The sequence below is a fragment of the Trachinotus anak genome, unplaced genomic scaffold (genome assembly GCF_046630095.1).
Source record: "Trachinotus anak isolate AG129_WGS33_773 ecotype Australia unplaced genomic scaffold, CSIRO_AGI_Tana_v1 ptg000025l, whole genome shotgun sequence".
Lineage (NCBI taxonomy): Eukaryota > Metazoa > Chordata > Actinopteri > Carangiformes > Carangidae > Trachinotus > Trachinotus anak.
Window position 1 is genome coordinate 7,338,200 of NW_027273876.1, and position 117,393 is coordinate 7,455,592.

The 117,393-nt window shown below is 42.1% G+C and overlaps 5 protein-coding genes and 1 long non-coding RNA gene across 12 annotated transcripts in view; 4 read left to right on the forward strand and 2 right to left on the reverse strand.

The window, feature by feature from the left end:
* Window positions 1-296: 296 nt before the first annotated feature.
* Window positions 297-73,225, forward strand: LOC139608735 (disintegrin and metalloproteinase domain-containing protein 12). The gene is made up of 23 exons (XM_071462758.1): window positions 297-518; window positions 11,065-11,186; window positions 13,673-13,746; window positions 36,687-36,765; window positions 40,800-40,876; window positions 42,843-43,029; window positions 47,285-47,350; window positions 47,992-48,063; window positions 48,494-48,663; window positions 49,684-49,768; window positions 51,752-51,900; window positions 59,087-59,264; window positions 61,801-61,890; window positions 62,103-62,298; window positions 62,391-62,499; window positions 63,133-63,331; window positions 64,690-64,767; window positions 66,167-66,275; window positions 66,586-66,721; window positions 66,986-67,100; window positions 68,264-68,524; window positions 71,088-71,269; window positions 71,380-73,225. The coding sequence occupies exons 1-23, from the start codon at window positions 413-415 to the stop codon at window positions 71,447-71,449; spliced, it is 2,910 nt and encodes a 969-aa protein (XP_071318859.1). The 5' UTR covers window positions 297-412; the 3' UTR covers window positions 71,450-73,225.
* A 1,269-nt stretch (window positions 73,226-74,494) lies between these two features.
* dhx32a (DEAH (Asp-Glu-Ala-His) box polypeptide 32a) lies at window positions 74,495-80,317 on the forward strand. Its single transcript, XM_071462578.1, has 11 exons — window positions 74,495-75,187; window positions 75,966-76,159; window positions 76,272-76,644; window positions 76,738-76,977; window positions 77,062-77,155; window positions 77,370-77,519; window positions 78,152-78,343; window positions 78,535-78,675; window positions 79,225-79,415; window positions 79,496-79,686; window positions 79,905-80,317. The coding sequence occupies exons 1-11, from the start codon at window positions 74,927-74,929 to the stop codon at window positions 80,104-80,106; spliced, it is 2,229 nt and encodes a 742-aa protein (XP_071318679.1). The 5' UTR covers window positions 74,495-74,926; the 3' UTR covers window positions 80,107-80,317.
* A 455-nt stretch (window positions 80,318-80,772) lies between these two features.
* On the reverse strand, window positions 80,773-84,247 carry bccip (BRCA2 and CDKN1A interacting protein). The gene is made up of 7 exons (XM_071462580.1): window positions 84,079-84,247; window positions 83,689-83,763; window positions 83,185-83,265; window positions 82,997-83,083; window positions 82,714-82,901; window positions 81,811-81,979; window positions 80,773-81,586 (listed from the first exon to the last, which is right to left on the reverse strand). The coding sequence occupies exons 1-7, from the start codon at window positions 84,217-84,219 to the stop codon at window positions 81,416-81,418; spliced, it is 912 nt and encodes a 303-aa protein (XP_071318681.1). The 5' UTR covers window positions 84,220-84,247; the 3' UTR covers window positions 80,773-81,415.
* Window positions 83,375-87,409, forward strand: uros (uroporphyrinogen III synthase). 6 transcript variants are annotated; one of them, XM_071462585.1, is made up of 11 exons: window positions 83,461-83,600; window positions 83,698-83,805; window positions 85,103-85,183; window positions 85,300-85,383; window positions 85,492-85,588; window positions 85,780-85,854; window positions 86,236-86,310; window positions 86,401-86,484; window positions 86,628-86,713; window positions 86,803-86,901; window positions 86,991-87,409. In XM_071462585.1, exons 3-11 carry the CDS (start codon window positions 85,121-85,123, stop codon window positions 87,111-87,113), a joined length of 786 nt encoding a protein of 261 aa, XP_071318686.1. In that variant the 5' UTR covers window positions 83,461-83,600; window positions 83,698-83,805; window positions 85,103-85,120; the 3' UTR covers window positions 87,114-87,409. The 6 variants fall into 6 exon arrangements, with proteins under 6 accessions (XP_071318684.1, XP_071318682.1, XP_071318683.1 ...); XM_071462583.1 differs by lacking the exon at window positions 83,698-83,805 and having other exon boundaries at window positions 83,375-83,517; XM_071462581.1 differs by lacking the exon at window positions 83,698-83,805 and having other exon boundaries at window positions 83,440-83,554.
* A 145-nt stretch (window positions 87,410-87,554) lies between these two features.
* mmp21 (matrix metallopeptidase 21) lies at window positions 87,555-94,155 on the forward strand. Of its 2 annotated transcripts, XR_011685065.1 has the most exons (8): window positions 87,555-87,951; window positions 88,044-88,953; window positions 89,415-89,554; window positions 89,654-89,795; window positions 89,936-90,193; window positions 90,288-90,460; window positions 91,329-91,692; window positions 92,573-94,155. XR_011685065.1 is itself a non-coding variant. In XM_071462579.1 (7 exons), exons 1-7 carry the CDS (start codon window positions 87,799-87,801, stop codon window positions 91,632-91,634), a joined length of 2,082 nt encoding a protein of 693 aa, XP_071318680.1. In that variant the 5' UTR covers window positions 87,555-87,798; the 3' UTR covers window positions 91,635-94,151. The 2 variants fall into 2 exon arrangements, 1 of the variants encoding a protein (XP_071318680.1); XM_071462579.1 differs by having other exon boundaries at window positions 91,329-94,151.
* An 18,035-nt stretch (window positions 94,156-112,190) lies between these two features.
* LOC139609255 (uncharacterized) overlaps window positions 112,191-117,393 on the reverse strand; it is an 8,310-nt gene continuing 3,107 nt past the window's right edge. The window contains exons 2-3 of the long non-coding RNA XR_011685186.1: window positions 116,369-116,527; window positions 112,191-114,451 (exon numbers count right to left, since the gene is read on the reverse strand). This is a non-coding gene — a long non-coding RNA (uncharacterized lncRNA). The remainder of the gene's footprint in view (window positions 114,452-116,368; window positions 116,528-117,393) is intronic.

The following is a 117,393-nucleotide window of genomic DNA, read 5'->3' on the forward strand; positions in this document are numbered from 1 at the left end:
TTCTCGCCAGTAATTGCCCTAGAATTGATGTCACTCCAGTGGGCGACTGACACAGCAGGGGCTGGTGTATTTGTCAGTGTGCTCATCGCCCATGTCACTCTGCTTCCTCACTTTGTTTTGCGCGCTGCAACCTGTGACTTGGACACCTTTGAATGGGGAAAGTGCGCGGAGTTGAATCAGCTGTCCTCGGGATTTCCGAAAGCACCGCTCACACACTTGATCATATTTCAGGAAGTCATTTTATTTTTTATTTATTTATTTTTTGGTGGGGGGGGGTTGGGGTGGGGTGGGGGGGGTGGGGGGGGGGGGGTTGCTCTTTGCACATCAGCTGTTGTTGGGCTGTGATTGTATGATGGTTCGTGCTGCAGTCAGACAGTAGAGCCCAGTCCCGTCCACGCTTCAGCCGGGCACCATGAACCCCGGGAGCCGGAGCCTGAAGTTTGTTATTTTGACAGCACTTCAGGCTTTGTCTGTCTCTCTGCCGGTGTGTGACAGCGTGCCCTCCACGTCTGCTGAAGGTAAGAGGTGCAGAAGATGGTCAAGGTGCCAAATTGCCTTTGCATTTCCTGCTGTATCAAAGATCCATGTGCAAAAGTAGTGAATGCATTGTTTTCCCAGTTGTTTCACCTGGAAGAAAAAGCTCTTGCGTGTGTGTCTTGAAATTAACCTGTCTGCATCTTCCATTGTGCATTTTGCTGCCGTGTGTCTGTTCTGTTCTCTTCTTCACTCATGTCCTCCCTTTGGCTGTTTTGGACACACCATGCTTTATGAAAGCCTTTATTAGTACAGATCTATAACACATGTTTGGGCAGAATGAAACATCTCCAGTGTAAACAAGCTTTCGAAATCCATTCTCTCCCATAGAGCTGAGCTTGTGTGTGAATAGCAGAACATAAAATTTGAGTTCGCAGTCCGCCCAGTGTGCACCTCAGAGGAGAAGAGACGCTGTATAATTGATGATGCTGAAACTCTCTTTGGTAATCAGGGGTAGCACTGGAAGCATACTTCAGTTTTTCAAGGCACTTCAAACATACTTCAGTTTTGCAATTACAGATGGATTCCAGGGTTATTTTAGTAGCGAGCATATAATAAAAGTCTCATTGTTGGTTTGAACTTGAACAGTGAAGTGGCTTTTTTTTTTGAAACCTCCATGTTGTACTGTGTTTATGACATTCCAGCAACAAATGAAAAAGAGCTGCTCGCGAGCTCTGGGGAGATGTTCAAATGTGATGTTAGAGTGTGTCTGTGCTTGTGTTTTTGTGTGTTTGTGTCTCATACTGCCTTTGCAACCCCTCGGGGCTGTGGCTCATGACATCTCAGTCTCCAGTGCTCCATGCCTTAGGTGAGATTCAACAAGGATGCTACACACAGTTTTAGAAACGGTGGTGAGAGGAGGAGCTGCGCTTTGAGTGTTGGCGTCTGCCGAAAACTTTTTACATCCAAAGACGCTGGCAGTCACGACACTCAGTGTGGAATCCTGGGAATTAATTAACAGCAAGGGCAAATGTGTAAGAACTGGGATTGAAGCATGAGGAAGTTGTTCATTTATTCATCAACCGTTCATCATCATCATCATCAAAAGTTGGCCTTGATGCGTCTTTCCCCTGGGTTCAGGGCTCGTCGAAAACCATCATCGCCAGTTCATGCGTGGTGTGTGAAAGTCTGAGCAGATCTGTCCTGGCAGGATATTTACCTGCTTGGGGGTAATTCAGGATGATTGAGATAAATGGATGCAGTGTGAACCTAGTGCTCGTTAACACCCACAGAAGATGGGGTTAACTTTACAAGAGAGAGATCAAACTGTGTGCAATGGAGGGTGATAAATGACTTCAGAATGTGAAAATGTCAAAGCTTGAGAGCGAACATTTTTTTTTTAGGAAAATTTATGAGCAAAGCAATTGTTCGATTACTGAAAATAATTAGTTGCAGCCTTGCTTCATTGGAATCATTAGCTCTCTCTTTTATGAGCCTCTACTTTGTCTCCACTCCGCACTTTTGTCTTTGCCACCAGAATCCAAGGGTGCTTCAAAAAAAAAAAAACGACTCTCCATGCAATGTCATGTTTGCATTCATATTTCACGACACCGCTCCTTGAGCTTTTTCCTCTCTCTGTTTGTCTAGTGCATGTTTCTGTCTTAGCTGGGGATCTCTTTTGAATGATTTCCTCCAATGGTTGACACACTTAGTGTCAGCCAGCATTTACAGCCAGCTGCACTGCTTCAGCCAACATGACTGTCTCTGCCTCGAGCGGTGCATGCAGCTTGCGTGCTGCACGCTCAGACTAATGAAAGTTGAGCTGAGAATATATTTTTGGACTATAGTAAAACATTCCTTTAGCAAACAGTGTCCTCCCCCAGAGAGACATTATCACCACGATGTGACCCATCTGAAGTCAGAGGCACTTAGTATCTTTTCAGTATGAATGGATCCTGATCATCCGGATGAGTGGTTCAGGATATTTAAAACCCAGGGGGCTGGTAAGAAGAGTCGGCCAACGTGTGGTTGTGCATTAAGACAGACTGATCAACCAGTTGCTGTTCTGTGCTGGGGATAGAGAGACTTTGCTCATGTGGCCTGACTCTACATGTGTTGCATTAATTTCTTCGAAGCTGCTTTGGACTTAGTTGACCCCCCCCCCCCAAAACAAAAGTTTAACACACGCTGAAACCTGATGCTGCCTCAGACTTCGGAGACTATCACACCCAGACAGGTCATAGTTGAGCTCTGCACGCCACTCTCCCGAGCGTCCTCTCTCTGGTCTGGTCGGAGGGCCCCGTTGGCTCAGATATCTCTTGTCAGTACCACATCTCTCTGGGGTAGTTCAAGTTCCTCTCCATCAGTGTTTCACAAAGAATAAAAAAAAAAAAAGACAGCTTATAAACCTGTTCTGCTCCGTTCGTGTGTGTCATTTTGTGGTACTCTTAGGTGTAGTGCAATTCATGTTTACGTTTCACTCTGAAAAGATGTTATTTCCCATGGTGTTTGCTCAGCATGACATTTTATATTGTTATATATTAAAAATATCAGATAGATGTTTTCTCTGGCCACAAGGAGGACTACACAGCAAGATGAAAAACACATTCATTATAGACTTTTTTCCCAGCGGACCCTTTGACCTGTCACAGCAGGAAAAGTCTTGGTGCAATTAATAACATTAATATAAGCATTTCCAGGGCTCGGCTATTCTGCACTGTGATGACTCACCGGAGCGCCTAATGGAACTGGGCTAATGTTATTACTTTCTCCTGTGCTTCTCCTGCCATGACAAGCCAACAAGTGGAAGATATCCATTACCACCTTTTAAAGTAACACATTAGCAGACAGTTCTGTATGTTCTAGCAGACACGGAGCAACATTAGCATAAATGTGAACATGTTTCTAGCCACCGAACAAATGTTAAGTCCGATATTCACTCTTCTTGTAGCTCTTGTTTGGTCTCCATCAAGTGCTGAGGATATATGCTTTCCTTTTTAATTAGCTGAAAGATAGCTAGTTGCTTAACTTTTGCTAGCTAAGTGTTGGCTAGTTGCTAACTGCTGAGCAGCTAGCATACAGTGAGTTTGACAGAGGGTTTTTTGTTGAGAACTGCTTCATCTATTGGAGCCTAACTAAGACTCACAACAATAACTTCTTTTTTGGCTGCTTTGGGGCAGTAGACCAAGCTGTAAACACAACACTGAGAGATGAATTGTCACCACATAGAGTTATTGTGGTGTACATCTCAGAAACCATGTTTCTTGCCACCTCATTAACGTTGGTCCAAACTTCACTCTGATCTTATCTCAACACATAACACATGTCAGCACGCAGCATGGAATCATTTGATCCTTTGTAAATATGAAAATGTGATTTGTGCAGTTTAAGCCTATTTTTAACATGTACCCCTAATCACCTCTTTGACTGAGACTGCATTTCATAAATATCTAAGCAGTTTTGGCAGATATGTTTCACACATTTACAGGAAACAAAAAATGCAGTTTTCACATTGTCATTGTTAATTTATTCATCTTTTTTTGGAACTTGAAAATCATATTAGCATCTACCTATTTATATATTTCTGGCAGCTTTTGAAATACACAGTAAAGTGTAGGTGGCGTTAAGCATGAAGCATTTCAGGAGGATAGGAACTAATTGCAAATCCAGATTAACACACTGTACAACACTGTGGTTCCTAAGGGAGGCATTACCCAGTTTGACTAGTTTCCATGTGTATATGCAGTCATTGTCTACCATTGAGATTTGAAACACATAGTTTTATGTCTTAGCTCCAGATAATCTATCTTCCAGCCTGACATACGCCATCCACCCAGATTTCACCTCCATATTGTGCAATGAGGGACAAGCCGCTCTATGATTCCTAATAGTAAGATGTGTAAACAGGAACAATACAGGTCGCCTACTACTGGGCTGAGTTTCTAATAAACTGGCCCAAAAGAGGTTCTGCATCTGCCAGTTGTTTTCTTTGAATCTGTCAGAGTTGTGTGCCACTGGTGGAGATGTGATGTATTTTTAAGTGAAACAGAGCAAGCAGCACATCAAACAGCTACACATGGTAGAAAGTTTCAAGTAGAACATTGACCAATCCAAGATTGTTAAAAGTTTGGGCTGGTTGTTTTCAGGTTGTCAAACACCTAGTGAAAGGAGCATTTCTTGATGTTTTTTTCTTTTTTTTCTATAAAATACAGAGAGCTCAAGCTGATGCCTTTAAAATTGCTTTAGTCTGACCAACAGAACCAAAAACTAAACACATTCAATTTAAAATGCTATAAAGAAGTTATCAGCATTTGATTAGTGCACACAAATTACCATTTTGAAATCACAAATCATTAAAGTTAAAGCCCAAATCACCAATTTGAGAACTGTATGTTTGCACACCCAGAAAAAGCTAATGTTTTACTTCTTTTCTTGATAAATTACTTAAATAAATGCAATTTAAATATCAAACTTAGTCTTGCATAATTTGTTCAACCAGTCCATTAGTGAAGTAAGCGTGTCAGAGCTATTCCATTTTCATCAAACACTGATATCAGTCTCGTTGCTACAATCCTTTGAGCTGTTTGACTTTCTCCACTGACGGAATGACATCGTTGACACTACATACTCAATGACAACGTGGAGATGGGATGATGATATAGCAGCCACCCCCTCCCCACCCCCACTCCCTTCCTTTCTCTGTCTTTCTAAGAACGTTTGAGGTTTTGTTTTTGTCTTTGAATGTGCGCCAGACATGTGCTCCCTATGACAGAGAGGAGTTCCAAGGAGTTACAAGCTTTCACACAGCTCTGCTCCAGAAGCTCTCCTCTGACTCTGACCTTTGTTGCTGAGGCGTACAGGCTCCATGCCAGGCAGCGAGCACAGCCTTTGCAGCTGGGGGGCGTAATGGTGTTACCCTACGGGGGCGTAACGGCACTGGTTTCTCAGGACAACATTAACCTCCTGCTGAGCCAAGGGGAATTTTTGCTGCAGGACCATCTATTTCCCGAAGAGTAATTATGTCCTGACATCAAGCTGGTGTGACATTAAATGAGTTTGGTATACAAGGTGGGGGTAAAGACATGGAGAAGGCGAGACAGTGCACACAAAAGAGCTATTTACAGGTAGAGGGAGTTCAGTGTTAAACGCCTTGATTATGACCCTAAATATGCTCTAAAAAAGTCATCCGCCAATAAATCCAACCATTAACAACTCTCATTGCTGTGACTTTTGACATACTGCTACCTTATTAGATTTAATTTAAGTAGACCCCCTTTGCAGTTTGTGCAGATTCCTATTACCATGATGTCACCTACAGGTTTCTGTGTTTCCTGGTACAACCCTCAGGGTGTTGACATAATGGTTCCCAAATGGGTCCGATGTTTACTGTGGAGTCAAGCCAAGATTACCAGGCACTTTTCACCTTTGCTCTGTAATCCCTATGAACCCTGCGCTAAGGCTCAAGTAACAAATTGCAGGGAGCGAGGTGCAGATTAGTCAGCTAGGTGATCAACAGAACATCATGACTTGCTTCTCAAATGCTGCTTTTCTTTCTTGCTCTATCATTTAGAGCTGCACTTAGCAACCACCCTCGTGACTGATCAATCTTTGGACTATTTTTAAATATATTTTTAGGTCTATAAAGCAAACGGTTATAAAGGCTCGTCACGAGTTCCCAGAGCCCCAGGTGATGCCTTGAAATAGCTTGTTTTGTCCAACCAACAGAACCAAGGACAGAAAAACGTAGCAAACCTTCACCTTTGACACACTAAACCAGCAAAGGTGCAGCTTTTCACTTAATAATTGGCTATTAATTTAAACTGTCACCTTGGGCTGTTTGAACTTGATATGTTTTGGCATCCTATGTAATCAAGAATTCATTGATTAATAAAAAAAATTATTGTCAATAATGACAATAATGATCAGTCTCAGGCCTAGACACAATGAAGAAGGGCAAGAGATAAGGAGAGTCAGTGTAGAGTTCATTGCTTTTGTCTTCAAGGTCATTTATGAAAGGGCGTCTTCCTCCCAATGTATCATTCATCAGTCTATTCCCTATCACCATTCTGTTTGGATTAGCATAATTTGCCCACCGTGATTGGGATAAATTGAGCTCGTGAAATGCCTGTCAATCAGCCATTATTAAATGAACAATGGCCATAAACTTTCACAAAGCTTTCTCTTATGGGTTGATGTCAGAAACAACTTTTGGCTCAGAATCTTTGCTGGATCATGTCCCCAGCTCCCCATGCCCTGATTAAAGCCATCCACTGCATCTGGGTAAAAATATCTGTGGATACACGCACTTGATGCAGAAAAAGCGATCTTTTTATTAGCTTTACTTTATCGAGAATGCACTTCCATGTGGAACCAGGGGAAAACTGTATCCTTTTTTTTTGTCTACTTCAAACTCATCACTCCACTCCAATTAATTCCACATGTGCTTAGGGTTTGACTTGTAACTAAACATGTCAAACAATGCTGGAATCATCTCAAGTGTGTTTCCCCCGCACTTGTTTTAGTTCTGTTCCAGGGATTTTTACATGTCAAAGAGTCTCCTTCAAGCTGGCAAAGGCATTGTTTTCCATTTTCAATCTAACATATTTTCAAGATCGAAGAGAATTGCTGTCAAAGTGACTTTGGGGTGTGTCCTTGTGTGTTCTTTTGCCAGCCATCAGACAAGGTTGACTGCGATTAGGAGCGCTTTTTATTGATGTGTGCACACGTGTAGCCTGTATCCCATCTCACTGAGGACCCGCACACATGTTGGGGGCACGGCCTCATCAAGTGTGCAGATGAAAAGAACAGCATGCCATTTGTGTTGGAAAAGCATAGATTGTTATGAATACATTACTTCATGGTTGCCTGTCAAGGAGTGAGTTGCGGTTGGGGGCGAGAAAGCAGGCTCTGGGGTTTAATAAAGCCGAACAGTTGTTGATTTGTTTTGGTGGAACAGAGTGAGGGCCGGAGCTGTGAAAGGGCAGTAAGAAAGGACGTCCTGAGGTCTGCAAAGAACTGAGAAAGTTCATCTGTTCCCTGGGACCAGCAGCACACAGCCTGTGGAAAATGAATTAATTTGGGAACTTTGATAAAACCAGGAAGTGATTCACTGTGAAATACCATCAGGAACTGTACACTGCCCCAGAAAGCACGGATTTGCTGAGTTTCACGGCAAAACGTGACTAGGTGTTGAGGTTAAAGGAGGCCAAAGTTTTGTTGAAAATTGAATGAAACATAGACATTGAAATGCTGTTGAAACAACTGTTAAACTCTAACCCAGGCATCTAAAAATACCGGGGTTAATTTAGGGATCTCTTGATCCCCATATCGCCTAATCAGTGCTGCACAATCCCAACCTGCAATTAGGAAACTAAACAAAATAGTCTGTGCATAAAAATTTTGATGCTTATCTTATCTTTTCTTTCTTGTGAATGACTCAATAGTTTTGCCTCTTTCTGCCTTTATATATGTCTCAGGACTGATCTGCCCCATAACACACAGACATGTGCGACCAGTGGTGATGGGCGACAGTAGTAAACAGCCAACCACTGGCCTAGACCTCAGGTTTCTGACCTTTAGTCATAATGGCCATGCAATGCCTAACCCCCATAACAAGTTGGGTAGTTGGAAGTTAAACCCTCTGGTATTTCTTAAGAAAAAGGCAAAACATTTGAGAAAACTCAGACAAACTGAACAAGGTTTTGTGCAGTAAAATCTATCTTGTTAATCACATTGTGATGCTGCAGATTTATCTTTAGAGCTCCCAATCATCAGACCTAGACCTCCAAAATCCTCTCTATCAAATGTGGCCTAGATGCCTCTTGACCTGCAAAATCACTTAAGCCATGCTCAGTGTGAATATGCTACACCACTGTTAAGCTACAGCTAGCCAATCATATACGGTATTACAGTGTGCAACAACAAAACAAGTTCAACATACAGCGTACATAATGGATTTGTTTTTCTTGTCTTAACAACACTGCAGGGAAAAGCCAAATTTATGACTTTATCCAGTCATCGGCCTGTATCACATTTCAGTCACGCACACGCGAACAAACGCACACACAGTCACGTCCCCACGTACACAGACATACAATCCTCCCACCTAGCAGCGACTTTATTGAGGCAATATAAATGGCACAAGCTCTCCTTGTGTACAGCGGAGCATAAAGGGAGCTGATCGTGGCCAGAGCGCTCCTTTATTAAGACCTCTGTTTACACTCTCCTTTATTGAACATATAAAAACGCTTCAGGTTCTGGTCCCACTTTTATCGCTCCCTTAATGCGACTGGTAGCTCTTATAACGTTCTATCTAACAAAAGCCACTTACACGCTGCACACACCCCAGCCCCGCCACGCTCCAACTTTGCTAAATGTCTCTCCCAAGCATGTGGAAAAGAAATGAGCCTGCAGACTGTTTCCACTAATATAATGCCATTTATAAGTGGGAATTAAACCTCATAGCACACCACATTAACAAAATGGTTATTCACTTGCGGACTTTGAAGTCAAGGAACCAAATGGTGTACGGTTGTGAACCTCGCCTTCGGAGTTGCGGAGAATGCCACAGAAAAGGCGATGGCTGTTCCATCTGTGCATGTGTGTGTGTGTGTGTGTGTGTGTGTGTGTGTGTGTGTGTGTGTGTGTGTGTGTGTGTCCACCGCAAAAATAGGCCAACCTCAACGTGGACTTGACCTTTCTTTGTCAAAACTTCTCTCTGCTTTCCACTCATCTGTTGTGTTTATCCGTCTGCACTTCTCTCCGAGGTTGTCATGCGTTCCCTTACTCAGCATGCCCACCTCCCCCAGACGGTGTGGTTTTCTAAGACTAATGAAGGCAGGATGCTTCTCCCGCTGTTGTCTGTGTGTGTGTGTGTGTGTGTGTGTGTGTGTATGTATGTATGTATGTGTGTGCGTGAGTGATGCCGTCCCGTCCTTGCTGGAGCCTGCTTCTCATCATTAGGCCGGAGCTGGATGAAGACTGCTGAGCTGGTCACCTCTGGCACTCCGCTATCAGCTGGAGCGGCTCTGTGATGAACTCCAGAGGGGTGGTTTCCTCAGAGGAGAACCAGAACAAAGCTCAGCTGGGGAGCGCTGTGTCTGACCTGGGTTATTAAGGCGGGATAATAAGCAGACTCAGCAATTTAGCTGTGTGAGTCATGTGAGAGAATCTCGGGATGTAAACCTCGGAAGACGAACCTTGAATCTGCTGGTAATAATAATCAGTCATGAGTGCATCCCCTTTGCGTGTGTTTGTATGTGTTTGAAATGTGATTCAAAACTAATTAGGAACAAAGTTTCAGTTTCAAAACATATAAATTATGCTCAAACCACACGCAAAAGTTCTCACAAGTCACTGACATCACCCTCAAACTAAATCTGTTTCCCTGCTGTTTGGAAATGCTTGATGGAGCATCAGTGGAAGGGGAAAAAAAAGCAAAAAAAAGCAAACATTTGATTTAGGATGTTTGCACTCTAACAAATGGCGCTAACAACCCCTGCTGTTTTAGTAAGAGACCCAGACTCTGAAATAGCTTCCCCACTGTGGGGAACTGATTACTGCAGGAACCCTGTTAGCAATGTCCTCCTCTGGCTCGCCATTGCATTCTGCCTCTCCGTGTGCTCATGATGTACTTCTCAAAGAGATTTCAGCTTCTGTCTCACTTACAAGTGGAAGGTTCACTTAGGATGGCGGTTGTTTTTCCCGCCGCTTCGTCTCCCGACGGCAAGCTCGCAGACATCGGTATTGGATTTAGGAACGAATATGTTTCTGAAATGACTGGCAGCACAACAGAGTTTCAAGAACTGTAGCCTGTTCGGAGGCTCAGTTAACACCCTGTCAGAACAGAGAGAGAGGAGATAAAAGCATGCTGGGAACAATGCCCCGAAGCTGCGTCTAATCCCTGCATTGCATCCTGGACACTAGCCCTGTGTGTTAGGAGTTATCACAGCAGCAGCAGCAGCAGCCCGAGCTCCTCTCCGCTCAAAACTCTCCGTTCCTGAAGATTTATGCAACTTGAGTGGTGGAGGGGGTGGGGTGGGGTGGGGTGGGGTGGGGTGGGGGTTCTCGTCGCTTGATGTGTGAGAGTGCTGATTACTGTTGTTGTGCTCATGTCTTTATGGCAGAGGAGACAGGCTCCATTCTACTGACAGCCCCGTGAAGAGGAGGTGAACATATGTTGGGGAAGGGCGAGGCTGTATTGCAACTTTGTCAGATTGGATAATTGTTAGTTTGGACCATTCAGAGATCATTATTTGTTGTGTTGTGACATTGAAAATCCATCAGAAACAAACACGGTGATTTTGTTAAAGTGCCACTTTATATTACCAGGCAGCGGCTCTGTCAGGTTGTGTTCAGATGCTGCTAATGAGCACCAGGCTCAGGCCTTTAATAATGGGAAGGAATTCATTATCAGTATTGTTTGTCAGAAACCAGTTTAGAAAACGTTCCTGTTGTTTTTGTCCACAAAGATGGACGTGGTCTGGTTTTCCAGCTGCGGAGAGAATTTAGAGTAAAGGAGGAACACTTTGAAGTTTTCTCTGTATTCTTACATAGTATTAGTATTTAACTATTTACTTATTTATTTTACAGGGAATCTACTGAGCCCGAATGTTCAACACAGGCTGACAGCGAAGCAGAATCACTATGGGATGACGGTACCTCTTCAGCTCGTCGGACAAGACTGGAAACCAATCAGCCGGCTCAAATCCCAGGTGAAGAACAGAATATAAATTCAGAGTTAGATTTTTGCCTTTTTAATTATCCATTTGTCTATCTAACATCGATCCAGATATCATTACTGAGAATGGTTTTATCAAATCTAGTATTGATATTCATGGTTCCTTGCAGATGATTCACAATCATTCTGATGACCTCTTTATTTTTGGTCTAGTGCCGTCATCAGGTTGAAATTTATTATCTTTTTATTATCATGACATTTACTGAAGCAACACCATAAGTCAAATGTCCAACCTCTACAAAACAAAAACATCAACATCTAGAAAGTAGATTCCCCTGCTTCCCAGAGGATGAAAGCTTCTTATTTTGGCCACTCCATAGCTTTTCTTCACGCTCTGTGCTCTGAACCTTCCAAAACTGCACACATGATGCTGTATGTCATAATCCACCAGGCAAATTACAATGGAGTTTGTTGAATACACTCATGTTCCCAGGGAAGTAAACCATTTGGATTTCAATGGTCCTCGTGGTCATTTGTCTAACTGCACCCTCAGGGCAGAAGTTTTTGGCTGCACCACTGGAAAGACTGAAAAGTTGCAGTATGTGTTTTGTTGTTATGTGTGGGGCAGCCTCTAGAACAGCAGTTCCCGACCTTTTCCAACTCATGGCCCACTCGAAAATCTTTAAAAACGTTGGCGGCCTACATCCCACCTCGTAACAGCACAATACAATACAAATAATGCACTTTCAGAGCACTTTTTATTTGACCATTCAAAACCATTATATATAAAATTACATTTTGTCACTAAAAGTGTACTGGGCCCTTTGCAATACCTTTGCGGACCACAGGTTGGGAACCGCTGCTCTAGAGGCTGATGGTAAATCAAAATCAGGGTTTGACTGTTAAACCTGTTGCATAAACATTAAAATCTCACTGAAGTCTCAACCAAATTAAATGCAGGATTAGAACCATTCAAGTTTTATTTACTACTAATTTACAACTGAACTGCTGTTTTAGTATATCCTCAAATTAACACTGCTCATGGATTTAATGAATAATCCCAGTTTGGTAATTGCTGTTTAAATGTAATGTCAATGGAAGTAAAAAAAAAAAAAACAAATGATAAGTTATCCTTAGGCTTCATGGTGCATCTCAGTCCTAATGTGTTGAATCGTGCACACGTGTCAGGACTGAGGGTTAGCTAAGTTCAAGTATGTAGGATCACAACGAGTCTGGCAGAGATGGCAGTCATTGCCTCTTTGTGTTCAGCTCAGTACATTCATTTCATTAAACACAGACAGCTGTACAATGTCTCAGAACGGAAGAAAATCCCGCACGACTCACTGGAACATTAATGTTTGAAATCTGGGATCCCTGGCTCTGTTTGGTGTTATAATCCCAGACTTTATAAAAACAAAATACATAGCTGCCAGGCAGACTTAAAAACACATCTTGAGTTTCCAGGTTGTGCTATTAAGTGAATTCATTTGTGGATTAATTTGTTCTGGCTTAACCAAACAGACGAGGTGCCACAAGGTTTCTTTGGGATCTTATTACCTGAAAAACAAAACAAAAGCTCAGATCAGCACATAGAATACCCACAGGGCGCTCATTTGAATACATTACTCCTCTAATAACAACCCCACACATGCAGTGGGCTATGCATATTTTCCCTGAGGTTATAAATGGCAGTTGTCATAAACATTATGCAGTGTGAGCGAGGTCACAGGATGCATATAGGAAGCTGTTTGAACAGAAAATAGCAGGAAGTTTAGTCCCACTCGGTTTGTGCAATGATACTGCCTAAAACCCTAAGTGTTCTGCTTCCATATCCTCTTATGATCCACTAGACATTCTTCTCCACATGGGGTGATGGATGACTTAACCCAGAGCTGCGCTCTTTGCCACAGTCGACCCAGACTGAACTAAGTGTGTGAAATGTATTTGTGTGTGTGGTAGCCCGGTGATATGGAGAATGTGAGGCAGAGGATTTTTTTTTTTTGGTGTGTGTTTCTGTGTCTGAGTGGGAGCGGGAGAGGAGAGGTTGTGTGTTGACATTTGGACGAGCATGTGAGTGTGTGTGTGTGTGTGTGTGTGTGGGCGTGTGCGCACGTGCAGCCACGTTTGGTTGCGCAGCACGACTGACAAAAGTGATGAATGACTCGGTGCCACCTCATCTGACTCTAACAGAGACACATGGTCTCCCTCAGTGTTGTAACTCAGGGGTGCGAAGACTCGTGGCTCTCAGCAGGATTAATGTCAAATGGAATAGGAACATAAGATAATCCTCTCTGCTCTTGTTCTAAGATCCAAAGTGGCTTCATGAAGATTTCCAACTGCTCTCATCAACTGAAAACAGTGGTCCTGCATGCTTTCTCACAGTACTGGGTGGCCCTGTCAAAGTAGCATCTGTTTCATCCGAGCCATCTTCCCTCAGTCAAAACGCTGCCTGCCTGACTCCAGAAGTCATTTTTTACTCATCTCCTGTCTCCCTCTCCCTCCTGTCTGTTGTCTCTTCAGAGTCACCCTGCATCACTGAAGCTCCTGATTGAAGCGGAAGGTGAGCAGCTGCTCTTGGCTCTGCAGAAAAACGAGTAAGTGTTCCCTCCATTCATAATCGGCCTTAGCTCGGAACTGAGTGCTTTCTGGAGTACAAATGGGTGACATATGCGCTGCCCAGGGGCTACAACCAGGGCTGTAGCCAAGCTGTGTGTCACACATATCAACCAGGGAAGGGGAGGGTGGACATCTTTCTCTCTTGCACTGCTAGCGCGGGCATGGCAGTGTTCTCTGTGCTTTTTTTAAAATTTTTTTTTATGTGTGCTGAAACAAAGACTTGAAAGACAGAACTTCCTGAATACATCAGCCAGATATTGATGAAAACCGACATCTTCCTCCTTCTTCTCCCTCTATCTTTTCATTTGATCTATTGGTATAACACAGGGGAGAAGGAAGCTTTGTTTGAACACAGCACACACTCAGCTCTCTGTGTAGTAAGATACTATCAAAACAGTGTTAGTCATGGGACTGTCAAGGAGGGGGGAGCATCATTTGAAAGAGATCAGGTTATCAGAATAGGTACGCTTTGACGGAGACGTAGCTCCGTAGATCCGTTCGGAGGAATATTTGTCATCTTAGCATTTTTACACAAGTGCTGAGACTAAACGTGGCCCCGGTCTCAGACAGCCACCAAGTCGAGTGTATTGCTGAGAAGAATGGGACGTGATTGATGGAGCAATATGTTTTCCATCCAGCTCTGCTGCCACACATGAGCAACCAGGAACAAGCAGAGCTTTCTGTGCGATAGAGAGAAAGAGCGGATGGGTTTTTTATGCCAGAGTCAGCCATGAATCTCACTTGTTTTCCAGACTTAATATATGTAAATTCCACCTGCAGACTGTGGGACAAAGCTTTCAACACCAGCGACCGCAATTTTATGGCTTACCTACTTTGAAAATATTTTGATGGGAAATCATACTCAGTCTTTCTGTCGAATAACATTCCTGCTTTGCACAGGTGGGGATTTTGCAAAGCTGACTTGCAGATTGTCAAATTTTCACCAGCCCCATTTATAGCAGGGAATTACGTTCTCTTGCAGGGAAAACATTTCACTTCAAAATGGGGACTAAACTTTTCCCCTGTGATCAGCTGCAGTGGAAAAACACCTTACATTCCCATGCATCACCCACATGAGCCTCATCCAGCCTGGCTGTCATCATTGTCCAACAGCATTAAATGTGAAGTCCACAGTGGAGCTCGAACCCCCGAGCCAAGAGGAACAAACAGACGATGGAGAGGTGCAATCTAGATCTTTCTAATGAGCTTGAGAATGATGGAAAGACTTTCCTCAAACAAACCCCAGCGCATTCCAAATACCAATCTGTCAGAATTTACTCTCAACACTTGCAGCAAAGCCTGGAAAACAAGGTTTAACTACTGGCAAAGGGTTCAATTTGCATTGTCTGCGATAAGTGAGAATACTGCTAAATAGAAGCCACTTAAAGCCGTGCATGTGTGAATGGTAAGTAGCACGAGGACTTGAAGAGGATGCGTGCTGCTGATTGAGTTTGATCTGCGGATCAGTGCAGCAAAGCCAGAACTGAACCTGCTGTGCCGACATGAAGTGAAGGTTCTTGTCTGAGGTTGCTGGCAGACTGGCTGCGTGCTGCTGATAAAATCCAGTTGTTCAAACACAGCCGGCATCTGTAGAGGAGGAGGGGGGGGGGGGGTTGTGGTCCAGAATGAAATGATTTGAATGATCCAACCCCCCACCCCCACCCCTCCTTCACCTCAAACCCTGGATTTATTTTTGTTTTCTCGGGTCTTTGTCAGTAAATATCGCTGGCAACAAAATGTGAGCGAGATGTGCTGCACAGCTGAGCTCCACCGTCTCTGCTGCACCGAGAAGCGAACGCACTCTGAGTGTGTCTGAACTCACGTCCCCCCCCCCACCCCAGAGTGTAACAGAGGGTAGCAGAGGTTGCCTAAGAAGGCTGGGGTGCATGAAAACTTGATCGCTAACAGCTTGAAATAATTACAGTTTTTGTTTCTGTTTTCTAGGAAGCATAATTACCTATTTGTTGCAAAACCGGAGTCATCTTTTGTGTGTTAAACAGCTCAACTAAAGGCCAAGAACAATAGAAACACCTCTCTTAAGTCTCTGTATTGTGTTATTTCGGCTCAGTGACTGACTAACTTTGACATTTGCTTCTCATTAAAGGGTCCGGTCAACAGCTTTAGGCTTTATTGAAAATCGTCCTCAATGAACGACACACTGAAAAAAAAAAAGTGTATGGTGCACTCTGTGACTTGCCATGCCCATGTATGAAACTTAAACGCTAAGATCTGAGCAGCAGCATGTTCTTAGGAAGAATTCAGACACTCTTATCTGTCCCGTCCATTCGACACCAGCGTCGTGCTGAGCTGTCACATACCATCAGTCTGTTTACGGTAAATCAGTGACTCCCAAAAGAACAGTTATAAACTATGGACTTCATACTGTATTATTTCTCCTCATGATAGTTGCGTATGGTAAATGGCGATTTATCATACTCCTCTTCTATGTCATCCTCTCAGTGACAAAAAATTATTTATGTGTCTTTTGGTATTACTAAAGTCCAGAGGATGTAGGCTGGGGCTGAGCAATTAATCAAAAATATTATTGAAATCACAATATGGCCAAGTGCAATATCCAAATTACAGGCGCTGCAATTGATTTCATAAAGGTAAAATGTGTCACCACAGACCATAAATGAAGCATTATGGTGCTACAGAGATGCTCTGGACTATAACTCTTCTTCTCCAGATGTAAAGGAACATGCTTGTAGTGTTTTCAGTAAAGATTAAATGCAAAAATGACCAGTTGTGAGTCATATCACAATTCTAGCATCTGCCAAAATAATTGCAATATGATTTTTAAAACTATTCATATTAATAGTAAGTAATAATTTATCACGTTCCTCGATGGCAGTGGTTCTCAGGGGGTCCCCAGCAGAAAGAGAAATCATTTATTTTCACCATTATTCCAACCATAAGTAAAACAATGACAGAATATATGACTACTTTGGTCATGGGTTTCAAACTTTTTCTGTAATAAAACATCTAAAAGCATAAATCTTATTTGATGGGGGCCCTGGGACTAAATCTTAGCAAATGGGGATCTGTGATCTAATTTGTGTCAGTTTAGCAGCCCTTGATGTGAAACAGCTTGAAAATCACTGCTCTATGGCATCCTCTCAGGCACGAAAAAGTAACAGTGTAAAAAGCAACCATTGCAACTGTAACCTTGTCTTTTGATCTTACCAGTGTCTGAGAAGATGAATGCTATTTTGGATGAGTATAAATGACTCTGATGGTGAACTAAGACATTTTAAAAGCCTGCGACATGATGAAAACTATTTATTCACAGTACAAAAAGTGTCTGTGAGCCAGTTCTTTGGTGCGTCTGCTCCTTGGCTTTAAGAGCAGCAGCAGCAGGAGACTTAGGCCTCAGATATTCCTACAACATCCCCGGACGCCCTTTAAAAGCAGTCTGCTGATGGGATGGAACGGGTGCCTGCTGCCTGGAGCAGCATGTCAACCGTGTGAAGTGGCACTGCAAATTATGGTTCAAAAGATGGCTGCCTGGAAGATCAAGGTCCTCTCCATGGGGAAAATTGCTGCCATTTTTATGCATCCATGTACTGCTGTTTCTCCAGATTCAAAAACTGCAATAAAACATTGCTTCGTTTGAGACGATCATCCAATTAGATCACAGTTTTTTGAGCGTGAACATCTAATCAACTTTTGACATATATCTGTGTACATAAGATGTAACAGGCCTCAGCAGAAGGGCAGACATGAAGGCCCCATTCTCGTCATTATGAATCAATCAGGGCCTCATGGGAAATGGTCGAAAACGTTAACGCACAAGAGAACAGCATGTGTTGTAGATAGTGCCTTGATTTTAGCTGCCAGTGTTTTTGAAAAGAAATGCATTTTTAATCATTAGCCACTGTACTCCTCTGTGGTTAGAGTTGGAGAAACCAACAGTGAAAAAACTTGCATGTTGATATTACAGCACTTCCTTAATGAGGGATCTGATTTCGCTGTTCAGAGTCAAACTTACGACACAGTTCTGTGTCAGGAGGTGATTTAGGTGATTTAGGCTCTGATAGAAAATGAAGTCAGTCACAAATGCTGTGCTTTCTCTGACCACGCCATGAAAAGGTGGGATATAAAACTACCTGACTGAACCAGAGGTGGTTTTTAAAAGATCCTCCAGTCCATCCTCCGGGGGGCTCAGGTTTTCACCCAGGTCATTGATCAGCAGTGATACTAAGTAGTGAACATAGACTGTAAATAAAGATGGATATCGAGACTTTATTACACAAATTGGCACGCCCTCAATTATGCATAACTTTAAGCCATAATACATTTTAAGAGCTATACAAAAATCAACCCCCTGTACAGTGAAGGGGGGAACTAGCTTTAGAGACCAACACAGTTTTTTGTGCCAGGCTGTAAACATGTTTATTTCTGCTGTAAAGTTGGGCATTTTAACTTGGGAGTTGATGGGGATTGAGACGCTTTTGGAGCCAGACTCTAGTGGACATTCAAGGAACTGCACTTTTTGGTACTTTCATTATTGGTTAGTGTTATTTTTCAGCCCCGGAGGTTTCAGCTTGGTACTGAACATCCCCCACCTTTTAGAAATCCTATTACCTGGAGAACAGCTGTTGAATTGCTGCTGTTGACATGGAGGTAATTATAATCAAACCTAAGTTGCTATGCTAGCTATCCAGCAGGTGAATATCATACTTCAAACCTGCTTCGTCCCAGTGTTAGCCCAGCACTGCTGCTTCCCTACATGTGCATGGTTCGATATTTTCTGACTGGAAAAGCTTAAGTCGTAATGTAGCAACATGTTAATGCATTTAGCACAAAGAGGTCGCAGATGAGGTCAACCTGAACGCTGTCATCTGCTGTGCTGAGTCTGAATCTTCTCGAAGCAGTGTCGTTAGTAGAAACTGTCTAAACAGAGGCTTCAGATGGCCTTTATTTCTGTGAGATAGGACCTCTACTCTTTATTACTTGAAGGTTAAGGTCTTTTATTACATGTCGAGGCAAAACTCTGAACCCGGCTGCTCCCAATGAACCAGCCATTGTGGGCTTTGTGTGTGTGTGTGTGGGCGAATGAGAGGCTTTGTGCAGCACTTTGTCCTGTTCAGGGAGAAATGTGTTACATGTATGCTGTACATTCATTTAGCATCCCATAAAGGCATATTCATTTTTTCATGTAAGTGGAGGCATTCATTTATTTCAGTTGCAGCTTTTTGCACATGGGGATGGTTATTGAACTTTGACCCATGGGTATGGAACCGCTCTTGACCAAGCTGTTCCAGCAGCTCTTGCTGCTTTGTGCCTTTGAATGGGGGGCCTCCGGCCATATCAAGATGAGTCCCAAGCTGAGCGGGCAGCATGCTCTCCATCCATGTTTCCCTTTCTAATGGACTGCAGGATCACTGAAAGGAGGCCTGCGGCTTGTCAGCTGGGTGGAGGATGTTCTCGGTTGCCTGCACTTGGGGTTTCTCCTCATCATGTTGTTTAGCCTTAAGCATAAGGGGCCTCGGAGGTTGGCTATCCATCTTTTGGAATCTTTTGTGCTGCACGGCGAACAGACACAAAGGCTCGCATACAGATGCACACATATACACATTTTAATCAGGCCTTTCCCCTGGACAGAGGGCAGACAGGGGATATGTTTCCTGAGTGAAAGGCTTGGCTGCAAACTTCTTCTATCTCTCCGGTGTTTGGGAGAACAGTAAAATTCAGCCTGGACAGTATCCAGACACAATTTGTCCCAGTTTGCGTATTTGGTTTAAGGGATGTTATTTAACTCCATATCTCAGTCGGGACTGCTTCTGGCCTCTGACCTGTTGCTTCTCTCAATGAAGATATCCTTGTGTCTCACTGAAAACATGGACAGGAAACAGCCTCTCCTGGGGAACTGCACAAACAAGGAGGCTAAAGACGCCGCACAAATAATCAACCCCTTCTGGAAAAAAAAAGACATCCCTGTGACCTCGTTTGTGGAGTTATTGTCCTCAGCTGCTGAGCCACACGCAGATTGTTTAAGGAACGTCAAACCCCAAAGACACCCATGTGTATCAAATCCTTCCTCTTGTCATTAAGCCAGGACTGAGACAAGGAGTGTATCAAATCCCTCCCCAAGTCATTAAGTCAGAACTAAAACAAGATGGAAAGTCCTTTTCTCATTTGGGCTTCAGGGCTTACTCAAGGTGAACGGTTTCAAATGTGTTTATTACAGATTTATATGCCTGTAATAACCACTTCATCATTTCTGTAGGATAATGTTTCTGAGCATGTCTTGCAGATGGTCAGTGCACTTTCTTTCTACAGCTCCAGTTCTGTTCTTCTTGGTCAATTCTTGTATTGATCGATGAGATCAATAAAATCTCATTGATCGAGAAAGTCGTTTTCATACTTTCAAATCTTAGTTGTAATTTTCAACCCTTTTTTTCTGTGAAGTGCGAATGTGATTTTACCATATGATAAAAAAAACTCAACAATTCCTTTTGAGACACATTAGTCTGCAAATCTTTGATGATTGATAAGTGATTGATAAAAATAGAAGAGCCCTCTTGCTAAGATCCCATTAAGTACTTTGTTCCCATAGTTACTTGCAAGCCCAGGATCCTTACATGCTGTAAAAGTGGAGCTGGAGTGACAACACATGGACATCTGCTCCCCCTGCTATTCTCCTGTAATCACTATGGAGACGACATCTAATGACAGCCTTGCTCTTGATTACTTCATGTGTAGCTTGGTCAGGACAGTAATTGCATTGTCGTGTGACACGTTAGCCTTGCATTCCCATCATAAATAGAAATGTATAGTGGGTGAATGAGTCACGGGCAGGCATGTACTGTGCATCATGTCACGAGGCCAGAAAGAGCTAAGTCCATTTACTGCCTGCTTACACTAATGCTCATTTGTTTTTCCACCGACAAACACATAAACTTTCTTTCATCAGCAAGATTCAGACACACACAGACACACACGCACCATGCTCAAAAATTCAGAAGCACCAAACCTTATTTCCCAGCGAAGGATGCGCTGAGGTTAACTCTCGCCTTTGTACCTTCCTTGCTACCCTTGTGGCTGCAAGGCCATGATATACTGTGATTCATTAGTTTCAAAGACAAGCCTTGGAATTGGGCTTGTCTCTGTCCAGAGCCTGCGCCTTTTAACTGCTTCCTTCAAAAAGGGAATTTTTTTGGAAGGAGCTTTCCTCTTTTGAATTACCTTCTCAGAAGCTCCAATTATTTCCCAGCTCAGAGCAGTGATTAATAAGGTGGACTCGCCACTCCATGTTCCTAATTAATTAGGAGGCACCCGGTAACACTGGAAAGCTCCAAGAATGGCTTGTCCCTTCCCTCAGGATGGAGAAGAGTGAGATGCAAATGCATCATATCCTTTCAAACATTGTGTTTTTTCTGTGTGTGTGTGTGTGTGTGTGTGTGTATATATAAATGTGTTTTTACTGGTGTGAAGTCCTCCATCCTAACTATAACCTTTAAGATTGCTTAAACTATTCACCTGATCACTTTTCCCCTCATTTGACAATTTCTGCTCAAACACAACTACAGTAAGTACAATAAGTACTTTAATTTAGAATTAATTGTAATGTTAGAAATGAAATAGCATTTTATGATGTGAACAATGTATTTTTTTTAATGTAGACTCACTGGCTTGTCAGAAAAGACTTTTTGTGCCTGTTAGGGGTCCTTCCTCTCTCCACTCTGAGCCTTTTTCCAGACACACTACAGGGGTCTCAGGACTCCAGCTGGTAGATTTATTCCTTATCCTCTCTTCACCACAAAGTGCACAGACAAGTAAAACCTACTGTAAACAGCGGTTTCTCTCTGGAGGACGAGCCATCACTCACCTTAGGGTCCTGCAGATAAAGATGCCCTCTCTTTGTGATGGAGGTTGTCATTGAGCAGTATAATGTATTTAAAATGCATTTGAAATTAAAACAATGCAGTTTAAAACAAGTCAAATTATTCAGATCATGCATTTAACATAGTTCGCTGGAGGTCTGGTGCCTTGCTCACAGGCACCCTGATGAGCTGATGAGGAAGTGGGAATAAGCTGTGTTTCCATAGCTTGGATCCAAACTTGCTTCTGTAAACACAAGGCTGCGACCAACCTGTGAGAGGCCATAGGAGCTGGGATTTACTGGGTGCTGCTGTGTAGGCAGGGCTCAGGTTTCCAGAAACAAGAGGACTGATTTTGCACCATAACAGCAAACAGGGAGACAACTAGACAGCCCTCCCCCTGTTATTTTCCATCTTGTGTATGAGTCATCTTCCAGGAGTTCTTTCTTGCATTATTCTGAACCCGGTGTGCAAGAAAGATTTTGGTGTTAAAGTAACAGCTCCAAGGCTGAACAATAACCCATTTTCTTTTACCAGTTAATGCCATGTCTGTTATTTTAAACGGGCGCCTACGCGTCTTTTAGGATAAGGATGCATTAAAAGTTATGAACAGAGGGGATTTTGAGGGTAAAATAGGCCACGTGTTTCATTTTCATACCTTTATATAACTCCTGTCTAACGTTTAATAGAGCATAATGTAAGGCTTTATCCACTAACATTTATTGCAAGGCTTTTCAACATGTTCCAGACGGCTGATAAAAAGCAAGTACATATTATTTTCTTTATTTCCAACTCTCCATCCTTCTTGTGAATCTGTTCAGAAAAATTCTTTCTCTTAAGTACAAGCTTTGACCTCAGTTTCTATCCATGCATGTCTGCTCTTTACTCCACCACAGCTCGATCAGACATGGCATTTCATTAATGGCATTACATTTTGTTTTGTATCACTCAGCTGAAAGCTGTTATTGGGTAGGCCTCTTATGATACTGTTGCCTTTCACACATGTATTGCTATTGTATGTTATAACACATTAAGACAATAAAGAGCACCTGTTGCCATCTATTGATTGGTTGAAGGGACAATAAAGGTCCCCATTGTTTTCCAGTGTTTTCTTTGAAGTTTTTATAACAATAAAAAGATATATTTGTGGTTTAAAGTACCAAAAACCATCTCAGGCTTCTCCCTGTAGCTCTAGCAACAACAGATCAGTGAGCCAATCAGAAGAGAGGGTCTGAGCAGATTTCACGTAAACACGTTGTGACATCACAAAGTCATGGAAGTCCTGACAGCTCATTTTAAGGCAAAGTTTCTGAATATGTGCTGTGTACATTTCTCTGTGGACTGAGCGCTTTGATACTTTCCTAGTATTAATATAGAACCTAGACCTGCTTTATAATCAAAAAAGACATGGAAATCTCACTTTAAACTGTATAAATACTGCATATTCCTTTGCACACTATTGTAAAAAGACAATTGGTCTTTTTAATCACAAAACTTTCATCCTGCAAACAAATGGGCGAATAACATTTTCTGGTGTGCTTCCTCATGTTGAATACTTTGCTAGCATTTTAGGTTTTAAAATTAGAAAGATAAATCAATGAAAATTCATTCTGCATTAGATTATTCACTGTGATTATATGACAACAACTACCAAACTTTTTTTATGTTCAGAAAACACAAATGAATAAAAGAACCTGTGAAGACACTGCATCATGCAAATATGTCTTTAAAAGAGGAGGATTTTGTAGCACTAAAGTTCGTTTCAGGATGTGTTAGCTGAGGCCACTCTCTCATTGTCTTTCTTTTGTGTGATCTTTCCCTCAGATTATCCATCTTTCTGTGTTTTTCTCTGGCTCACAGTCTCTCCCTTTCACCTATTTAAGCAAACACTGTCCATAAATTCAAGTGAAATCTCATTTTCTCAAGGCTCTGGGGTGCCAAATGGAATAAACAAAAGCAGCCAAAGTTTTTGACCTCTGTGGCTGCTGACCATAAAGATAATCAGTCCGGCTTCACAGTCCTGGCTTCCACCCTCCCTCTGACAGACAGACAAATAGATTTGCTGCAGTTACAGTGAGTGTGAGTTAATGTCAGCCGAGAGGGAACGCTCGCTCTGCTCGACCTCCATCCTGTTCTCTCCGTTCTCACAGTTGACTGACCTTCATATGACCAGCTCTCCCTGCGTGTTGGGGTCACTGACTGAGCGAAGAAGCCACGCGTGGTCATCAGTCAGACGGTCAGATTTGGGCTGAAGGAAGCCTGTCTCTTTCAGCTGATCTTGCTGATTTTTTTTTTCCTCCATCTGTTGCCCTACACATGCTCATGCAGAGCACTGTCCTTGTGAAAAATGAATGCTGGATGGAAAGCAAAAACAGCATCCGCTCCAGTTGACTAGCACAGCAAAAAAACACCAGCAGCAGTTTCCCCTTCTTGCTCTAAAAAAAAAAAAACCTCTGCCGATGAACCTCTCCAAAAATGGTGAATTCATCTTCATTTTTTCCCATTTGTGTTCCTGCTTTTGACTCATTTAGAACTTCAAATCCGTGCAAGACTCAATGGGAAACCTGTGTAGGAGTTAGAGTTCAGATGCCTCTTTCATCGCTAAATTTAGCTTCGTGATAAAAGGAAATGGTGCAGAGAAAGTCAGGGACCTGGAGCACGAAGTCTTCCCTTGACTCCTTGTCATGCAGAAAGCAGATGCTTTTCGTTTCCCATCCCACTCGTCATTAAGGTTACGACTCGGTGGCCTCACGGTGCTGAGAGATGGACACACAGGGAGTAGACGGAGGCAGAGGAAGGATGTGTGATGACTGGACTGGACTGTTTTTGCTTTGTCAGATGAGGTGTGAAGGCAGTCAGCCCTCTCCTCTGTCTACCTGCCTCCGTGTCTCTCCCCTCCTCGCTTATTTTCTTGCCGTCAGCAACTCCCTGCTGGGATATGGGACACGGCAGGGTCTCCACTGGTTGGCCCCTGTACTCCTCCTCATTCACTCTCACCTAATCCCTCCAGCACTGGGGACAGGAGTGAGCTGCCAACAACAATAGGGGCTGCCAGGGTTTGATGAAGAGGCTGTGGAGTGTTTCGGGGTGTAGGGACCCTGTGGAATCGAGGCCCGAGTCCATGACACAGTTGCCTTAAAATCATCAACAGAGTTTGGTTTCTGAGGCTAAGGGGTCACGGGTAGGTTGTAAATTCACACAGGGTTAAGCAGGAAACTGCATTCGTTGACACATGAGCAGAGAGAACAGCTATAGGTTGTCTTTCCCGAAAAACAACAAGCCATTTGTTTATTTGGCAGGAAATCCAGTTGTCTGATGTAGGCACATAGCTGCTGCTGTTGAGGACACTTTTTTTTTTTTTGCACATTCGGGGATTTTTTAAGATATGTTGAAGAAGTAGTTCAACAATTCAGGAAAAACATTCATTCGCTTTTCAGACAAAAGATACATGAGCAGATCGATGCCACTCATATCTGTCAGTTGAGTATGAAGCTGGTGCCAGCATCTGGAGACTTGTCATCACTGTGAGATTTTCAGGCAAAAGGTGGAGCCTCTAGGAAGTTACTACACCCAACCAGGAAATACCTCCACACATAATCTGACATACAGTCACAAACAGACAAATATACATTCCAGTTTTTCATGGAAAAAAATAAAAAAATAAAACGAGATTAGACTTAATTAATGAACTTTGGATGTGCTGCTAGGCAGATGTTGAGGCTAGCTGTTTCACCCCATTTCCAGTATTTATGCTAAGCTAAGCTAACCAGCTGCTGGCTCTGCCTCCATAGTGTATATACACATCTAACCCTGGGTAAGAAACCAAATGAGTATATCACCCAAAATGTCACACTCACTTTCACATTGTACAATTTCAAATGTGTTTATTTATTGTAATTTGATTGGATGATTCCTTGTATTTTTAAACTCAATATGTTCAAGCCATTGAATGAATAAGTAAATAAGGGATTCAGTAGATTCAACTCTCCAGCAGAGCAGTGTGAAGAGGATGTTTCATCATCCTTCATGTTGGGAAATGAAATTCACAGAAACACACTTGAAAACTCACATAGATAATATGAAAATATTGAGGGGCTTGTGTGTGACTCACAACCTCAGCATTTCTATAGTCCTTGATACTGAGCTGGTCTGGCAGTCGATTTTGTTCAAAGTGCCAATGAAAATTAATAAATGGATATCCTTGTGTGTGGATGCAAATCAACACACACTCACCTTTTATTAATGCTCGATGGGTCATCAATGCTGTAAAAAAAAAAAAAAAAAAAAAAAAGAACAGGCCCCAGCTGTGTGCACCATCTGCACGCGCTGCTGCCTGATGTGATGTTTACAAACAGTCTCTTAGAGACAGCCAGTAATGATGAACTTCTTTTGGTGGATCAGCTGAACAACAGGACCTGCATCCCTTAAGGCCTTAAGGGGAACACGGAGGATCAATGGGTTAGCGGTGAGTTATTGGGTAATCAATCACCAACTTTTCGAAACATGTGGTGAGAGTTGATTTGAGGAAGTGTGACATAATAGAGTCTTTCGTCGGCATTCACTGCAGAAGTCAGTTGTAATGAAAAATTGTAGAGATTTCTGGAACCCATTGTGTTGCTTAATAAATTGGACATGTTATTCCTTGTCTTAGTACAGACCACACCTGTTGCAAACGCATTAGGATTCAGATCTTGCACTCATTACTCTAAAGATTCATATCTCTTTAAATGATTCAGTTGTTTTTGTTCCGGCTCCTCCATCTCTGATCTTGTAACCTTCTCCTGTCAGTCATCTCCTAAAAGAGCACGGGGTCAGGGTGCGACCGCAAATCCACCTAATACATCAAAAGCAGACTTTTACTAGAAAGAGGGAGGACATCTCTGTCAGCGACACAATCAGAAGGGGTGAAAGACATGAAGGGAGGGGAGAGTAAATTTGTATGCAGTCCTTAATTGTCTGATTTCCCTGAGGGCGTGCGAGGCAGGGCCGGAAAGGAAGAGGAGGAGGGTGTACAAGTACAGACAGGTTTAATTAATTGAAATACTGCTTTTTTTTCTGTGTATGTGCGTTTACCTTGTGAAAAGAATGATAGTCTTGATTGTTTGAAGTTCCCTAGTCGCTCATTAGTTCAAGCATGAGTTTGCAATGAATATAGATGCGTGAGCTACAGGCCTTGGGCCAGTTCTTTGCAAAGCATTTGAATTAATGGGAAAGCTCGAAGCTGTTGTATTAGCATGACCCGTCCTGAAAATGACTTTGCATTCACCCCATCTCAGTACCTCCTCCCATCCTCAGCCTTAACCCACATAATGATCTAAAAAAAAAAAATAACCACACACACAAAAATAAACAAAGCAAAAAAAAAAAAAAAAAAGATAGAGAGAGAAATGTGTGATGCAGTTAATTGTTTTGAAGTTGCACATAAAGCTTATTCTTTCCACTTGGAATGTAGCCACAGAGGGGAATATAAATTAAATCTTGTAAATTTCCATATGTGGGCTTTCAGTAGTTCCTGATTTTGCTACAGGCTAGACGACATGAATATCAAAAAAGTGTCTAAAGGGTTGTTTCAACCAAATTACAAAAAATAAATTTTTCTTACTTGTGGTATCAAGCCCACTAACCCAGATTTCTGTCTCCACCTCAGTACAATGGAGATGAATGAAACTGTTTGTGACGCCGACAGTATTTTTTTTAAAAAAACACTCAAATGCTCTTTTTCCAGGAGTAGTGTCCTTGTTATAACCCAGATTATTGGGACTATTTCTGCGATAGAAATTAGTTCCAGTGAAAACATTTTGTTTTAGAGTTTGCACAATACTTCAGGAAAGCATCACAGTTCTATATTTCCTTGTGATTTGCCAATGTAAAAAGCCCAGAGACTTAAATAAGTAGTTTAAGAAATCAGGCGGGGGTGTTGTGGTTTGCTGACAGTGTTGAAAGAAAAGAATGTGTTGCATGATCTATAAGCCATGAGCCTGTATGTGGAGCACAAACACAATCTTCGCTGTGGAAACAGCACATGCAGTGGTGCGTGCATATGTACAAGTGCACACAGACGCTCCCACACGGACGCACATAAATCACACGGAGCTACCAACACATGCACACAAGCAAGGACACTCTCTCTCTCTCTCTCTCTCTCTCTCTCTCTCTCTCTCTCTCTCTCTCTCTCTCTCTCTCTCTTTCCATCTCTCTCCCACACTCCCACACCCCCACACGCAGACACACAACCGGAGCTGGTCCTGAGGGAGATGAAGAGACAGAGCAGAGGCACACTCTCTGCCATAGAGGAACAGAAGCCCCGCAGGCAGATAGGAGTAGAAAGCAGGATGAAGGATCTCCCCTCCAGTGATCCACAGCAACAAAGGCGATTTGAGAGAATGCTGCTTTGGCACCCGGTATAATTAGTTTCAGATAAAGATGTCACTATCCCATGCCACAAAAAAAGAAGGAGGAGAAGAAAAATCCACCTGGGACAAACTGCCAAGACTTGTTATATTTTTATTTGTTTTCCTTCCAATTAAATTTAATTGTTATCATTTGTCTAATTGCAAGCATAAGGAATATTTAAGCTTCGTATTCTACTTGACCTGAAGTGGAGCATTTTGAGTTCACACTGTGCAGATCAACAGCCTTTGATTAGTCACATGTGATTACTTTTCCCTTTCCCTCGGGGATCGGTGATATCACGAGCAATAAAATGACTATTAATGTCTTTTGGGGAGAAATAAAGAGAGGCTTGCCCTGCTGTAAGCCGTCAGTGAGCGGAAGATAATGATTTGCAGGGTGATTGTTGGCACAGACACCATTTGTCCCATTTGGCGTGTGCATGCATGCCTTTGGGTGACAGACGCTGTGGGTGTAAGCGAAAAACATACGAGCCAGATGTGATATGATGTCACATGTTGACAAGTGACAGCAGGCAGAGGAACAAAAAGAGACGTCGTATGGCTCTGTGTAAAAACAACAGACTATATCTGAGTCAAAGTTGCACTTTTCTTGTAGTTACCCCGTTTGACACTGTGTGTGGTTACGCTTTTGTGACTTTTACAACATCCCTGAGATAAGTCCTACAAGCAGACGTCCAATGAGAAGTTAAATAAACATGACTTTTTCAGTATTTAATTCCATTTTCATTGTTCTTGTCAGACTGGAATGATTAGACTGTGTGTCACTCCACATTGAAATGTGGTGCATTGATAGACAGAAGTGTTCCCATAATATGGTGAATGTGAGGGACAGCTAATAGAAAACAAGTCCTCATACCTAAATGACATGTTTGTCTGTGCTGTCCAAGCCCATTACCCATGTGACCATTCCCAAAAACAACTCATGAACGTATCCTGGTCTTCCCCCCGCCGTGGCTAAAATCTCAGTAAGTGAAGGCAACAGAAACTGCTGCTTGGTTAAGATCGTGGTCATGGTTATCAACCACTATCCACAAAGAGCTTCTGCCTAAGAGCTTTTGTGGTGGTTTAAAGGTATCATGCCAGTCCGGCCTTTTTCTATTTAGAGAGTCATTATTCTCACAACACTAAGAGCTTGCTTAATGGAAAACAATAACCACAGGCCTTTCTAAGGCTACCTCCATGCTCCTAGGTTTTAGGTTTAAAATGCATCTCTTTTGCCACCTTTATGCCTGGCGTCCACACTACTCTGGAGTACTCAAGCCCCTAAAACGAAGACTGGACTTGGAAGCACTGCTGGACCTGTTTTAAATTGTAAACTCTGCAGTTCTGTTGTTGTCTGAATGGGCAAAAATAGACACCTTTGGAAACAATGACATAGACACCCTCAGTTGCTCCCTGATTGGGTCATATCAGCCTCAACTACCAGTGGTGAAAGCAACATATCGAAGTCCAAGCGTTGCTGACCTTGTTGTCTTTGCTAGCAGCTGCTGTGCAGGTAAATCCTTCATTTTAAAGCTACAACTGTCTTTGCTCCTCCACATTTGTAGTATTTTCTCCTATTAACCAACTGCAGAGTAGATAAACTGCTTCCCGTTTACACTGGTATGCACTTGCCCAGTGTAGGTGAATGGTGATGTGATATGCATTTTCAGGTGTGTTAGTATGGACGGAGATTATTTCCGATATGGAGCTAAAACGGACATCTGGATGGAGATTAATTTTGTTTTAAAACGTTTTAAAATGAAATTGTAGTGGTGTGGACGTAACCTAAGATGTCAGTTTTCTGGTGAGGACAGCCTTCTAGTTTGTATGTCCACACCGGATGATTCCTGGAAATCTGAGGTTGCTAACGGCACATCTGTTTCCTCTTGGTCCACTGATCACACTATCTTACTTCATGTACATACTCAACCTTTTTAGCTGCATAGTTGTAGTGGTGAGAAAAGAAATTAGAACATTTAAGAAATGATACAATCCATGTTTTGATAGTAACCAACAGGCTTGTGTATCTCGGTATAGTCTCAATCTTCATCTTCACACACTATCAAAGATCAGTGTTGCATTTCTGCCCTAATTCCAATTATCTTATCCATTGTTGGGGTGGTATTCATCATCTCGTCTCTGTAATTGGGATCCCGTGGAGTCATCCATCAAGCAGACATTGCAGAGATGACACTTTATTGATTTCACGGGGCATGCCTGGGCTTAAGCACATCAATCTCTAGGTGACAGTCACTGCAATAATTGCGTGCCACCACTGCTAATGGCTATTCTGTTTGACCATCTCACTGACCAATTAACCGCCCCGGGATGCCACACAGGTGTAAAGAATCATAATAAGGCTGTTATGATTGAAACTGAGACAAAACCCAACCAGACCTGCTGTTTTCGGTGTAAAATAAACATGTGAACCTTTAGTTTTTGCGCTTTCAACACAAGCCAAAACCCCCAAAACTCACACTTTTTGTGTTTTTGCCTCGTCACCTTCGCTGCTGGACTGAATGTTGCCTGTAGAGGCTGGGGTGCCACGGAGCTCCGTGTTAGATCGCTACTGAACATGGCAGCTTATATAAATGAAGTCAAAACCATCTGCCTTGACTTTTGTTGCACTTATTTCCCCTTCCTCCCTCCTTCCTGGGCAGAAATCATTGGCTAGCATGCTCCAACGGGTCTGTTCATGACATGCTTCGTGAAGACTGGGAGTTGCATTGAGCTCAGGGTAAGCAGGGGGAATTCTGCTTCTCTGCTCTACTTGGCACTGGCCCGCAACACTGCCTGATGTCAGACAGATCACAGCCAGGAAGACTGGCCCTCTTCCCTTGCTCCTGGAAAAAAATGTTTCTAACTCTCAGACAAGGTTTTTTTGGCCTGGGGAGGGTTTTGCGCTAATGTAGGTTTTCATGCACATGATCCCACTTTTTCCAAGTGAAGCTGGGTTCTTGCCACTTGCCACATGAAAGCAGAGGGACATTATTACTACCACATTGCCCCATGAGTCTCTATGTTGAAATGCAATGTACTAATTGGAGCTCCTAGATTAGGTTTTACGAGAAACGTATTTCTTTGATGATGATTTCATCTGCTCTAAATGTTTCTATTTACATCTGTTCTAAATAACTTTCCGTTACAGAGCAGGGCTTGCAAGTGTTAGAAAGCTACCATCTCTCCAGAGGCCTAATGCTGACTTTCTCATTTATCATAGTTAACTGTAGGATTCGTCCAGAAGTCCCTGATTAGGTTGTCTGAGTTTAATGAGACACATCGGAGCCTGTGACAGCGAAATCACTGGACATTGATCCAGCTTGTATTTCAGCAATGGTAATGAAGACTATAGTGTCAATGTACTGACCATAGCAAGTGAATTTAGCATATCTTAGCAATTTAGCATCATCTTATGGAATCCAGAAAAGGAAGTCACTGTTTTTTAAATTACTTAAACTATTGTCATTCGAATTGGAAAGTCAGAATTTCCCATTTCTCAGTCAGATATTTCAACTAAAACGCCACATGAAGTCAGGTTTCCGACTGAGAAAGTCCAGGGAACTTCACAACCCCGACCTCGAAAATCAAGATGGCCGCTCTGTGCATAAGTGAAAGCTGTTTAGTAGCACTTCTGTGTTATTTGTGTCTCAGATGTACACACAACACTGTCCAACTGGATATACTGTGCATTGATATCAACTGGCATTGCTAACAATATCAAGCAGCAATACGAACAAGCCTCAGACTTGTACTGGAACACAGTGAACTCGGGTGTGATATCATTCCCTGCTCTGACTTCCAAGGTAAATGGCACGCAGCATGAGCGCTAACCTTTTCTTTGCTAAGCCTGGTTGGATACCTTGTGAAGAGAGCAGGGAGAATAGTTGAAAACACATTAGTGACTGAAAAAAAATCGTTTTTTTTTTCATTCTGCCAAATAGAACAGATCTATGATGCCCACACCGTGGGCAAGCTCGATTCTACTATAGATTATTTTTCTCACACTTTTGCCTCTACATCTCTGTATTTAAGACACCTGACAGCAGTTTTATAGGGAACACTTTCTTTCTCACAATAAGGTTTCCCTTCCTCATCTTGGCCTGCAGTCACAAAATCAATTCAGCGTTTTGTTGTCCTTCCAAAGTTCGATCAAAAGTGTCCCAAGCAGTTTGAACTCTCCTCTCTCCCATGGAGAATGTTTTTATGGCCTGTGCGGGACTGTGTTTCAGCTCTAGTTTTTAAGACAAGACTGCATGTACAATCTTGAGTCATAATCAATAAAAAGAAAAAAAAAACAATGTACATTAGCATATAAAAGATGAAAAACTCTTTCTTCTGCATGACTGCTTGATGGGATGTTTGACATTCAGTCAGGATCTTTCTTTCTAGGTCATATGCAGCACAAACCTACAAACGAGACCTCCCTTTTGCCTTTGATTGATTAGGGCGCTGACTCCAATTCATCAGGCCTGTTGCAATTAATATATCTCACACATCTCTCCATTTACTCCCCTCGCATACAAGCAGAACAAACAATCACAATGACGAAACATGTAGCAGAAAGATGGAATTTGTTGATAAATCACCAAAGTGATTAATTTTTCCCTTTTAGCGCCATCATATTGTCTCAATTACAACTTACACTGCAGGGAATGTGCTGGAATTGTTAGTCATGACATTTATTTCTGTATGTGAATCTATTCCATTTAGATAAGACGTTGCGTAAATCCTGGTGTTATTTCCTTATACAAAGACAGACAGATGAGGCTGACAATGTTGAAGAGATACAACAGAAAGAATATGATAATTTAATGCAGGAAGAAGAGAAATGACATTTAGTAGCTGGCACTCAGGATTAGGTTGAAGTGACTTCATTGTCTTTCTGTCTGTGTTGTCAAATCTACTGACAGGCAAATCTGACTCTTTTCCCTCATCTAATATATTTTCTTTCAGAAAGCTATTTTCAGCCCGGAGACAGCATGACAAGATGTAAACATAACAACTGTAATTATGGATATTGCACCTGTCTAACTGCTGCAGAGAAGTTAACAAATATTTCTTTGTCAGAGTTTTAGACAAGTTCATGCAGGAGTAGAAAAACATTCAGTGATATTATCTCCTGTTGTGTCACACTTACAGTTTCTGAGGTTGCCTAGGTGTCAGGCTGCCTACACTCGGGGCAGGTTCGGTGGCATTAACAACCCAAACGTGGCATCTTCTTGTTGCCTCATGGTGCCTCTTTCCGGTGCCGACGCCCCGTCAGTCAGTCAGATGGAGCCCTGCTGGTACCGTCCCGTGGGTAATGCATTTCAAATGCGGGGCGCAACCCCCTGTCCACTTCTTTCCCCCATGCCTCATTAACTTCCCACTGATTGATAAATAGTGAACTGCTGCTGCCATGTGGGGCAGGGGGCTCATGGAATTAGACAAATTATATCGTCTGCTGGCGGGAGTTCATCACTCAGCAGGGATGAGATGAACCTTTAAGTATTTCTGCACTTTTTAACTCACTGTCGCAAATAGTCTTTGTGATGTTCCACGGTATGTTTTCCTTGCATGTGTGTTGTGCAGATTGCAATTCTCATGTGGTCTAAGTGGTCTGAGTCTATTTTAAAGCAACACACAGATGCTCATCTGAACACTGATATATTTGCATTTGCATTTCCTCATGAAGGTACATGTGTTTGCCACAGTTGCCAGGAAATCCCTAATCTTGGAACCTATGACTGAAGGAGTTACTAGCCTAGAAGGTAGAGACAAGCCAAATCAGTTACAAATCCAGTGGTGTGCTAAGGTCAGCATTAACAGCAGTATATCAGCCAAAGATTGGCAGTGACAAACCTGTCTTTTTGAACTCCTGGCCTCTCATTTACTACCGATGGTTTATCTGTGACATGATCAGTCATCTGTTTTGACACACCACTGTCCTCCCTGTCCTGCTTTTGGCACTTCTACTGCTTCACAGTACGTAGAAAATTTGAGAACACCTGTGCAAGTTGCAAAGATGGAAACAACTTCTGCTTCTGTTCCTCTAGAAACACCACAAGGAGGCCAATAATTATCATGATATGCTTAAATGCAGTTGTGCCGGGGCTGTTTTGAAAACTCTTCTTGCTGGTGCATTCAAGGATGCTCTGACATTTGAGAGCGTCAACTTAAATGAGCAGAAAACAAAGGCAGGGATTGCGTTCTCCCTTTTAAACAGACTGGTGCCATTAGCTAATGTCTTTGCTGTGATCCTCTAAGATTTGATCAGATACCCTGGAGTGACATTGGTTTAATTCCTGCAACGACTGTGTTTCCTCTCCTTAAGCAAGTCACTAACATCCCTCCCATGTTCATTCATTGAAAGTCACAAAAAAAAGTAACATATGGATGACACATGGGTGTCTGCGACATGTTCTTGTATACCCACACTCTCCCAGAGTGCAAAGACAAGCAGTGAGGCACACACATACACACACTCACCACAATGGATTGTCTGTTGTGGGCAGATGTTGAGGTTCTGTGTCCGACCGAGAGCGCAGACCTAATTAAGACTGAAGAAACACATCATTTTATTTGGCGCGCTCTACTCTCGGGCCTCACTTTGATCCAATGATTATTACCAGCTCTTTGGCTCTACAGAGGAGTAGAGGGCGGGGAAGCATTGTGTCTCATGCTGACAGCTCCCAAACAAAATAACCCCCCTCCCCAGGTTGTTACAGCTGACACTCCCAGCTGGGTTGTCAGTGGTGAGGTCAGTAAGAGAATCCAGCTGCCTGCTGAGGTTTGTTCCTCTGCTGTGGATTAGCACCAGCCAACCTTCTGCTGGTATCCTGCAGTGTGATACTGTACATGTGCTCGCTGTGAGTACAGTACATGGACACATAAACACTCTCATCCTCACTTGTAATCACGAACGCAAACACATATGCTCATGCTGTGATAATCGACCCACATTGCTTTATTGGATTTCTCTTTGTTTGTTAATCTTTCTCTGCTGTTGATCCATCGTCCCAACAGCTGAGTGTCCTTCTCTAGAGAAAGGAGCAGTGCTCAATAACCTGTTTAGGTGGCGAGAAGGGCAGCCAACATCATAGTATGGCTGCACTGGTATAGAGGTTTTTGTCTTCGAGGTGTCAGGACAGCACAGCATACCTATCACCCCATATAGGCTTGAAAAGGCCACAGGAGGCTCTGAAAGGTTTGTATTTTGCTGGTTGAAGGACTTGAGCAACAGTTGGAATGGATTTTAATGAGCCACAGCACAAAGGAAATGCATCAAGTGTCCCAATAAACTTCTCTAAGCAAACTATTGTGGCACTATCCACTTTTCCATTGTTTATCCATATGTTCAGTATGTCCCAAACACTGATAGTTTCTCCAAGGCAGTTTTCCGCCAGAATGTCTTGGCTACATACCATAGCTGCCTGCGAGGAACTGTCCTCAGATTCCCTGATGTGGGTACAGTGTGATTAGTTTTCCCAAAAACATACATGGACAATGAAAAGTTATTGCTCTGGTGAAGAGTTGGAAAACATCATAGCAGTTTCTTCTTTTACGATTCCTCTCTCTTTCCTGACAAAAAATAGAGAGAAAATATTCTTTTGCACACCCTAACACAGGTGTTAATGCTCGCTAATGTCACATTGGTCTGCAGGAAGCTGTAGCTACTTTACAAATAAAGCCCTACAGCAGTAGCCTGTTGGAAAGCTTTAACTGTGAACAGGAGCTGTTATTTGTTAAAAAATAAATGAGGTTACTGATAAACTTAATTAACAAGACTAAGAGTCGACAGCCGTCCAGCGCTGTGCGGCTGCGCAACAGCACATTAAGCTGAATGCTAATGGCAGCATGCTAGTATACCATGAGGATGCTGCTAATGCTGCTAATGGAAGATCAACCAACAGACCAACATTGTTTTCCCTAGAGCTATGCCGTTAGCATCGGCATTAGCATTAGCAACTACAGCTTTGCGTCTGAACAGTAGTGTTGCCTAAGTGTTGCCAGAGATAAGTTGGCGCTCTGTTAACATTAGAGAAAAAGGCAGGTGGTACCGCAGGATTGCAGTCATGTGGTAACCTCCCCAGCCCTACATGACAGTAACCACGTAGAAAACTGGAAAGGAATTGTAAGAAGGAAAGAGAGCAGTGCAGCATCCATCTGTTTGCCTGCAGCAGAGATTTGTTGTGTTGATTTATTGTGCTTTCTAGACATAAACTGTAAATGGATCACTTGATTACCTCAAAGAGTCACTTTATAGCGTTATTGATTCCCATCTGGAACCAAAAATGATTTCTTCACCGTATTCCTGTCAACGTAATCTCCCCATTCGCATTTCTATCAGATCATACTACAATGTCCATTTGCTCATTATTGTGTGCAATGTGTAAGCTAATTACTGTTCTGCCGTATCACAATGAGTTATGGATTGATATTGAATGCTTCTTCGTGGTGCATGCATGTGGCGTGAAAGTGGTTTAATAGAATACGCAACTGCAGCCTTTTTATCTGTTTTCTTTCCCACTACCTACAGCTGCTCAGTTCAATTTATGTTCTTTCAGAGTGGGGTTAAGTTTTAAATCACATCAGACTGTTTATCTTTCATGCAGGTCTGGAAGTGTGGAATGGCCTAAGACACTGTGATTGATTTTTTCAGATAAAGCCCTTTAGGGTCACTTCTGAGTGTTTGTTGTCTTTGTTTATCCTTTCCAGGGGCCTGTTTGCAAGTAACTACACAGAAACCCATTACCTGGAAGATGGCCATCCGGTCACGGGCTCTCACAACTTCACGGTATGCTTTAAACAACTTTTTATTTTCTGTTTGGTTTTTTTATTTTATTTAATTTATTTTTTTAGCGGACACAACAAACTTATGATCTTGAATCTGTGATGTTTTCTTTTTTATCACACAACCAGCAGCTTTTATGAATGTTGACCCTCTGTGGGGCTGTTCTTCTTGTCGGGTTCTGCTTCATTGTGCTCCTATTAGGGTCAGGGAGGAAGTAAAGAAAAATTGATGTTGCAGTTAGACCTACTTTTAAACCTCCTGGAATTGGGCAGTCGTGCGCATAAAGAAGCCCGTGTAGGTGAGTGGGCCCATTTTCGTTGTCTGCAAGCAGATTCATATTTGATGAAATAAAAGGTGGACAGAGGTCAGAGAACAGACTCAATTTGAGGGAACAGCGCAAGTCTTTCATAATGGATAAGCATAAACCCGTCCCCAAAATGGTTTGTTACACAGGTCTGCAACTGAAAACTGAAAAAACTGAATTAGTGAACATCTACGTGCACTTCAAAAGTCACACTGATATATAATATTCAGCATCTATCATTGTACTTTATGAGCTTAGTACTTATTATATTGAGATCACATTCTATATCTAAAATACATCTGTTAAGTCTGTCAAATGACTAACTGTGCATAGCTTTTGACCAAAGCTCCAACAGGGTACATTGTCATCTTTTTTTCTTCTCTTTTGTTGGTAATGAGTTAATTACTTAATTAATTTTACTCTCTGAATTGTGTTTTTCCATCTGCTCAAGTTTGGGGTTTGGCTTCTTCCAGTTTCTTGTGATTTGCGTCACTATTGTGATTCTGGAGACTGTAAATGGCAATTTCTCATCTTCATTAAGCTCCTCAAAAAATGTTCTGCTTTCAAATACAATGGGTCTTTGAAAACATCCTCCATGGATCCATAAATATCCTTCTCTTGAAGGGTATTTATGATTATTCTTCTCTTGAAGGATGTTTATTTTGGTTCAGAAACAGCCCAATTATTAGGAAACAACACATGCACTACACTGTGATGAATGACTATGATGTGGCTGGATCATGTGGAACAGTTTCTACGCCTCAAAGCTTCCACCTGCTTGCCTGATTTCAGGGATATGATTATCTGCAGTTTGGAAAGCAATTAAACGTCTAATTTCTGTTCAGATAACCAGAAAGCATAATAATAGACAGCCTGTGAGGTCTGTGTACAAAATGCGTGGCCTACTTATGGCTGAAATCCACAAAAGAGGAGATTAATGTAATTCAATAATGGCCAACCCACACAGTAAAATGAACAATGTTTTCCACTGGAGACTGGAGCTGGACCATTGCTGGCTGGGCTCGGCCAGCTCATCAGAATTGCTGCCATTCCAGAGCACAGAGACAATGAAGAAGTTGTGGCAGGTCAGCTCAGGGTGGACTCTGATACACTGAGACTATGACTTAGATAGCTAGCACATGGCGTGAATTGATGGTTAGATGGATGCATAAATATGGGACTAGAACTAACAGGTGTTTTCAGCATCAAGAATAACGGATTAGTCAAAAGCATTCACATTTGAGAAGCCAGAACCAGCAGATGTCTGGCATTTTTGCCACATGTTTACATCGAATGACTTCCTAGTGATTTTGTGTCATGCTCCAATCAACTAATCAGTTCTGCACAAGATGGATGGAAAGTTTTAAAAGCTGTATGAATCACTGCCGGTTGCCTATATCTACCTGCTCCATGCCTTACCAACTTGGGAACTAACTGACCTCCTCTCATTCCTCTCTCATGACCACAGCCAGCTCTTCATGGGAGGGTCTTTTTACTGGAAACAACCAGATCTGGAGAGACTGATCCGTAGTTAATTTATTTGTCCTGACGGCAGGGAGGAGACTGATATAGTGATCTGGGCAGGGGATCTAGAGGGTTCAGTTCTGTGTCAAAGGCAAGGTACTGCTGGGAGTGACTTCAGCATGAGTCAGCCCTCCCTTCCTCGGTTCCCTCTGTCTGTTTTACATCCTCTCCCTTTCTCACTAAATCCGTCCATATATAATACAATAAATTAGTGCCATGTGCTGTAACAAAAGCCACCTACTGGGAATATGAATCTCTAGCATGGATATTAAGGAGTTCACTTGGAATAATAAATGCATAGTTATGATAAACAATGTTCACGCACAGGTTGCCTCCCTCAATAACCTGGGTATTAGTTATTAATCTTCCTTATTTCAGATCTGAAGGCGTTAGCACTTTCCCTGCTCATTTCTTTCTGCAAAAACCTTAGAAACAGAAAGTCTATTCCTATCCCTTATATCGATGCATCACAGTCATGATCTCATCAAAGAAACATGAGGTGGTAGCATTAACTGAGTGTAATAAAACCAGGCCTTCTCCTCCCTACTGCACTAAAATTTCATATTTCATGTAATGGGTTGACGTGTCTGTGCACCTTTTTACCTCAGTGTAATGGATTGTTCTCTTTCAGCACACCTCTAGGTGGAGATATGGAAAGTGGCCATATAGGTGACTTGCAAGGTTTTGGGTTCACATCTTGAATGTCTTCTGATAAACATAAGAATAGGGGGGGGAAATGTGATTTCAGTGGCTTTGGTGCCAGATGGGCTGGTATGAGAATTTCAGAACTGCTGATCTCCTGGGGTTTTCATTCACAACTCAGAAGCGTTCACTCAGAATAGTGTGAAAAGCAAAAAAAAAAAAAAAACATTCAGTGAGTGGCACTTATGTGGATGGAAATGCCTTGTTGATGAGAGAGGTCAGAGGAAACAATGGCCAGAATGGTTGGAGCTGACAGAAAGGCTACAGTAACTGAGATAACCACTCTTTACAATTGTGATCAGCAGTAAAGCATCTTTGGATGTTCAATACTCCAAACCTTGAGCTGGATGGGTTAGGGCTACAACAGCAGAAGACCATGTCGGGTTCCACTCATGTCAGTCCAGAACATAAATTTGCATTGGGCAAGCAAAATGTAGCCTGGTCTGATGAATCTGGATGGTAGCAGATGGTAGAGTCAGAATTTGGCATCACCAGCAAAAATCCATGGACTCAACCTGTTCATGGTTTTGTGAGCATGAGTGACCCCTCTCACATTACACTTACTCATTTGATCTGTTTTTGATCTGAAAAATATTGATTAAAGCAGGTTTTAGTATTAAAGTATTTATAACCTGTTGTGTAAACTTGTCTTTAGCTAAACCAAAATTGATTTGATGGATTGTTTAAGCAATGAGATTCGAGAAAATTCTATTGAACCTCAGCCTTATTTTGGGTGGTAAGACTGAAAGACACCCTTTACCAATGCTGCTTTAAGTAGCTCATGCCAGAAGTGAAAAAACATGAATTGGATTATGATAGGTTATTGCAGAATAACTGTGAAGAAGTTTCGTGATGCAAGATTAAGCAAGGATTCCCTTTAATTCCAGACACACATTCAGACCATTAATGTGCAAAATCAGCAGCCTTTGGAGGTTAGCCATGCTGAAGGAGGCTGGCCATTGAAATTTACTGCCTGCACACTATATTTAGAGGCAGTCAAAGAGGGGTGGAAAACCCACATTTCCTTGTTATGCAGAACAGGATGGCAGAGGGGCCACTAGTCAGACCTCACCTGAGCAAGGCTGTCTGACTGTAGCAGAAGGACTGTTTTCACTCTAAACCAGACACTTCCTCCCCACCCTCTCGCTGCCAGGCCTGGTTCAATAAACATGGCTTTAATTCACTTTTGTTACTCCCTGCTACAGCTTGACAGGTGGTCCATGAAAGCGGGTACCTGGGAATGCAGCAGCAAGCAAAGAGCAGGGAAATGTGAAACTCGCACAGATTTCAGCCATCATTAGCCTGTGGTGATGAGTGGGAATGGCTCCTGCTAACCCTGCAAAAAGCTATTTCCCCGGAGTTAATTGGCTCATATTTCACCTTTATCAGCTGGGACTGGTGTTGTTGAACTGTGTTTAAACCTGAACAGGTTTTTTTTTTCACATTAGGTCCATTCTTCCTGTGTTGAATTTTAAATCTTGAAGTCTTTTTGTTTGTATTTCTGCAGGCAAACTGCTACTACCATGGTGAGGTGGAGGGTCACGTCAACTCGGACGTCAGCCTCAGTACCTGTGCTGGGATTAAGTAAGTGTGTCAGATGCTCATTTTTTAAATTTCTGTCGTACCAGTAACACTGGGCTAAAGCCTCTGTCATAAAGTACAGAAGCAGCCAGAAAGCAAAAGCTTTATTTCACTGACTCTCCCTGCTGTGGTGACGAGGGCACATTCATGTAAGTAATACCAGAAGTGTTTTCAAGTCTGGGACAAAGTCAGATTTGAGTTCAAGTCAAAATTGCACGCCGTTCAATGCAAGTCAAAGTCAAGTCAAGTCACAAGTCTTCACAAGTAAATTAATAATTAAGATACAAGTCGTTCAGGTCTTTGAATGTTTACCATTAAAATGATAGCTTTTATATATTTGTGTTTTTTTTTTTTTTTTTTTTTTTGTTTGCTTTTTTGACGGACAGGTCGCATAACCAAATATTCATGGAAAATGCATCTGTAAGGCCTACCCGGCACTGTCCTCATCATTTTTATTGGTCCTGGATTTTTACCAAGTAAACATGAGACTTGAATGTTTTTGCTTTGAAGTCTCAAATGAGTCAAGCTTCACTGGAGTCAGGTCCAAGTCAACATTGTCTCAAATGAGACACAAACAGCCAGACGATCACAAAGGTTTTAAACAAACCCCAAACTTAAAGTAAATTTCTAACCAGACTGTTATTATAACATCCATAACAATTTACAGACCAACTTCCTTGTTCAGTTTTGGTCTAGCTCACTTGCTATAGTTGTGCATCCACAGAGTTTTTCCTGTGCAATGAGGGAGTGTTACACACTTTCTGGTGTTCAGTTTTAGTCCAACCTTCAAATGAAGTCAATAAGATTCTAAATCTAAACCTCTTTTATCAGTTAATGGTGAGCACAGTGTTGTGAAAAGCGGTGAAAATGATGCCAAAAACAGAGCCATGCTGTGATAAACTGCAACTAGCCTTAAAGGAGCTACCTGTAAGTTTTGCTATCGCTACATAGCTAACGTTAGCAATAACAGCTTGTGTAGCAACTGCAAAACTTAAAAGTAGCCCCTGTATGTCATAAGTCCCAGGTTGCCAGCTTTGAGGAATAGTTTTCAACAGGTCTGTCGAATGTTTTTTTTCTATACTAAGAAGCTGACATGAAACCCTGTATACTGTTGAAAAGCAGTAGGCTAAACTTGACATACTGTAAGGCTTTAGACAAGTGAGGAGTTTCAGTGTTGGAAAGACTGTGTTTGCAGATGTCAGACAGGAGTAATGATTGCAGTAATACCACTAGACACCATCAGGAATGTTTTCACGAACCAGCCAAACCCTCTGCTGAGTGATTTGCCTGATTGTGACGCCCTTGCTGCTGACCTTGGACTGAATATTTATTTATTTATTTATTTATTTACTTGAGTTTTTCTGCAACCTGTGTGCACGACGACAGATTTTTTATTTTATTTTTTTGATTCGGCTACACGTCGCTTGGCCTGTTCTCTGAGACAAATTGTTTTTGGTTTGCGTTGGCAGTGCTTATGCTTTTGGGGGAGCTCAGTATGAGCTCATGTGGTTGTGAATATTGTGCAAGTTTTGTGAGAATCTCAGAGTTTATTCAGACCCAGTGCATGAGGATGTCACTTTAAATCATAGAGGCCATTGTTAAATCATGAGAAAAGTTAAGAAAGAGGAAACAATGGCCACAACAATGGAAAAACTAAGAGATAGTAGGTCTCTATGCAGAATGTCTGCCAAGTGCTCATTCAAGTGGTAGCCAATATTATTCCACTGCGTGATACTGACTGAGTGCACTCATCACTGATGATGTATCTTTTCCGGTTATATTAGGATGTCACACATAAATCAGGCTCACTTTTATATCTAAATTAATATTCTGTTTTTTTTTTCATTTATCTGATATTTTTCAGTCTAATTCCAGTATTTGAATAATGCAAAAACAAATAAATAGATATGATGCTGCACCTTGCCAACCTTTGAGAGATCTTTCCATGCACTTCCTCTTCTCTCTGCAGGGGTTTCATCTCTCTTGAAGGCAAATCATATGTACTGGAACCATCTGCTGATCACACTGATGGCACTCACTGGATCTACACAGCTGAACACCTCAATTTTACTCCTGGAACCTGTGGCCACGATTTTAACATATCTTATCCCACTGAATATGCAGACAGCAGCCCATTCAAGGCTTTCAGCACAAGGGTAAGGATTATTAAACTCTATGCAACTTCACCTCCAGGTACAAGTAAACTGTGACTGTACTGACACTGTGATTTGCCAGAATCTACCTTCAAGATTTCTTATTTCATTTACATGTTGACAGTAGAGAGATGACAGGAAATGAGGAAAATGAGATATGGGAAGTGACATGCAACAGAGGTCCTTGGTTGGACTCGAGCCACTTAAGTTTTCTGTTTAAACCTCACAAGGTCTTCGACAGGTCAAATAGATCCAACTTTCACTATAAACAGCCCCTTGAAAGTATATCAATGTGCCCTGCATCTACTGTATAAACAGTGAGTATTATCAGTAAATCCTTTTCATAAATACTCTTCTTACCTATATATATTAATGAGGTTACATTAAACTGCAGGGTTGTTTTTTTTATATAGTTATTGTGGGTAGCAATGTTGGTCAGTTGACCACAACTCTTGGATGGATTTCCTTGGCATGAAATTTTGCAAAGCATGAATCCTAATCACTTGGCGATCACTTAAGTGAAATATCTCAATTATTTATAATCTCAACATTTTTTTAATTCCAATGAAATTGGTACAAGTAATACATTTATTTTCCTTTCAGGATGAATTGAATGATCCTCTGATTTGGCATCTAGCACCATTACCATTTAACAAACAGCCAAAGTGAAAAATGTTCTTATTGCTTGGTTGTCAGTTTAGAAAATACGGTCCTTCAGTAGATATTTCTAAACTTAATCTGTGTTTGGATCCCATCTGCACGGAATTAAAAACATCGCTCACCTCAACCCTCTTTAAAAAGATCATTTGCAATGTAGATATTTTTAAGTGGGCTGTATATCTTTTAGAAGCTACTACTTGTTGAATTATTCACTCATTCCTTCCATCTGATCTGACAGTGTCCATTAGTGATGTGGAGTGTATGGAGAGCGCGGCTTGATAAACGCCCGTGGAAAGTACACTGGCTGCTAAGTGGCAACATTTGCTCTGAACGTGAGATCAGACTGCAGGCTTGTAGATCATGCCTCAAGCAGGACCTGTCCATCCAGAATTAAACAGATTGCTTTTGAGAACCCCCCCCCATCCAATACCCTGCACTCTGCCTCTTACTACCCCACTGCTCATAGGGATAAATCATAACAGCCATGGTCCCAAGGAGTCTCTAGCCTCATAGGATTGAGCTTTAAAGATGATGAGCACTGGTGAATGGAAAACACAGACTCTATACTGATCTCTATCTGCGTGTTGAAGGATGACAGGAGTGGACGAACAAGGGTGATTTATCAGGTCAATACAAAGAGACACAGAGATAGGTGGTGTCGAAGATGAAACATATGTTCCAGGATACAAAAGCAGGGTAAGCACACATATAATAGTAATGCAAGATAAATATGGGGGACTTTCCATTTTCTTAAAACTGATTTTTATTGTTTCCAATTGTTAAATCATTTCGTTAACAATAGATTGAGATTGAGTGTGTTTTTGGGAAGCAGGCCGAACACATGGCCGTGCTGGCTAAAGTATCCAACCCTTTCACATTATTAGTTTTTATTTATTCATGCAGTAATAGGGATTTTCCTGGTGTTTTTATTGTACTGTTTGATTCCTGTTGGTGATTATAGTGCTGGCTTCAGTGGCAACTATTGTCTTTGGTGTTAAGAGGGCTGCAAAGATTCAGCAGGAGCGATCAAATCTTGACAACAACACAATGCAGAAGTTGAATACGAAGGAAACAGAAGGTGAATAAGATAAGAAAAGAAGACAGGAGAAAGGCTTATATTGATGATTTATACCAATGAGAAAAGTAGGGTTTAATTCTCCTGCGTAAAAGAGTTTTTTCAGTGTATTTTAATATGTTTTATCTGATCTCAATGTCCCTTTTCATTTGTTTAAAATACTACATCCATTCCTCTCCTAACACAGCGAGAGATATCAGAGTTAGAAGAGAAAACATCTCTACTAAGTGAAGACAGATGTGGTTTATAAGGGAGGTGGTCAAACATGGTAATCCCATAGGTGATTAAAAAAGTGAAAACAGATAAGATAGCGAGTGTTAGTTTCAAAAGTTGTTGTAGGAAAGAGAAGGTAAATCAAAAAGTGAGAGCTGGACCTGGTGGCATGCGTGCACCTCGGCTTGGTACACAGGGTCACCGAGGTGTGCTGCTGCTTTGATAAGCTGCCATGTGCCCTGCTTGAGGGCCTGAAGATAAAGAGGCGTGTTGGCAGGGTGCCCCTGGATGATGAGAGTCAGATGGGGTAGAGAAGGGTACAGAGATATGATGGCTAGCTGTCAGGAGGTGCACATCAACAACTTAAGGTTCCTGCAAATCTCCATTGTCGCAAAATTAAAATGTGACTGTGCAAGACGTTAAACCTCAACACAACATGCAACAGCATTTTACAGTTGAAGCAGAATATTGGACCAGAACATAATATGTGACGGGATCATGTCTGAAATGGACTAAAACATATGGATTGAAAGGACTACAACAGCAGGTGGATGTGAGCCTAAACTGAGTAGCATTTGTGTATTGTGCGTTGTGTATTACATGTGGTAAAGAGAATCTAATCACAAAGCTCCATTATTCAGTTTTCACCTTCATCCACACCTGAGCCAGGCGCAGTTGCCTAATGAAAACTGTGAGGAGTGAGTGAAAGCTCTGAGGCTAGTAAGCTGGCATTTGTTCTGCAATTGTAATTCTACAAATTCTAAATTGTATAAAAAGCAGCAGTGGTGCGTAAAACATGAACTAAGGGAAGAAGTAAAAGAATATTTTGTTCTCATTTGCCATGTGATGTTGAAGTGTTTAGGGGGGGTTGTTAAAAATATTTGAAGATATTAATTGCAGATTTCTTGTATATCCGTGTCCTGAATTGGATGAAGAACCCAATATATTCCATCTTCAAGTGCAATTTTCAGTTTTTTAGAGACTGTAAAATACGTGTTGTAAATGATGTGTCATGAATTTGCACCTTTCTCTATTGAAGAGTTGAGATGCTCTTCACTGTGTTGACTCAACATAGTGTTTATGTTCATGTGTGTACCTCCTCTCCAGTGGTCTCCTAGAGACTTGGTAATCACCATAGGGCGCATTTAGAGCACACTTGGCCATCCTGGCTTATCTATGGAGGAGGCAGATAAGAGCAGAGAGGATCCAGGCTGCCAGGCCAAGGATAAAGAGGCTCAGACTGAAAGAGGGCCATGGTGTGAAGGCAGAACACTTAGCCAGCAGGATAATATAGGATCTGTGAGTGTGTGAGTGGAAAGAGCGAGCTTGCGTGTGTGTGTAAAAGTGTGCAGGTGAAACGGGCTGTAGTTCGGTGTGTGCCGAAAGTGAGCTGCTTGCCACATACAGCACCTGCTCCATAACCGGGGGCTGCAGCTGTCTCTGTATGGAAATGCCCTAAATGAATATCGTCATACTTCTTCGTATTATTATTATTATTGTTATTACTATATTCATACTTATTTTCCTGTAATCATCATCAGATCAAAATCTTAATTTGCCCACTACTTTGCTTGTCGACCAAATTACTACAATTACTACAAAAGTAATGACATTCCCATTAGCCTCGGCTGTATTTGTGTTTGGTGCTAACAATGGTTAGAATGCTGACATGTTAAACTAAGATAATAAACATGAAAAACATTGTATCTGCTTAGCATCGTTAGCATTAAGCTCAAATGGCGCTAGCATGGCTGTAGAGTCTTGGTCTTGTTATTTGTATTATTGTTTTCCATTTGACATGTGATGCTCATCTTCTGTTTCCAAATCTACCACATAGACTCAAAGATTCATGTACAACAAATAAAGAATTCAAAGGATTTTAAAGCACTCACCTTTCAGTGTGAACCAGTTTCTATTTGGACATACACTCACTAGTCTACACTCCTCTGTCTGAGCGTGTTGGTTGAGTGCAATACAGTGTGTGCCAACAGTGCTGGCACCATTGTCCAAAACAGTGATTTATTAGTTAATAAGCTGGTTCCTGGAGAGTGTTATCATAGGTTTGTGTGACCTTAGCGGCTCTAATTGGGTCAGGCTGGATGAGCAGCTGATTGCTTTGTGCTGATTCTCACTTCTGCCGTTTGTGTAGAGTGCAGCTCAGGTAAAAAGCCACATTGAGTAGCCACCTGCTAAATTTAGGCTGCTCTTTCCACAAAACTGCCGTTAAGTGCGTTCTCCTGATGTTCTTCCTCTTCTCCCTCTACTCTCTTTTCCTCCTCTTCTCACTTCATTTCTTGGTCCCCTTCACAGCACAAACGCCACGCCCAGGCTACGACCAAGTATGTGGAGCTGATCATCGTGGCTGACAACAGAGAGGTAAGCAAAGGTCACACGGTCTCAACCTCTCCACCCTCTGCTGCCAAATCCCACAGGAAAGGGGCTCAGAGGTCACACGCTTAGCTGCCGCTCCATCCCCTTGAGACGCAGATATGGTGGATGGCACACCCCTGCTTTGCTGTTGCCCCTGGTGTGTCTGCTTACTCATCCGTTTCACTGTCCGGCTCCAGCTACATCCCTCTGCATATATCATTTGACCACTTGACTCACAAATGAGACTATTCCATTATGTGCACTCTGAGTTATCTCAAATCTCAGACTTAAGGTTTTAAAGAGGGCTTGGAGAAGAAAGCAGTCCTCATCGGCACAAGGCCTATAGGCTGGTGTCGTATGCGTTAGAGCCACAGAGACTGAATAAATGTCGGATATAAGACAAGGTGGCTGAGGTTATCTCTTTAGCCTAAGCTCCACTGAGGAGCTCTTTGATGATAGCAGCTATAGCAGAAACGCCAGTGGAATTAACGTGATAGCGACTGCAGCGCAGCTCCAAGGCAACCCTGTGAAGAACTCTCTAGAGCTGACACGGTGTTAATATGTCCCAAATAACGTCTTTGATGATAATCAACATTCAAGAGCGCATGGATCACCTCTTTTTCTGTCTGTATGGCTGCATTGTTCAGTTTCAGAAACAAGGCAAGGACATGGAGAAGGTCAAGCAGCGGCTGGCTGAGATCGCCAATTATGTGGACAAGGTAACAATCAAATCAACAGTGGGAATGTGGTGTTGGAACGTGATTTATTAGAGGTCACCTCAAGCCTGGTGAGAATTAACCAACCTGTGAGCAGAGGCTGATTAGATTATGAATGGGTGATCAATTCCATAACTTGAATGAGAAATGTTGTGAAGAGTCCGCTGTAATAAAACATGCTGTAGATAATGGTGGTTTAATAAAACAGAAGCGAAAGATGATTCATTCATATGGAAAGTTGTGGGCTGATTAATGCTCAAGGATTTATTCAGAGCCCCTCGTCATTTTTAAGCGTCTAATTATAGCATTTGTGTTTTAATAGGTAATGCAAACTGAAGTAATAGAAAGGCTAAGACAAACAGGTCTTGAGCCCTTAATCTGAATCCACATCTCTCTTACTAACTACTGTACCCCTCCTCCTCTTAACCTTCAGTTTTACAGGGCTTTGAATATCCGAGTGGCTCTGGTGGGCTTGGAGGTGTGGAGTGACGTGGACAAGTGTCCCGTGACCCAAGACCCTTTCACCACATTACATGAGTTCCTAGACTGGAGGAAGGTCAAGCTGCTCCCTCAGAAGCCACATGACAATGCCCAGCTAATCAGGTAGATCTCTTTTTGTAAGATCCACATGTAGCATAATAGTGGTGTTTCAAAGGTATCCGCTGTTTTAAAGGTACGGACTTATTCCAAAATTACTGCGAGCACAAAATTAGAGCAAATTATATGTTGTAGTCTTTGGCTTTTATCAAAATTAGATATGTTTTGAATTATGTTCATTTGAGCTACTCTCAAACGTACCCTGCGGTGCAGATTTTTCATAACCAACAGAAACGGTTTTGTTACACCAAAACAATTTCATTTCCAACCTCATAAAACATTTGCGAAACCTTTTTTAAGTCAGTCCTCTGCTCTAAAAGCCTCATGAGATGCTCACATGCTGACTGCTGACATAAAATGTTAACAAACACATCTTTCTTAAAAAAAAAAAAAAAAAAAAGAAATAACAGTGTGTAAGGTTTACTATCCAGTACAGGTGTAAATTCTAGTTTTCTTGTGAATATGGACAGAAAGATGGATTTAGCTTTGCAGAAAGACCAAATCCTTTCATTTACACCTGGAACAAATGCTAAAAAGGCAATTACACAGATGTTTGGCTCATAGCTATCACAATTTTCATCTGGTAGATGACAAAATGCTAACAAAATGATGTGGTTAAATGCTGTACTCTGACAGTAAAGCTAACAAAAATGTTGTTTTATCTTAAAGTGCACAAATTTCGCTACCCGTTCACACAGGTTTTGAATAAAAATACTAGTGGAACAGAGGATAACAGGGAGATGGTTTTTAAAGTAGATGTCATGTATAGTCATGCTGTCTGGTCTGTTAGTCAGTCAATCACATTGCTGGTGCAGGTGCTGATGTGCAGGTCTATTAGAAATATTTCCAACCCATGTAATAGAGTTTGCTTTCAAATGCTAACCTAACACTTGCACTTTCTGCAGTCATCATCACATTGCTCTACAGCACCCCTAAGTGGCTCCTGGGAACCTTTACCTTGACAGTTGAAATGTGGAGACATACCATATGCTGATGATATCATAACCTCTGTTTTTCCCTTTTCAGTGGGGTGTATTTCCAGGGCACCACCATTGGTATGGCACCTATTATGAGCATGTGCACAGCAGAGCAATCAGGAGGAATCGTCATGGTATGTTAATATTTTGCACATGTTCAGATACTTTTACAAAATCTTGAAGCGAAGCAAATCAGTATGAATATATGTTGTGTTATGATGCTGACATCGAAAGGGGTGACCAGACTTATTTTATCCTTTCGTTCCTGCCCTCCACTCTTGCCCTTGTTCTCCACCTCCCTTCTGTCTGACATAATACTCTCATATTTCTCCCCTGAGTCTCTTGTGGAAGGGTTGAGCTAAGGATTCCAGAGTTGATATTAACCAGTATTAACTTCAGTGCGCACACATCACTGAGTCTTTTTCCAGGAAGGCTAAATGGTGGGTATGCACAGTACCCTCCATATTGTGCTGATAAATCAGAGCGTGTATTGATTGCATGAGGGGAAACCTTTGCCTCTTAATGAGGTGCAACAAATGAGAGAATTTAAGGGTATGGCGTATCGCAGCCTGAATGAAAACGCAGGGGCATGCTGTAAATGATGACCCATTACAGGACTGCAACCCTATACTATGTGCACAAGTCATGTTGCATTAGTGCTTGTCATGCTATTATTTTATACTCTCTGCCTCTGAGTGGCTGTTTGTCTTGGGGTCTGGCTGGCTGATGGTGAAGTTTACAGCTAGTCCCCAGACGGTTCTTCACTCTTGTCCTCCCAGATGGTAAAGTGGAGACTTGGTCATTATCATAAAACTCTACATACACAAATACATCAGGTCTCAGACATAAAGGATCAGTCTCTTCTGCTGGGCAAATCACGACTCTTTTGCCTTAGTTGTCTCCCTTCTTTTACAGAGTACCTTTGAACTCATTAGTTGACTTCCCCTATGGGTCTAATTGTTATTTTTCTAGGGAGTTAAATCTTAAACATCCATTTTCAGACCATCTGGAATCTCCATTTACCTGAATGTTACATTAATTTCATTGGTGTGGTGGAAGAAAACAGAGACAGTGGCAGGCAGTACCCTCTTTAGCACTTCAGCTTCATCTCTTGCTCAAGGTGTCCAGGTTTTTCCAGGAAACAGCATCAGGATTTTTTTTTTTTTTTTTTTTTTTTGCATGAATTCAGGCTGCGCAGTCGGATCTCAGCAAGCGCTGACAGCTGATGACCGTTACTTTCAAAAGCCCCCAGCAGAGCAGTTCATCAGTCTGAGCTCAACTTGCACAGCACTACTGAATAATGCACAGTGACGGAAGACTCCAGAGGCAAGGTGCTCTGACGCGCAGCTCTGCATCCATGAAGAGCTGCTAGCTGCTGCCGCTACATTATTTATCCAGCCTCTTCATGTGTTCATGTTTTACACACCTTGCAGGAAATTTCGTCGCCTCAGCCAGCAGCAGCTTTCACTCTGTGTGTCACTCTTGCTTTATCGTCACACAGTTTTTAATTTCTGTCTTCTTTACCTGACTGGCTGTGTGATTTTCAAGCTGTCCTGTGAGGGTTTTTTCCTCTATCTTTTGACCAATTTGATCGTTTTGCTCTGAGGAGGGTCATGTCTTTATTTGTGAGGATGAAGCAGCACATCTGGCTCTGTCAAAGCTTTCACAGCAAGCTGAAGGTGACAGCCCCGTAGTCTGTTGTTTCATTTCTCATCTCAGTGCCACAACGTCGAGCAGCGGAAACGCTCTGATAAGCACAGATCCAACAGCATTGTTTATAATCTTGGCAATATGCAATTACACTCTCTTGTTCTGAGTAATGTCTCTCCAGTGGGTCCTGTGGGGAACAACAATTTGGCTAGTATAACATTTTCTTATTATTTGTTATTTTCCTCAGAGTATGTAATCAGAAATGTCTGTTTTTAATTAGCTATTGCTTGCTGCAACAGAACTGTAAACTGAACAAATCTTGTCATGAGAAGTTGCTTGTAGCATCATTTTTAGCCTAGAAATATCCTCAATGAATTAGACTCATTAAGTGAAGAGATTTTATATTAAATATTGAGATGACTTTGCAAGTTCAGCTTCTTCATGATCAGTCTCTATTCTTTCTTTAGGACCATTCAGACAACCCCCTGGGCGCTGCAGTCACTCTGGCCCATGAGCTCGGACACAACTTTGGAATGAACCACGACACGCCTGAAAGGGGGTGTGGCTGCAGGGTGACAGTGGATCGCGGAGGCTGCATCATGACTCCCTCCACCGGGTGAGACACAGCGTCTATCTTGACAATTAAGAGTCAATAGATTTACAAGATAGCTGACTCCTTTCTCCTTACTGCAATATCCGGGATTGCAAGAGTTTTATTTCAGCTCATTAGCTTTGATTAGCCTCAGGACATATACTATAATTCACTGTTCCAGTGCACTTCAGTGGGGGACCCTTTTGCTTAGGCTTTACAAAATGATTTCTAACTCCAACCCCACCTGAAATGCATCACCATAATGTCAAGCCATTACTAACTTTAAATTAGTTTTGTCAGTTATTAAATATAACAAGTATTGCTCAAAAAGCCCAGATTGTAATCATATGTAAACATTATTCCAAATGCTATCCATTTGTAATTTATTGTCTGTAGAGAAGTAAGCAAATGATGCCGTTGAAGTGTTGGGCCGTTGGGTTTATGGCAGATTGAACAGCTGTGCTAATGCCCTGAGGCAATATGACTCATTCTCAATAGGAAGCTAATGGTTCAGTGGCAGTACATGGCCAAACAGCAGAGTTCCACTTAATGTAGTTGATCTCCAGTAGACTAAAGAAAACAGTGCAGAAAGTGTATATTGCACATGCGAGACACATCTAAAAACATATCAAGTCTGAGGTGTAGTTACTGAATCATCCCTCACCGTGGATTGTAATGTTTCATGTCTGACATCTTGTAGTAGACTGAGCAGAGGGGAAAAGGATGTTCTGGGTGGAAACATTGGGTATCAGTTCCAGCCTAGGCCTAGTGATGTGTGGGAGCCTCAGACTGGTGTTTATCCTGGAAACATCCCCCCGTATTTGGTTTGGACCAGATTCATGAAAAACAGGGTAACACTATTCTTGATTATAGACTTATAAAACAACACAGCACTAAGACGTAGATTTATATTTAACTCTGATTGAGGGTATCCCTGGTCAAGGACTTTGTCCAAAAATGGCAATACAATCAACACACAAAAAGTAGAAAAAAAATTGTTGAAATAGAAATAAAATGGTTTTGTCTTTCCAGCTTTCTCCCACTCCCCTGTCTGTTTCTGGCTGTCTGCTTTTCTTCCATATTCACAGCCAGTTAGAGTGATGCTATTCTTTGACATACATGCAACTTTAATGTTGGAAAATCTCTCAGCAGCTCCAGATAAATAGTTAAATACATATGAAAACTGTCCATTATACAGTTTTTATGTATTTTATGTAGGGTAAACTTATCACTTTGCCCTTTAAAATATCAAAATCTGAAATTGTAGGTAACAGTGACGAACATCTCTAAATATAGAGAAATGTTTGTACCGTACATAGACTAGAGAGAAATGAAAGACATGAATATTTAGTCTTGCTCTGCTCTACACAGAGACTGTGTGCTTTTTGTCATCCCGGCTGACAAAAGAAAGAAATGATCTAGTTCTAGTTGATTTCAAAATAATCCCCTCTACACCTCTTTATTTCTCCATATTGCTGCTCTGCTGTTTAATCCAGGATTAAGGAAGCAATACTTTTAAATAAGGATGTTTAGGAACTCTATATTCCCTCATTCTGCTTCCTCAGCTAATTCCAGGTCAGCAACCTATACTCTGCCTGAGGCAGTACTACATCTCCCATGGGTCCACCCTTCTCACAATTCCATACTCTAAAACACCATGTGGCCACATACTCTGCTGCAAATACCTGAATGTTGTTCGTCACCCGACATCTACAGTTATTTCTTTATGATATTAACTGTCATGTTTTTCTAGAAAGGCGACCAGCTTTTTTCAAAGCACAATGTAATTATACATAATGGCTCTTCACAAGGACAAGACTTGAATGAGTTTGTACAAAAGCCCAACTGCATTCAGTAATTGAATGTACTGAAAAGAACTGCAGTCAGTCAGTTAGGAGTAACTGTTTTGTTCTTGCTGTTTTTATTGATCTTTTACTTTCATCAAATAGAATACATGAATTTCTTCATTGTCACTGCTGTGTACAAACAGATACACATCCAGCTCTCATGGACTTGCTGTTGCTCCACAAACAGAGCGGAGGACATAATGAGATCCAGTTCATCATTATTATACTGGGTTTTCAGGGTCGGGGGTAGGAGGTGGGGGGGCAGTAAAACTGTAAGCTGTCCGAGTGCCAGCTGCACATCTGCATAGAGTACTGCTTGTTTCCTGCACACACTGGTCACGGCCAATTGTCGCGTCTCCCCTCTCCATCCATCTCTCTATCCCTCTATTAGCTCTAAATGAGAACAGGCTGGTGTGTCTCATCCTTTGAGATTATATCTCCTGAAAACACACACACACACACAGGAACACACATGCACAGCAACTGGGCTGCTGCCGGCTACTCCATAGACAGGAACATACATATGTGCAGAAACAGAAACAGAAATCCATTTCTCTCAGAGACTAAAATAGGAACTCCACAGAGTTCTGCGCTTGGTTCACTTTCATTTCGATTGTGCCTCATCTTTAGGTTTGATGGTCTGCTCTAAGACTCTTCTTTTGTTGCGGTCTACTCTCTCAGTTGTTTCATCAGTTGTTTATCGCCTGTACCTGGGGGCCTCTTTTAAGATATGCCAAAATAAACCAACCTGAAAGCCCTCTAAATGACATGCTAGAGTCGTATTGTGGAGCTGATTTCCAGTTGTATGCAGACGATACTGTCATTTATGTATCTGGTTGACTGCTTTCACAAAAAGTTGTGAATATTGTAAACATTTACACAGAATGGTTTGATTTTAATGCCAATTTGTTTGATAAGATATAAAGTTATGCATTTGTCATAAACACCATGATATATAATATGTATAGCATATGTATATTTTCTTGCAAAAATAACCACAAATGAATGCAGTCACTTGCCATCTTAGTCGGTCACACAAGCAGAGCTATTGATGGACAGATCCAGGATGCCTTATTCAGGCAGGGTTCATTCGCCCATGGGCCAGGTCCTGAGTAAGATTATGACTGTGGCACACTATTACAGAGACTTATGTATGTCCCGTGTCATAAAATAATCACGCATTGCAGAAAGTCAGTCAGAGTCCAAGGCATGCTATGGAAATGTGACCCATGCCCTGCTGAAGAACAGGAACTCCCTAGTATGGCTTGTTTAATTGGGTCCATAGGGAAATCAATTCTGAAAATGCTTTTCAGTATCTCCAACATAGGACAGACTGCCAGGCACCAAAGGCTATAACAGATCAAATCACCTAATGTCATCGCTCAGAGCTCAGCCTCTATGTGCACAGAGGAAGCTGTAAAATTAATATTAAATGTGTAGTGAAGCAAGTATGAAATATTTGTTATAGTCACAGTTGTCACAGTCAGGTTTGAATTAGCTTTTATTCACATTCGTGCCAGGAGGTCATGGTCTTCCAAAATATAATAAAACTGTGATAACAGAATGAAGATAGGGTCATGGTGAGTATTTGCAGATTTTATATTTGCTCTGAAAACGTTCTCATCATTTCAAGGATGGTGGAAAATGTTTTGGCAGACGCGTCATTGGAAAGGCCAGCAGATCTGATTAATAGCCTGATCAGTGTTTTATGTCTGAAAAGATGTGACATAAACTGGCTGCGTAGGACATACTGGATGGGTTTCCTGGTGTTCTCTGTGATGTGAACCGCAAGAACAGACAGGCGAGGAGGAGAGCGCCCTGCCCAGCTCAATGTGGGCTAAAGGTTTGTGTGTGTTTTAATGTGATACTTTGCCCTTAGAGGATTCTGGTCACTGGTGAAATAAAGTTTGGATTTATGGTCACAGTCTGCAGCAAAGTCGTACTTGAACATGACCTTCGTGTGCTGGTCATGTAACATTTTAACAAGAGAGGAAGGTAGACTGGACTGACAGCTCCCAATAAATTTCATTTTTAGAGGAGCAAACTTTTGATCTAACAGAAATCATTCATTTTCAATTATGTAAACTAACCACATAATTGATCATGAGTGACGCCAAGCAATGAAAGAAAGTATAAAACAAATTTATTGAGAAAAAATTATTTGGACGCTTCTGTGTGAATCTCTGGCCAAATGATTTCTATCTTGAATACTTTCTTTTAATAAAACTGGAGCCTTTAAGTTAGATTGACAAGGCAGCTCAGACAAACAGCAGGCCAACAGAATATAGAGACAGGACAAAAGAAACTGAGCCAAAGGAAATTTCTGTTTTTTTGGTTGTGAAATGTCAGAGATTCCATTTAATCCATTGTTTATGCTTTTACCGATGACTCAAAAAATGACCAACTCAAAAAATGTGGGTTAGCTGTTACAGTCCATCTACCCCCCTTGTTGTTAAAGCAGAGATGTTTGAAAGACTCCAGCTCTGTGGTGTTATCACAACGAGGGGAAGATCATAGGGGCCTGTAATAGATCTGGGAATGATTCCTTATCACCAGACCTCCCACTGATCCAGTCAAGCCTTGTTTGGCCATTGCTGCAGCTTAGCTGCAGTAATTGCTTTGTACACTCGATCAACCATCAACTGCAGTGCCTCTCTGAGGCTTAGGAGCCAACTGTCAAACACCGACTGCAGGTTAGAGATGAACAAAAGAAACACAGACGGGAGAGGGATTGATCCCGTAATGGAACTGGAGCATGACCAGGTGGAAAACAATGCAGCAGTATGAGACAGAACAAAGAGCGGTCTTGGAGAGCAGGCAGAGGTGAACACGGCTCATCCTTTGTGAAAACCAGAACAAGATGAGAAGAAGCCTGAAGGTCAAAGAGTCACATGGGGTCTTTTCTTTTGAGGTGGTGGCCCAGACTCTCATGGGATGAGTGGTTGTCTAGAGTGTCTTTGGTTTGCCATGAGTCCCAGATGTGCACACCATGACTGGCCCTGGCGCTGCCTTACTAGCCCTGGGGACTGCAGCTGCTAAATGCCATCGACTGTAATTCATCTGTGCCTCTGCCTTTTCACAGCCATTATTCCTCCTCCCGCCCCCAGACTGTTGCAGAGTAGACCAATTATTTCTGTATTGCCTCTCATAAAGAACAGCTGGATCCTGAGCCGCTCATGTATCTCAGTGTTAACCAAAAAAAAAACAAGAATGTGAGTGTTTGTCATGCATTGCATGGTCTGGTAACTGAGGAGCAGGGCTGAGTTCATGGAAATTGAATGAATGCAGAAAAAGAGTGGGTACAACTTCAGCAAGCAATTTTGGTCCAGGCTTTTGGGGGTAAAGAGGAAATCAACAACAGCAGTTGCTAAGGAAATGGCCCGCCTGTTGCACAGCAGCCTTGACAGCTGTTCATCAGAGCGGGATCCCCTGAGGTGCTCAGACAGGAGGAGCAGAAAAAGAGGCTGCAATTATGGCTGTTATTACAGCTTTCCTCATTGCTCTTTTCCTTTTGCCATTTCATCTCACTACAAATCCACTGAGATCTTTTGCTTTAATCCAGAGTGTCTAGAGATCTGCTTCGTGGTACCCCACTTTCACCTAACACAACCTTCGGATGGTGTTGATGTTAGAGAGCAGCGGGCTGTGTGTTTGGGGGAGGTTGGGGGTGGGGAGGGAGGAGGGAGAGAGAGGGGGGGGGTCAGCAGCAGGAGCTGATGTAAGCCGCCTCCCACACATGACAGAAATCAAAGGCGAGCCGAGAATGAGGTCATGTCAAAACATTCACAGAGTGTCATGACATATTTAGAGCCGTATTAGATGTGAAACCCAATCAGAGAAAAACACAGTTTGAAAGAGTTGTCGACGTTGAAGCCACACAGAAATGCCTCCTTCTCAGAAAGGGAGAAATTCCAAATAGAGATCGTGGTTATTTTACAGCTTCTATATCAATACAGCCAGTGGGTCTGAGTTCAAGGCTCAGCCTCATAGCCGAAAAACAGACTGACACCTCCACCACATTTAAATGTGTTTTTCGCTTGTGTAAACATCTCGGTGAGTTGCATACATCGGGGAGCCAAGGACCGTTTTGTGACTGTGTTACCCCTTGATGCCACAGCAGCTCAGGCTGAATATGAACTGGCCCTTATCCACAAGCTCCACTGGAAAGACTCATATTGAAAGATTTGTAGATAAGCTCTGCCACAACCGTGACGTGTTTGCTGCCCTTTCAACACTGTCATTTTCGAGACCAGAAAGATTTCACGAGCTAACTCGCCAATTTCCCGTGCTGTCATTTTGGAAAAATGCATTATGTACTGAATATCTAGAATGTGTATGATTTGACAGTTTGCTTATCTGGACTTGCCTTCTCCTGACATCCACCTGTTGGGCGGATTGCGGCTGCCGTCGCTGGGTGCGTGCTCGGTTAGTTTCTGCAGCAAAGTCAGCGCTCTCACTGCAGTGACAGGAAAGAGTCTCACCAACTCCACACCAAGGAAAGAACATCAGCGAGTGGGTGGCAGAGGTGGTAGAGGTGTAAAGGTACGATTGATGGCATACTTCACACTTTCACAGAGCGTGTTTGGCCATTTAAACTGACCTGGACCTCCCTCTTGTTATCTCATACGTGCACTCATCTGTGTGCACAAAGACAAGCACAGACATAAGTGTGAATATTAGATATATGCAGCTTCACCCTTTCTGGCCTTGTTGTGCTGAGTTTCATGGCGTGGGTGGAGGTATTAAAAACCTCATATGGTGCTTTTTTTTTCTTCTTTTTTTTTTATCAAGAGCCACACAGAGAACAAGATACAATCTGATCGTATTCAAGTACACTTCACACACACACACACGCACACACTGTCATCCAAGGCACTATATTATCACAGAAAAGCTCAATAAAGCCACATGAGGTCTGTAACAAAGCTTTTGGCAGAGAGAACCTAGGGCTGTGTGCTTTCCCCATGGAGCAGACCACCCTCTCTGTCCGCTCCAAAAACAATATTAAAAACACACCATCCCCTGTTGCTCCCAAATTTATGGGTGTTGCAAGTCTTGCAAAGGAAGCACTTTTTGGTTTGAGTTTTTATGATTCCCTGTCTCATAAAGTTTATCTTATCAGATCTCCCTCTCCCTCTCTCTCTCTCTCTCTCTCTCTCTCTCTCTCCGTGGAGGGAGAAGACACCAGGGCCCTGCGCCGCTCGCATGCAAATGCAGCTTTGGAGCGATTGCTGAGCTCTTGTGGTTAATTGATTTTGTGATTGGCGGCAATTAGCACTGATTACATCAGACCTGAAGAGGGCCCTTGTGTCTGCCTGCTCTCTCTGTTTGTGTCACTCACGAAATATGTCCCTCTCTCACAGGTATCCATTCCCCACAGTGTTCAGCAGCTGCAGCAAGAAGGACCTGACAGCCAGCTTTGAAAAAGGCATCGGCATGTGTCTGTTCAACATGCCTGAGGTCAAGGTGCTCTATGGTGGGCAGAAATGCGGCAACGGCTACGTGGAGGAGGGAGAGGAGTGTGACTGTGGAGAACTGGAGGTGAGAGTGCTGCAGTTCATGGGAAACAGGTTTTGTTTTTTTTTTATCTGCAGCCCTCCTGCAAATCTTCAGCATTCTTGTTTTATGCCCCTTCTGCCAAAATTGAAATCTCCTAACTGCTACCCATAAATAATTTTTAATTATATTTCCTACAAATGAGAAATGAAATAAGCAGAAATGCTGGTGGGGGGGTTCTGTAGCCATGGCACAAACTAACATTTTCCAGAGTGAAAACAAACCTCGGTTTCAATGCAGATGGCTCAGACAGTCTTCAGAAAATGACCTTAGAGATATGAGTGTAAATGTATTCATTCTGTGCGCTGAACAGGTGTTTGGGAGGAGGGCTGTCAGATCGCAGTGCAGTTCACTGAGAGGAAACATCGCTGACAGCTTCTCCCTGTCAATTATTTAAATGAATCTGCAGTGGCATGCACATACGTAATGGTGGCACGCGTTGCTAACTGCTCCGACCGCAGGATGATGAAACGGTTAATCATGATGCAACTGACATTCAGCAGAGGCAGGCTGATGAGAACAGAGTGATGAAAAATGAAGGAGACGTCTATTATGATTTGGAAGAATGTTGAATTATATAATGGCCTGCGTGAGAGAATGCCTTGTTATTTGTTTACACCTTTATAGCCAAGCGAGTTTTTTGGTGTTTTTTTTTTTTGTGAGCTTTTCATGCTTGAGCCAGGGTCAAGCTGAAAGTGGCCTTGTCCTTCAAAACAAAGAACTGACATAAGCCCTGCAGGCCTGAGCCAGCAGTGATAATAAAGCTCTCCACAGAATTGTGCGGCATCACGCCAACCCAGTCCAGATCAGAGTGCTCAGACTGCACCTCTCTCCACCATTAAAAAGCCTCATTAAAAAAAAATCCAGAGTCCAATTCCTCACAATCACAGGCTACTTCTTTTCAGCGCGACTCCTTCGCCTCCTTTGGCCCCAGGGACCATGGGAAAGGCCCTTAATGGTTTTTTAGGCTGAAAGAAGTTCTGGAAGGCCCATCATGTCAGCTGCATCCCCTGCCAGCTCCATCCATCTACTTCCTCCTGAGTCTCACTGCACTCAGCTGTACAGTACGTTCAGACCGGTAATGGCAAAGAGAGAAAGAGCTGACCCTCAGGGGGTCCGGTTCGCCCGCCACTGTGTGAGATCACACATGCACAAGCAGACATACACATGGTATACGCTGAGCCTCGATTGAGAGCTAGCTTCCAACTGTATCAGCGGGCAGAGAGTTGCTGATTGGTGCAGGGCATGGCTCATGATAAAGGCTAACATGAAACAGATGGGCCTCCATGGTGAGAGGAGAAATGTTACAGGGATGGTGCAGATTCTGTTTGTCTCTCTCTGCACCACAAAAAAGGACAAGAATGTCTTGATATCTTTGTTTTTGGATGATTTAATCTTTCTTTTTTTTTTGTCTCTGTCCAAAATAAACAATCCTATCACCCACCCGTCACATTTGATTATTAAACTGCTTGATTTTTCTTAGTAAGATATTCAATCTGTGCTTTGGGTCAAGATAACAAAAAGCTGGTTTGAAAGGCTGGTTGCACAGCTGTCACGCTAATATTCCCAATAACCTAAGATTGAACAAACACTGCAAATATGTTTTTACTTTTTTTTGACTGTTAAAGAGGCCAAAAATTCCATAAAGTAAGTAAAGTAAATAACATAAGTGGATAAATGTGATATTTAGATTGAAAATCTGGTCGGGCTTGAGCAGACTGCTACACTAGCTTTAAGAAAAATCACACTTGATACACGATCCTTATTTCATGACAGCATAGCACGTATGGATTCGGTTCCCGGCTGCGGCAGATACTGCACCTCTCACTCCTACATGCACAGAGGTTGTATGATTAGTCAGGGAAGGGGTGTGTAAATCTGTGTGCATCACAACCTGCTGGTAAAGCTCCTCAGCCTAATTGAAAAAAAGCAGAGTGCGTTCTACATACACCCGGTGTGCTGCTTTGGAATACGAATTCCTACATTTAGCAGAATTAAAAGACAGACTAGTTTCAGGAAGCTTCATCTTGAATTTCTGAAGTCTTTTTGGTCATCAAGTCTCTTTTTTTTTAACCAGTTTTATGGTCAGATAGTTTGTGACGGGGTGGATCGACCTTACCACTCTTTTGCTCATCCTATTTGCAGTTTTTTGTTTAATACCAGCCATTTTCTCTACACTACACAATGCTGGGCTGTAGAAGGGATTTTTTTTTGCAGTTTGTCCTGCTTTTCTTTTCCTCCTCTCATTTTTCTATTTCATCCACCATCCAGCTTCCAGGGGTCTGAATGAGCTTGTCAGATGGAAGCACTGTTGTTTTTAGAGAACTAGAAACTGCTGTTTCCTCTCCTCTGCCAGGTTTTTGAGTCCTGCTAGGGTTGCCTTTGCTCTGATAACAAAGTCTGAGCATTTGCTCTGCGGTGAAATATGATCTCTTTGTGTTGAGTTAAATTTTCTGTACTTTTGCCCCCCCCCCCCCCCCCCCTTACATTCCCTCTCTGCTTGCCTTTTTTCCATCTGAAGGAATGTATGAATCCCTGCTGCAATGCTACTACCTGCACTCTGAAGGGAGATGCTGTCTGTGCACACGGACAGTGCTGCCAGGACTGTCAGGTAAGAAATATACTGACTAGCCAGCCGTGACAGTCTTCCAAAATGCGTCTTGACATAAAGATATTTTCTCTGATTAGTTTTAAATCACCGCCGTTAATATAATTTGGTATATGTTTCTCTGGAGCTCTTTTCAGCTCACTGCATATTTGTCTAAGCTTCCCTCTGGGTCTTTGTCTTTATGTCTGTTTCTCTGTGTCTGCGTCTGAGTGCAGCTGAAGCCAGCAGGCACTCCATGCCGGGAATCCAGTAACTCCTGTGATCTGCCCGAGTTCTGCACCGGCACCAGCCCTCACTGCCCCTCCAACGTCTACCTGCACGACGGCCACGCCTGCCACAACGTGGACGGCTACTGTTACAACGGCATCTGCCAGACTCATGAGCAGCAGTGTATCACACTGTGGGGCCAAGGTACGTGGAAGTCCCCCTTTGCATCTGACGCTGTCCGTGAATGGTTCAGTAATGGTCGCCAGCTTTTTAATGTGTTTCATTGTGTGTCACAGGGGCCAAGCCAGCTCCAGGGATCTGCTTTGAAAGGGTCAACTCAGCAGGAGACCCTTATGGCAACTGTGGCAAGGACTCCAAAGGCTCCTTTGCCAAATGTGAAGCACGGTAAGACCTGATGTTGCCATAGAAACCAATGAATGAATTTAATTGTATGTCATTTGTGGAATACAGTGAAGGGTATATATTGTGGTTTTGGACTGCATGTGATTGTCTCTAGTGTTGAAGCAATCAACTGATTCGTTGATTAGTTGTTAAAGTAATTAAAAAAGCAAAAATGGCAAATTGGTTCCGGCTTCTGAAATGTGAGAATTTTCTGTATTTCTGTTTTATATCATTTTAAACCTCATATCTCTTAGCTAATTGACTGTTGTCTGGATAGAATAAGCAATTTAAAGACCTCACTTTGGGCTCTGGCAAACTAGGATGAGATTTCTCCACAGTTTTTTGACATTTTACAGACTAAGCTATTAATCAAAGAATAACTGACACATTAAACAATGGAAATGATCATTAGTTGCAGCACTAATTGCAGGATACAGAGCAATGCAGCAAGTTACAAAATCTCCCAGGTTGTGGTGTGAAAACAGCACAAACAAAAGCTCCCTGTTCTGCTTTTCTTCTAATTGGCCAGCTACAGTGAGAGCAGAAATAATTGCATATATACACGTTTGAGGAAAACTGTGACATGTTATTCAATTATCACATTGTTATTCTCCCCGTTGTTCATTCTGTTCACAGAGATGCTAAATGTGGCAAAATCCAGTGTCAAGGAGGAGCTAACCGCCCAGTAATTGGCACCAATGCTGTTTCCATAGAGACAAACATACCCCTGCAGGAGGGGGGAAGGATACTGTGCCGTGGCACACACGTCTACTTGGGTGATGACATGCCGGACCCCGGCCTGGTCCTGACGGGCACCAAGTGTGGAGATGGCATGGTGAGAGCTGAGGCCTGAGAGGGTTAAAAACAGCCAGTATACACACTCACACACACACAGCACACACATCAGTGCAGCGAGCAGTTGACTCATTAGCAGTGATTGACAGTAACTAGTCTGTTTACTCAAGAACTGTACAGTCGTGAGGTGCTTTTCTGTTGCATTTCTGTTTACACTATACATCGATTCTACTTCACTAATTTATCTGTTATTTTGTTGAGTTTACATAGAAAACGTGATCAGCCTTGATGCAGTCTGATAAATTTACTATTTAGCAGCATGTAAAGTAATTAAATTGAACCAGCTACAACATTAAAAGCTTCCTACACAGTAAGGCATCAGTAATACTGGACATAAATTAATATCTTAATCTATCAGTAACATATAAATGATAAAAATGTGACTTTATCTGCTAAATAGTGGCGTATTACTCAAGGAATCAAAGCACCAACCCTACGATTCATAGCTGACCCACTATTTCACCTGAGCTACAGGTGAAGTATTTGAAGTACATACCAAAGAGGAAAAGAAAGCACATGTTTGAATCAATATGTTATTCAAGCAAGAGTGTTAGCAAAGTAAGAATAAAGAGGTTATTCTACTTGTATCTTGCAGGATGCAGGACTGTTATTTGTAATGTAGTTTTTTTTGTCATTATAGTATCGCTACTTTTACTTGAGTGAAAGATTTCTGCTAACCCGTGGTGGTAACTATCTGTAAGACTGTGTGAAAACACAACATTAATGTGCCGCCCAGATGCTGGGAAATAAGAGTGGAAAAAGTGATGTGCGGTGACACGGCATGACTAAGACGTTTCAGGAGGTTCATCAGGGTGTGTCCTCTTGTCATTTCAGACTCGCACAGCCTCAGACACTTAATTGACTTACCATTATTCAGTCTACTGGGCATCTTCCAATGGTCATCAATTTAGCTGTTGGTCACTTCGATGATACAGTTACTCCATTTAGTCTAATTTACTTCTCTAAGGGCCTCCACCCTTAAGAAGGATCCAGCCCCCGCCCTCATCTGTCAAGGGCTCTGGCATCACTCTGTGCCCACTGCTGCCAAGCTCATCTTCACATATAGCCTGGATATATTTGGGTGTGGTGCCTTTAAGGAGCTATATAATAAACTTTAAAAGATTAGCTTCAATATATTCTTGAAAAATCCCACTGTTAACATAATTATATTTCATTCTATGGTGTTTTATAGCTGAAGTGGTTTGTCAGTGGCAAATTAAAAGAAATAGCAAGCTGGTTCTGCTGTTCTTTTCTCTTCAAAGATTAAAGGATTGAGAATATTACTGAAATGCTCTTTGAGCTCAAACTGTCAATTTTTAATGTCTTTGTCTGCTTCAGATGTGTCTGAACCGTCAGTGCCAGAACGTCAGCGTTTTTGGCGTGCACGAGTGCGCAGCCAAGTGCAGCGATCGAGGGGTGAGTGCAGCACCTTTCATCCTATTTTAATGTCGTGAAAAAACAGGGGTGACAGGTGTCTATTTCAAACCAGTCCTCACCCAGTCTAGGTGTTTACTTAATATCCCACTCCTCCTTCACACAGGAGCTTGTTTTGGCTGTAATATGTGCGAAATGCCCAGTATACGGTGGGGAGGGAGCCATTACAATGCCTTGCAATCAATCATTCTGGATGCTGAAAGGTTCAATCAATTAGACATAATGGCTTCATTTGTGTTGAGCCTTAAGTGCCATTTGTCATTCTTGCAGGCAGTCGTCCTTGTCCCAAAAAACTGTGCTGAAATCTGAAGGCCATGCTTTATTTGGCCAAACGCTGGAAGCAGTGACACACAGTTTGACTTTGAGCTGGGGAGCACGGCCATTGAATGTGTCTTAAATGCCAACCATCAAACGTCTATGGGTGGTCCCGTTTGAGATGAAATATGTGGCTTTACCCTTAAGTTCACTGGCAGGTCCCAGAGGCTTTGAATGCAACTCGTAAAGTTTTTTTTTTCCTTCATCAAAGCTGCAGGGGAAACAGTTTTTTACTGTCTATTAAAATGACACATCACCAGTTATATTATACGCTCATATTTGTTTGTCTAGTTCCAATTAAGACATATCTATAAAGCTCTAAGGGCGGTTTTACTCAAAGAAATAAAAAGATGTTGCTCCTCTAAGAGACAGGGCACCCCTACATGCACAGATTAGATCAAGATGTTGCCTTGGAAAGAGGCCCCCACCTGCTTCATATTACCCTGCTGGGGAATCCTCTTAGATTTTACCATTCCTGCACTCCTGCAGGACAGGAAGACAAGACAGGGAGAGATTATTAAAATGTGGTGAAAGGCAAAGGGTCTGCTCTGATTTTAATCCCAGACATCTTTGCCATCTTGAGCCCGGCAGTGATGGCTGGTGTTTGTCTCAGACTCTCCTGCTCATTGAGAATCTGCATCATGAGCGTTTGTTTACTGCTCAAACAACACAGACAGAATAAAATTAACAATGATCTTGATAATCAATGAATCAAGGAAAAATCCCAAACATTGACTGATTGTAGCTTCTCAATTTAGACTCCTGGTAGTGTTGAATTTTGTAGGTTGTTTATTTGATTAATTGGAAAATAATCAGTGTCTTAATTGAAAGTGGTGACAATCCATCAATAACAAAAACAATACTTAGTTAAAGCCCTGGTTAAGTCTGAATCCACTTTCATAAACATGACTTTGTCACTTATTAAGTGTTAACACTGCAGCTTGATGAGTGCAGAGGCTGCATACTGAAGGGGTGAAGTATTTGGCAAATACTCAGACGTGGGATGGAGAAGCTGATGGCTTCCTCTTGGACTCATCTAACAGGTTTTTTTTTTAATATACTACAGGTGTGCAACAACAACAAGAACTGTCACTGTGAGGCTCACTGGGCGCCTCCATTCTGTGACAAAGCAGGTTTTGGTGGGAGCGTGGACAGTGGACCCATCAGATTAGCAGGTAAGTCAACAGCTGCAACTGAAATACATCAAATGCCTGACTGATTGTAGCTTGGGTCGCGCTCTGTCATCTGGGGAATTTCAGTATTAATGTATCACTGTCTCAGGCTCAGGCAGAATAAATCTGAGAAGGCCTGCCCCTGCTGAAATCCATAGTTTTACTTTAGCTTGCAGAGACGACAAAACATAAAAAATTTAAAGACAAATCTGCAGAAATGTTTAAAGATAAAGTTTAAGACCATGTCAGGTTCAGTCCTAGAGGACCACTGTCTCTGAAACTTCCTGTTCTTTCTGTGTGTGTTTCCAAACAGACAACGGGAAACTGACGGTGGGCATCCTGGTGGCTCTCCTCACTGTGCTGGTAGCTGGTCTGATCATCTGCATCAAGAGAAAAACCCTGCTGGGCCTGCTCCTTACCAGTAAAAAGAACCCAATCGAGAAGCTCCGGTGATTTTTCAGAACACGACGATTTCATTATTTTTAAATCTGAATGTCTTTTGTTAATGTAGCAGTGTGTGTGAATGGTAGAAGTCTGTGATGGAAGCTTTGAGTGGGAACATTTTCACAACTGGTCACACTGTGAAGTCAATTGCTGTGTCTAATTTGTTTTGGTTTTATAAATTTGAAATATATTACATTTATAACTGATGTATGATTAATAAGATAAAGTGTATAATTAGCGACACATATAATTTCTTCTTTGTATTCCAGATCAGTAAGCGCTGCAATCAGCGGACCGTCCCCTCCTAACCAGCCTCCATCAGCGAGCACGACGTCTCCATCAGGACCGGCCCCGCCTCTGCCACACAGTGCCACCATCTTCAAGGTCACTAGATCCCACGTCTTCGCTTGACAGGCTCATTACAAACACGCAGAGATAGATTGCAAACAGGAAAGACATTTGTAGAACATGAGAGTCAAACAAACAGGGGATCAACAGCGGGATCGGCGCTGTAATATTCTTGCTGGAGTGCCGCAGCTGCTTCCATAGCACAGATCATTCTCAGCAGGATTGACGTGTTGTTTTCACACAAATGGCAGCTCATTCAAATCCAATTAAATCATCCCTCTCTATGTGGACGTGTGGAGGAGGTAGTGATAATGGAGTCTGTGGTGAGCAGTGTGTTCGTGACACTTGAATACATTTCTTGTCATTAACAGCTGCCTGTTAAGAGAGAAATTGTTATATCTGCACGTTTCCCACATGAACAAGGTTGATGCGGCCGCTTACTTGAGATATAAAGTCATCCTGTCACTGATAATAGCAAGATGGAGCGAGAATTTCTGCTGTAATGACTTGTGTGCCTACATCACTGCATGCCTTAACTACTCCATTACTGTCCTGACATGCTTTGTAATGGGAAGTGACCCGTGATCGATTGAGTTTAGGGGTGCTGAAATAAGAGGAGCTGTGCCTGAATTGACATTTGTGCTGCAGGGCGGCACAGGAGTGAGGCGTGCTGGTGCGCATTACCATGAGGCTGGTGTTTTCAGTTAGTGGCATGTGGTTTTCATTTGGGGTCAACGGTAACAAGAGAAAGGATGTAAAGGCTGTTTGATGTAAGCACGGTGCAGGTGAGGTCATTTTCCAGTTGTCGGGAGCTGTGTTAAACCGCTGCATGACTGCATGTGTGCTTGGTTTCATTGTGTGCACATCTGGCCGGGACTAAATACCAGGCAGACTCATATCTTGGCTCAATTCTATGTCTGATGTGTCTCAGTGGAAGTGTGTGTGGGCTCTTTAGCTGTGTACACCTTTGTAAGAGGCCAAGCTGGTGCTTATGGCACCATTTTGGTCTTTTCCTTTGAAAGGTTACTTTGAGCAGACATGGGGTGGTAATGTGTGCAAGCAAGTGGGAGCATTTGATTTATACATCTCAGGAAGATCGGCAGAGGAAGAGGCGGAGGTTAACATGACTGTTTCTGATAGGAAGCAGACGGTTTCTCTTCTGACTGACTCTTCTGCCTCTGTCTTTCATCTTTCTGCAGCCTGCTCATCGGGGGCCGGAGGCTGTGCTCCCACCAGCACCCTACCCCTCCCACAGCCTGCGCAGGCTGCCCCAGTGCCCTCCTGTTCACCTCAGCCACCCAGTCCCCCTTTCTCTCACCGTGTCCCTGTCCTCTGGCCCCGTGCAGCTGAGACCTCCGGTGCCTCCACCTCACCGAGCCCCTCCACCTCATATCCATGTCGCAGCCAGGGGGGCGTCATTTCGCAGTGCATCACGCCATAACTCCTGCAGGATGGTCATGGTGAGTGCATTCCCTGCTCCCTCGGTTTGGAACGTTTTATTTGATGGTGTTACTCACTGTAATTTCTCCGCTGGGTCTGGGGAGCTTTTACTCACTAGTACAGCCTATAATACCTACCCAGGGAAATGATGTTGTTCACTGCATCTTCAGATGGGTGTTGTGATGTCAGCTGTTTTCATGGTTCTTTTGTGTCCTATAAAAGTATATGCGTGTTGACAGTTATGCACATTCTCATAAAATAACGAGGTTAACCCGGGAGCTAGTGTCATCCAAGTGAGACTTCAATTCTACAATACAAACCACCGCATAAATAATGAAAATGGAGCCAGAATTGCAGAGGGGGGTGGGATGGAGAAGATGAAATGGCAACTTTAGTGAGCAAGTGCGTCCAAATATCGCAGGGTGGTAAACTTGCTGCCACTGGTATTCCATGGAGTTTAGTTGTGGCATTGCAGGGTGTCAGAGTTGAGGGGAAGAGAAAGTCAGAGGTCCCTGGTGTTAAATCCTTCTCACTCAGTGATTCTCAAAGACTCTTATTTGCCTTTAATCCGGTTTGACCCTGTGGGCACGAGAGCCAGAGAGGCAAAGAGAGAGACAAGTGAAAAGACAGTAAGACAAGGTGATAAAAGGGACAAAGGGAGGCTTGAGATAATGAGTGAAAGAGTTGGTTAATCAGCAAATGAATGACAATATAATAAAACATAAGTGTAATAATATAAAATATGTCTTGATTTGAGGAGTTACAATTGTCTGCAATACTGCACATCAAGTAAAACACCCTAATATTTGCTTACAACTACACTATAGTGTGTTTTAGCCATTTATGAAATATTTATATTATGATTCAGTTGTTATCTGCAATCACCCGGCAGCTTGGTATTAAAGGTCCAATGTTGTATAAAGTGAGATTTCCATGTCTTTTTTGATTGTAAAGCACGTTTAGGTTCTATATAAAGAGTGTGCTCAGTCCACAAAAAAATTCACACAATCTGTTTTCAAAAACTGTGTCTTACAATGAGCCATTAGGATTTTTGTAACTTTGTGATGTCACAATGAAACAGTCACCACCCTCAGTTATGCCCCCAGCACTGTCCATCTGGACCCAGCATCCAACCTCGCAGTATTTAATTTCTCCAATTGTTTACCTGAAATCTGCTTTATATTTTTTTTCAATCACTCAGAGAAAACAGGCTCAGACGCTCTCTTCTGATTGGCTGATCGACCTGTTGTTGCAAGAGCTCCAGGGAGAAGCCTGAGAGAGGAGGTGTAAAACTACACTGACATGGTTTTTGGTACTTTCGAACCACAAATATATCTTCTAATGCATAACAAAACTTAAAATAAAACACCAGAAAAGTGTAAAATATGGGACCTTTAAAGTTGTTTTTGACAACATTAAAGAACATAAAGAAAAATGCGTCATGAATATAAAAAAAAATGCCTCCTAAAAATATGTTATGTGCTTTTCTTTAGAATATACAGTAAAGCTTCCAAAACTGTTTAAACAAGTGTGACTCTGTTTCACAAAGGTTCTTGGCTTTCATGCACCTGTACAACAGGTGAGATGCAGCAGCTGTTGGCAGTGTTTGACTTCAATAAGTAGACTTTCCCTCTCAGCTGCTCCTATTTAATGTCAAAGTGTGAAACTGAAAAGGGATTCCTGTTGGCAGCAGACTTCACCGGCAGTATCTTTAGCAGCTGTTTGGCAGCTCTGAGATGTTGACAAAGCCCCCCCCCCCTCACACACTCACACACACACACACACACACAGTGAAAGGAAGCTCTGCTGGGGGCATGGAAGTATTTTCCACTTGGATCACTTCACCTGAGGGAGCCAGCAGGTTTTCAGACAGACTTAGATTTGCGAGATGTGGGCTCAGTTATTCTAAATTGAAAATGCAGCAGAATTTTATGCCTATTAATCACCTTATCAGACGTGCTCTGTTCATTTGCCTGCATTTCTCTTCTCTGCCATTTGGTATTGTTCTGATATTTTTGGATGGGGCTCAGGCCGGCCCCAAATGCCTGACAGCATTGACTGTCAGTGATATATTCACAGCAGTACTTCAATACTGCAGCTTGTCAGCTTGACCTTATAGTTATAAAGGGGAGACAGACTGTATCCTGTATTAGACACAGCACTGACAGCATAGAGCATTAAAGTTTTCAATGAAAACATTAAATAAGGACATCAAATTTGCTTTTGACGTGGGAGTGATGTTTTGAATCGGTAGGGGTGAGCGAGGTCGGAGGTTTGACTGTGTGGCTCCTTCCTCTCTGTGATGTTTGAGGAGGCTCCTTTTGAACCAAGGAGAAGAGGATGAAGTGAATGGAGACCAGATGGGGGCTAGCTAGGTAGTGGGTCTTTATCACGGCCTCAGTCTTCTAGGGAAGATTAAAACCACATGACTGCTCCTCTCAATGCAAGCTGCATGGGCAGTGCTGCCCTTATGCCTGGGGGACGAGGACACGGGCAGCAGACCTGAACGGTAGTTGCCTGACTGTGAGTGCCACCTGCTGGAGATTCTCGGTCATAATTTTTTTTGTGTTTATCCTTTGTCAGGAGTTGGAGAAGCCCAATCCTCCTCAGAAGCCCCTTCCCGCTGATCCAAGGAGCTCTCGTCTGGTTAGAAGTCCTTCAGGAGTGCAGGGCCACACTGTAGGCAAAGGGCCTTCTGCTGTTTTTGGCCCTGCACCAATACCTGGTGTACCTAGACCTGTGCGCCCCGGCCCACACCCCAATAGGTGAGTTCCAACCTGCACCAAATTTATTTAAAAACAGCACTCAAGCTGGTACCACTCACTATACGATTATTTTTTTTTACATATCTGTATCACTTTTCCCCCTCTTTTAGACCCAGTCCCAAGCATCCTCCAACACTACCAAAGCCTTGCATAATCGCCAACGTCAAATACAGCAGCTGAGACTTTGGCCAAAAGGGACATTGTTGTGATAAGACACTAAAGAAATTGCACTATGAAAGCTCTGAAAACCTTAAAAAATGATGGTGGCGTCTCTGAGTTTTGAATCAGGAGATGTGCCGTGTCCCTTTGGTGCTCTGTCTCTGAATGGTGCTACGAGTCTGAGCTCAGGTACATGTAAAGTATTTATATTCTGTATTTATTGCCACGCAGTGCACTGTGCCAGACACTTTTACTACATGGTAGCAACTTCAATCTTTTAATTTGTTGTTTGCATCAATTTCACAATTTTTTTGTTTTCCATATCAACTGATGTTTATTACGGTGATAGGAGACTTTAAAAAAAAGAAAAAAAAAGCCAATCTGTGAAATTGTGATTGCAGAAATGTTTTTGTGAAATGTGTTTTAATGAAGGGAACCCTTTTACATGATTACAGTTTTGTTCTGTACACAGCAGGAATAGTTATTGTGCAATGACGGATGAGAACAGAGGACACTTCTAGTTCATTGAAAACTCAGTGGGGTTTTTCCTGAAGGGTAAATGCTCTCTGTAGCAGCTTTGAGCCAGACTGGAAAGGCTTGAAACAACCACTGAAAAATAACGCTCATGGTATTACTACAGCAGTTCTGCAGTGTGACTGTCAACATGATTAAACAGCCGAAACACCGTGTGGGAATTCTTTGGGGCTGAAACGCAGGCCTGTTTCTTCTTCATTCATATTACGGAAAGGTAGCAAGTTGGATGGTGAAATGTCACTGATTTGCCATTTCTGTCGCATTAACAAGACCCAAGAAGCTCACTCGAGGGATCTGGGTACTGAGGTATGAACTGAACATGGATCTAAAATGAGCCGAGATCAAGGAAGCGTTCATCCCGCAGAGAGAGTAAAGTTCTCTGAAGTACTGCTCAGCTAAAGGTCATGTGTGTGTTGAATATTTCCCTCTATGTCTGTCTGCACCAAGGATTAAATCATGGAACAGCTAAGGACTGTCTCAAAGCTGTGGCCATGCAGGCATCACGGAGGCACTCGCTTGTAAACAGCCAGTGTCTGGCTACAGTGTTCATGTGTGCATTTTAAATCATGTTTCTCTGTGATGGGAAAGGACACATCCGCTCGACAAGGACACATCTCTAGATCTTTCTGCGGCTGAAATGAAGTGTAGTGGCTCCTCTGTGTGCACCGAAGCACCGATCATCCAAATCATCCAGTGCAGTTATTCATTTTCTATTTTTTGTACCTTTTTACTTTGGCTATTGAGATTAGTTTTTTAGAACCAATCTACATGCTAGATACAAACTCCTGCGTAAATCAGACGTGGTAACGGAACAGTGTTTTATTATTCTTACAGATTTCTTGTTTTACTGGTTTGCAATGCAGCATATATACATTCACACGGAGCAACATTTCCTTTAAGCACAGCTCTTCACAGATACGTAGGCTGCAAACTGACATGGACTGAACCTTGGACTTTTGTTACTTTTGATACTGTCGTATTTTTAATAATGGACTAGTTTTACATTCATTGCTTTGCTTTTTTTCAATGCTATGTGTCCATGTACTAATAGACAGTACCTGAGTCCAGTCACCTGACTACACGTTATTGTCCATGTGTTCCTTGTATGTTGTTTTGCAGGCGAACACGTTTTCATGCTGAATGCTTTTTTTCTATGACGACTGTTTGATACATCATATGTAAAGTAAACACTTCAAGTGTCAGTGTCTGGTCCTGGTATTTTGAACACTCGAGCAGTATTAGTAAAAACTGTTTTTCAACTGATTTTTGTGCCCAGTTTTCTTCTTTCACGCAGCATGCATGTTTTCAGCAAGGGTGACATAAAATGAATAGATCAATTATAAGAAAGAAACTGTTATTATTTCTCTGTTTAAAGTCCTTGTTAAAACACAAAAACGGTCCCCGTGCACACAAACAATGGCAGTTTCACTCCAGCAGTCCTACTTTATAAGAATACAAAGGCACATTTAATACTTAACAATTTTTCAAAACCACAATTGCTTTGAATCTACAAAGAGCAACCTTACTGTCTTTTATGCTTTAGCCGAAATACAACCAGAAGACTGAATACCGAACACTGTAGCAAGCGTAATTTAACATTTTACAGCAGTCTTTACTTTCCTTCAGCAGACTTTATTTTCAGAAGTTCCAGGTTTCAGGTTTAACCATTTATCACGGACGGCTGTAGCAGCTTAGTTTATTTCAGCACTCTGAGCTTTTGTATTGAAGTAATTTGCCATGGCTTTTGTTAGGGATAAAAAAAAATAAAAAAAAAGAAACTGCTTCAATCAATACAGGTGGATTGTGTGTTTTGGGGATGTTCAACAAAAACAGTACGGGAAAAAAATCTTGCTAATGCTAATGAGAAATCGAAGCAGGTCCACACAACAACAAGGACACACACTGTCACTGATAAGAAGCTCCTGAAGCCAGCCTCAGCCAACAACAACCCCCCCCCCCTCCCCCCCAGGACACAAAGGCCTTAATTCTGTGTTTAGTGCTGAAGATTTCAATCCTTCTTTGCTGCTATTGGAAAAAAAAAATACATATATTTGCTCATGGACACTAACAGACAAGTAGGGTTAAGACATTAAGGCTTGTCTGACTGTAAAGTCTGTTCCCCTTAAAAGCTTTTTGGAACATTTATTGAGGGTGGTGTGTGGGACTGGACCAACAATGACCGAACAGCTCCCCCATGTGGAGAATCTGCAGCCTGTTAAAAGTGGCTGGGTGGATGGGTAAGTGTTGGGCCAAGTTCAGCTTTACTCATTCGGTGCTTCACATCTATTGGAATATGGTCTTTTACTTTTGAAAGCTCATTTCCACCACCAAAAAAAAAAATATATATTTATTCCATTATTAAGTGTATTTCTTTTAATTATCACACATCATCTCACACTGCATCATCATTATGACTTGGGGTCCTTTAACTACTACATCTATTTCAAGCGGCATTAATTACCTTCCATATCCAGCGCACTGCATTCTGCTGGCTACTGCTGATATCATCCTGCACTTTATGAAGAACTGACCGCCAGTGCTTCCTTTTTTTCCTCTTCAACGTTACATGAAAAAACAGGGATGTTTGTGGGGATTATATTCGCAGCGGTGGGAACATCCATCCGCCTCCGTGAGCGTCCTCGCCGCTGCTCATGTGATCGTGTGGATAATAACACGCAGGCGATTATGACGGGTTCACGGACACTGTGCTCTCAGTGGTGAATGTGAAGCCCTAAGCAAATCAAAGCACGTGTGAAGCCACGCTGGGGGAGAGAGAAATCACCCACCAGTGCGCACTGCGCGTCGGCCGGCCCCGAAGTGCACAGCTCCAAACTTTGGACGGCTTAAAACATGCAGCTTTATCAATTAGGAAGCCGAGCAGAGACACTGTGGTTAATATTTGTCTAAATACCCTGTGTCCGATTTAATTTTAATTTACCAGCAGTCAGTGTGGTGGTGGGGGTCATGTCGGGGGGAAACAGTTCGGCGGAGCCAGACATTTACCTTGAAAGTGAAGAGTGTCCCGGGGAGGATGCTCTCGGCTTTGGGGACGATCTGGAGTTAAATCAGTTCGATGGACTGCCCTTCTCCTCACGTTACTACAAACTGCTCAAAGAGAGGAAGACTCTGCCTGTGTGGAAGGTCAGGCAAGAGTTTGAGGATGCTCTGGTAAACAGCCAGCTGGTTATTGTGTGCGGGACAGCAAAGACCGGGAGGAGTACACAGGTAAGACTGTGTGGACAGTCATATTAATATGTTGTCTGGGAAGAAAGGGAGGATGGAGAGGTGTCTTTCAGAAAGATTTCACTGCAGAAAAAATCTTTGAGGGGGCCCCTTTTTCCTCTCCATATTTCTCTGTGTTCATGTGTATTTAGGCTTCCTTCATACTGGACCCAAATACCAAAGCATAACCCAGTTTGTATGACTTGTTAGTTACTTGTTAGTTTGGTGCAGCCTTCATGTGATTTATTTGAGATAGATCCTTTAAGTTGAGTTTTTCTGTTCAGCACAACTTCTTTCTTAGACATAGTTTTGATACTCGTGACTTTTTTTTTAAAGGAATACCATGATGTGAGTGAGTGTGTGTGTGTGTGCGTGTGTGTGTGTGTGTGTGTACAGGCTGCCCAGCTCAGCAGATGCTGTTGTGTCACTGTGTTGCTGTCCAAGCTCCAGCCTGCCTGCCTGACAGTCAGCCAGCACAAAGGCTCCAGCAGGGGTGTTAGGGGACCTCCTGCTGCTAAGCCCTGATCCGCTGGAGCCGCCACATGCTGCCAAAGCAATTTTGCATTATGAGCGATAATACCATAGGATATCTCCTGTCAGTGTTTGTTTTGCTGTGTGCTTAAACAAAAGCTGTTGGTACAATCCTGAAAGGATGCCCTCCACTGAAAACCCAAGTACATGTGAATAAAAGATGTTCTGTGTTGTGGAGAATTAGTTCTCTGCAGCACTGTCAAGACACGCGGTGAAGTGTGAACAACATTCAGTGTTTATTGCTTTTCAGATCCCTCAGTGGTGCGCAGAGTTCTGCCTGTCAGCCCAGTACCAGCATGGCATGGTCGTGTGCACACAGACTAACAGGCAACAGGCTGTGGATCTGGCCTTGCGTGTGGCTGATGAAATGGACGTTAACATAGGCCATGAAGTGGGTTACACCATCCCTCTCGAGACCTGCTGCTCCTCCGACACTGTTCTGAGGTTTGTTGACGAGCTGTGCCGGCGGCAGCGCGCTTGAATGACACTTTAATATCATCCACAAACCATTTCTGTCGCTCTTAATTTTTCCCCCGCCTGCGCCTTTGTTACTCAGATATTGCACCGATGATATGCTGCTGAGAGAGATGATGTCGGACCCTTTTCTGGAGCACTATGGAGCCATTATTATCGACCAGGCCCACGAGAGGACAGTTAGCACAGACCTACTACTAGGTCTCCTCAAGGACATCCTGCTGCAGAGGCCTGAGCTCAGGGTGGTGGTCCTCGCTGTCCCACCCATGACCGACAAGCTGCTGGGCCACTATGGCAGCATCCCGCTCATCAGTCTGGAGTCCTCGTGTCCTGCCGAGGTGGTCCACAGCAACAGCGGCAACAAGGACTACTTCTACTCAGCACTGAGACTGGTGCTGGAGATCCATCGAACCAAAGAGGATGGAGATGTTGTTGTGTTTTTTGCCTCAGCTGAGGTAGGTAGTATTTATTCATTGTATTCTTCACTGGTGATTTCATTTGACTTAGAGATGAGACTGGTTTAAATAGTTCTGTAATTGCTTCTGCAGGAGGTCCACTGTGCCCAAAGCATCCTCCAGAGAGAGGGCACCAGGTTGGGAGCAGACTTAGGGGAGATGGTGCCTGTGGTCCTGCACCCAGGCCAGGGGGGGCTACTGCCTTTCCTGACCAAGCAACCAGACTCCAAGAGGTCCAGGAGAGTTTTCCTCTCTACTCAACAGGGGGAGGATATGTGGTGGGCTACAGAGTCTGTCAACTTTGTCATTGACACAGGAGTCCAGAAAACAATGGTAAGCTTTTGCTTGCAGTGAGACATCTCTATCTAAATGAGTTTCTGTCAATATTAATTAATATAGTTTTACCTTCTGTTGTAGGTGTACAATCCAAGAATAAGGGCTAACTCAGAGGTACTTCGACCCATAAGTCAATGTCAGGCAGACATACGCAAGCAGCTGTCTGGGCCAACAGGTATGTCTGACACCCTGCTACCTGGAGAATAAAAGGGTTTGTTTCTGAGGCTTTGAAAGTCAAACTCGGACATGGTAAAACATCCTGGACTCTTGAGTATGATAATGCTGGAGGAAAATCTTCCCAGCATCAGAGTTCATCAAATCATGTAAAACCACAATTAGGTGCATCAGCTTTCTTTGCCTCACTGAACTGGGTTTGATTTATTGCCTAGGTAAATGTTTCTGCCTGTATCCAGAGGACAGCCAGCTTCCTGCAGAGAACTCCCCACGGATCCTGGAGTCCAACATTACACCAACAGTCCTTTTCCTAAAAAGGATGGAGATAGGTGGCCTCGAACAGTGCGACTTCATCGACAGACCAGGTGAAACTGGCGCATTTTTATTTTTGGGTCACTGTTTCCCACAGACCGCATCCTTCTCCCACCCTCAAACACAACCAGAAGTGTATGTGGGGGAGTTTTTTGGCTGAAGGAAGTACAGCTGAATTGGCTCTGTGTAGCTGTTTGGGCCCAGTCAGCCATGATTTAGTTGAGCTGACAAGACCCTGCTGCTAACCATTGTCTGAGCTCTGACCCACCCTAACATGAACAGAACAGGCTAAAAGAGGCCAGCTCATTAACGATTACACAACATGTCTCATTAGGGCAGCGCCAGACAAGCACAACGGAGTGGAAGCACAGGCTAAATGTACTGTAATATTACTTGGCCTTACAGTATGTGCATACGTCATGATTTTGTTTTTTGTCAAAGAGTTATGTGGGAAATAGAAAGTTTAAAGCCACATATGATGGTAATATCTCCCAAATGACTCATGAATCAGTTTTTTATTTGTACTTTTTTATGCTAACAAATTCTCTCTCTGATGTATAAGTGATGTACAAATTTTCATATCCCACTAGAATATACATAAAGGTACAATATATTATAGAGCGGAGAGAAAATTGGCAATGATACAATAAGACTCGTGATCATGCTTCTGTGTTCATCTTGGCAGATCCTGAGGGTCTCATGCAGGCGCTGGAGGAGCTGGACTACCTTGCAGCTTTGGATGACGATGGCAACTTGTCTGAGATTGGCATCATAATGTCTGAAATCCCTCTGGAGCCTCAGATGGCCAAAGCTCTTCTAGCATCCTGCGAGTTTGACTGTGTGAGTGAGATGCTGACAATCGCAGCCATGCTGTCAGGTACGTACTTTACCATCAGAATAACATTTGTTAGTTATTCTCCTAATGAGTGAAGCTCCTCTGTTCATATATTCACCATATGGGCACTGTTGTAGCAGTGCTGCAGTTTCTTTCAGACACTGAACCAGATGGTCTTCAGTAAGAGTGGCTTGTCTCGCTGATGTCGACCTCGTTGTTTCCTTGTCTTTCAGCGCCGAGCTGCTTCCTGAAGCCACCTGCTGGCATGACCCACGAGGCCGTCCAGTGTCACAGAAAGTTCCAGCACCCTGAAGGCGATCACTTCACTCTCATTAATATCTACAATGCCTTCAAACAAAGCCAGAGTGAACAATGTGAGAAACTGAATAAAACAGGGCCAGACTACTCATGTAAAATATTACCTTTTTAAACATGCTGCAATATATATCTCACACACACAGGCCCTGATTCATCCTTACTATAGTGATCCTGAATCAGCTATTTACTGTGGTAATATGACATACAAGCCCAGTGTCCTCATACCAAGGCAGGTTTATTTAGGCTTGATGAGCCAAAGGATACACTGAGGCACTTTCAAACTGTTTTACATTTCACGTTACAAAGAATTAAAAACAGAAGATATTAAGACAAAAGTACATAAGAGGGATTGTTTTGAAATTTAAAGTGTTTACATTAAAGAAATATATCTACAATATGTATATAATCACAAAAATAGAGGAAAACCTTTATTCAAATAAAACATTATTTGGTCGGGTCCTTCTGAACCTCATCCAAGCTGAATGTTGTTTTGAATGTAGTTTGAAGTCAGTTCCATATTTCTGAGTCTAAAGCTTCAGTTTGACTGAAATTCTATTTATATAATATAACTGACGTGATATGTGTGATATTTTTTTTTTCCCCAGGCTTCAGTGTTGAAAAGTGGTGCCAGGACTATTTCCTGGATCATTCTGCCCTGAAGACAGCCGAGGCCATTAGATCAGAGCTGACTGACACCTTAAACAGGATCGAGCTTCCCATCTCTGACCCCTCCTTTGGAACCAAGAGCAACACCCTCAACGTCAAAAGAGCTCTGCTGGCCGGGTTCTTCATGCAGGTACATGGAAACTAAACGTCAGTGTTCCTCCAATGTTTGAACAGTATTCACCTTCAAAGTGCATTTCTCCTTTCTCGTAGATCGCTCGAGATGTGGACGGATCAGGAAACTACTTCATTTTGGCACACAAGCACATGGCGCAGGTGCACCCGCTCTCCAGCTACGGGGCTCAGTCGCAGAAGCTTGGACTGCCAGAGTGGGTTGTTTTCCACGAGTACACTCTGTCAGAGAACAACTGCATGAGGACCGTCTCGGAAATTTCCCCTCAAGTGTAAGTCAGTCCCTTTTTTAAGAGCACTGCCAGATGCACCATGTGCACAAGCAGATTAGATCTGAGTTCTCATGGCTTATGTGTCTATGTATTGCACTGGTGAGACAAACATGTTTTGATCATTTCTGTTATTAAACTGAGCTATTTGGTCACTTTTCAAATTCTAATCTTTTTAATCCTCTTTTAAATAACTGAATTTCTTTTTTTGTCATTTTTAGGTTCATTCAAATGGCACCGCTTTACTTCTTCTACAATCTGCCCCCTAGTGAAAGCAAAGACATACTGCAAGACATGTTGGACCCTGATGGATCCAGAAAGTGCAAAGATGAGAAACAAAAAGCTGCGGCTGTCGGTGGTGATGCTGACGGCGGCGGCTGTGCAGTGATGCCGCAGACTTATGACAGATGTGTGATTCAATGATCCGGAATCATGAAGGTGAAAATCTTGGCTCTTACAATCTTATCAGCCAAATGCTTGTAAAATATTTCTCGACAATCCAAACTGTAATTTTCATTTATTTCATTGCTTCTATGACGTTTTGATGGTGTCGTGTACCCTATCGCATGCAGAAGGTGAAGTCTGTTGAGTTGAAATGTTGTAAAAAGTAGTAAACGAATCATGGAGACCTTTATCAGTTGTAGTCTAAAACATGTGTAACCTTTTCTTCGAGAGCCAGCGTCTCTCTCCCTGCACCAACACTGTCCGTCTGGAAACATCAGTTATCCCGACAGCTGCTCAGATTTTTAGACGTTAATGAGCAGCAGAGAGGCTGCAGGTGGGTGCTGTCCGTTCCTGGGCTTCAAACTGAGAAAAATCTTCCCGTCACACCTCCTGTGCAAATAACCAGGAAGGTGCAGACGCAGAGATGTTCTAGCACCTTGATGCATGTACAAGCTGCTGGACGAGTCATTTGTCACCGTGTCACCTTTGCCTCGTTTCTTATGCAAAGCTGTCCTTTTCAGAGGTGCTGGTGCACCTTTCTCCCCAGGTGAACATGATGTGTATGGGGTCTGGATTTCTCAGGCTGACACATTATATACGAGTTCACGTGCCTCCAGATTAAGAAAGGAAATGATTGTCAAGGAATGCAGATATAACATATTTATTAAGAATCTGTGTCAAGAGAGCCACAGAGATGCTTAATTAGAAAACCGTTTATAGAAAGAAAAAAAACTATTGTGATTTAATGCCAACAAAGTCAACCAGATCAGATTGGTTAAAGTCAGCTTTCTACCAATTTATGTCATTGAGGAAAATCACAAACCACTATCAATTTGGAAACTTTATAGAGCTGTACAATTCAGTAATTTGACTTTGACTTAATGATAAATGACACATCCCTTCCTTCTCCATCTGCTGAGACTAGACTCAAATTCACCCATTTCAGCTGTTGTCGTTAACATTGAAGATTTATCATCTTTGTCATTGTCCATAATAATAAAAAAAAAAAAAAACTTGATGCTGTACTTCTATTCATATTCTATTCAACAGCTGAATATGTGGTGTATGAGGTGAGCTCCTTCTGCACTGTTTCTTAAATGAACCAGGGATTTGGAAAAACTGTATCTACAATAGCTGAAAAAAAGAAACCAACTGTCAGGTTCATAATACCGACTGTAACTGATGGTATCAAAACATTTCCTCTAGGGTCTCTTAAGAGAGTAGTGAACCATTTCCATGACCATGAATGTCCTCACAGTGTACACAAGTGTCTTGTTTACTGGGAGGTTCACACAGTTAGGTATTCTTTGAGTTTGTCCATGATGGCAGGCATTCTGTCCGCTGGTATCAGCATCACTGTCCTGAAAGGCTTCATGGGGACGTCGTCGAACGACCACCTGCCGCTCAAACAGGAGTCAGCCTCCTCCTGGACCGAGTAGTGGAACTTCATGATGGCTTGCTGTGAGAATACAGACAATAGTTAAAACTGCAATAATATTTAAACATGAAAACAAATATTTTACATGACTTCTTTCGACTTTGGAGGTATAAATATATAAGATAGAACTAGTTTCTAAGATCGTTTATATGACGTTAGTTCACATAAAGAACTAAGTGTTATTATCCAATTACTGTATATAAGCACTCCCTGTATATTAGCATTCTTAGACTGCTTGACTCTACCTCATAGAAGAATTCCTCCTCTGCATTGACGAACATGTATTCCTCTTTGGGAGTCCCTCCTCTGGCTGGGATAGTCTTGTTTGCCTCTTTGCAGGTCTTGCTGATCATCAGACAATAGTGACACTTCCCACTGGGCTTATTTGTCCTCTGAGCTTCAGCGATTTCTTCTCTGGAGGACAGAATTAGAATCCTTTTATTTTCCTGCACACTCCACTTTCAAAAGACTGATTTATTCAAAAGACAGAGACACAACAGATACTCCTTCAGATATCAGAATCATTAGCAATACTTATATTTTAACACATTCATAAATAGCAGTCAACCCATCTTCAAAGTTTATTTGTATTTCACAAAACACCATAAGGTCAAGTATCTATTTTAACGACACAGCTTCAACAAGACTCAGTTCATACCAAGTGCAGAGGCAAATGCGGTTCGCACTAATTGCTCTGATTAGAAAGGTTCATCCACAGTGTCACATCCAGGATGCAATGATGTGATAAAAGCAAATGGGTGAATGCAGTTTTGCCTCTTGACGGTATTGTCTCTTTGTTCTCAAATGCAACCTTGTCAATGTCTTATCATTACCACGAAAAAGGAAAATATACAATGAAGTTTGGCTGCTGCACTTACCAATTAAAAATGCTTGCTGACTGTAAGCACAAATACAGAAGAACTCAGATACATGCAGCTATGATAAAGTGCTGCAGAGGAAACAGATTCTCTCACTAGAAATTATTGAGGATGCAAAAAAAGCGTATGTTGTGATAAAATCACAAGGAACTCTGTTTTTCACACCCTATTGTAGAAGTGGTGTGATGATGCCTTTTATGGCACCTTTATTTCCATCGAGATGGCTCGGGCTGTTCTTAAAGGGTTAAGATGATTCAAGGCCAAACTCACTGGAGCTGTTTGTGCAGTGGAAGGGCGATCTGTGGAGGTACATTGATGAAGCGCTCGCTCAGCAGTAGCCCCACAGGCTTGCTGGTGTCACCGAGGATGTGCTCGAGCTGCTCTGTCACACTGTGGGTAGCGTTCTTCTCGCACTGGTCCACGATCAGCTCCTTCACCTCCTCCACACACTGCACACCCTGCCAGCAGCATCACGCACACATATGGTGAAACTTGAAACGGTCACAGCCCATGAGAGCCAATTAGTCTGTGAGGTGTGCGTCTGTGCTGTTACCTTTCTCTCTGTTAGGTTGAGCATAGTGATGAAGCCAAACACTTCATCTGGGTCGTCGTCATCGCTGTCCTCTGGCACCTCAGCTTGCTGCAGCAAAGTGAAGGGACAGGTGAACGCATGTTAGAGCTGAAGCTGCTGAGAAGTCCCCTGTAAAATCTGAGATGAGGTTAGACGACTGAGCAACTCACCCTGATGACACTTCCAACGTGACTCTGTTGAACGATGATGTCTGTCATCTCTGATGTATTTACATGAGCCTTTAGGAAGAGCTGTGTCCGAACATAACAGGAAGTGACATCAGTGAGGCCGTGCTTCGCCTAACACATAAACAAGTTACCATACGAGCACCAGGCACATTATTAGGAACACCTGTGCACCTGCTTTTTCATGCAATCAGCCAATCATGTGGTGGCAGTGCAATGTGCAAAATCTTGCAGAAACAGATCGGGAGCTGTTCAGTCACTAGTAGAGCCTGGGGATTGGCAGCATCAATGAGCTGCTGACAACTTTGCAGAAATGAGGTGATGCACTCGTGTCAACATGGAGCAGAATCTAAGAGTAATGTTTCCAACATCCTGCAGAATCTATACCACAAAGAACAGAGGTTGGTTTGGGAGCAAAGGGAGGTCCTACTCAGTATTAGTACTGTGTTCTTTATAAGGTGCCCAGTGAGTGTACATTATGTCCCAAACCTGTTGCAGTAGTTTCTTGACGCCATTGAAGTCTCTGTCTGTAATGCTGTGGGCTTCAAAGTCCACAATGACCTCCTGAACAAGGACCAATAACAAAGCAGAAAGTGGTTACCGACAGTAGGTATCTGCCTGTGTGGTAAACAATCAGCTGTTTCATGTATTTCCTGTAAATCTGAGATTGTAGTTTCACTCAAGTAGGTTTTAGACGTGCACTGTAGAACTACTTTTGGAGTCATGTTATTAGAAAATAAACTAACGCCACAACAGGATATTCCCATTTATCCCATATACTTATTTCTTAACAGTAACTACTGCTCATGCCGACAGCTGGGTTAGCTAGCTATTTAGCTGGCTAGCAAGGCCAGAAAGCGAATATTTTTGTTCCGTTACCTCATTGATCTCTTCCTCCGACGCCTCGCTGTCCTCCTCCCCGGAATCGTCATCCTCCTCCGGATTCTCATCGGAGCTGTTGTCACTTTCCTCGGGATTTTCACCCAAACCTACCGCTCTCCTCTTCGCTGATGAAGCCATGCTGCAAATAGGTAACACGCGTGTCAACTGAGGGGGGCGGGGCTAATGTTACAGTTTCGCCACAGAGTGCAAGGAAACTGATCTAGTAAAGCCGCCATTACGGCTCTAAATGCGCACGACTTCCCGCTTGCCGTCGCAGCCTTGAGAGCCGCAATGCCGTTTTGTCGCCAGTTGGTAAAATGGAATAAACCATTTCAGAAAAAGGGGTTCACAGTTCTTTAAACTATGCCTAAACTATTACGTTACTGTTGTAAACAGGTATTCACATGACATGTCATCATTAATTATTATATTGTTGTAGTGAGTAAATGTATTTGTTTACATAAAATTAGTTTTTGAGAAGTTAGTCAAATATCCAGTGTTATGTCTCCCCTTCTCGACCGTGACTGTAGTCGTTATGCGCCCAGCCGTATGGACAGCTCAAGGTACATTTATTTTGTGCAATATTGTGTTTTCTGACTATCTACTTTATAATATATTGTACCACACCAGCAAAACGAGTGAATCGCTTATTATCGCAAAGCATAACGGACAGATTATATTCAGCTGAACTGTCACCCAGTGTGTCTTGCTAATGTCAACAACAACACGGAAGAAGACAGCCACATTTTAGCTGAATACAGCGGTTTCAAGTGCAGAGTGCAGCATTATCACATTGCATTTGCTCCCCTTATACAGTCCGATAATCGTGACTCAACACTATTGTTATCAGCAGGTTGCATATGACAGTTTTAGGGTGTAGCTTAGCTTGTTGTGCCCTCACACCCGCAGACCTCGGTGTTTCTGCAATTTAGTTAACGACTTAGGCTGCATTTTGACAGAGGAATTCATATTCTAGCCCGGGTTGTACTGTTCTTCACTATTTGTTTTGTTGATCCTTTAGTTAAAGGTCATTATCAAGATGCATGTACTGCTGCTCAAAGAGCCAAGAGATGGGGACTCTGGACCTGATCCTTACATCAAGGTAGAGTCAGTCTTTCCATATTAACTGGGATGTAATGATATTCAGTTCAGATATTGCAGCAGTCACATTTTTTAATGCTTTGCATTTGACTGCACAAATTATTCTGATTTCCCCAGGAGCTGGCGTCACATGGTCATAAAGCTACCCTAATTCCTGTCCTGTCTTTTAAGTTTGTCTCATTAAACACCTTGTCAGATAAGGTAAATATTGTTACAATGTAAAATATTATTATATATTATATTATTATTTGTGTTTTCTTTTTTTTTTTTCATTATCTGTTGTTTAAAATGTCTTTTTTTTTTTTTCAGCTTTTCCAACCAGAAAAACATGGAGGTCTCATATTTACCAGCCCAAGAGCAGTGGAGGCTGTTAAGATGTGCCTAGAGGCAGAAGAAAGAAGGGAAGGTGAGAGGGCCCACAGAAATACATCTCAAAATACCCTGTGCCTGACTGATACAATGGTCTGAATCCCTTGAAAGCAAGTGTTTGGTTAACTTATCAGTTGTGTTTACTGAGTTTCTGGACTGCCAACTGAGATTTGAAACACTTTCACTCTAGTTTTATTAAATGTTATCTTTTCCTAATGATTAATTCAGAGTGGAACAGATCTGTGAAAGACAAATGGAACACCAAGTCCATCTATGTGGTTGGGAAGGCAACTGCCGCATTAGGTGAGTTATTGTCACATCCGCAAATCCTTCTTTCTGAAAATATTTTCTCTTAAAGTCCATTATTGTGCATCGTATAAACCTTTTCCATGTTAATGCTAAGTGTAGCAGAGTGTGGCAGGCACCTGGTGCTCACAGGGATGTGTCAAGTGATGTTACTGCCTTCAGTCATTTGGAAATTGGTTGTGCACAAGTGACAGTTTGCTGTGACGCAGGTGCAGCATGTTCCTGATGTATGTTTTACCTCCTTTGTTCATAGTGAACATCAGCAGTTGGATCTCTTTGTCACTTTATATAATTAGCTTTTATTATTATTATATTTGCTCTGCCATGACATGACATCACCATAACATATCTTGTTCCTTTTTTGTGTTTTATCCACAGTACAAAATCTGGGTCTGAACCCTTTGGGTGAGGACACAGGGACAGCAGAGGTCTTATCACGTGTTATCATTGAACGTATGATATGATTCTTCACCGTTCACTTTAACTGAAAATTTGTGGCTGTTGTAATAATTAATATGACCTTTTACTTAATTCTCATCACAGGAGAGGACACAAATATTCCACCACTTTTTTTCCCCTGTGGCTCAATCAAAAGGGAAGTTTTGCCCACGGCTTTAAGGGAAAACGGTAAGCATTTCCCCCTGCTATGCCTCCCGATTAAAACTGAAGGTGATAAGTCAGAGTGAAAAGTCCCACTGGGATTATACTAATTATAAAATAGTAATTGCGTTACCTTTTATCACTGCGGGTATCTGTTTCTTTGTTTCCAGGAGTGCCTCTAGAGACGCTGACTGTCTATCAAACAGCTGAGCATCCAGATCTGGAGAAAAATCTGAAGAACTATTTCACAGAGCAGGTACCCCCCCCCCCCCCCCCCCCCACTCCTACTATATTTTAGAGAATAGTTTTTATGTAGAAAACACTCATTCGTCTGTGCATTCACAGGGCACTCCAGCCAGCATAGCTTTCTTTAGTCCATCAGGAGTGAAGTTTTGCCTAGAAGTCGTGCGGAGGCTGTCAGGGGAACACCTGACTGAAATAAAGGTATAGCCACACATAAAAATTGCATGAATGTGCAGCACTTAATAGATCTTCAGTGCCTCTGACAGTCACTTGAACTTCTTTGTCTCCAGTTTGCAGCCATAGGGCCTACTACTCAAGACGCAATGACAGCAGAAGGCCTGAGTGTCAGCTGTGCTGCAGAAAAGCCAACAGCTGAGCACCTGGCAGCAGCGATAGCCAAGGCTCTACAGTAACCAGCCACCACAGCCCTAAATCCATCCACCTCATCCTCTCTCTTTGTATGTTCTGTTTTTATTTAAATGTATTATCATTTGTCTGCTTTATTTTACCTGCTCATCTTGCCATGCATGTATGTGTGTATGTATATTTAGACTATTTTGCACTGAGAGAAAGTGGTGACATTGATGCCACAAAAAATGTGAGTGAATATAATTATAATTCTATTTATGTTGGGTTTGCTCAAGAAAGTTGAAAGTCGATGTATTTTTTTGAAAATAAACTTTGGTCAAGTGAGATGATATGGAAGGTTTGGTCCTGGTCAGCAGAGTCCTTTTTTCAATGTAAAACACTGTGTGTCCTATTCAGAACAGGTGTTGGCAGAGGTCACGGCTGCCCTAAAACACTGTTATTGTCCACATGAAAGCAAAGGTTTTCACTTCGTTCTACAGGTCAACAACAGTCTATTTCAAACCAGTGGAGCGTGTATAACACATCCATACAATGCAGTCAAAGTGAGCAGTTGCAGACAGTAAAGACAGGTTTACTTTTCACACAAGGGTGAGAAAAGTGGGATATCTCCAGAGAGTCACACCTTCAGATGGGTGTGGCAAAACTCAAGGATTTGCCTATAAAATACTGTGGCTTCTTACTTGCCATCATCTCACTTGTATATAATCTCAGGAGTAAACCCACACCACGATGCTGACTTACATCCAGCTGATAACTTTGCTTTTTTGGACCAACATTGGCTCAGCTGATGCAGAGAAACTTTTCCACAATCGGGATCATTCTGACGTACAAACCCTTAATTCTCACCAAGCTGAGGTTATAACAGACAAGTACACAGCAGAGGTAACTGCTTACAGTCTTTCACACCTGTTAGAATATACATTTCACTACACATCATAGGACCCAAAAGTAATTTAACCCATGTCTTGTCCTAGTTATTTCTCTCTAGATATGGATTCATGAAGCCAGTGAACTGGGAGGAGATCCAGTTTGAAGATTCTGACACCAGTTTCAGTGACAGCTTCCTTGATGATCTTCAACCCACGATCCAGGAGGGGACCTCTGTGCCTCATTCAAGGGATGCTCTTCAAGATGGTGATCAAGATGACCACAGGAGACCAACTGAGAGCGAAGCATTTATTTCAGCACTTAAAGAGTTTCAGAAGGTGTCTGGTCTGCCTGTCACAGGTGTGTTTGATGAGGGCACCAAGGTGGCAATGAACAAACCAAGGTGTGGGGTCCCCGACAAGGAGATTGACCAGCACACATCTGAGAACAGTAGTGCCTCCGATATTGAAAACAGTCCAAGTGACACTTTTAATGAAACTGATGGTAACAACACAGCAAGTAATATAATCAGTGACACCTCTGTTGGTGTTGCGAACTCCTCTGAAGATGACACATTACATTTTAACGATACAGAAAGTGTCCTCACAGGCATTTCCAATGACACCAGCATGAATTACACAGAAGAATTGAACTTATTTGACGACATTTCTCTAAACAGCTCACATGGGATCGTCATGGACAGTCAGAAGGTGAATATCAGTGTGAACGTACGTCAGAGCGAAGCAGTGCGGCGCAGGAAACGCCACCTTGCCGCTCTCGTATCCAAAAGCAGGAACAAGAGAGACCTGGGTGACACAGGCTACATGGCCTTTTCTAAGAAAGTGCTGAAATGGAGGCTGATAGGAGAAGGCTACAGCAGTCAGCTGACTATTGAAGAGCAGAGGTACATCTTCAGACTGGCCTTCAGGATGTGGAGTGAGGTGTCTCCGCTGGACTTTGTGGAGGACACGCGTTCCCCACTGGAGGACGTTGATATCAGGCTGGGCTTTGGTACAGGTGAGTCTCAGCCAATACAGTGAAACTCATTAAAGCATATTTTCTTGAAGAAATTAGTGAAAATTATATATATTTTGTGACTTGTTATCCTGATGGCACATGCAGTTAATTAAGTGCAATAGTAAAAGATATTAAAGTACAGTATTACAGTACAAAATACACATTTCACATTTAAAATTAGTTTCAGATAAATGATAGAATTAAATCATCATGTCATTATTAACTTTTTAAATAACATTGTTAACAGGCAATATATATATATATCAGCTGTAATAGCCATCGTCAGTGTTCCATAGTGCAAGGATATGTTGATTTCATACAGTCAAGCTTTGTATGTCTTTACTGCAGAACAGCTGGATGACTGATTTTTGGGTTTTTTTCACTATACTTTATGTGGACAATATTTTATTCAAATAAACAAAGAGTACAATGCACCTATTAAAAATCTCTGTGCCACACAGGAAGACATCTTGGATGCAATCAGAGGTTTGATGGCACCGGTCAAGAGTTTGCCCACGCCTGGTTCCTGGGTGATATACACTTTGATGATGATGAACATTTCACTGCTCCCAATGCGGGCAGTGGGATCAGCCTTCTCAAAGTAAGCACACTCCCCCCAAAATATAGGAATAATAAGTAATCAGAAGTTCAGCTGAAGCTCCATCATTCCACCACCATTTGAATTTCCTGTCTGTTATAGGTGGCAGTTCATGAGATCGGCCACGTCTTAGGTCTCCCCCACATATACAGACCTGGATCTATAATGCAGCCCAGCTATCTGCCACATGAGTCTGGCTTTGAGATGGACTGGATGGACAGGAAAGCCATACAGCACCTCTATGGTAGGCTACGTGGTTACAGCACCATCTAGTGGAAAATTCACACACAGCTCCAGAGATTTAAAAAAAATAAAATAAAAAAAAAGTCTCTCTTTACAAACTTTACAGACTGACACAAAACCCACACATTTTTCTTTCTCCAGGGGGCTGTAAGGGTCGGTTCAACACAGTGTTTGATTGGATCCGAAAGGAGAAGACGCCCTACGGGGAGGTGGTCATCCGTTTTAACACCTATTTCATGAGAGATGGCTGGTATTGGCTGTATGAGAACAGAAATAACCGAACACGCTATGGTGATCCAGTTGCACTGCAGATCGGCTGGCGTGGAATTCCCACAGATGGAGTGGATGCATATGTGCATGTGTGGTCCAGAAAAAGAGATGCTGTTTTCTTCTTTAAAGGTACTCTTGTGTTATACTACATGTGTAAATGCATACACCTGTCAGCAGGGTTTTCTTTAAAGAGATATTGAGAAAATGTTGTTGTTCTGTGCAGGTACTCGGTTCTGGAGGTATGACAGTGAGAATGACGAGGTATTCACACAGGACCCAGAAGGTCACCGCTATCCAAGGTTAATCTCTGAAGGTTTCCCAGGGGTGTCCGGTCCTATCGACACAGCCTTTTATGACAGGAGGGACTCCCACATCTACTTCTTCAAAAACACGCTTGTAAGAATGGCGTCCTTATCTTCTCTTTGACACACAACAAATGGGGAGGTACAGGGGGAGCACATAGGGATTGTTAGATTAGCTAGGTTAGAAACAACAGTAGATTCTGGGATTGTGCAAGAGAACCCAAATGAGATGACAGCTGGAGTTAAATCAAGGTTCGACTGCCAAACAGACACAGTTGGAAAACTGCCTGTCAAAGATGCTCAGCCACTACAAAAGCCCCATGGAACTGTGTATCAACTTCTGGTAATTTGTTTAATAGTAATCAGGAAATATCGGCTAAGGCAAGTCCTGCCTCATTACCCTACCATTAATAATTTAGTTGGCCGCGTGACAAAAACTAAATAAATCTCTTAATAATTTTGTTGTGTTTAATCAAATAACCACAAACTGTCACACAGAAGACCTGGAGCGTTTTATTCCAGCATCTGGGCTTATAATGAAGCTGGCATGTACAGTAAGCTCTGTGCTCTGTATTTAAAAGGAATGAGGAGGCAGCAGAGTACATATGTAATGCACAGAGGGCATTATGTATGTATCCTGGTTGGGGGTCTCAGCAGGGGGCCTACGGCTCATTCTTGCCCTGAGGCCCCTCTAAAAGTTTAGTCCCTCCCTGGTTTACTTGTCATTACCACCACTTTTTCCTTATGTGATTTTTAATTTCACTATACTAGTCTGTGGAACAAGTGGATATACAATAGCAAGTCTTGAAGAGACTAAAGCCCAAGCTAATTTATTGTCTCTCTGCATCATGAGGGAATGTATTCATGCAAACAAACCTGCCACACTTCCTCTGTGATTTGTTTGCGCCCTGTAATTGAATTGATTACTATATAAGAGGGAAAACAATTATGTGTTCAAACAGGTGTATGCATTCGACGTGGAAGCCAACAGCTTGGCAAGAGGCTTCCCCAAAAACATCAGAGATGTTTTCCCTCCAGTGGTGAGCGGAGACCATCCAGATGGCAACATTGACGCTGCCTACTTCTCCTACACCCACAATGCCATCTTTCTACTCAAGGGCACGCGCTTCTGGCAGGTGGTGGGCAGCCGCGATCGCTGGCGCTGGCTCTTTCTGCCACGGAATGGCCTGCTGCCACACAAGGAGGTGGATCAGCATTGGTTCGACATCTGCAACGTTCATCCCACCGCACTCAAACTAACCCGCTGAGGGCATTGAAGCAGAGATGTAATAAACCTTATTGATGTGGTCTACTCATTTACCTGTTGTAAGTATTCATGTTGTCATATGTGTCTAGACATCCATTATATACTTTTTTTTGGGGTCGTATTTATTGTATAATCTGTCTAAAAGACAAAAACAAAACACAAGTATTTTGTTGGCTAATTTTCACTGAGGTGTGTTATTAATATATCTAACAGCTGCTGCGTCTATCATTTAGAGGTGCCAAATGCAATCTAGCATGAAAACAATCCTAAGGGACCTCTAATGATTAAGATATTTAGAACATTGGTGAGAAGAGATTTATTTATAGAGTGTTTACTTAGTCTTTATACAGACACAGTTTTACTTACAGATACATATAATGTACCTGATCCGTATCAAGCTTGATGTGCTCCAGTGCAGTGTTGCTTTCAAACAGCACATTTACAAAGGAAAAGGGATGATTATGCAAAAACTAATGAAACCATTTCAAAGCTCACAGTGTGCACATTGTGAACCATGGGGTGGCTTCTTATGTCAGATACACTGCACCTATATCTTTTCAAGAAACATACATAAAAGTATCTCATTATTATGCATGTATAAAAATGGAAATGTATTCAGAGGACGGAGAGGGTTTCATGGGTAAACTTACAGATAGAAAGCATGTGGTCTTTTAACATAATAGTAAATAAAAAGAAATGTCATGTTATAATTGTGTAATGTATATCATCAGATATATTGCACACAATGATTAACAATATTTGCTCAGATTCCTTTGGATTGTTTATTTGTGCAATGTTAATGGGAAGGATACAAAATTATTTCCAGCTACTTGTTGCCCCGTGATGATAATGGGAGTGCAGATATGCTGGTTCCCATGGCCTCCTGTTGGCTTAACTCTGTATGTATGAAACTACCACTTCCCTCTGAACCACCTGCAGAAACTCAGATCCACAGCCCGCAGGGAGGAAAGAATACCATGTGACCTGGAAACCACAATACAAAGATCCCTGCACAGTGCAACAAATTCTGGGTTCATTTTGGAAAAAAAACAACATGGACTTTATCAATAAAAACCTTGAGGTGATGGAAAACACAAATGTAGTGATCCATTTTTTTTTATTCCTTCTTGTTATGAAAGGTTGGCTTGAGGATTTACACGCGATCAATCAAAAAAGAGCCTATTGAAATTTAGATTGAAGCAAAATGATTGAAAAGGGGGACTCGTCTCATTACTTAATGCTGTTCCATTTTATAGTAATCATTTCAGCATGGTGCAAAGAAACAGACATTGATTCTGTAATCAATATGTTACTTGAACACTCTTATTAATGCAGCTCATCTGAGAAGATTAAGCTCCTGGTGGGCTCCAGATAACTAGCGTTGTGCTCCAGGCACTCCATAGGCTATATTAATAAATTGAAGTAGAAATCAATTACAAGCAAAGCAACAAAATGTCATGGTAAGTGGAGCCACAGAGATGGATGTTATGAGACGATGAGTTTGCTCACACATTAACAGAATGAGCTTCTCTCTCTGTGAGGGCATTAACAGCATACAAATACATGTCCTTGTTCATCTTTCTCTGCTGAAGATGTGGTCTTGTTTTCTTGGGCTAATACTCTGTGATTCCTCGTCATTTTCATGGTATTATATTCAAGGCTTTGACCGAATACATAGGTGTGGGCATCCTTTCAAACTTCACTGTTTAGCAAATTTCTCTTAAGAATTTAGAAATTTAAGATTGATACAATATTTACAAGCACCAAAAGCAACTAATTAACATTTTGTAATTCAGAATAAAGTCACATTTGTTTGAATCTAATATGCCATATGCTTGTTGCTGCGGTGCATCGCTGTGTGGCTGACATCCCCGGCAAGAATTACTGATAGACTAATACAGTATTCAGTGCAGAAGATAATGCAGTGCAGTGGAGGCTTGTGATCTGTTTGTTTATCCCATTATGAGGCTCCATACATCTCCTGCACCCTGGAGTTCCCCATACAGAGAAATCCTAAATACAAACTGTTATTCACACATGCGAGTCCCCGGCTGCCATACCGCACAGCTCAATGATCTGTGCTTTTGCACCAACAGTACTGCTATTGAAGCTCCCTTCCCCACACCGCGGGCCTCTTTGGATGCGACTAGGATAAATGAGATCAGTCATGCTGATAGAGCCCGAGCTGCAGCAGCCCCAGAGAGATACAAAAACCTGTGTCATGGCACAGGAATCCACATGGGACTCACTTCAGAAACTGGAGAATGGGACGAAACCCCTGCAGCACATTCATATCACAAAAAAAATCCCCCAAACTCTGCCAAGGCGCAGAGATAACTTGCAGTGCTGTTGCCTCATTTCTGTCTCAAAGCGGTGTAGAAAACACAGGAATAGATCATTTCTGGTATCATTTCAAATGAGTGTCATATTGTAATGTGTCTTTGCATGTGCCCTGGAATTAGTTCAACAAACTGCTGCATGAGGGCAGTGTGTTGCATTTAAATGTATCTTCAAGACTGCTGACTGTGAGCGCTAGCCTTTCAAAGATATCCCACTTGTCCCATCCCTGGGGTTAAAGTTCAAGGACAGCATCACTTCCAGTCTGTTAATTTATATAGTAAACACGTCCAGTATTTCCTTTGCAATAGAAGCTGTGGCATTTCGTTCTGTTAGTCACACCATGAGGAAATGATGTTGAGTAGTAGTAAATTATTCTACGCTTTATTCACTGTACATGTTGTAATATTCACACAGTACTGCGAAAATCTTCTGCAGAGATAGAGCAAAGTGAAGTGGTAACCTTAGAAGAAGAAAAAAAAAAACATTTCCATTACTTCAAGAGTATTGATCAGTGACCGTGGAGAGGACTCGTGAGGATGAACAGCTTCCTGCTTCCCATTCCCTTACCCCGCTCTGGTGTACCTTGATATTTCCTCACCCATCACTCATTATGACCCACCAACTGAAATTCAAATCCATTTATTTTTCTGGTGTCTTGTCACTGAAGGGGTTTGACAGTTTATGAAGTAACGGTCAGATAAATCTCTGCTCGACTTTTGCATTTTGACTATTTTGACCTTGAGTCACATCATGAATTGACAGAAATCAGAATGGCCGTGTAACCAAACCATCTAACACTCTTTGATACATTTTCACAGTAAGCTGGTGTTTATTGTACGTGTTGTGTATTTGAAGCAGTTCTACTAATTTATTGTTGCGACGTTTTGTCCCTAAAGTAAGTCAAGCTCCAAAAGGACTGTATCCTACACTTCCCATGATGCAACTTGAACGCATCTTTTTGTTTGGCCATCCCTGTTAAACTCCATGCCTCCAAGGCAGGCTTTCTTTTATAAATGTGTGAGCCAAGAAAACACTGTTGACACCACGCAGGTTATTTTTCAGACCACAGAAGACACAGAACTGTTTTCATAAGCTGGGGTAGGGCCCCTTTAATATTCTATACATTATTTACATCTAATAACTAACAAGCAAAAATATGCAGTGTATAGTATTTAAACAGTGTCCTTAATAAATCAATAATAATAATAATAATAAAAGAAAAGGACATCATCCTAAAGACTGAATACAACATTACAATTCCTTACTCATCCATATTTTACACACAGCAGCACTTTATCTTCATCAAACAACACTATGCATTTGACAGGCCATTGATTAGCATCTATACCTTCTACTGCAGTCTTGTATAACTGCAATATTAAAATGTAAATCCAGGAACATAACATTGTGCCTTCAAGAGGGTAAACTCATCTTTCATGCCTCAGATTAAAAAAGTGCCAGCAGGGGGCAATCTCAACACACAGAAGGCTCAGCTATTCCTTATGTCTGCTGTATTGTCAGAATCACATTCAACACGTGAACATAGGCATGGTTTGTATAGGTTTGTATGTATGACAATGTAGTTCAGTGTATGTGCATTGTGATGTCATGTGATGCAGTGGTTTGGAGCCCAACACAGAGTTTTTCCTGTGGGACAATCAGGGATACCTTTACCTTACCTTATTCAATTTTTTATGTAGTGGGGGTTTTCAAGGCATCTTTTCAATTATTATTGACCTCACAAACATATCAGACATTTTGATGAAGCTATTGGTCTGAAATACAACAGGAAACAAAAGTGTGGTAATATGCGTCAAATTTAGAATGAGAAATTTGGGATTCGGACCAGTGCTCATGGACGCAATTCAAGTACATTAGGTCGTTAATGTGTAGCTTTTTCAGTATCTCCGTGGTGAGTCCATGGGCGTCTGTCTGTGTGTCAGGTGTGTTCAAGAGCAGAATAAGAAAGGGTTCTTTCCTCATACTGTATGTGCCACCCTGTTGTCAGAGACCTACTGTGGAAGTGCTGACGTGTGTGTGTGTGTTTTTTTTCCTTTGAAATGACAGGTTATGGGAATACACTCACCTGGGTATGCACAGTCTATGTGCTATGTTCCACTATGTTCCACTGTGTTTGAAAGAGAATTTGTAGCTGCTGCCACAGCCACACTGAGGTAGAGCACGGATCAGCATTTATTCCACAGTAATAAGCGTGGAATTCAGACTTTTCCTGAAAAGCGGATTTTGAGTTGAAAGTTGTTTTGTGCATTAACTCCGAGTGGCATCGTTAACAAGGCTTGTTGTTGGCTTGTTTACAGTGGTTCAAAAAAAATCAAGCAGTCTCTCACCTCACTCAGCAAGAGACACACAGGAATACACATAGCTGCAACCACAGTCACAAAAATACATCTGCATTTCTAAATGCATACACATGTGCACCCAAACAAGAATCCCACACACACAGATGTTCCCCCACACGTGTCCCCCTGCCTCTCTTCCTCCCTCCCTGCTTCTCTTCTTGCCCCCAGATAAAGAAGTTGGGATTAAAGGGGAAATAACACTGACTGATGCCTCTCAATTTCACATTCAAATCAATATTTCAAAAGCCTTATCATCAAATAGTTTCAAGCAAAGAGCCACTCACTAAGGATCTTTAATGTTGAGAGAGGTAAATAGGATTTAGAATTCACAAACCCAAGCTTTCATGCAGTCATTATACCGTGAAGAAGAAACTCTCTTTGTGCGACAGAAAACTGTGTAAGTCTGCAGTAAAAGCAGTTTTTTCAGACAACAGTACAAGTATCTTTGACTTTATATCCCTCCTCAGTTACACATGTAAGCAGGAGCCTCCATGCCAAACGGAAATAGTACAGTAATTACATATCTTCTCCTGAGAATAGTCCATTCATCAAACAGACTAATTTGAATGAAGAATCCAAATCATGCAAGTGTAATTAAGCATTGTGCAGCCTCATGCATAATGCAGCATTTAGGTATTGACTAAATACCTGATAAACAAATAGTGTGGGTGTGGAAGAGGATATGTTTGTCATACCGCAAGCGATCCGCCCAATAAATGCAGCCGGCCTGCTAATGTGCCTCCATATGTGGCGAAGGAATCTCTCCCACCCGCCGCAAGCTGAACCTTGACCTTTGGCTAAGGAGGAGTTTTAGAGACAAAACAAAGGTCTTTCTGGTAATGTCAGTCTGAGTGGCAGCTGCAGGTCAACGGGGGGGGGGGGGGGCTGTCCCACGCATGGCCACACAGAAGTGACTGCCCGGTCCGCCACCTCCATTTCGAGCCTGGGAAAGTGACAGGAAACGTACGTGCCATGGCAAGAGGAGAAAAAACTTTGAAAAAGCCAGGACATGGGACTGGTGGCAGATACCAACATCTAATGCTTAATCTATCTTCAGCACTCCTGCACTTTTAAGAGTCAATTCACCCAAATAAAAAAACAAAAAAAAACATGTTTTCTCACTTACCCATTTCATGGCATCTCGCTGTGTAGACAGTTTCATGGGGACTACTTCTTTGCCAGAAAATAGTTCCTCTGAAAAGTGTTGACAGAGTTACGTTGTGGATTACTCGGAGTAAGACGGACATTTTTTTTTTCTCTTCAAAGACTCCCTGCTGTTAGATAGCAAATGAAATTCAGTTTACCTCCATTGTCTTGCAGTGGAGGCAGAAATCGCAGATATCTCAAAACTTATTATGCCAAATTAAACCCAGACTCTCTGTACGGCTGAATAACACTTGCTGTAAGTGAGAAAATCTGTTTTTGTTTTGTAATTTATGTGAACCAGCCTTTTAATTAGCCTGAGAGAAGTCATGGACTAGCCTTGTCACTACAAGCCCTTTGATTAATTCGTTCAGCAGCTGTAATAAACTCTTTTTATTTACCTTCAGGTGTTTTTTTTTTTTTTTTTTGCAGCTATTTCAAGTCCCAACATCACGCACTCCCACAAAATATGGCATGGCGCTGTTACCACCTGTCAACAAAATTGTCTTCATCTGAGCAACCCTTTTATTCTCCTCTGAGCCACAGCCACACACCTGCTTATGAGATTACTTTTACATTCAGGAGCACTGAACAAGGAATTTCTCAAGTGGCCGAGTGCTGGGGTTTGTCTTACCTCCTCCCTCCTGCTTTCTCGCTGCTCCTCCTCTTGCCCACCACCATCATGGGCTGCCCCTCTCCTCTCCTTGTCCCCTCCATCTCTCTGGTGCCACGGTCTCCAGATCCCACCCTGATTTCATCCTCACCTTAGCAAACCCCCCCCCACCCCCCACCCCACCCACACACACACACACACACACACCATTTCTTCTCCATCCGTCTTCTCTCTTCCCTTTTTCGACCACAGGAACAGATGGGCTTAAACCCAAAGGGGGTTGTGGGGGTGATGGTTGGGTTTGAACAGTCCTTTACTTAACTGGGGGGAAGGGTGTCACACTTTGTGTTACATGCCAGTTTGTGTGCGTGTTTGTGCAGGTTTCACTTTTAGCCTAAATCTGGGCTGGAGGACATTTTTCAAATGTTATTTTGGACAGCAGGAACATACGATTTGTTAAGAAAAAAAAAAAAAAACTCACAAAAATTAATCCAAGAATCAAGATTGACCAAAAATACATTTCCCAGAATTGATCACTGTAACTTTGTGCTTGCTTATCCGAGTAATACAATCCATTCAAATTCTTGCAGAATGCTGTAGCCAGACCCCACCGCAAATCTGAGAAATCACAAAACCTCCACTTTAACCTCTTTTCATTGGCTTCCAAGAAGGATTGGCAATACTGCTAAAACAAAGTAGGCTGCCAACCATTAAGGTTTCAAAGGAGCTATTTGTAAGTTTTGCTATTGCTACATAGTCAATATTAGCATTAACAGCTGTTTACTGACCGGTCTAGAAGAAACTTTGTGAGTTCAGCATCAAATGTCATTCCTTTACTCACGAAGAGCTGTCTCCAGCAGTGGGAAGCAATACCAGCGTTAACTCTTGTCTCTATCACGACTTTTCTTCCACTGAAGTTAGCACGCTAACCAGCTAGCCCCAACCCATCTCGTCGCTTTGTTATAGCGACTCACTGAAGCCTCCAATCTGCCCTGAATATGTAGCATTGCTCAGAGGACGTATTATAACCGCTTGTCTAAATGCAACGTTGGATGAAACCAAAATATGCCATTTGTTAACATTCAAGTGACAAAGCCCTCTAGTGGCTGTAGTAATTATGACTCTTTTTCAAAGGGAACAAATGAGGAAGTCAAGCACAGATAGATGTTAGTTCCCGTTACCTTAATGAAATACTACTTTTAACCCAAACTAAGATGTTTTTCTAACCCTACTTATTTTAAATCAAACCTTCATCTTCCCCCAACCATACCTAACCTTACTAAACCTTAATCACAGCTGTGTCACATCATAAAAAAGATTTATTTTTCCAGCTGTGATTCGTAACAGTTTTGGAAGCCACTGACAAATGACGAGTCGGGTGTCGGATCAGAAAACGCTTACATTTGTTGTTCCAGAAAAACAACAAGCAACGTATTTTGTCATTTTATTTGCAAGACTCATTGGGCTAAACTCTAAGCTTGTACCTTTTTTTTAAAAGCTGAAGACATTTTGACATGTCACAGTAGGAAAAGCACAGTCGTAAATAACAAAATGAATGATGGCTGAATTCCATTTAGCTGCTTCCCTGCCAGAGTCCTGGTATTGTTCATGCTGGCTCACTGTCATGCTGTCATGTCTTACGGGGACCCTTGAATAGGACAGAGTGATTGTTAATGTTATTAGTAACACCTCAACTTTTCTTACTGGGACCAGTCAAAGTGTCTGTGGTGGAAAAAGCCCTTTTTACAACCTGTCTGGTCATCTGACTGTTCGTGTTTCTTGGCGTGAACAGTGTTATTTAAACCAGTAAAAGATAATGGCAAAAAACCACAAAAATAACAACAACTATATGCCTTGGCTGGTACGCTGTCCTCACTTGGTCTTGCGAGGGCTTCAGCTGTCTCTGAACTGCCTGCAGGAGCTCTCCCCATACTTGCAACCCTTAACAAGGCCCCCAGCCCACACAGAGAACAGGCCACCCCTTCGCACTCACACCGGACACAGTGAATGACTGCCACCCTCAACCCGCGTTTCTATTCTGAGGGAAATTCTAACACGTGTGCTGTGCAATAAGAATATCACGCAACACGTTTTCATCCTGTGATACACCACAAAAGCTTGCTGCAATGTGAAGTATCCATCTCCTTATTTGTCATTAAGTGCGTACTCTAATGCCAATCTAAAAGCCTACCTTCCTTTCTTCCTGCATGTAGTGTACATATTTTTGTTTTCTTAAACATACATGTTACTGTATCCTGTGCTCATGAAAGATGCATTTCCATTCAACACAGACAGCAGGATAGTTGTTTTGCAGCACCGCAGCTGAAACCTATTTGAAAATAGATCTCAGAATTGTTCCTCTCCAAACAGCTGCCATTATTCATGAATGTCAGCTAAGGAATGTATTTCATATGTCAGTGTCAGAGAGATTATATTATGTTACAACCTCTGGCTGGTGTTGGTAACATTTTTTTTTTTAATATACCAAACAGTGTATCAGTAAAATGAATATTACATGCTTTTCACCTTGAAGGATGTGGTATCTATTCTAACCTATGCTCCAGGAAGTGTGTGTCAGCCATGAGAGAATTACTTCTTTAGAGGAGAAGCTCTCTCCTCCTTAGTGTTCATGCATTACATTTTGGAATACTCTATAGGCAGGAATCTTGCTGGGAGCTGGAGTCTGGGCTTTGGCTCCCTCCCATGTAGGTCACACCTTATTATGGCAAATTTAAAAGTTCTTGCCATGACTCTCTGTTTAGAAAATGAGAAGGAGGTCCCCTGTGTGCATGTGTGTCACGGATTTAAACGGTACCGTTTCACCTCCTTTCTGGAGTGTTTTGTTTGATCTAAATGAGAATTTGGAGAAAGTGGAACAGCTCGTGAAGGAGCAGTGAGAAATCGAGACTGACGTTGCCACCTCATAGCCCTGAAATTGTGTGGAGTAGTTGTGCCAGTCTCTTTGTTTGGAGATTAATGTTGCGTCAGTCACATTCTTTGTATGAGGGACACTAGCCAAACTGCATGGTGAAATCTAGCTACATCAAAAACATCCATTCTGATGTAGAGGAAAATAGGAGAGCAGCGTTTGGAGAGAATCATGAATTTATCTGACATGCATGGGCTCCCGCTGTTATGAGCTATTGATATTCTGCCAGTCAAAGCTTGCCATTTGTGGCATCATCAACCCCTGTGTTTTAACTTTGTATGTGTGTTGTCTTTGTATGTAGGTGGAACATTACTGGGTTGTGTTGCGCGGCTGTACACACGAAGCACTGAATTAGGAGGCCCCTCTTTCTCTCTCTCTCTCTCTCTCTCTCTCTCTCTTTTTTCTTTTCTGCAGGCTTTGCTCAGGGGCATGACACATTTCTGAGGGGCTTTGGATCTCCTGGCCTGATAATTCCTTCAATTATTCAATGGTTGGCTGGCAGATGAAGTGAGGCCATGAATAAAGCAAATCTGTGGGCATATGAGCTCTGACAATGCAAACACACTATTAGCACTCATTTCCTCTGCTCATCCTTGAAGATACACCACAGTATCCTGGAACTGGAGTGGAGGGGTTAGCTGATTATGCGGGTTTGCCCAGGCAGCAGCGCTCTCGCACTCCCTACCTGCACATGCAATCTCAAACAACAAAGTTAGGAGGGAGGGAGGGCAGAAAGCCGCACTGAATCCCAGCCAAACTCATGTAGGAGTGAGCTTATTGCTGCTTGTCAGGTCAGCTCTGGGGGTCTTTCTTTCACTCTCTGCGTAGGTCTTTGTGAAATCAGGCGACTGCTTTTTCAATGCTTGCTCATCGTGGCTCGATAGAACTAACATGCATCAGATTATGGCTCTTTTCTTGTGGAGAGGGCGCCACTCCAGTGACAGAGCCGGGGCTCCTAATAAAAAGCTGATCTTCACAGACACCCCGTGCTCCTCTAACTTAGAGCAGTCAAGTGTAGGACAAAAGCAAAAGAAGGGGTTGCCGTGCTCCGCCCTAATGAAGTTGTAGGTCTTGTTCCTCGCTGCGCTCTGTTGGAGAAACAAAGCTAATCATAGTGAGAGCAGCCCCAGACTGCTACAACAGAGGGACCAGGTGCTTGTCCTTTTTTTCCCCTTCTTCTTCTCTTCCTTTTTCTTTTTTTTTTTTCGCCGAGCACCTGCCTTTAACCATCTGCACCTGCTGTCTGTAATAAGACAAGGGTGCAGCACTCACAGCACTCCCTGGATGCATGATGGGATAGCACTGATTGTGATGATGCCTCAAAGACATACAGTGCGCACACATCCCTTATCTCCTCCGAGCCTCTATAAAGCCTCCAAAAAAGGAGAAAAAAAAAAAAAGTCTGACTCATCATTGACCCTCTTTGTCGCCCTCGCAAGAAACTGAACAAGGAAATGTGTCACAACAGAGGCAGATTCCGCCTGTTAGGTGCGTGCAAAGATTAAACCACCACTGTGCGCAGACAAAACTGTCAGACAGCTTTAGATTAGTGTTGCATATATTTAGGAAACCCTGGCCCTTCTCGCTCCTGTGGTGTCCCATTGTTGCTTGATTTTAATCTCCTCAGCAACAGACTCCTGATGTATTCGGTTCACGGGAAGGTCAAGGAGGAGTCAAATGCCCCACCCTCTTCCCGCAACAAAGCCTGTGAGGAGGAAAAAAACTGTCAATAACTTGGAGCTAGCTGTCACACCTAGCCTACTCCTCAGGGGGAGAGAGACTAGTCTGATCACTTACATTACCGTGGCGCTTTTATGTATCTGTGTAAACTTCTCTCACCCAAAGGTCTTTGTATTGAACCGTTAACCGAAAACTGTGCAGAATCTTTTCTTTGAGAGTATAATCTAAACTTCTGCTGGTTGAATTTTGTTTTAGACAGACGGCTGGCCTTCAAAATCCAAATGCTTCCGCTATGAATAAAAATCCAAATATAAAAGAAATTAATAATATAACAACTTCTTTTGAAAACAGGACACAATTGAAGATGAAACTATGTGCCACTCTGCACTTCAGTATCTCGCTCCGCCGCCGTCTCTTTGATGTGGGAGGTAGAAAATCTGTGCACCTGTGGGGAGCATAAGAGGGTGATGGTGGTAGAGAGGGGACAGTGAGAAGGGGGAGGGAGGGTGGGGTGGGGGGGGGGGGTTTATGAGCGACCGCCAACTTACTTGAGTGTCTATCCACCTTAGCCTGCCGCCGCTGCTGCCAGCATTGCCGTGCCAGACTCTGCTTCTCCAGATAAACAAATGCTAGACAAATTTCTCTTTGTTAAACCTGTGTCGACTGCTGCATAATAATGAAGGCTGGTGCTGCCAGAGCATGTGTCCAGCCAGTAATAATCCTCCTGTCTGAGAGGACAATGAGGAAAGAATGTATTCAAAACAGACAGAGCCCTCCACTGCACTGCTGTACATTCTTCCTTCCTGGACTGTCTTGGCTTTGGCGTTAATGCGCTTTTGTAAACACAGTAGTCCAGTCACTCCACACAATTATCCTTCAATGTATTCATAGCAGATCTGGGATGCAGCCCGGGGCATCATTCTTACCATTCTTTTTTTTTATTTCATTTTATTTTTTTTTAATTTATTTTGGCCATTACTTATCATTCGACTGGCTCTGATATCACAACATTGAGTCTTTCACCCTGTTTGCTTGTGCTCAAAGAGAGAGATTGTTCAAATTAAATTGCAGCAGAGTAAGAATAAATCTCAGCGCTGCTTGACAAAACGCCAAATCTGTGCGATCTTATGACAGAGTTCAGTCAGGGCTCTCTTAATGCTTGGCACAAACAAAGCCTGCTTCTTCTAGAAACAATAATACAACATTAAGCTATGAGGTTTTTTTTTTTTTTTAAATCCTCATCTCAGTGAAAAAAACAACAAAAAAAAAAAACCATCTCTGCTATTCTCAGCCGGCTCTACCTAATTATGCATGGAAGATGTCTGAGGGCTGTGGGGGGAGGAGGTGAGAAGGCTGGCTAGTGGTGGACTTGGTGTGGCTTGAGTGAACCGCTGAAGGCAGCCAAAGACTACTTTGGTACCTGGCAGCTGGATTCTCCCTCGTCCAGATTAAAATTACTTTCAGAAAATCATGCATCATTACGACTGAAAAATTGGCCAGATCACAAGGTTACTGTGATAATGAGGAGAGGACGACAAGGTAAACTGCTGCAGCGAGACGTGGATTCAAATGTGACGCATATTTACCTTACAGGACTGGTAAAGGGGCCACATCTCATTTTCAGAAGGGCAAACCTTTCCAGAGCTCACATCCAATTAAAAAAACAAGATGAATGTTAGATTCTCTTGGTTGTGTAAAAGAGATGATCCCCAGCCCCGTGTAAAAATGCAAAGACTGTCCTAGAGGATTTGATCATTTGAAATTCAACACCCCTCCCACCAACCCCCCCACACTTGGCCAAACGTAAGTAATATCATCTTTGTCAAATATGTATGTAATGGGTCTTTGAAGAGAGCAAACACAAGGTACCCTGAGAAAATGCATGTTTTTTCCTGTTGCATAGCAGCCGTGCATTTGATGAACATTCAACACTGTATTACAGGAGAAAGTTGTGTGATCCGGACTAATAGATTTAAAGCGTGTTTGTTCACTGACACTGACTTCATCTCAGCTTATACATGAAGTGTTTAAGCAACAAATTTTATTCAAAACTCCAAAGTTACACTGTTTACAATTCACTATTTACAATATATCTATATATATTATACAGTGGTGAAAGAACTAATCAGATTCTTTATTTAAAGCTGCATTTGTCGACGTGTTCATATTAAAGTTCCCCCTCAAGACACATTTTAAAGTATATGAAAATAGTCTGCTATGATTGATATTATAGTTGAATATGGTTATCCCACATAAAAAGTGAAAAAATGTATGCTACTTTTTCTGGATCAGGCCTCATGCTGTGCCCACCACCGATGCTTGTGCTCGGTCGGCCAGTGAAAAAGCAGCGCGTACCAAGATGGTTAGCGTTAGAGGAACAATCAGAGAGACTCAGCCATCTGAGCCTCAGTCAGACCCAGATTCAGACGAGGAGCTTGTTCCGCACCAAAATCGACGACTAGCAGTCGTATCAGAGCAGTGAGTGTAGTTAGCATCTTTTATTTATGTCCTTGTTAGCTTGTTAGCTTGTAACTGACAGCGGCTGAAGATGTGTTAGTGGCTGTGCTAATGAAAACTCACTATCTTTGTACTGACAAGGTTTCGCAAGGTTTTTTGCACCACAAATGTTCTTACCCACCCCCCACCACCACAAGTGCACAGGATTCAGCCCTCAGGTTTGTGACATATGAGACTCTGGCTGTCTCAATCTGTTTTTGTTATTGTTTTTCAGATTTGGTACACTGCAGTTCAAAGGTGGAAGTATGCAATTATGGCACCGACTTCTTAAACTGCTCATGTTCTTGGTATCATATAAAAAAAAAAACACCATATGGACATGATAACAAGGTTTTCATTGGATGGGGTCTTCAGCAATGGGCCACATGACTATTTGTTATGTGAAAGGGCTTACTCATGAGGACAAACTCATAGATATGTATCACCAGACTCTGCTAGGTAACCAGAAACCTGACATCCAAATGTAGGCTAGTGTTGTTCTGTCTCTGCTGAATGTGTAAATAGGCTTTGACTTGAAAGGTGACAATATGTCAGTGAATTGTTTACAGCCATGTTGTGTAAAGAATACTATTGGGTTGCTATTACTGAATCATTAAAGTGAGCGTAGCATAGTAGTGTAGCGTAGGTTTCTACAGGAAATCTGAAGCAATTACAGCTGTCAGATAAGCATAAAAGAATAAAAAGTACAACATTTCCCTTTGACATTATAAAATAAAACAAAATGGAAAAACTCACGTACTGCTTTAGTGTAGCCCTTACTGAGATGTACTTGTTGACACAGTCCTGTACATTACATACAGTCTGTGCATGAGTGAAATGCAGAATATTAAATCTTTCAACGTTAAGATTTAGAATAATAAGGTAAGTAAAAGCGACATGATGCACTCTCAAAGGAGACACCTGTCGTCTGATCAGCAGCTGACCAGACATATGTCTTGTGCTCAATGACTGAAGTCTGTCTTTATAAGCGTTGTATACCACAGACCTGTTGCTGCTGCTGCTGCTGATGCTGCTCCTTCAAATGACAGACACTCTGATTTAGTTTTTATTGCTGAATCTTACTCCGGTAATGAAGTTGGGACTGTTATGTTTCTCTCATTACCTTTTCATTAAAGATATGACTAGAAAATGGGGTTGCCATGGCAATGGCTCCATTAAGTCTCCAAGCTGTATGTGGAGCTGCATTGTTTACTCTTTTGCCAAGACTGCTGTCTTCAATAGGAAACGACTTTTTTCTTTTCCTGCACCTTCATCTTTTTTTTTTTTTCCTTTCTTTTATGGATCAAACAATGACCTGATGCAAATAGAAAATTCTTCACTGGTCCTATTTGTAAATGCTGAGAGGTTTCATTAGCTTGCTCGTTGCTCGCAAAATGATAGCTGATGCTACTCTGCGGGGTGAGTGAAAAAAAAAAAAGTGATTCTAAGCAGTAATTTACACAGAAGAGATTAAAGAAAATGGTATGGAGCCATTCTGTCTAAATGACAGTTGGGCTTAATATCTACAGAAGCAACTGCCAGTTTGCTTGAGCACTACCTGGTGAAGGCAAGTAAGTATTTCACTGAATATGTGTACAAATGAAAGTATCTACCAATCATGTGGACACGTAACCCCATCTATCCATCAATCTCACTGTCCTTCAAACCATGTTATCCAAAAGGCAGCTTCAGTATCACATTCAAGTCATTATGGCGCCCAGAAGCAAGGTAAATAAAAGAGGGTAAAGACAGAGTCACAACCTTTTCTCCTCATTCATCAGCAGCATTTTCCAAACCATTAGCCCTGTCATTGCTTCCTGTACTTTTCATGTCTGCTGGCTGGCTTCGCCCTCAGTACTGTGATTAGTTCAAGCAGGATGCCGCTCATCGATTTTGCTCCACTGGGTGTTAGTTAACCCTCTGCCAGCTTTTAATTGCTTCTCTTGACTGTTAAAGCAGTACACGGATCCTGCAGAAAGGAGAAAAAGAAAAAGCCTTGGATTGAATGTTGTTTGAATGCTCTTATGTCGCTTCTAAAACATGCATGATGGTGCCTTTCAGAGTATTCAAATGCATCAAATTCTATCTGCACTATCTAGAAATAAACATGTTTTGCTTGTATCCGGGAATAAGGTATTTAATTGAATGTGTTACCTGCTGGCAGCAATTACCATCATGCCGAGAGGTATGGATGGAGACAGAAAACAGATGAAAGAAGAGAAAGGTTTAGTCTCTCTCTCTCGCTCTCTTGCTGACTCTCTCTCTTTCTCTGTCTTTCAAGCTTATTGTATTTTCTGAAAGTAACATGGCTCTAGCATGATTGACAGAGACATGATAGCTGCAGTAAACAAAAGGTGCTGCATGCACACAGAGAGATGAGCACGGAATGGGTTTTTGAAAACAATAAATCACAATTCGTAGAAAAAGCATGCTGTCTTGAACCTCATTTGAATTGGATTAACTTTGGATCCCTCATGATGCAATCTATGTCTGTTCTGTCATAAAAAGCGATTTCGATATACATTATAAGGCCACTAATGGAACCCAGTCTGCCAGGGACTGTTTGAAGCTGTTCATCAACAGCGCTTTATTGTTTCTAATGAGATCAGATTCATATTTATATTGGGAATTCTAATTATATATCAACATTACATCATTATACCTTTTACCTCAGCTCTGCTAACACTAAGATTTAAAGATGTAGTATCTCAATATTTGTGCAAAGCTTTAAGGGATATGCAGCAGCTTCCACAGAAACTAATGTATCTTCACAGTTTGATGTAAACATCCATCTGTACATATACACGCGAGAAATGCTTAGTTAATGCCAGAGAGGAAACCTAAACGAGAGGTAGGCAGATGCACCGTCATTTAGACAAATGAGAAACATCAGCCATAATGTGAGATGATATATATGTTTTTATATTGTCTCCGAAATGAAGACTGTAGGAAGATTCTAGCAGTGGAAGTGTAATCTTGTGAAAAAAAAAAAAAAAAATCATTTGCTGTAGGAGCAGTTGATGTGTGCTGGTGGATTAAATTTAGCAATTCGTGGCGCAAACAATTATTTCAAATGAGTCAATATTTACTTGGAACAAACACCTTCTCCCTCTGAAGAAAACATTTGTAAATGAGACTAATACATTTTATCATTTTATCAATGTTGACAGAAGTCCTAGAATATGGTTATGAGGGCCTCATAAAGGCAGTCAAGCAAAACTTCAATACTTTTCTAAACGCCCCCTTGGTTTTCTACCCCCTATCATTATTTGAGTGCTTTTTGAAGGTCTTTAATTTGCATCCTAATGTTGTGCCCTTGTTCGGTTTAATTTACAATGCAGATGCAGAAGCGATAAGTGTGACGGAGGTTCATCCCAAGACAGAGAGGGAGAAAAAAATAAAAATAAGCAAAATCATTTTATTTTTATATGTCCCTCATATGAATTGAGCTGATAAAACATTCATATTAAACAAAAAGCCATTCGGCATCAGCAAGTACATTATTAAAGAATACATGTGGAGGCATAAAATAATCATTTCTAACACTGCTCGAAGATAGGGAAATTTCAAATGCATCTACTGTATGACTGAGGTGCCCCTTGTTTCATGATTTGTTTATCTGATATTTGCTTCATGTCTACATGTTTACTTAGCAGTAATTTATGTACTCACAGTCAGCATTAGTACATGAAGACAAACAGTGCAGCACAGCACATTTAGGTGGCAGAGCTGTTCTCAGAGCTGGCACAGCGTGGAAATGACAATGGTGTCACGAGAAACAGATTGGATTTGGGCTCAGGACACTTTGGGCCTTTTTTTTTTTTTCAGGGAGGGGTGTAAAAAGTAGGTTGCAATGCTGGGGGTGTATGTGCCCAGCCCCCAGGGCTATGACAAAAAATATGGGGCACTCTTTCACACACTCGCTCACTCACTCACACACACACACACACATACACACTTCTTTTCTCTCTCTTCATCTCTGTCTTTTCTCTCTCCCTCATTATATCTTCAATTATCAAGTCAGGAGAGAAACTCATTATTTTTGGAAGTCAATGCCCATGCCGGTGTTCTTTTTGACACAACACAAGAGGGGAACAGACAAAGTCCATTTGTCGAGATTTGAATCTCTTAATACCATTAGCTAATTGTGAGAGTAATCATCTTAAAATTACACAGAGGAAAATATGATTTATATATTTTCACTTTTCAGCTCCGAGAAATAACTGCACAAAATGATCCTTTTTATGATCCAGTGCAGTATGTGTCATTAAAGAGTACAGAGTAATTACTGGTGGGTTATTTCATATTTGATGCGGCATTTTAATTGACAGCAGGGCATTTCGTGCAAGCCATGACCAGGCTGAGCAGCACGTGACCCACCACAGGGACTGTATCTGATTTCATTATTAGCCCCAGTTTGACTGGCTTAGCCCTCATATGTACCATGAACACCTTTACCCTTGGGTGGCTCAAGTTAATTACTTCAGCCCATAATGCCTGAGATACCACCTAATAAGCATGGAGTGTTACAAATTATGATGCTCGGATTAGCTGCTGCTTACTCCCAGAATGAAAGCCTGAATCATCTCAGTGTTTGGAAATGAATGGGCTTTTAGAAAACACATCAAATATAGTCCTCGTTTTGGTTAAGGCACTTTTTGAATTTGTCAGGCATATGAGCTCCTGTATTTTGAATTGCTATAAGAGCCAGTTCGCCCAAATTAATCAATTCTACGTACTGCTACTGGTGTCTAGCCATAGATTAGCTCAGATTTTACAACATTTATCTCTGAGATTTCTGCCTCCACACCCTAAACAATGTAGGTGAATGGAATGGAATTTTTGGTGCTCACAGAAATAGCGCTAGACATCACTGTAAACAGTTTCCACTAGAACTACTTTGTTAAAGGATAAATAGTTGCTGTGAAAACTGTTGACAGGACATTGGATTATTCACGCTGACTGTGGTATGGTGTCTGGAAATGCTTGCTGCTATTAAGTTTCTAAAATGTAATTTTAGCAGCACAGATGGAATTCTTTTCACCTGTCATGTGCAAAAAATGTGAAAGGCAGATATATGAAAACCTGGGCCTGTTAAACCAACACGATCAGCAACCCCCTACAGCAATAAGGTTGGGTTATAAAACGTGTAATTTTGTAAAATTTTTTAGACAGTTTTAGACTGTTCAACTGACAAAGCCTAGTGCTGTTGTAATTATGGCGTGAGCAAAGGAATTCAGGTGATTTTGTCCCGCCACAAAGTCTACATAGGGAGGAGGTCAACAAAACATTGCACTTTAACAGGGCAAACTGATTCGCTTTTTAGTTTTCCCTAAAAAACCTTAGCTTCAGCATTTACAAGATAAGAGGTTATAACACGTCCTCTGAGCAGCGCTACTTCTTCAGGGCAGTGGGTCGCCATTGGAAAGTGATGAGCCAGGCCAGGGCTAGCTTGTTAGCGTGCTAACTTCAGTCGCACGAAAGACACAAGAGTTAACTTTAGCGTCGCTTTCCTCTGCTGGTGACAGCTCTTGGCAAGTAAGGAAATGAAGTTTGATGCTGAACTTGCATCAGTTCTTGTTGGCTATGTAGCAATAGTAAAACTTAGAAGTAGCTCCTTTAGCTGCATTTTTTTGTTGTTGTTGTTGTTGTTGTTTAAACCGTAACCATGATATTTCCTAAGCTGCTATTGTGCCTAAACCATAGCATTGTTGTATCATAAAAGGGTCAGTTGTTCATTTTTCAACAATGATTTTTGTCAGTTTCTGCGGCTCACAAGATCTGGAACCACCAACCCCCGCCCCCACCCCCTCCGCTCATGTACAACGTAGCTCAAATGGCAGGAGTAATCTAGACCATATTAATGCTTTGTGCTCTTAAAGTGTGTTTTTAAGTGCTTTAGTTCAAGCCCTCTTGCACTTAGTGAGGTGAAGTTCACATTGTCTTACTGTCTACATGTGCAAAATTACACAGTTTACAGACGTGCAGCGGAGGCAGACCATTTCATGGTGATTAGGTGTATCTGGGGTGGTAGGTTTGTGACTACACGTGTGGGTTGGCAGTTGGGGGAAAACTTGAGACAATGCTCCACTTCATGAGCACACACTGCACAGAAGCCCTCCCACACAGCCTTTGTTAAGCCTTCTCTCCTGAGCTGGCACTTCAGCCTCCCTGAGCCCATTGACTCCCACTGGATGCTCTCCACTGTGTTTCCCGGGTGAAATATATGGGGGGCTCTTTAATACTGTAACATCCGTATCCATTCCTTTCACACATGCCCCCCTCTCAACAAACTGCAGCCAATACAATTTAATCCCATTTGGTAGGCAACTTAAATTCATCCAATTTCACAGATTAGAGTTGTGGTCTGTGAAAAATTTAGCTTAGTTATACTGATGTTTCTTTATCTCTATTTTTTTTTTTTTTTTTGCACTAACATACAGGAGAAGCACATGTGATGAATTTAATATATAATTTATATGCACACTCCTTTAAACTAACCTTTCCTCTCTTGAATCAGTGCCCTAATTTTCATGAAGGCCATATTCATATTTGTTATATTTTGTATAAGCTGGGCTTATTTCATTCTAGAGACCTTGTTGCAGCAAGTGTAGTTTCTATAACAACCATACATCATAATGAAGCTAGAGATTCTACATAATTAAATTGCACGAATGCACATACTGGGCTAATGGAATATAGGCCTTATGTGGCATTTGCTTTTAATTACAAAGTTAAAACTTTTTTGAAAGGTTCTTTGATCAAGCCACGAAACAGCAATTAATGAGTATGTGGAGATGATTGGCAAGATTAACTGTCATGAGGCTTTAGTTTTCCATCTCATTGTAATTCCTGACATAGATGTGTATATGTTTTTTATTGTTTGCACAATGGTAATTAATTTTTGTTTTGTGAGATCGTCCCTTTTTCTTCCTCACTTTTTAATCTCAACATCTCCACACAAAACTTTTGATTCCTGCATTCAGGTTGGAGTCAGCAGGGTGAGCATACAATAGCTTGATGTGTGGTACAGTTTTAAGGGTTTGTTTACTCAATGGGAAATGAGGAATGCAGTCATTCTTTCAAAAAGTACAGCACAAATAGATGTGCGAGGTAGGAGGATGAGAGAAATGGAAAAAAAAAGAAAAGCCCAACCTCTGACAACAGGGATCGGTCTGTCTTATGAAGACGAACACCGATGGTTTTAATTTACTGACTACATTAGTCAGCTCCTCTCCAACCAAGCTTGGTGTTGTTTAGTTGGCAGCTGCAAAAGTTATTAATGGTGCAATAACAGGAGGCAAGCCTGGGCACAGAATAGTCTATTCTCGCTCAGATTGTGTAATGATTTTCTACCATAGGGAGGGGCAGCAAGCTATTTCTCATTGCAGGTTTTTTTTTTTTTTTTAATGCAGTGATGAGGGGAGGAGGTGGCAGAGATGCTGCTCTTTGGGTTAATTGACTTATATATTGACATTCCATGCAAGTATGAAAAAAAAGCTTTATTATCATAGGATATGAACTAAAACTCACTTGCTTGTGTCTCTATGTATATCAGCCTTACACATAAAGTATAGCTACTTAAACATAAAAATGTGGCACCAAGAATCTCAAGTTTCTGAGAAAAAAAAAACAACACAAAAAGCACCTGTGTTGCATCAGATGTTACATAAAGCAGGGGGTATTGATAGTGAATAAGAAAATGTAAGGGCAGCCTTAATTTGCCTGGACCTCAGTGTGAAATATACTTTATAACTGATCGAAACGCACACGATCAAAGGTTAGCACTTCCGAATTTTGTACTTTTAATGTTAGTGAGTACGAATCAATACACATTCAACCCCCTCTCCTCTGTTTTTTTGCCACAGGCCTTCATATTGATTCTATGCATGAGCCTGCAGCGTTATCACAAAACAAATTGCACAGACTTGAATTTGACAATCCCTTTATGAGGACTGCTTCATTGATTTCTGGATGGTGGCTCTGTTTGGCTCCTTTACAGCGGAGAGGGGAGGTTACTCATCAGAGAGACACACGATGCAGCTTATTCTCATTGCCTTATTGCTTTATTGTATTCTGGTGGCAGCTTATGCAGCACCGTGTCAGACAGTTAAAAGTTAGTGGCTGCCACTCGAATGCACAGTAAGTGTGCTCTCCCTGTTTCCCTGGCCGTGTCTGAGTCCTGTTGGGAATAGCACTGAGTTGCGACTTTTCCAAAGGATATGACGTGTCAGCGAAATCCGTCCCGCAGTGTGAGGCTTGACACTGCAGTGACAGCGCAGCAATATTTCTCCTCTTGTTTCAGAACAAATTACCAGCAGCATGACATCAGAGGGCTCGCCCGGCCTCCCCATCCTCACACACACCACTAACCCCCTCTAGTCAGCTCTGCAGGTGGAAGGACAGTCTGATTGTTATATACTGTATACATTTCATTGTTCCTCTCCTTGGATACTTGGAACAGCTTCCAAAAAGGTGTGAAAATAGAGTCTGGTCTCATTTGACACATCTATAACAACTGTGATTTCCTTTTTTTTAGGTCTTGGCATTTTGCAATTTTTCTATTTTTCATTATTTATAGATTCCACATATATAACTCACCTTATCACCCGTCAAATTATTAATTTACTTTTTCATTGTGCTCATTTAAAACCTCTGTGAACATTAAACCAGTGTAAATCAGACATAGGTCTCAGTAGGTTTCTCTGTATAAGCAACTGCTTATCACAAACCACTCTCCATTACCACCTTGACAGGTTGGTAAGCAGCGGATATGTCAACCGTGGGTGAAATAAAATCAAATGGCTCACAGAAAACAGAGTGGGGAGTGTAATATTGTGTGACACTCGGTGCCCATGGGGGCCACCAAATGCAATTCACCTGCAGGGTTAAGAGTTTATCCAGTGAACAATACACATGCCTTTCTTGTTTACTTTTCTACATGCAACACATTGGGACTAGACAGCAGCTACAAACCACTTTCCTCCCTCTGCAAAAAAAAGTGGCATTTGTCTCCGCACCTTCCTTTTTATTCCACAAGGCTTTGAGGTGCTCTGTGAAAAGGAGTTTGAGGCGATGCTGCCTCCTTTTGCCTTCCATTTTTGCCCTGTGTGGAATAAAGCTGCATTTTGAAGAGGGGAGTGCTGTCATGCATCACACACCAGGAGGAGCATGGAAACAAACAGGGCCAGATTCATCAAACAGACGGAGTTGCTCAGCAGGATGGGGAACGTTGGGTGTTAATCAAAGTTGAAGAGCTAAAAGGAAAGGGAGAAGGAGGGATTGGTGGGGAGAAATAGCGCAGACCATATATTCTGTCTTGAAAATTTTGGTTGACAAAATAGTGGTTGATGAGATAATGTAACATAAAAGTCTAAAGATGGGGGGAAAAACAGATAATAAGAGCAAAAATGTGGGAGAATTCTGCCAGTTTTCTTAAGTGAACTCTGGTTGAAGTTGCAAGAAATCATTATGCAAGCACAGCTGATTCTGTGTACTCAGTTTTGCATATTTCCAGCTTGCTTTAAAAATGCCGTGCCACCCAGTCAGTCTGGCTTATTTGTTTTTTAAGTCCTGCAGACTTTGATGTGGCCTGTAATTTTGTCCAGTCTATTAGGATATTCAGATCGAAGCGGAGCGTAAATTAGCAGAGAAGCCGACGTCCAACTCGGTTTTTGGAATATTCTGCAGCTCCTAATTGGATGAATGGATTTATTTTGTTTTTGGAACAACCATGGTGAGGCTTCTGTTTAATCTCTGCGGGCCCCTCATCCTGCTTCCCCACCCACTCACCAGATTGATTGTATCTAATACCAGACAATGGCATCAATGAATTCAAGTAGTTTTTTTCCCCCCTCTCGGGTAGACAAGAAAGAGAATCATTTGCATGCAGGTGACATGTTCAAACGGGGCAAGGTGAGATGAATCAAAATGCAACTCAACAGTTTCCTAATGCATTGACCTAATTATGCACCCATTTTCCTGCCTTCTTTTTTTTTTTCCTCATCGGCTACTCATATTCCATTCAAACATATTCAGGATTGGTTTTGATGAAAAAATCTCTGCTGATTCACTGATTCGCTGGAGTTTTGCTGACTTAAATTGAATTTACGGGAAGATCCGATGTGAATAAAAAAAAGACAAATCTGGAAGATCAAACACTTGACCACAAGTTGAGCCAAAGACCAGACCAACCTTTTCTTCTATTGATTGACTGGATTAGTGAGCACTTCCTCGTCAGGATGCTCTTAAGGTTGCACGTATCGCCTTACATCCACATCCTGACCACGGCAACCACCACAACATGCAAACCTGGTGGGTGGGAGACTACACTGTTGTAAACCAGCATCAAAGAGCGCAAGATTCATGGCGGTGGGGTATTGATCCCAGAGGAAATTTAAATCATGTTTATGGGAAATTACTTCGATCACCCCATAGGCGCTGAAGTGCCGAGATGAACATGGGCACATGCATGGTGGAATATGCATGGTGATGAATGTGAAATATGGAGTCTGCTCTATAAAATACATGTGACATGTCGTGCTACAGGTCACTGATTTATTCTTTGTACTCCTGCGGTGTAAGGATAACAAAGCGGCAGCTATTTTTTCCAAACCTCTGACACATAAAGAGAGGTTAACTTGGAGGCTTTGTTATTTATTTACCTTTTGTTGCACGCATGAAATCTAGACATGAAATTTGTATGATATTCTATCATCCTGCATCCAGCCCTGTCTGCTTTATGGAGCAGTTTTAGCATATGTGTTATCACCACAGTCCAAGAGTGTTTTAACACACCACTGGAAAAAAAAGACTCATACCATGTTCTGTTACCCTAAATGAGAAGAGGGGGAGCTAAGAAATACAATAAAATGTTCCAGTCATTGCTACCACCCTGCACCACTGTCTGGGCTGATATTAACACAGAAATGAGAATGACCTCATCATACGTTCAGCCAAATCATCATAAATGACATGATATTAACTCTGCCAGACAGCTTTTTTTCTTTTTTTTCTTGGGCAGTTCTCCATTTTGCTTTAGTTTGTGGTTCTGTGCCCTTGTTATCTGGCCCTCCAGACTCTACTCTCACTGCGAGGCAGAGGAGCAGAAAGATGGCAGTAATTCATTTTGTGCCACGCCACAGGCAAGGCTCTTTTTCCCTTCTGCCCATTACCTCCAGACCAGACTCAGCGTCTCAGCAGGACACCGCTCCCTTCCGCTCTGGCCCAGACCCATCGTACTCCAGGGGGCTGAGGTTAGTGGACGACCCACTTCAGATTCTGTCAGCACCACCCGCAAGCATCCGAGGCACTCCACTCCACCTCCAGGAAAACTGTGAAAAAAAAAAAAGATGGCAGCTTCATAGTCAGTCAGACCGGGGGAAGCAGTGGCTGGTTTCTCTCTCTTCATCCAAAATAAACTCACGCTACCCAAAAAATATATATCATTGCCTGTAGCAAGTTTAGCTTCTGTTTTGCAATAGTCCTAAAATCCAAAGGACAAAGGACATGAACAACATGGAAAATAATGTGCAGGAGGGTTAAAACTTCTGACTTAAAGATTTATGACAATTTTCACTAATACAAAAAAATTAAGAAACAGATCCTTTCAAAACATGTCAGATTTTAAGAAATATGATATGAACCAAAGAAGAAAAAGAGAGTTCCATAAGTTAGGACCTTAAAGAAAATTGACCTTTTCCAGTCACTTGTTTGGAAAGAGGAAAATTAGTCAACAAAAGACATGTATTGTATTGCATGTAGCAATTTAGCTTATTGGCAATATCCAAAAATATCACTGCATTCTATTATGGTTTGTTGTTTCATCTTAACAGAGACGGTTCAGTGTGTCTTCAAGGTAAAATATTCTGGTCTGAAAAGGCATAAGTTTCAATTACAGCCTGGTGTTTTTAAATGAGAAGATGCACATCAAATCCAAGATGCGTGGATGTTTATGAGTTTAGAGTGGTGTGATGGAAAAGCTCTTTTTTTTTTTTTTTTTGCAATATTGCCACAAGACCTAATTTGTTCCCCCAGCAAGCATTTGGGTTTGGTTTTTATCTTTATTTTGACATGTTGTTGTTCATGAGGAGAGCAAAAGAAATATCTCATTAACAGGCTCTTTCCTATCTTCCTACATAAATCACTGACATGGAAATGAAACTGTTCTGACAAAAAGGGAAATAGATAGAGGAATACA

Coding starts and splice junctions, on each gene's coding strand:
- LOC139608735 (XM_071462758.1), top strand. CDS start 413: ATGAACCCCGGGAGCCGGAGCCTGAAGTTTGTTATTTTGACAGCACTT. Junction 66,276..66,585: donor TGGACCCATCAGATTAGCAG/GTAAGTCAACAG, acceptor GTTTCCAAACAG/ACAACGGGAAACTGACGGTG. Junction 68,525..71,087: donor ACTCCTGCAGGATGGTCATG/GTGAGTGCATTC, acceptor ATCCTTTGTCAG/GAGTTGGAGAAGCCCAATCC.
- dhx32a (XM_071462578.1), top strand. CDS start 74,927: ATGTCGGGGGGAAACAGTTCGGCGGAGCCAGACATTTACCTTGAAAGT. Junction 77,520..78,151: donor CGACTTCATCGACAGACCAG/GTGAAACTGGCG, acceptor TCATCTTGGCAG/ATCCTGAGGGTCTCATGCAG. Junction 78,676..79,224: donor ACAAAGCCAGAGTGAACAAT/GTGAGAAACTGA, acceptor TTTTTTCCCCAG/GCTTCAGTGTTGAAAAGTGG.
- uros (XM_071462581.1), top strand. Junction 85,855..86,235: donor GAAGGCAACTGCCGCATTAG/GTGAGTTATTGT, acceptor TTTTATCCACAG/TACAAAATCTGGGTCTGAAC. Junction 86,714..86,802: donor AGAACTATTTCACAGAGCAG/GTACCCCCCCCC, acceptor GTGCATTCACAG/GGCACTCCAGCCAGCATAGC.
- bccip (XM_071462580.1), bottom strand. CDS start 84,219: ATGGCTTCATCAGCGAAGAGGAGAGCGGTAGGTTTGGGTGAAAATCCC. Junction 83,084..83,184: donor ACGTTGGAAGTGTCATCAGG/GTGAGTTGCTCA, acceptor ACTTTGCTGCAG/CAAGCTGAGGTGCCAGAGGA. Junction 81,587..81,810: donor AGGAGGAATTCTTCTATGAG/GTAGAGTCAAGC, acceptor GTATTCTCACAG/CAAGCCATCATGAAGTTCCA.
- mmp21 (XM_071462579.1), top strand. CDS start 87,799: ATGCTGACTTACATCCAGCTGATAACTTTGCTTTTTTGGACCAACATT. Junction 88,954..89,414: donor CAGGCTGGGCTTTGGTACAG/GTGAGTCTCAGC, acceptor TGTGCCACACAG/GAAGACATCTTGGATGCAAT. Junction 90,194..90,287: donor TGCTGTTTTCTTCTTTAAAG/GTACTCTTGTGT, acceptor TGTTCTGTGCAG/GTACTCGGTTCTGGAGGTAT.